The sequence below is a fragment of the Aquarana catesbeiana genome, linkage group LG05 (genome assembly GCF_042186555.1).
Source record: "Aquarana catesbeiana isolate 2022-GZ linkage group LG05, ASM4218655v1, whole genome shotgun sequence".
Lineage (NCBI taxonomy): Eukaryota > Metazoa > Chordata > Amphibia > Anura > Ranidae > Aquarana > Aquarana catesbeiana.
In genome coordinates this window covers 377124833-377269011 of record NC_133328.1, presented here as the reverse complement: position 1 = coordinate 377269011, position 144179 = coordinate 377124833, and the positions used below count along the sequence as shown (strand labels likewise).

At 43.8% G+C, this 144179-nt stretch overlaps 1 protein-coding gene and 1 pseudogene across 1 annotated transcript; both read left to right on the top strand.

The window, feature by feature from the left end:
• The first annotated feature begins 40193 nt into the window (after window positions 1–40193).
• Window positions 40194–48660, top strand: LOC141144898 (mas-related G-protein coupled receptor member D-like). The gene is made up of 2 exons (XM_073630995.1): window positions 40194–40346; window positions 45599–48660. The coding sequence occupies exon 2, from the start codon at window positions 45660–45662 to the stop codon at window positions 46629–46631; it is 972 nt and encodes a 323-aa protein (XP_073487096.1). The 5' UTR covers window positions 40194–40346; window positions 45599–45659; the 3' UTR covers window positions 46632–48660.
• A 9361-nt stretch (window positions 48661–58021) lies between these two features.
• Window positions 58022–106379, top strand: LOC141146023 (proto-oncogene Mas-like; annotated as a pseudogene).
• The last annotated feature ends 37800 nt before the right edge of the window (window positions 106380–144179 follow it).

Genomic DNA, 144179 nt, shown 5'->3' with positions numbered 1-144179 from the left:
TAAAACAGGTACATGTTGTACCTACATCCCAGATAACACTGGCCCAAACGGTAAGGTGACTTTGGCCATCAGGAAACTTGAGGATTTGTCCGAGGAACTAAGAAAGAATTCAGGGCTCACCGACCCTTGGGATCAATATTTCACCTGGATTAGGGGAGGGTGGCAGGGATTACTAACACAGACAGGGATAACCATCCTGATAATTTTGGTGACCTTGGCTGCTATGGTTTGCTGTATTCTCCCCTGTCTTAAAAAGTGTGTAGGGAAAGTCCTCCTACATTTATGGAAATACCAGATGAAAATGATGAAATGCACTCCGTTACAGTCACCTCCCCTCGAGAAGCAACGCCATAAGGTTACAGGGACAGACAGCACCTGATTGCCCCTCCCAGCTGTATCGAGTAGGGTAATGAGTTAGTCATTGCTTTCCTCTATATACAGTTGAAAAGAGTTGCAGGGGAACGGGCCAGGGGTTGGATTTTAAGTGTAAGGGACAGATTTTAAATAGACATTTTCAAGGGGGAACTGTAATAGATGTGAATAAGGTGTTACTAGGTAAAAATATTAAAATGGCTATTTCAAATGTAATATTGCATCAGAAGCTTGAAATGTTAAAATCCTTAACTTTAAGACTTTTCAGAAAACAGCAGATATCTGCTAGTTCCTTATTTTCAGTCTGAAGCCAAACCGCAAAGGTTTATAAACAGGCTGCCTTTCCAAGAAGTTGCACCAACAGCAGACATGACGTCAACATCCAATGCTTGAAGGGGAAACTACCAAGATAATTTAATAAAAGTTATGATTTAATGCTGAAATCAGTACTAAAACTGCTGACACTGTTAGAATCTTATGTATTGTCATAACAACATGTTTTGCATATACTGTATTCTTTGTCTAACAGAAAGTGTATAAAACTAACTAGAAAAGCGGAAATAAACTCAGAAGTTTTTCATTCTGAACTAAGTGTCAGAGCATGATTACTTCATGGCATGCATGTTTTTTAATTTGATAAAGGGGTAGATATAATAATATCAGATTTTGTTCTGAATCCAAAACACAGGTGTGCCACAATCACTCAGCAGCCCCTACAGGGGTACCGCTACACTGGAGTGAACCAACTCTGCTAGATCAGTTTCGCTTAGGACTTTCTGAAACCCTTAAGGATGAGTTGGCCAGAGTCTCCTTGTGTATACAGATTGATCGCAGATTACGGGAGAGAAGACAAGAAAGGTGCAATACTTACAATATTCCTCAGAGGCGCAATTTCTTCTGTGCCCCTTGCAATTCTGACATATCCTCCAAAGCTCCCACAGAGGAACCAATGCAGATTGGACTAGCCCGAGGACCTCTCTCTGATATAGAGAAATCTTGTCGTAGATCTAAAAGGACTATGTTTATATTGTGGAAATCCAGGACATCAAGTGAAGGAATGTAAGGCTAACCCAAGTTCTAGGGGAGGTAAGCAATCTAATATATCCTTCACCTCACAACAATTGCTACATACAATGTCCTCTCTTCGGATCATCTCTCTCTTTACAGTGGAATAAAAAGCCTTTGAATCTTAATGCAATGATCAATTCCGGAGCTAGTGGCTGCTTTATGCACACTACATTAGCTAAAGCTTTGTCAGTACCTACTACCAATAAAGAAGCACCTACACAAATACAGCTAATAGATGGAACTTCTTTAAAATCTGGTTTTATTACCACAGAAACCATTCCTCTAGAAATGACCGTGGGATCATGCCATAGAGAGACACTCTTAACCTTGTCTGTTCTCCCATTTTTCCGCTGGTATTAGGAATAAATTGGTTACGGAGGCACAACCTTACAGTAGACTAGCAAACTGGTGTATTAAAGTTTTCTTCTACGCACTGTCTATCTAGTTGTCTAATGCCTTAAGCTGTGAATCTGACCTTGGAACCTACTACTAATGACATAAAGGAGAGAAATTGGGACTTTTAAAGCGTACACATATACAAATTTAGAAAAATAGAAAATATTTATTGAATTAAAAATACATATGTGAAAGGGGTATAAAACCACAGTACACCATTAACAAATATCAAAAGAAGTAAGTTGTCTCCCTACATGTTTCGCTGTTCACGGCTTCTTCAGGAGAATCTGTTACTAAATAATAAACTCTGTGAGTATAGACTGATCACTATAATAAAGAAATATATAAATCAAAAAAACACAATTTGGAAAAAGGAACATACAAAAACAAAACAGCAAACAACAATCCATAGAGATTGTTAGTATCATAGACTGATAAACAATGAACAATAAGCATGTTCTAACCATGGCACCAACCTTCAAAATTTCAAAAATACAGTCATTAATAGTTGAGGAAGGGCAAGCAGGGCCATTTGGGAGAATCATAGAGAAGGGTAATAGACTGGGAAGAACAGAAAGTCCATCTGAATTGAAGGTAAAAATGCAAACAACAGGAGTATAAATTAATATTTGAACATTTGGACAAAAAAAAAAGGGAGAAGGTTGCAAAAGCCTACTCCCTAATAATAGCCTACCTAAATGAATTTTTGAGCCAGTCAAGATCTTTATAGTAACAGCAGGTTATATTTGCTCCATTGCAAGCAAGGGAAAAAAAATAGACTTTTTGAATCAAAAAGATTCTCAAAGTATTCCAAAATTCCCTTAAAAAGAAATACAGAAACAAACTTGCAATAAAAAGTATTTTTTTGAATGAAGACTAAGGTAACAAAGTCCAAATTAATCTTTACTTGGTAATTTCTGAAGCCCTAGGCAGCATGCCTCCTTCCATGGACCAAACCTAACAGTAACTGAGGATTACTTCCTTATATACCCCCCTCCAGACCATTTTGGCGCCAAAAATTGGTGCCAAAAAATAGTCTGAGGACACATAATTAGCTGGATTGGACCAGAGACCAGACGCACAGGAAATTACACTTGCATCAACTCCGGCGCGCAGGAAATGACATCATGGCAGCCAAAGGAGCAAAAGAGGAAGTGGAGGATCGCATAGAGTAATCCCTCAACTTCCTCTACAGCAGGATGGAAAAACCTATGGCAGCCAAAAGAGCAAAAGAGGAAGTGGAGAATCGCATAGAGTAATCCCTCAACTTCCTCTACAGCAAAATTGAAAAACTTATGGTAGCTGGGAGGGGGAAAAAAATCAAATAATGCGAAGATGGAACAGCAAAAGGGCTAATCAGCCCAACCAGTTGGAAAGAATATAAATAATATAAAAAAAACAGGGTCCCAGGAGGAAACCAGCTGAGGTGGCGTTCACCCTAAGATAAACGCCTTGGGTGTCCATATGATGCATCTAGCCCACAGCCAAAAACCTCCAACATCAAAAACCAAAATAAATATCTATCCACGAAAAGTGGAATAAAGATTCACAGGAAAGAGAAAATCTTTTTTCTTTTCTCTTTCCCTTCTCTTCTTTTCCTTTAATTTTATAATCTCAATTAATAATAATAAGGTTCCGTGAAACATCAGACATACACAATGTTCAGAGCAGAATCAGTCTGTACCAAATACATAGTAAATACAACTCAATTTAATGATAAAAAATCTACAAACGGGGGGCGTGGCCTGGACATGGCTGACTGAGGACACGTTTTACTGGAGCTCCTGGCCTCATCCCGGCTAGCCGAGCCAATTCTGATCCCACTCCACCCCACCAGGCATGGCATGTACCCCAAGAGGAGGAGGACCAAGGGGAAAACTAATGCGCCAAGGATCAGTAGCAATGGAGGCAACATAGAGCAGTTCCTCACACAGCCCTAGCCTGCATCCCCCGCTGCCAAGATGGTGGAGCCGCGTGTAGTGGCGGAATCATCCCAGGGAGTAAACGACCGGCCGGCGTCCCCCGCAGCATCGATGGAGTCAGACTCCTTCTCAGACACTCCAACGGCTCTGCAGTCGGGAACGCAGACAGCGCTACTCGGGCTACGAGACACAGACGGGGAGGCAGAGCTGTGGGCACTTCTAAAAGCCCTCCCAACTAAAAAAGGACATCGAATCCCTCATAACACGGATTGAGACACAGCACCGGAAGGAGATACAGGAGGTAAGAGGGGAACTGCAAACACTATCTAGTAGGCTGTCAGCAGGGGAGACCTCAGTAGCAGACCTAGAGCACAGAGTTGCAGATTTGGAACACTTACAAGAGGCCCATATAGATGCAGCAACCATGCTCCAGCTACACATGGAAGAAATGGAGGACAGGAGTAGGCGGAACAACCTACGCCTAAGGGACCTTCCTGAGGTGACAGGCTCTGAGGACCTCACTGCTACAGCGGCGGACATCTTCCATAAACTCCCGGGTGATACACTCCTCCAAGGACTAGAATTTGACCGCATTCATAGAGCATTAGGCCCCCGTTCAGCAGACCCCAACAGACCAAGGGACGTTATCTGCCACCTGCATCATTACTCCCATATAGAAAGCATATTCTGCAGGGCATGGGAGGCTAGGGAGATAGACTTTGATGGTGCACGGATTAAAATTTTACCAGATGTTTCCCGGGCTACGCTGCAAAGAAGGGCTATGCTCCGCACGGTCCTAAATCTGGCCTGCCAACATGCAGCTACTTATCGCTGGGGGTACCCATTGTCAGTCTGCTTTAAGAAAGACCAACACACCTTTACCCTCCGCTCCCCAAGGGACTTACTGGCCCTCTTTGATTTCCTGTGGGCGTCACCTATTAGGGTCCAGAACTTGCTCCTCTTCATCCCACAACAGGGCGGCCACTCGGGACCAGGAACCTCGTGGAGCAACACCCAATCCAGACCATGGAGACAGCGCCGAAGATTCAGGGCACTCACACCAGATGGCACACGTGAGTCCTAAAGAGAAACTTTCTTATCCAGAGGTAACTACAAAACTTTTACTCCTTAAATGACATCTATTCCAGAACAATTTCTCCCTACCACTTAGCAGCCTCCAGGATTTTTCCCGAGGACATTTGTAGCAGAGAACCTGATGGGACGGGTTTCGTCCCGCTGTTTCTGCTCCCCCCATGCCCTGTGACATCCCTGCCACATGTGAACTTCAAAAAGTGATCCCTCAGATGCTGGCTGGGACGCTATAGATGGACACTATACAATGATGGCCGAGAACAAAGTTATTGCCTTTACCTCCTAAAGGACTGTTGCATGAGGATATCCTCTCCGTCTCTTACACAGACTACAACGGAAGGACGGGTCATCGAGAACCACACACATGAAGGTTAGGTTTGTGGAGAGGCCCCAGTGGTACAACTGTATCTATGAAGGACATGGGATCCATAGAAGTGAGAGAGACCTATGTCTCTGACCGGTGTGGCTCGGGCGGCCTTGGGTGGTGTGGGGGTGGGGACGGGGGACCCGACTCCCTGTATATTAAGGGGGGAGCGGGTTTCTTGTTCCTAAGTTCCTTTGCCTAAGTTTGAAAAAGTGTTGCTATGTTTTGCCTTTTATTGAATGTAATCCAATACCTCTAAACCTAAGCCTTGTTGAAGTGATAAATGAATGTTGGTACAGGTTTTCCAGACTTCCTGTCAGTTATGACCTACATAGGAAGCTTAATGGGATCAACTGACAGATTTGATATGTTGGAAATGGTTTACGTGTCTATTGTTCCTGTATCCTCCGGCCGACGGGGTGCTCGGGCACTCTTTTCTGGACGTACCAGACACGGAGGGTCGGGCCCCTGTAGGCCGGGGGAACAAAGGTGCAGCCACAAAATGACCTTGGTTTCATGTCTCCCCCCCTCTTTGAAAGTTTGGAAGAGGGGGTTGGAGTGGACCTGACCTGGGGTTGGTGGTATAGAGGGTGGAGCCCCATTATTGGGGGGAATACCACAGCCCTGAAACTGCAGATTGTAAGGCTGGGCTGGACGGGACGGGGTGGGAGCACCTCCTTGCGGCTTAGACCAGTCACTCCCCCAAATAGGCCGACACAACCTTAGTCCAGGAACGGACGAGTTGTGCACATGCCAGTGTGATACTTGCTAATATTAGTGGTATTATTGTCCCCCTATCCCCCCACAGTTCTTATTTCCCTTACTTTTAATCTGTTTGGCTTTTCAGTTATTGTTAAACACCTTTTTACGGTGATATAGCGGCACCCACACAAAAGACACACCAATAGAGACGGGGCTGAGGGCCCTTACTAAGTGGACGCCTCATTATATTTTCCCACCTGTACCCTCTCCCATCCCCCCCACCGGTCCTTTCCTATTAATTCCCCCCCCCTTTGTATTCGGCGATAGCCCTGGTTGATGATGGACAGCCTAAAGGTATATTCCATCAATGCAAAAGGCCTAAATATACTAGAGAAACGACGCATGCTCATGAATGATTTAAGATGGGCAAAGGTAGACGTGGCCTTCATTCAAGAAACTCATTTTAAGGAAGACAAACTCCCGATCCTCAAAAATACATTTTTCCCTTTAACATACCAATCTACCAACAAAACTAAATCCAGAAGAGTTTCCATCTTGTTGTCCAGGGGAATACCTTGGACCTTACAAACTCCATGCTAGACAAGGAGGGGCGCTTTGCATTTATCAAGGGTCTTATAGGTGACGTACAATTGACATTAGCGACTATTAGGGATGAGCTTCGAGTTTGAGTCGAACTCATGTTCGACTCGAACATCGGCTGTTCGCCAGTTCTCCGAACAGCGAACAATTTGGGGTGTTCGTGGCAAATTCGAATGCCGTGGAACACCCTTTAAAAATCTATGGGAGAAATCAAAAGTGCTAATTTTAAAGGCTTATATGCAAGTTATTGTCATAAAAAGTGTTTGGGGACCTGGGTCCTGCCCCAGGGGACATGGATCAATGCAAAAAAAAAAGTTTTAAAAAACGGCCATTTTTTCAGGAGCAGTGATTTTAATAATGCTTAAAGTCAAACAATAAAAGTATAATATCCCTTTAAATTTCGTAGCTGGGGGGTGTCTATAGTATGCCTGTAAAGGGGTGCATGTTTCCCATGTTTAGAACAGTCTGACAGCAAAATGACATTTCAAAGGAAAAAAGTCATTTAAAACTACTCGCAGCTATTGCATTGCCGGTCCGACAATACACATAAAAGTTCATTGATAAAAACGGCATGGGAATTCCCCACAGGGGAACCCCGAACCAAAATTTTTAAAAAAATTACGTGGGAGTCCCCCTAAATTCCATACCAGGCCCTTCAGGTCTGGTATGGATATTAAGGGGAACCCGGCCAAAATTAAAAGAAAAAAATTACGTGGGGGTCCCCCTAAATTCCATACCAGACCCTTCAGGTCTGGTATGGATTTTAAGGGGAACCCCGTGCCAAAATGAAAAAAAAAAATGGCGTGGGGTCCCCTTATCCGAGCATGCAACCTGGCAGGCTGCAGGAAAAGAGGGTGGGACGAGAGAGCTCCCCCCTCCTGAACCGTTCCAGACCACATGCCCTCAACATTGGGATGGTGCTTTGGGGTAGCCCCCCAAAACACCTTGTCCCCGTGTTGATGAGAACAAGGGCCTCATCCCCATAATCCTGGCCGGTGGTTGTGGGGGTCTGCGGGCGGGGGGGTTATCGGAATCTGGAAGCCCCCTTTAACAAGGGAACCCCCAGATCCCGCCCTACCATTTCACTAAAAAACTGTCAAAAATGTTAAAAATGACAAGAGACAGTTTTTGACAATTCCTTTATTTAAATGCTTCTTCTTTCTTCTATCTTCCTTCATCTTCTTCTGGCTCTTCTGGTTCTTCCTCCGGTGTTCTCGTTCAGCATCTCCTCCGCAGCATCTTCTATCTTCTTCTCCTCGGGCCGCTCCGCACCATGGAATGGGGGGAGGCTCCCGCTCTTCTCCTCATCTTCTTCTCTTCTTCATCTTCTTCTTTTCTTCATCTTCTTCTCTTCTTCATTTTCTTCCCCGGGCCGCTCCGCATCCATGCTGGCATGGAGGGAGGCTCCCGCTGTGTGACGCATCTCCTCTTCTAACGGTTCTTAAATAACGGGGGGTGGGGCCACCCGGTGACCCCGCCCCCTCTGAGGCACGGGACATGGCGGGACTTCCCTGTGGCATTCCCCGTGACGTCACAGGGAAGTCCCGTCAAGTCACCGTGCTTCAGAGGGGGACGGGGTCATCGGGTGGCCCCGCCCCCATTATTTAAGAACCGTCAGAAGAGGAGACGCGTCACACAGCGGGAGCCTCCCTCCATGCCAGCATGGGTGCGGAGCGGCCAGGAGAAGAAGAAGAGAAGAAGATGAAGAGAAGAGCGGGAGCCTCCCCCCATGCCATGGGTGCGGAGCGGCCCGAGGAGAAGAAGATAGAAGATGCTGCGGAGGAGATGCTGAACGAGAACACCGGAGGAAGAACCAGAAGAGCCAGAAGAAGATGAAGGAAGATAGAAGAAAGAAGAAGCATTTAAATAAAGGAATTGTCAAAAACTCTCTTGTCATTTTTAACATTTTTGACAGTTTTTTAGTGAAATGGTAGGGGTACAAGTACCCCCTTACCATTTCACACGGGGGGGGGACCGGGATCTGGGGGTCCCCTTGTTAAAGGGCGCTTCCAGATTCCAATAAACCCCCCGCCCGCAGACCCCCACAACCACCGGCCAGGGTTGTGGGGATGAGGCCCTTGTCCTCATCAACATGGGGACAAGGTGTTTTGGGGGGCTACTCCAAAGCACCCTCCCAATGTTGAGGGCATGTGGCCTGGTACGGTTCAGGAGGGGGGGGCGCTCTCTCATCCCCCCCTTTTCCTGCGGCCTGCCAGGTTGCATGCTTGGATAAGGGGACCCCACGCCATTTTTTTTTTCATTTTGGCACGGGGTTCCCCTTAAAATCCATACCAGACCTGAAGGGCCTGGTATGGAATTTAGGAGGACCCCCACGTCATTTTTTTATTTTATTTTGGCCGGGGTTCCCCTTAATATTCATACCAGACCTGAAGGGCCTGGTATGGAATTTAGGGGGACCCCCACGTCATTTTTTTTTTTTTAATTTTGGTTCGGGGTTCCCCTGTGGGGAATTCCCATGCCGTTTTTATCAATGAACTTTTATGTGTATTGTCGGACCGGCAATGCAATAGCCGCGAGTAGTTTTAAATTACTTTTTTTTATTTGAAATGTCATTTTGCTGTCAGACTGTTCTAAACACGGGAAACATGCGCCCCTTTACAGGCATACTATAAACACCCCCCCAGGTATGAAATTTAAAGGGATATTACACTTTTATTGTTTGATTTTAAGCATTATTAAAATCACTGCTCCTGAAAAAACGGCCGTTTTTAAAACTTTTTTTTGCATTGATCCATGTCCCCTGGGGCAGGACCCAGGTCCCCAAACACTTTTTATGACAATAACTTGCATATAAGCCTTTAAAATTAGCACTTTTGATTATTCATGTTCGTGTTATTCTTTGTTTGTTTGCTTTTTGTTTGTTTGCTGTTTGTTTGCTGTTTGTTTGCTGGGTTGCATTTTTGGGGCTTTTCCTTTTAGTTTTTAATTTGCCTTTTGCTGTCACTTTTTAAATAGCTTTTTTTTTTTTTTTCTCTGGTTCCATCAGTCTATCAATTAAGGGGGGTGGTTAATTGCTTACAGGTGCTATTTAACTGGTTGTAGGACTCAGTCTGAGCGTGCTCAGTCTGAGGCTGTGGAACTTGGTGTAAGTGGAGCTGGTATAAGTGGGAGTTAAAAAGAAGAGTTTAAAACAGGAGGTTATAACAGGGGTCATAGTACCTGTGTAGTGTGAGTATCTGAGTGTTGTCTGAGTAGTGTGTGTGGATCGTTAGTACTTGTGTATTGTGTACTGTATACTTGTGTATTGCGAGTGCACGTAGGTCTGTGAGTACCTGTGTATTGTCTTGTTGTGTACCTGTGTATTGTCTTGAGTATTAGTGCCAGGAAGTTAGCTGTTAGGTAATTTGGACAGGGTAAAATCCCCAAATCCTCACTAAATTTAATAGGTACGATGCCCGGCGGGTGTGGAGAGGCGACTCTTTGTACATCTTGCCGCATGTATGCGTTCCTTGATCATCCGATCGAGGGCGAATACTGCTGTGCAAAATGTAAGCACATTGTTTCCCTGGAAGCCCAGGTTCTGAATCTGGGGAAGCAACTGTCAGCACTGAGAAGTCCCTCCATACTAAAGGTGAGCCAGGAACGTACACGACAGGTGCCGGCAGGGGCCAGCACAGAGGCGGGTGGAGACAAAGAGGTGCAGGCACTAGCAAAGAGTAGATGGGTGACAGTCAGGAGGGGTAGAGGGGGAAGTGCCAGAGAGGCCGATCCAGGACTGGAGCATCCCAATAAGTACGCTCCATTGAGTGACATTGGTGAAACCAGTCAGGGACCAGCACTGCTGGAGATGAGGGACTCTCCTAGCTGCCAGGGGAAGAACTCCTCCAGTGAGAGTGGGGGGGGGCAGCAAAGGGAAAGGAAAGACAGATTCTGGTGGTAGGGGACTCAATTCTTAGAAGGACAGAGAGGGCAATCTGTAACCAAGACCTGAAGCGCCGAACAGTATGTTGTCTACCGGGCGCTCGGGTTCGGCACATCACGGATCTTGTGGACAGATTACTGGGAGGGGCTGGGGAAGACCCGGCTGTCATGGTGCACGTTGGCACCAATGACAAAGTCAGAGGCAGATGGAGTGTCCTAAAGAACGATTTTAGGGACTTAGGTGCTAAATTGAGGAAAGGACGTCCAAGGTAGTGTTCTCAGGAATACTACCGGTACATCGAGCCACACCAGAAAGGCAGAGGGAGATTAGGGAAGTAAACAAGTGGCTGAAGAGCTGGTGTAGTAAGGAGGGGTTTGGGTTCCTGGAGGACTGGGCCGACTTCTCAGTCGGTAACCGGTACTATAGAAGGGACAGACTGCACCTAAATGAGGAGGGTGCAGATCTGCTGGGAATGAAGATGGCCAAAAAGTTAGAGGGGTTTTTAAACTAGGCGATGGGGGGGGGGTCCAGAGACAGTGATAGCCAGCGCGGAAGATATTCCAGAGGGTAGTATTAGGGGCATTAGTGGTAGGTTAACCAAAGCATAAAAAACACAAGGTAAGTATAGTAGCAAGTCCTAGTTGCAATCTTGAAACACCCAATATGAGGACAATATGCGACCGGTCTAAACTATGTGGCATGTTCACCAATGCCAGGAGCATGGCGGACAAGATGGGTGAACTAGAGATACTGTTGTACAAGGAGGATTTGGATTTTGTGGGAATTTCAGAGACTTGAATCAACAGCTCTCATGATTGGCTGGCAAACATTCAAGGGTATACCCTATACCGCAAGGATAGAGAGGGTAAAAAAGGGGGAGGGGTATGCCTATATATCAAGAATAATGTACAAGTGAATGTGAGAGATGACATCACTGAGGGAGCTAGGGAGGAGGTGGAATCCTTATGGGTAGAGCTCCAAAGGGATGAAGCTAAGGGGAAAATAATACTGGGAGTATGCTATAGGCCCCCTTAACCTGAGGGAGGAAGTGGAGACGGATCTCCTATCACAAATTGGATTAGTAGCAAGGATGGGAAGTGTTATCATAATGGGGGATTTTAATTATCCAGACATAGACTGGGCGGAGGGAACATTCATTTAAGTCTCGCCAGTTCCTTAATGTCTTGCAGGACAATTTTATGGGTCAGATGGTAGACGCACCAACTATAAATAAAACATTACTGGATCTACTGATTACCAACAATACAGACCTGATCACAGATGTGGAAATACGGGGCAATTTAGGTAACAGCGATCACAGGTCAATTAGTTTCAGTATAAATCACAAAAATAGGAAACATAAGGGAACACAAAGACACTGAATTTCAAAAGAGCCAACTTCCCTAAACTACAAACCTTGCTAAAAGGCATAAATTGGGATAAAATATTAGAAACAAAGATGATACGGAGGAGAGATGGGTTTGCTTTAAGAGCATATTAAATAAGGGCATTAGCCAATGTATCCCATTGGGTAATAAATTTAAAAGAGCGAACAAAAATCCTGGATGGCTTAACTCCAATGTAAAAATGCATATAAAAGCAAAGGAGAAGGCCTTCAAAAAATACATGGTTGAGGGATCATCCTCAGCATTCAGACTTTATAAAGAATGCAATAAGAAATGTAAGGGTGCAATTAGGACGACTAAGATAGAACATGAAAGACACATAGCAGAGGAGAGCAAAAAAAATCCCAAGAAGTTCTTTAAGTATGTAAACAGTAAAAAAGGGGAGGACAGACCATATTGGCCCCATAAAGAATGAGGAAGGACATCTGGTTACAAAGGATGGGGAGATGGCAAAGGTATTGAATTTATTCTTCTCCTCAGTCTTCACGAGTGAATCGGGGGGCTTCAGTAACCAAAACTGCAGTGTTTATCCTCATGACACAACACAGGAAGCACCTACATGGTTAACAGAGGACGGAATTAAAATTAGACTTGAGAAACTTAACATTAATAAATCACCGGGACCAAATGGCTTGCATCCGAGGGTACTTAGGGAACTCAGTCAGGAGATTGCCAGACCGCTGTTCCTAATTTTTACAGACAGTCTATTGACTGGAATGGTACCAGCTGATTGGAGAAAAGCCAATGTAGCACCAATATTTAAAAAGGGCCCAAAAAACATCCCTGGGAATTACAGACCAATTAGCCTAACATCAATAGTATATAAACTCTTGGAGGGGATGATAAGGGACTATATACAAGATTTTAGTAATAAAAATGATATCATTAGCAGTAATCAGCATGGATTCATGAAGAATCGTTCTTGCCAACTGACATGGACATTCACTGTACTGTTCATTTAAGCACAAGAGAATCCATTTTGTTCTCACTGTTGAAATGTGTTCTGTAACCTTCACCTAACACACAGACACTTCTCCTACTAAACGCTCTCTACTCCCCCCTCCCTTTTCAAGGTTTTACTTTTGCAATTGTTCTATTCGCTAGTTTTTAATAATATATTTCTATTTGTTAGCTTTTAATAACATATTGCTATTTGTTACTTTTTAATAACATCTCACACCACCCCTTTCTTATCTATGTATAAAATAACATGTAATAATAAATTTTTCACTGAACGGACATTTTAAACACAGTGATTGAGTCCTGTGAATCTGTTCCTGCAGCTGCAGTATTAACTTTGTTTTAAAGTCCCAATCAGAAATCAGTCATATCAGTCTTGGCGAGTCATAACAGGAGTTTGGCAGAGTCTCCAGAAGGAACCGCGCTTCGATCGGGATCATCGGGAAACGCAGACCTCAAATGCCGGCTAGGTAAGCTGCCCTTAAGCTTGCTATATTTCTGCCTTTTCCTATGTATCCTATCTGTCGGTTCTCAAGGAAACCAGACCACTCTCGGACCTTTCTGGTTGGGTAACGTGTGTGTGTGAATGTGTTTGTGTCCCCCTTCACGGGTTGGACTGTGTGTGGATAGGGAAAATCCTCTGCAGTTCCCTGCGTTGACTCCTTGTGGGCGACCTGGGTCAGAGGCGCATGGTAGGGTCAGATAAAACTCACAGAGAAGAGAAGAGACGAGGAGGGTCTCTTAATGAGTGTTTTGTCTATTGTCATAAACCCCTTCTATCCACGTAGATAAGTGGAGACTATTCTTGTAAATCTGCAGATTTGCTGTACTATTTGTTTTAGAGGCAAGAGGGTATAGGCACAAGTAGAGAAGAGAGAAGACTGGCCAGTCATTATGGGCATTAAATTAATTAAGGGAATGAAGGGAGAGAGGCCTTCAGAAAATGCCCAGCGCAAGATGAGCGCTAGAGAATATATGAACCGAAGGTACGGTTCTGCCTATACTGAGCCCCTAGATAAATGGGTAGAATGGACAAAGGGAACAGCTAAACCTTTAAAATCTGAAGGGACTTTTGATTTAAAAGTATGGCAAACTTTTCTGCACGATTATGGCCCACTACTGTGCAGTGAAGGAACGTGGAGAATAGCTTGCACATGGGAGACAGAAGCTAAAGTAGCAAATCAAACTGGCTTGACGGAGATATTTAATAAAAGTACTGCCCAAATTTACTACGTTTGGCCAGAAGACTCTGTAGAGGAGGACCCCCCACCTTATGTGGCTGCCAGTTTGGCTTTAAGGGGTCCACGCACAAAAGCAAAAGAATTAGATTACATGGAACACACAAAAGATGAGCTATACAATATAGTAGAGAGCAGAGGTTTAACAGCCCCATATCAACCTACAAAGAGGGATTTGGCTCGTATCCTAGAAACAGATGATTGGCATAAATCAAAAGGCACATATGCAAACCTAGATCTCTCTGAACTTAAGGCTTTGGCCAGAGAAAGAGAGATAGAGTCTGAACTTCCAGAGCAAACCATAATTTCCAAATTGTGGCAGCAAGATGAAGAGAGAAGGAAGGGACATGCCAGCCCTTCTGCCCCTGGCATAGAGAAATCTGTTGCAGTTTATCCTGTCAGAACCCAATTAGTTTTTGAAGGTGATGCTGTTGACAGTAAGTCTCAAATTAAATGGCATGTACCTTTTAGTCCCCAAGATATGAGAGCCATATTAGAAGGATTGGGAGATCCTAGAAAGAATCCAATTGGGTTTGCAAACAAACTTAGTGCTGCACAGGAAGCATATGAGGCTTCTGCTACTGACATTCATCAGCTTCTTATTAAAGCAGTGGGAAGCAACATGTCTGGCTATATACTTAAAGAATGTGGTGTAGACGTCAAAAATCTAGGTAAGATGGTTAGTGGACGGGAGGTTTGTGAGAAATTGAAGGAAAAATTGCCCCAAATATATGGACAAACCAGACATGCTGAATTTATGAATGCTAAGCAAGGGAAAGAGGAAGCAGCAGGGGCTTATTGGAGGCGGTTAAGTGATATGGCTGAGGAAGCAGGCATTAAAATAGAGGAAGAGAAGGCGGGAGAAACTGCAAGTCCATCTACACAACTGGTGAAACAAAGGTTTCTTGATGGTTTAATACCCCAGTTGAAAGAAAAGTTGTTCACAGCAAGGCCTGAGGCAGGCAATATGTCTATTCGAGACGTCCTGCCTATCCTGTTATCCATAGAAAACAGGATTAACCAAAAAGACAGCAAACCCAAGGTTATGTACATGGGGAAGCAGAGAGGAAAAGGAAGAGGAAGAGGCAAAGGCAATTTCAGAAATCATGGCAATCGGGGACCAATTATATGCTACAATTGTGATGGGGAAGGACACATAGCCAAATTCTGCCATCTTCCTGACCGTAGACTAGAAAAGAGCTTAGAGGCCCCTCATGCTGATCCCAGTTCTCTGCCAAAAGCAGTGGATCAGGCATAGGAAAATGGCATGCCAGTATCAATCATGTTAAATAGGGGAGACAATGGTCCCGAGGCCAGAGTAAAAGTATTTTTACAAGAACTCCCCTATCCTGGAGGAGAAACAGAATTAACCTGTTTAATTGATACTGGTGCAAGCCGAAGTGTTTTTAATATAGAGGACTTACCTCCAGGATTATTATCTACAAATGTTATCTCTGGTGTTGGCCTAACCGGGACCTCTACTGATTTGGTTGAGTCCAAGCCACTTAAACTCAGGCTAGGACAGCAAACAGAAATTGTCACTAAAGTGTTAGTTTCAGACACAGTTCCTACCAATCTTTTGGGAGCTGACATTTTGAACCAAATTTTAGCAAACATAGACTACACTCCTACAGGAGTCCAAGTGGTCAGTAGTCTATCAGGAGAAGTTTTAAATTCTGCCTGTGGAGTATTTTTAATCCAAGACTCCACTCTGCCATTTCCACCAGAATTGAAAGTGATTCCCACTGAATTATGGGCCACCAGCAAATATGATGTAGGTCTGCTGGATTGCACCCCAGTCATGATAAAAATTAAACCAGGAGCCCATCTTCCACAGATTAAACAGTACCCACTGAGTATTGCTCAGACTGAGGGGATAAAGGATCAAATCACTCAACTGAAAGCAGCAGGGGTTGTTGTACCAATTAAGTCCCAGGTCAATACACCCCTGTTCCCAATTGCAAAGAAGCCAGACAAGAAGGGTGGGCAGGTGACATATCGCATGGTGCATGATTTGAGAGCCATTAACAATATAATAGAGGCAGATACCCCGATCGTGCCCAACCCCCGCACTTTACTAAGTGGAATACCTGCCTCCAGCACCTGCTTTACAGTGATTGATCTTGCAAATGCTTTCTTTTCGGTGCCCCTGCACCCAGATTGCTGGCACCTTTTTTCATTTACCCATGATGCCCAAAAGTTAGCATGGACAAGATTGCCCCAAGGCTGTGTGAGTAGCCCCTCTGAATATAATACTGCGTTAAAGCAAGTATTGGACCAATGGTCCCCCTCACACCCAAACACAGTTTTGCTTCAGTACATAGACGATTTGCTTATTTGTTCTGATACAAAGGACATTTGTAGCAGAGAAACAGTAAGCCTTCTCCTGTTTCTCTATAACAGTAACAACAAAGTAAGCAAAGATAAGCTACAATACTGCCAAGAGAAAGTGATCTTCCTGGGTCACTGCATTTCACATGGAATCCGTCACCTAACCCCAGATCGAGTTAAAACTCTACAAAACTTTGAAAAGCCAAGAAATGTCCGGCAACTACGTGCTTTCCTGGGGTTAGTGGGATATTGTAGGGACTGGATTCCAAATGCATCAGAACTTATGGCTCCTCTATATGAGGCTACCACTAGAAACCCTTTCAAACTCACATGGGACAATGAATTGCAGATGAAGGAGCTTATTAAAATTTTGTCTGAAGCTCCCGCCATTGGACTTCCTGACTATACTAAGACTTTCTCGTTGTTCTGTCATGAAGTCAATGGATTTGCTGCAGGTGTACTCACCCAGCTACATGGAGACAAACAGAGGCCTGTGATGTATGTATCAGCCTCATTAGACCCTGTCATCAAAGGCTCCCCCAGTTGTATGCGAGCCATAGCAGCCTGCATTTTGCTGCTAGACAAAGTAACGGAGCTTGTACTAGATTCTGCTCTGATTCTGTATGTGCCACATGCAGTACAGGAAATCATGAATCAAGTAAATACTAGACATGTGTCTGCCAGTAGATTTGACAAGTACCAGTCTGCTCTTTTTGCTCCTTCGAATTTAACAATCAAACGATGTGTTACTTTAAATCTGGCTACTCTTCTTCCTATAATTGATGAGGAAGATGCAACAAATAGTACTGATGTAGAACCTGAGAGTTTTTCTCATGATTGTATGGCTCTTATGGAGGTAGAAAGGGCCTCTGTCACACCAGCAAAAGATGAGCCCTTATCAGATTGTGACACACACTTATTCGTAGATGGTTCCAGATTTTACACTGACGATGGTCAGCCACACACAGGGTTTGCTGTAACCACTACAGACACCATTTTACATCAGGAAGCATTGAAACCCCAGATGTCAGCACAGGAAGCGGAGTTGTATGCTGTAGTCAAAGCATGTCATCTCCTAGAGAATCAAAGGGGAAATGTTTACACTGACAGCAGATATGCATTTGGAATAGCCCACGATTTTGGGCCTCCAAAGCCAGATTTCCCTTTCCAAAGAATTCAAATAGACTACATTCAGATGCCCAGAATAGGCACCTATGAGTTTGCTTTAGTGTGTGTTGACATGTTTTCAGGTTGGCCCGAGAGCTGGCCAGTAGCCAAAGCAAATGCAAAAACAACAGCAAAGAAAATTTTGAATGAAATAGTTTGTAGATATGGAGTTCCTGAAACTATTGAGAGTGACAGAGGAACCCATTTTACTGGGGAAGTAATGAAAGAGGTAATGGAAGCACTTCACATACAGCAAGCTTTCCATACACCTTATCATCCACAAAGTAGTGGTAAAGTTGAGAGACTTAATGGAATTTTGAAAAACAGATGTGCAAAAATTAAAGCAGATACAGGAAAAGGATGGGTGGAAGCTTTGCCATTAGCCCTATATTCTGTACGAACTACCCCTAAACAACCACATGGGCTGTCCCCCTATGAGATTTTATTTGGAGGGCCACCCAAAACAGGGCTATATTTTCCCCAACAGTTGCAGGCTTCTCACTCTAATCTGTTAGAATATGTTCAGATTTTGCAAAGAACATTGAATAAAATACATGAAGGTGTTTATAAATCTATCCCCGACCCAGATTCTGTTTCAGGTATTCACAGAATCCAACCAGGTGACTGGGTGGTGGTCAAGCGACACGTCAGAAAACCACTAGAACCAAAATTTGACGGACCACATTTGGTGCTTTTGACAACCGGTTCTGCTGTCAAGTTGGAAGGAAAGCCCACCTGGATTCACGCCAGTCACTGCAAGAAAATCCTGAAGTGATGATATCCTTTGAAAAAAAGATGATAATGTTTCTTTTCTTTTTGTTGTTTGTGAGAACTGAGACATGGAAAAATAACCCTTTCATCCAAATGTTAAAATTGTATGCAACCCATAGCAACGCTAGTAACTGCTGGGTGTGTTCTCATTTGCATCCCCAAACAGGAACAATACCCATGATAGCAATGCCTCTCAATTTCACTGATCTAAACAGGACCAGAATAAATGGCTCATACATAGTCTCCACAGCTAATGAGCACAGATCAGTAACTTTGATGGTTTCGAAACAGATAAACACTCCACAGATTTGTTTAAACATCACATGCCCGTTTAACACTAAATGTAGACGGTTGGGCAATTCAGATTGCAGCGGAGCAAAAATTACAGTTTATGGAGGAAACTATGGTCAATATTATTATATCCCAGATCCAGAACTAAATAGAACCCTTTATAGTACAAATTGCTCACAGTTTCCAATATGTGAAAATATCGGTTTCCTGAGATTCCATGTTATTGCTTCCAGTTTTTTAGGAGCAGGCATACCGTCCATACGTAGAGGGTTATATTATATATGTGGAAATAAAGCTTACGCCTGGCTTCCTACTAATGTTACAGGTACATGTTATATTGGGAAGTTAGTACCTGCTTTGGCTGTTCGCAAAGATACAGTGCGACCAGATCAAAGTCCAGAATACCCTTTAGTGTTCAAAAGAGAGCTGTTCACTGAAGGTGACATGACATGGTCATGGTTCCCTTCCTGGACAGGATGGGGAATTGAAGCAATGAAAAAACTAAATAATTACACTAGAATTGTAGATGAGATTATTAACCTTACTACCACTGATATAGGTTTATTAAATGAAGAAATGGCTCAGCTTAAAAAAGTAGTATTAGAGCACAGATTAACGCTAAATTATCTCACTGCAGCTCAAGGTGGGATGTGTAAGATATTTCACACTGACTGTTGTATATACATTTCTGATAATGAGGACATTATTAAAGGGCATCTTGCTAAGATAAGAGAACTACAGAATAAGGCCAGAGATATTGCTAAAGATGGATGGAACCCCTTTCAGGGTTTAGGAGGTTTTGGTGATTTTTTATATGGCATAGCAACATGGTTACAGAAACTAGGCGCTTACATTGTGATGTTCCTATTTCTCATGTTTGTTATTTACTTCCTCATCAGGCTATGCCTCTGTGTGACTACCCGCTGTACCAACAAATGTACCACCAGCCCTGATGAACCCATTATTGTGAGAAAGCTAGAAGAGAGCTGAACAGGACGCCGTCTCTCTGCGCCAATGTAACAGGAGTTACCAGCAATCGGCTGAACGTAACGCGGAGAAGAATGGTGTCAAATAAACAAAAGGGGGGAAATGACATGGACATTCACTGTACTGTTCATTTAAGCACAAGAGAATCCATTTTGTTCTCACTGTTGAAATGTGTTCTGTAACCTTCACCTAACACACAGACACTTCTCCTACTAAACGCTCTCTACTCCCCCCTCCCTTTTCAAGGTTTTACTTTTGCAATTGTTCTATTCGCTAGTTTTTAATAATATATTTCTATTTGTTAGCTTTTAATAACATATTGCTATTTGTTACTTTTTAATAACATCTCACACCACCCCTTTCTTATCTATGTATAAAATAACATGTAATAATAAATTTTTCACTGAACGGACATTTTAAACACAGTGATTGAGTCCTGTGAATCTGTTCCTGCAGCTGCAGTATTAACTTTGTTTTAAAGTCCCAATCAGAAATCAGTCATATCACCAACCCAATCTATTAACCTTCTATGAGGAGGTAAGTTGCCATCTAGATAAAGGAAGGCCCGTAGACGTGGTGTATCTGGATTTTGCAAAAGCATTTGACACAGTTCCCCATAAACGTTTACTGTACAAAATAAGGTGCGTTGGCATGGACCATAGGGTGAGTACATGGATTGAAAACTGGCTACAAGGGCGTGTTCAGAGGGTGGTGATAAATGGGGAGTACACAGAATGGTCAGGGGTGGGTAGTGGGGTTCCCCAGGGTTCTGTGCTGGGACCAATCCTATTTAATTTGTTCATAAACGATCTGGAGGATGGGATAAACAGTTCAATCTCTGTATTTGCAGACGATACTAAGCTAAGCAGGGCAATAACTTCTCCGCAGGATGTGGAAATCTTGCAAAAAGACCTGAACAAATTAATGGGGTGGGCGACTACATGGCAAATGAGGTTCAATGTAGAAAAATGTAAAATAATGCATTTGGGTGGCAAAAATATGAATGGAATCTATACACTGGGGGGAGAACCTCTGGGGGAATCTAGGATGGAAAAGGACCTGAAGGGTCCTAGTAGATGATAGGCTCAGCAATGGCATGCAATGCCAAGCTGCTGCTAATAAAGCAAACAGAATATTGGCATGCATTAAAAGGGGGATCAACTCCAGAGATAAAACGATAATTCTCCCGCTCTACAAAACTCTGGTCCGGCCACACCTGGAGTATGCTGTCCAGTTCTGGACACCAGTCCTCAGGAGGGATGTACTGGAAATGGAGCGAGTACAAAGAAGGGCAACAAAACTAATAAAGGGTCTGGAGGATCTTAGTTATGAGAAAAGGTTGCGAGCTCTGAACTTATTCTCTCTGGAGAAGAGACGCTTGAGAGGGGATATGATTTCAATTTACAAATACTGTACTGGTGACCCCACAATAGGGATAAAACTTTTTCGCAGAAGAGAGTTTAATAAGACTCGTGGCCACTCATTACAATTAGAAGAAAAGAGGTTTAACCTTAAACTACGTAGAGGGTTCTTTACTGTAAGAGTGGCAAGGATGTGGAATTCCCTTCCACAGGCGGTGGTCTCAGCGGGGAGCATTGATAGCTTCAAGAAACTATTAGATAATCACCTGAATGACCGCAACATACAGGGATATGTAATGAAATACTGACACATAATCACACACATAGGTTGGACTTGATGGACTTGTGTCTTTTTTCAACCTCACCTACTATGTAACTATGTGTCCCATAGACTTTAACGGTGTTCGCATGTTCGATCAAACTTTTTTCCTGTTCGCATGTTCTGGTGCGAACCGAACAGGGGGGTGTTCGGCTCATCCCTAGCGACTATATATGCCCCCAACGAACATCAGGACACTTTTCTAAGATGCGCCCTCTCCAAACTCTCTGCCTTCAGGGAAGGTCTCCTGATACTTGGGGGAGACTTTAACATCTCTCTAATCCCAGCGGTAGACACTTCCTCAGGTACCTCTTTAATCTTGACGAGTTCCCGAAAACGCATTGCCCAAACCTTACATGGGTCCCAGCTGATTGACGTGTGGCGTCTTCAACACTCGGGAGAAAGAGACTACTCCCCCCTCATAAAATCTATACAAGAATAGATTACTTTCTATTCCCTCACAGCCAACTCCATGAGGTGCAGAGTTCCTCTATTGGCCTGCGGACGTGGTCTGATCATGCCCCCATCTTTCTGACATATGCACTATCCAATACCCCCTCACATAAAACGCACATTTGGCAATTAAATGAAAGTCTCCTACAAAGGCCAGAAGTATTGTAAGAAGTTAATAGAGAATTAACCTGTTACTTTCAAACAAATACCACTGTAGACAGTAGCCCAGGAGTAATATGGGAGGCCCATAAAGCGGTAATAAGGGGAATCCTTATAAAGCATGGGGCTCGTATTAAGAGGGAAAGGGAGGGACAATTAGAGCGGCTTCTATCCACATTAAGTACAGTAGAATTACAACATAAACTCTCCGCTAGCCCCCTCCTAGAAGCAGAACTGGCTTCGCTCCGCAATCAAATTAATGACATCCTTGGTTACAGAGCCAAAGCGGCGCTACAAAGATGCCGCCTTACGGCATACGAATCTGGGAACAAATGTGGGAAGGTTTTACCCAGAGCAGTTAGAGGCGTTAAAACACAAACATACATCCCCCACATGAGGACCGCGAATAGATCCAAAGTCAGCCTACCAAACCAAATATCTAAAGTGTTTAGAGATTACTACTAAACCCTGTACAATCTACCGACCCCATCAAGTACTCCTTCAATAATAGAGGACTACATAACCTCCTCTCAAATGTCCACACTGACTTCCAAGGACAAAGCCGACTTAGATACCCCGATAACTTCAGAAGAGCTGGAATTAGCAATCAGCTCAACCAAACTGGGTAAAGCTCCAGGCCCGGACGGGTTCACCCTGCAATATTATAAGACCCTTCTCCCGACTCTTAGCCCCCATCTGGTAACTTTTTATAATGACCTGGGACAGACAGCGACCTTCACCAGAGACATTTTAAAGGCACATGTTACCGTGATACCGAAAGACGGTAAAGACCTGACCTTATGTAGTAACTACAGACCCATCTCCCTTCTAAATATTGACCTTAAGCTGTTCACTAAAATTTTGGCGACCCGACTAGATCGACATATGCAAAACCTAATTCATCTAGATCAAGTGGGATTTATCCCCACAAGGGAAGCCAGGGACAGCACAACGAAAGTACTGAACCTCATTCATATAGCTAATCAGACTCATATACCATCTATTTTTGTCAACACCGACGCTGAAAAGGCGTTTGACCGAGTCCACTGGCCTTACATGTTTGCGGTCCTCAGGCACATCGGGCTAGGGGAAACCATGATTAAATGGATTAACCAAATCTACTCAACTCCTACTGCACAGGTCAAAATGAATGGCATCCTGTCAGACCCCTTTCGGATTAAAAACGGAACCAGGCAGGGCTGCCCACTATCACCCCTCTTATTCGCCCTATCCCTAGCAGCCATTTCTATGCAAGGTCAGACTGAACCTAGGTATTCAAGGCCTGATGGTTGGAGACAATCACTATAAAGTATCAGCTTATGCTGATGATCTACTTTTCTCCCTCACAAATCCATCTATCTCACTCCCGAACCTCCTCCGTGAACTCGACATATATGGAACTATATCTAATTTGAAAATTAATTATACTAAATCAGAGGCGATGGGGGTTGGGATACCACCTACCCTCTTGTCCACTCTCCAATCCAGTTTTTATTTTAACTGGACATCCTCCACCCTCACATACCTAGGTACCTCGGTCCCAGCTGATTTAACTTGCACTTTCGACCTAAACTTCCCTCCCCTGCTGATCAAGACCCAGGCCCTGCTAGACTCGTGGCAAAAAGGAATGCATTCATGGTTTGGCAGATGTAACTTGATTAAAATGTGCATCCTACCCAAATTTCTATATTCGCTACAAACACTCCCAATCTCAATCCCCTCACAGTTCTTTAAAAAAGTACACGTGCAATTTAATACCTTTATTTGAGCAAACAAGAAACCACGCTTACCCCGTACCCTTCTGTCCCTCCCCAAGTTAAATGGGGGATTGGCGGTTCCGGATGTGAGGATATATTATCAGGCTGCCCATTTGGGCAGGATCATTGATTGGTGCCATCACCAGGAATCTAAATTATGGACGCGTTTGGAACAAGCCCAAACACAAATCCCACTAGGAAGTGCGATTTGGTGCTGTGAACACTTGCCACCAAATCTAAAGAAACACCCAACTATAGATACAACAATCCGCGTTGGCTCACAAGCATGTTTTACACACTTGCTCTCCACGACTGAATCACCATTATTTCCCATTATAGGAAACCCTCAATTCCCTCCTGGGATGGAACCCCAAATCAGAGACAGGCTTTACACAGCTAACTGCACAAGAGCACAACATTTTTTGATAAACGGATCTTGGGCCTCGATAGAAACACTTACAGGTGCCACAGGACCATTTAAGCTGCCATTCTGGACCGCTCTCCAATTAAGACATTTCCTCACGTCTATACCTAACCCAAAATGTTTTAATAAGCCATTAACAAGATTTGAGGAACTCTGTGTGACAGAGGACACCCTTCCGAAGGTGCTGTTCCTGATGTATAGCCGCTTGATCTCTCCGGCAGAGGACATGACGTTGAACTTCATCAGTAAGTGGGAAAAAGACCTGGACTGCACTTTTACGTCGGCCCAGGTTCAATGCATAATTATGTTCACATCAAAATCCTCCATCTGTACCAAAGTACAGGAGACAAATTACAAGCTCCTAACAAGGTGGTATCTCACCCCACATGCTTTACATATCCGATACCCAGAGACGTCGGAAATCTGCTGGAGATGTCTGAGACATAGAGGCACGATACTACATGTGTTTTGGTCCTGCCCTAAGCTTACGTTTTTCTGGGCCAAAATTAGAGAAATCATTCAGAAATTTACGGAGTACAATATCCCGGATGATCCGGCCTTCTTATTACATGTCTCTACCATGTCGGCAAAATTATACAAGAAGTCGATTGTGCGTCACCTATTAAATGCTGCTAAAGCATGTATTCCACTTTGCTGGAAAAACCAAACACTGCCAACAGTAGCAAACTGGATTCAGAGGGTAGAAGATATCAGTAGGCTGGAAGACCTGTGCTTTCTGCGAGACACCAACAGGAAAATTATAACAAGACATGGGCAATTTGGAAACAATTCATTCTCTCCCCAGAGGGCATTGCCCTCAGAGCTTCCTAATGGAACAGACACCTTAGTGTATCCAAACCTCGGGGCTGTCTTGAATCAACCAGGGCCCTAGCCTGTCCCACTCTCATAATCTACCCTCTGCTCTCCTCTATTCATTCTAACCCCCCCTTCCCCTGTGTCGCCCCCCCTCTTACTTTCCCTTCCTTTGGTTGTTAATGCAGGCACATAAATAGTACACCAGCTGGAGGATGGAGATGGAAAAAGGAGGAGGAAATAGGTTAACAAAATGTGCAATGTGTAAGTAGAAGAAAGGACCATAGGGCTCTTTACGTTATCCCTTGAACAAATAAATATACATATGTAATGTTTATATCAATGTATACTTCATCATATCATATCAACCTAACAGAGATGCAATATCGGTAATGAAACTGTATGATCACATGTATATATGAAACCTGCTGCTCCTTCTATCCATATAGTTGTTTATTACGGTGATGCTGTGTGCTTGTATTGCATTGTCTTTGCCCACGTTGGGCGTTAATAAAAAACATTTATATTTGAAAAAAAAAAAAAAAAATTTACAAACAATATTTATTAAGGACAGAGAAATATTAATTTCTCAACAAACAATGGCTGAATCCCTACAGAAAAGGCTTAAAGCTCAAAGACTCATACAGGCCTGGATACACCGCAGCAGATAAGTTGTGTATCCATTTTGATTCTCGTTGAAGAAGTATTTTGTCTATATCCCCGCACCTACCGCAATCTGGTATATGTTCTAATGCAAAAAATTGCATCTTTGAGGCATCAAAGGCATGATATAGTCCCATGTGCCTGCTAATTGGAGTTCCCATCTTTTTTTTATTTAGTAACTTAACATGATCTCTTATCCTGTGAAAAAAGGGCCTTTTGGTTTTACCCACATAAAATGCATTACATACATACTTCATGTAGTAAACTACACCAACCGTTTTATAGTCAGCAAAAAAAATGTGTTTATAGACTTGGCCATTAGGAAGAACCACCTCTGCAGTGTTGGTGAGTAGATGGCAGAATTCGCATCTTCCACAGGCATAGGTTCCTTTTCGTTTAGTGTTAGTTCTAGGACAGAGATGGCTGTACTGTTGATCTTTCAGAGATCAAGAATTGCGATAGGTAATTTGAGGATATTCCCCTACATATTTTGACACAATTTCATCCGTAGCAAGTAGATGCCAATATTTCAGAACAATTCCACAAACCTTTTTATGTTCCCCAGCAAATCTGGTAATAAGACGTACATGTTGTCCACTCTTATGCCCCGTACACACGGTCGGATTTTCCGATGGAAAATGTCCGATTGCAGCATGTTGTCGGAAATTCCGATCGTGTGTGGGCTCCATCGGACATTTTCCATCGGATTTTCCGACACACAAAGTTGGACAGCAGGAGATAAAATTTTCCGACAACAAAATTTGATCGCGTCAATTCCGACCGTGTGTGGCCTGTTCCGACGCACAAAGTTCCACGCATGCGCAGAAGAAATTCTGAGACGGGACAGCTCATTCTGGTAAATTTAGCGTTCGCAATGGATATAGCACTTTCGTCACGCTGCAATGTTAAAAATGGTTTAATACAGCGCACTCTCTTCTTCTTTATAATGTGACAAGAATTAAGTAGTTTTGCTGCTCATAGTCACACACACTTCTCACAAAGTTTTATTTCTGTTTTTTTATTGGGATTCCCTGAATATATTGTTATTAGTTGTCACATCTGACAGTTTTAACTTTTTTTTTTTGGATTTTAAGCTTTTTTTTTCTTTAATGTTTGGATTTTTTCAAAGGCTGATCTTTGTTCAATGTTATTTTTATTTTTACTCCAGAATATTTTTGTGTGTGTTTTGTGTGTCAAGTTACCCCAACACCATTGATATCTTTTATTATTTAATCTCAAGGAGATTGTTTGGTGTTGGTGTCCCTTGTTCATTTCACATTGTATATTAGAAATGTACCTGAATCCTCACAAACAAACTGTCCTTTTTGAAGTAAAACACATAGGAGAGTATAATTCAAAACAAAAAATCCTTTATTAAGGGATCAGAACCAAAGAGGAAGGCAACACTGGATCAACAGGAGAAATTAGCGAAGCCTGGGACCCCCACGGCAGACATCAATTCTTCAACATCAAAATTGGTGGCCTGAGGAGTCCATATCTAAGGGAGTGCAGTCTGGTCCAGAATTCGCAGAGATCCGGATAGCAGATGATGACATGTGTGTCCCTAGGCTGTGGTACCACAAGAGGCTGCATTTTTTGACCGACCAGACTGAACCCAGGACAATCACTGTCTGGTCTTCCTTCCACGCTTCCTTCCGGGCTGTGGCTGTGCAGTTGGAGATGTGGCAGGAGGAGGAGTAAGACCTGGAGGAGGAGGAGGACTGGGAGGACCTGGAGGAGGACTGGGGGGACCTGGAGGAGAGGGAGGAGGAGGAGGAGGACCTGCAGGAGGAGGAGGAGGACCATCGCAAAGGTGTGTCTGAGCTGTCATTTGGCCCCTCATACCTTTGTTAAGAGCCTCCAATATGAGCGCCTCACACATGACTTGTTGGCCCTCCTCCATCCTCTGCATTTTATAGGCAATGGTGGCAGCAATGTCCTCCTCCATGGTGTGTGGTGCTCCCAGGACCTCTGTAGCCCTCCAAAAGAGTCCTCCGGGTAGCCTCCTCTAGGGCACTCCTCCTACTGCCACTTTCTCTTTTCAGGGGGGGTGGAGGGACCTGCAGATCAGCCAGCCGGCTCGGCCCGGCCACCTCCTGGCTAAGACTTCCCTGTATATGAAAAACGGACATGGTTTTAGTTGTTGCTTCATCAATCCCAATCATAAATTAGTACTCCCAACTAACATCTAGTTAACATCATTGATTGGACAACCTGAAATATTTAGAGGAATGCTATACTTGGCTCAATCTGGGCTCCTCCACATGTGGCCTGGAAGGCCCAGGTTGGGCGTCAGAAGCCTCAGCCGGGGGGGAAGGAAGCGTGGAAGGAAGACTGGAGAGGGATGACCTGGGTTCAGTCTGGCCTGCCAGAAAATGTAGCCTGTCGTAGTACAACATCCTGGGGACATAGATGTCATCTGCTGCTCCGGATCTCTGTGAATCTAGGACTTTCTTGCGCTCCCTTAGATATGTGCTCCTCAGGCAACCAATTAATATCTTTAAATAGGTGATGTCTGCCATGGGCATCACCTGCTTCACAATTTCACACAATTGCACCAGTGCTGCCTTCCTCTTTGTTTGGTTCTTGAAATGGGGGTGTTTAATCTCCCACAGACAGGGCAGCTCCCTTAGCATCTCTACATATACTGACATGAAGTCATTATCTTTGAGTAGCATATCTATGTTCACTGCAAGACACAACACAAGACAAAGCCTAATGTCAGACAAAACTCTCCTAATCTTGTTACAATATAGGCCTCAATCTAGAAGCAGTATAGGCACAAGTTTGTCTCTTACCTTCGTTCTTACGATCGGCGCGTCCAATGCTCCTTCCTCCGCTCACAGATCGTACGCAATACGCACGCGTGTTACGCTTTATACACACTGCGCATGCGTGTAACTCCGCCCGCCCCTGACATTCTTTCTATTCTATTCCCCGCCCCTTTTCGTTCGGCGCAGTGGGGAAAAAGCACATGGCGGAGTCACAGCAGGTGCGTGCTAATTGCAGGAACGAGGAGGAGGAAAGCCCGGATCCGGACACGTCCCGATCCAGAAGGAGACGTTTTAAGGCCACAAATATGTCCTTTGGGGAGATGTTGGAGATGGTCGACATCATGAGGAAGTCCGACTATGACGGGAAGTATGGGCCTTACCCCAACCCCAATATACGAAAGGCCAAGATCATGGCGAAAGTGGTCAGGAGTCTTCTGAGGAATTTCGGGGTCCGAAGATCAAAAGATCAGCTCCGGAAGCGGTGGTCGGACCTGAAATTGAGAGAGCCAGAGCAGTACCGAAAGATCCGGAGAGTGCTGCAAAAAAGTAAGTAGTTGTGCTGTGTTCCTATTCTTTCTGTCTTTATTCCGTTCGTTCTGCTCCATGTGCTTTTATTAATTGTAACGTTTAAAAGGGCAACTTTAATGTTCATGGGCCCATTATTCGTTCGTATCAAACATTTTTCTTTCGGCCTCTAAAACACCATTGTTTAGGCCATATGCATTTTCCCACATTTTTTTGGGGGCCTACTTGGATGCCAAATATTTGTTTGTGTAGATGGGTTTGTTACTAGAATGAAATGCAAACTAGATTGTGTGTAAGGAGAGGACACTGAGCAGCTGTTTTCACATCTGGACACTGGAGCACTAGTGTGGGACCCCAGAACACCATTTTTATTAGGGGGGCCACACAGGTACTCCAGTGTATACTATAGGGGGGTCTCAATCTGTGAAGTTTCTACAAAACAGGTAAAGTATTGCAGCTTGACAAAGGGCAATAAAAAAAATACATCTTGGAACTCGGCTAAAATAGACAATTGTACCCCACTTCCAAGCAATGTTTCCTATTTCTAGTTCTGCCATCAAATATCTGTGTGCTAAGTATACCATTTTTGTTTTACATAGGGGAGAAAAGACTCGGAGGACACCCCTCATCTGAGAAGACCAGAGACCCCCCACCTATGGAAGAAGGTGAAATACCCCCAAACGAAGAAGAGCAGGAGAAAGAAGAAGATGTGGTGGAGATTGGCACCACAACAGGTGAGTGTCTGCGACCACAGACTCAGGTAAGAGATGGATGCTGGCAGATTTTTGATACCTGTTTTTGTTTTCTTTATCTCTTTTTAGGTGATCGTGATGTGAGGGATCCAGAACGTTTTACATCAGAAAGTGCCCAGATCCTGATCGGGGAGATCATGGGGTGTAATCTCGAATTGCACAACATACAGCAAAAAATCAATGATGTTATTAAAAAAAATAATAACATCATTGATGTTTTGGGGCGAATTTAAAACCCCACAAAATACATTTTTGGGATTGTGGTCCAATCTTTTAAATCTTTTTTCAATGTTTTGAAAAGCCAAATTTGGAGGATGCACACAGTGTGCCAACATGTGCTATCTGCCATCACGGGAGATCAATGGACGCGTTTTGGGGGTGCATCCCTTTCCTCAATTATAAAGTAGCGTTGAGGAAGGGCTTGCTCCCCCAAAACACGTCCCTTGATCCCCCCTGATGGCAGATAGCACATGTTGACATTCGTAAATTTGTGTGCATCTTCCAAAGTTGGCTTTTCCAGGGGTGATTTCCCCCCATCTGAACGCTATATCAAACACAGTTCCTAAATACTGATGTCTGATATAGCCTTCAGGTTTTACCTAATGTGAACTTTGTAAGTTCAAGTTTTTTGGCTTTCTTGTTGGTTTTACACAGGCCTGTTTTATCTGAAATGGACATTTCGATTTTTGATAATGCTACTGCAAAAATTGTTATACAACAAACATGTTGGTTTGTTTTAAAAACCTTTGATAAATGCACATGTGATTGTGCAGGTATAAAAAAGTAGCTTACTCAAGAATGTGTGGATTATTGTCTCAACACTACAACACTTTTGGGGTGATGTAATTGCTGTTTTATGCAAAAATGGGGGTTATTTCCTAAGGGCAAATCCTCTTTGCACTACAAGTGCAGTTTCAGTGCAGTTGCAAGTGCACTTGTAGTGAAATGTGTTTTTGCATTTAGGAAATAACAGCCAACGGTGCTTTTATAAGGTTACACAATCACGCCATTTTCTGCACTCAAAACATTTCTGTCAGGGTCAGCTAAAACAAACACAAGCAGTAAATGTCCACAAAGAATTTATTTATTTTTTTTTTTATTATAAAAAGGCTTCACATATTGTCTGGCATATTGATAGCCCCCCTACCCGCAAAGAACTCCAGGTAGCGTAACCGGACATCACGGGCACTCAGGGAGGGCAAGCCAGGACGGCCACTTTCAAGCACCGTCAGTGTGGTTTGATGTAGGATTCCGGCCTCAGGCCCAACTGAGCCAGCATAGTTGGTCGAATGTTTCCTTAAAAAGTTATGGAGAACACAGCACGCCAGTATAATATGGTTCCGTTTATACTCCGCCATATGGATGGGTGTCAGAAATAGTCGGAACCGGCTGGCCAGGATTCCAAATGTGTTCTCCACCACTCTTCGGGCTCTGGCCAGCCGGTAATTAAAAACCCTCTGTTCCGGGGTGAGGGTCCTCATTGGGAATGACCGCATCAGGTGGTCCCCCAGCGCAAACGCTTCATCAGCAATGAACACGAATGGGAGTCCTTCCACAATGTCCTCTGGAGCTGGCAAGTCCAAGCTGCCATTCTGGAGACGCCTGTAGAACTCCGTCTGGGCGATGACTCCACCATCGGACATCCGGCCATTCTTCCCCACGTCCACATAGAAGAAGTCGTAATTAGCCGACACCACCGCCAACATCACTATACTATTAAACCCCTTGTAATTATAATAGTACGACCCCGAGTTGGGTGGTAGGACGATGTGGACGTGTTTCCCATCAATTGCCCCTCCGCAGTTAGGAAAGTCCCACCGCTGGGCAAAGTGGGAGGCCACAGTCTGCCATTCCTGTGGTGTGGAAGGAAACTGTTGAGGAAAAAACAATAAACATTACTATTTTTACTCTGAAACATGGCAAGCAGATTATACACAAACATTATGGGGCAACCTCCAGATAGCATTTATTAAGGGGAATTTAACAACGCCAAAGTATAAGGTACACCTATCATATTCCCCCTCCCCCCCTCATGGGCCATTTGTAACATTATATGGGGGGTGAGGAAATCTTGGACAGGTAACCCTCTCCACTTCATTGAGAGATGACTGCCTAAATACAGGGTATTACTTGGAACAGCCCCTCCTTAGTTACACTATTGGCAGCCCACTGGACAGGTGAGAAGTGTCATAATACAAAGATATAAATACACACTGTACACATTTGAGGACATTTGGACATTCTGCTATTACCTAGAAAGATAATAATAGGATACAAAAACTTTAAACAGTACCATTTGAAAGTATACAGGCAGACCCTTGCACTACATGCTTTGGGGAATTCATCCATAAATCTGACCAGTAAAGAGGTGGGTATAGTGTGTATGGGTTTGGCAAAGTCAGCAGATAGATGATTGAGGATAGATAGAGAATTGGGATCAGCTGACTTAGCAGTTGGGGGGAGGGAGGGTTACTAAAAATTATTTGGGGACACCACAAAAAAAAGCCTCTGGCACTCTGCCTGAATTTAAATAAAAAATAACATTTCCAAACATTTTAGGGGGTGTTTGGGGTAAAGCACTACTATGGAGCTGATAAAATACATTGTTAAGTGACTACATGAGGTGAATATAGGCCAGGAGACACCATGCTGGGGAGGTTAGTGAAGGGCAAATATGTATGAAGGACCTAAAATAATAATTACATAAAAATCCAGCATGCATGAGGACAAAGGAGACATTCACAGCATATTCCAATCATGGTAATTAGGGAATGAAGAAAGAAATACAATATATTAACAAACATTCAATACAATAAAATGTGATATAAAAGGAAAAAAATGGTACCTTCATATACTGCTTCTGTAGGACCTGGATGATGGCAGAACAGGTCTCTGGGATAATGATCCCCAGAGCCTGGGGGGAGATGCCTGTCGAGAACTTCAAGTCCTGCAGGCTTCTCCCTGTGGCCAAATACCGCAAGGTAGCGACCAACCTCTGCTCCGGAGTGATGGCTTGCCTCATGCAGGTATCCTGCCTGCTAATATAGGGGGTCAGCGAAGCCAACAAATGGTGAAATACGGGGTCCGTCATCCTGAGAAAGTTCCTGAAATCATCAGGATTATTCTCACGGATCTCACGGAGCAAAGGTATATGAGAGAACTGGTCACGCTGTAGCAACCAATTCTTGGTCCATGAACTCCTCCCCACCCTGTTCATGGCCTGGACTTGTGTCAAGGTCAGGACCCCAACACCAAGCCCCCACACAGCACGAACTCTACGAGGAGTACGCATACGAAACATGGCTAGAAAACGGTCGGCTGCTCAGAACGAAGTAACAGAACGCACTGAAGAACAGCAAGGCCTGTGAAGAGCGACCTGAAAAACAGTAACGAACGAACAAGAATACAATGACTACCTAAAGTCACGCGGAACTTGCTTGCCCAAACTGAAGAGCAGATACAAACCCACAAGCAAAAACTGAACGGCAGAAAACGATCTGAAAGCCACGAGTCTGAAAAAGCGCGAATCATCTCTCACCAAACTTTTACTAACACGAGATTAGCAAAAGGAGCCCAAAGGGTGCCGCGCTTGGTTCTAAACCGGCTTTTTCTAGTCTCGTCGTACGTGGTGTACGTGACCGCGTGGTTGGCGATCGGAAATTCCGACAACTTTGTGCGACCGTGTGTAGACAAAACAAGTTTGAGGCAACATCCGTCGGAAAAAATCCTAGGATTTTTTGTCGGAATGTCCGAACAAAGTCCGACCGTGTGTACGCCCTATTAGAGATTTTTTTAGAGTGGATTAGGCTTTTTCGATCCTTCAGTTTATGTTTCAATGATTTTTATTAAAAGTTTTTCATAGAGCAAGTAACAAAGATCTCGACATTTTATTGAGCATTGCGTAGTAGTCATTATACTTCATATATACAAAATGCACAAGGATACCACCTCTTGTGTTCTCAAGTATAGTTATCATATTCTGCAGTAAACTGTACTTTATATTTCCTTAACATTTATGATGCATGGAACATATTCTACTGTGATTTTTTTCCACCGTACCCATCATATCATAGCCTATGACTATGAGCAAGCTCTATATCATGGAGTACAGCCCACCTACTGGGAAACACCAGCTCCCCTTCCTACTATTGGGGGAGTCTGGCTTCCAGATTTCAGGGAGACCCCCTCCAGACCTTGTTAGATCCGTGTTTTGCCGAGAGGAAAGAGGGAATAGATCATAGAAGAAAGGAAAAAGGGGGAGGGATCAGAGTTAGTGGGGATTGAGTTGGAACGAAGGGGTTAGGAAGGGGAGGGCGGGTGGCTCCACGCTCCAGATGACATTCAACAAGGGTCTTGGTTTGTGATTGTCCTGGGATCATTTGTCAAGTAACCAATTCATGGATCCCATACTTTATTAAACAATTTAATTTTGTCTTGCACCATTGCTGTTAGTCTTTCATTTAACATAAGCCATGACATCTTGTGTTTACGTTGGTCAAATGGCAGGGCTACGGACCTCCAGTTTCGTGCTATCGTAATTTTAGCTGATATGATAATGAATGTGAGAAGCCTTCTTTGGTGTTTTGAGGCTTCAGCTACTCTGCCACCCAGGAGTGCATGCTTCGCGGACTTCGCCAGGTTAATCTGAGTAAGGGTATATATATAGTTGTAGATCCTGATCCAAAATCTCCTGACCTTGGGTCATGTCCACCATATATGATATAACTCAAAATTATGGTACAGCGTCCTGTGAGCCACCACTAGATACCCAACAATAAGGGTCACCAAAACCAATGCTTTTATATTAACTTAACTGCTAGTGTTACACATGCCTCATAAATCATGCAAAAGATCAAAATAAACTATATAAATACGCTGTGCCATCAAAGAAACATATAGCATAAAGTGCTAAAATGTGCAATTCATGCAATATTGCTATTAAAGTGATAATGTGCAAATACGTGAACAACTCAGTGACAACAATAATATATATAAGAGAATATGATCAATGTCCTTTGAAAAAATGGCAAAAATGTTTTTTATATATATATATATATATATATATATATATATATATATATATATATATATATATATATACACGAGATGAAGAATATATATACCAGTGAAATATATTAAAAATTTAAATATAAAGTGCTGCAGTGCAATATTCAAAATAGTCCATAAGTGCTTCAAAAATCCATACGATTCAGTGAAATTCCAGAGGTAAGGTGCTGTATCCACACATAGGTGCTCCCCCCTAGGTGATAGCTGCTCACCTTAGGGTGTGTGACCTTGCTGCTAGGTCAAAGCACGCTTTTTGAACCACTAAAGGGTTCAGTAGTGCATCCGGGATCCTGGGTTGATCTTATGTCACTGTACATCAAAGGATAGCCACTTTTCTGCTGAAGGGCCTCAGTCTTTGGGAGTACCAAGAGGGCCATGAATTGATTTTGATTTTGGGGGGACCCCTACGTCATTTTTTTTAAAATTTAGCACAGGGTTCCCCTTAATTGCCATATCAGACCCGAAGGGCCTGGTATGGATTTTGGAGGGACCCCCACACAATTTTTTTTTTAAATTTTGGTTCTGGGTTCCCCTTAATAGTTATACCAGACCCAAAGGGCCTGGTGTTGGACTGGGGGGGGATCCCATGCTCTTTTTTTCAATGAGTTTTATGTATATTGCCGAGACATGAAAATTCATTACAGCCGCAATCAGTTTTACATGACAATTTTTCCTTTAGAAAAGTCATTTTGCTGTGGTACTGTTCTAAACATGGGAAAATCGCGCCACTTTATAGGTATACTATAGACACCCCCCAGGCACAATATTTAAAGGAATATTTCATTTTTATTGTTTCACTTTAAGCATTATTAAAATCACTGCTCCCGAAAAAACGCCTGTTTTTAAAAAATTTTTTTTGCATTGATACATGTCCCCTGGGGCAGGACCCGGGTCCCCAAACACTTTTTATGACAATAACTTCCATATAAGCCTTTAAAATTAGCAATTTTGATTATTCATGTTCGTGTCCCATAGACTTTAATGGTGTTCGTGTGTTCTGCTGAATTTTTTTCTGGTGCGAACCGAACATACGGGGGTGTTCGGCTCATCCCTACTGCAGACTCCCATCAGCAGGGGGAGTGGGAGTGCCAGCAGCACCCAATGGACTGTGAAGCTGGCCACTGTGGATGTAGGAAATTGACTTAGTCATTCTTTTGGGTGCTAAGTTGTTGTAATATCCTTATTCACAAACAAACGCATGAATCACTTAAGTTGGTGTTCTTTCATTCTCTGAGGAAAAGGGCTTGACCCCCCAAAACACGCCAGCCATTCCTGGATGCTATGAGATCTTTCCATGCCATCAGTTGAGTATGGTGGATTTTGAGGCAGTCTTATCGTTTTATCAAGACTAACTTGTGCATTACATGCATTTGTGAGTATTCACTTGTCATTTATCTTTCTAATAAAATTGAGTTATAATAATGCACTAGGTCAGTGAGCCCTCTCTATTGTTGTTTTCTAATTTGCCTAAGGATACCCACAGACCTGAGAGGGCAGCAAGACAATTGTGTGCTAAACCTACTGGATTAGCCAAGAGGAGATTCCTTTTAATTTATAAACACCACAACTGACTGCAGAAGGTTGCGTTTTTAACACACACAGTTTTTGACAAGTCCTTAAATAAAAAATAAAAGAATTGTCAATCACGTCAATCATCTAGCAATGTGGATCCATGGCAATCACACTGTCTGGCACCTGTCAATCTGTCAAAAGAAAAAAAAATGGCACCAGCCAACATGATATTACTCTGATGACTGCTCACTCACATCGGACTGCTTTGGTCAGATGACAGCTCAAATAAATAAAGGTTTGGGATCACTTGGGTGACATCATTGATCATATTTGGATGTGACCATAGTTTGTCAATGATAACCCTGGTTGCTAGAGGCCAGATTCTGACAGCTGCAAACACCAAAGTGTTTGGCAATCCTCCCTGTACTGTGCCATCCTGATATAGCCTTCTTATGCTCTGTACAAACGGTTGGACATTGATCGGACATTCCGACAACAAAATCCATGGATTTTTTCTGATGGATGTTGGCTCAAACTTGTCTTGCATACACATGGTCACACAAAGTTGTCGGAAAAGCCGATCGTTCGGAACGCGGTGACGTAAAACACATACGTCGGGACTATAAACGGGGCAGTAGCCAATAGCTTTCGTCTCTTAAAGCGGGGGTCCACCTATCTATCGTTTTTTTTTTTTTTGAGTTCATTCACAAACTTTTCTTCTCAGCATTACATACTCACATATTGTGTGTAATATGTCCGCCTGTGTCAGATTTCATCGGAAAGAATAACTTATATTATTCACTGCAGGCGGTTTCCATCTTCATTGTGGGCATTTGAAGCCCACAAGCATTTATTTCCTGGATGTGGTGAATGCTGTGCTCCCAGCATTCACCGCTCGTTCCCGCACATGCTCAGTGGCATCCTGGGAAGCCAGAGACTAGCTCCCAGGAGTCTGGGAGAGGCTAGAAACACGCCTACTCCCACGGAAGGAGAACCAGGAAGTGCAAAGAAGAATAGAAAAATAAAAGGTAATTACGGCGATTTAAATTTTCTTAAACGGCATGTCAGTATCTAGGCAAGGAAGAGAATACATACAGATATTGTTCAAAATTTGGGTGGAACTCCGCTTTAATTTATTCTGAGCATGCGTGGCACTTTGTGCGTTGGATTTGTGTACACACGATCAGAATTTCCGACAACGGATTTTATTGTCGGAAAATTTTATAGCAAGCTCTCAAACTTTGTGTGTCGGAAATTCCGATGGAAAAATGTGTGGAGCCCACACATGGTCGGAATTTCCGACAACAAGGTCCTATCACACATTTTCTGGCGGAAAATCTGACCGTGTGTACAGGGCATTAGTGTTTACCCCAAGCCTTACCCGAGCACAGGGTACTATGTAAGAATAGTAGTGCTTGAGATTAACTTTCTACATGGAATTTGCAGCCAAAGTAACCTTTTTGATTAGTCATGTTTGGGGTTAAAATCGAAAGTGTTGAGCTGTAAAGGTTTTTTAATAGGTAACTGTTTTACAATTTCTCCATTACATATGATTTTAAGGCTAGATACATTTGGTATTTATTACACTCAGCAGTCCCATCTTCAATAAACTTTTTGTGTGTTTACATTCACAAAAAGTTTTTGTGTATTTTTTTACTGAAAATATAGATTTCATAAACATTTGCACAACTATTATGTGCCCTATAAATCAGGTCTACTGTATTTTTATTATATAGGTCCTCTGCTTTTGGAAAATATAATGTGTGTGGGGTCTTTGATATACAGTATATCACAAAAGAGCATACACCCCCTCACATTTTTGTAAATACAGTGGAACCTTGGTTAACAAATAACACGGTTAATGAGCGTTTTGAAAGACGAGCAATTTTTTAAAAAAAATTCTGACTTGGTTTGCGAGAATTCAAGCTAATGGGGTGTGCAGTACCACATTTGGCCAGAGGTGCGGGGGTGCCAGTGACACTCAGAAAGGTTCGGAGCCGTTCGGAAATGCTTGGAATCACTCGGAAATATTCGGAAACACTTGGAAATACTCCATTCCCGAGTGTTTCCGAGCCTTTCCGAGGCTTTCCGAGTTCAGCAGAGCTGTCCCCGAGTATTTACGAGGCTCTCCGGCACCCCCCTACCTCTGACCACATGTGGTATTGCATGCAATAGAAGTCAAACAAATTATCTTTGTTTCAATTGGCTTCTATGGGGAAACTCGCTTTGATATGCGAGTGCTTTGGATTACAAGCATTCTCCTGGAACCGATTATGCTCATAATCCAAGGTTCCACTGTATTTTATTAAATCTTTTCATGTGACATCACTGAAGAAATGGCACTTTGCTACAATGTAAAGTAGTGAGTGTACAGCTTGTATAACAGTGTAAATTTGCTGCCCCTCAAAATAACTCAACACACAGCCATTAATGTCTAAATCACTGGCAACAAAAGTGAGTACACCCCTAAGTGAAAATGTCTAAATTGGGCCCAAAGTGTCAATATTTTGTGTGGCCACCATTATTTTCCAGCACTGCCTTAACCCTCTTGGGTATGGAGTTCACCAGAGCTTCACAGGTTGCCAATGCAATCCTCTTCCACTCCTCCATGACGACATTGCGGAGCTGGTGGATGTTAGAGAGCTTGTGCTCCTCCACTTTCCATTTGAGGATGCCCCACAGATGCTCAATAGGGTTTAGGTCTGGAGACATGCTTGGCCAGTTCATCACCTTTACCCTCAGCTACTTTAGCAAGACGGTGGTCGTCTTGGAGGTGTGTTTGGGGTCGTAATCATTTTGGAATACTGCCCTGTGGCCCAGCCTCCGAACGGAGGGGATCATGCTCTGCTTCAGTGTGTCACAGTACATGTTGGCATTCATGGTTCCCTCAATGAACTGTAGCTCCCCAGTTCCGGCAGCACTTATGCAGCCCCAGACAATGACACTCCCACCAACATGCTTGACTGTAGGCAAGACACACTTGTCTTTGTACTCCTCACCTGATTGCCACAACACACGCTTGACACCATCTGAAAAATATAAGTTTATTTCGGTCTCATCAGACCACAGGGCATGGTTTCAGTTATCCATGTCCTTAGTCTGCTTGTCTTCAGCAAAATGTTTGTGGGATTTCTTGTGCATCATCTTTAGAAGAGGCTTCCTTCTGGGACGACAGCCATGCAGACCAATTTGATGCAGTGTGGCGTATGGTCTGAGCACTGACAGGCTGACTTCCCCACTCCTTCAACCTCTGCAGCAATGCTGGCAGCACTCATACTTCTATTTCCCAAAGACAACCTCTGGATATGATGCTGAGCACGTGCACTCAACTTTTTTGGTTGACCTTGGCGAGGCCTGTTCTGAGTGGAACCTGTCCTGTTAAACCGCTGTATGGTCTTGGCCACCATGCTGCAACTTAGTTTCAGGGTCTTGGCAATCTTCTTATAGCCTAGGCCAACTTTATGTAGACCAGCAATTCTTTTTTTCAGATCCTCAGAGAGTTCTTTGCCATGTTATACTTCCAGTGACCAGTATGAGAGAGTGAGAGCGATAACACCAAATTTAACAACTGCTCCCCATTCACACCTGAGACCTTGTAACACTAATGAGTCACTTGACAGCGGCGAGATAAAATGGCTAAATTTTCACTTAGGGGTGTACTCACTTTTGTTGCCAGCAGTTTAGACATTAATGGCTGTGTGTTGAGTTATTTTGAGGGGACAGCACTGTTATACAAGCTGTACACTCACTACTGTACATTGTAGCAAAGTGTCATTTCTTCAGTGTTGTCACATGAAAAGACATAATAAAATATTTACAAAAATGGGAGGAGTGTACTCACTTTTGTGAGATACTGTAAATTTAAAACCATATGTGCATTTTCCTAGGTGTATGCAGAACAAAAAACTGGTTCGGTAGGGTACATAACACTGGTATGTAAATCTTATTACTTCCTTGTATTTCCCAACAATTACAGCCTAAGGTGTTAGAGAAGCTGACGTACCTCAATTTCCAAATTTGGTGCCTAATTATGACAGATGTAGCTCCACCTCTGTGCTTTTTATGACTCCATCTCTCAGACACAGCTGCCTATTTAAGTCATTTATCTCATATCAATGCATCTATTACAACAGCAGTTTATGGCTGAGTGTCCTGGAATGGTGTAACTATATTCAATATTTGTAGTTACCTGGAAACATAAAAACAACATATTACAGGTGAGATCTACTATTTTAGGCTTGTATCATTTATAAATGTTTTTTTTTTTTAAATCGCTGTTAGCTTACATTTCTGAACTAAATAATTGCTAATCAGAACTGTATAAGATGTACAGAATATGAACTTTGCAGACCTATATTAATGTGGGACATTTCTAAAGATGGAGACTATTTGTGAGTTTTTTAAGGCTTTTATTGGCTAAGATTGGCAACTTTAGAAAATAGATGCATTTTGTCTGTTTTGTATTAATGGTAGTGATTAAGACCCCAGTGCTGGATTTAAAAAAATCAGTTATGCAGAAGATATACAGAAGCTGCAGTAACACATTATAACATTTACAGTAAACCTGCCAATAATATAACTCCACTTTTGCTGAAAAAAACGTCCCCTGGTTACATACATACATTTAAAGGATTTTAGCAAACTTCTTTACAATTTTGTACATATTGTTTGTTTTAGAAATCACATATAACTTTAAGGCCCCTTTCAGACAGAGCGAAATCAGTCAAGTGGATCCACCTGCTCAGTGGGGGATCTCTCCGCAAATCCCGCTAAGCAGGCGGATGACAGGTCCGTGTCCGCTCCGCTATGCAGAGCAGACACAGACAAAGCCCGCTGTTTTCTATGGGGCAGTCAGAAGGAAACAGATTCAAAACCATATGTGATGAAAGCTTGTTTTTAGCAGACTGGATCGGACACAGGCGGGTGTCAGCAGACACATGTCCGCTGACATATGCCGCTCCATAGAGAACAATGGGTGGTCTGATCGGGTCTGCCTGAAAAACAGACATGCGTACCCGATCAGTCCGCTAGTGGGAAAGGGGCCTTACTTAGTTCTTACTTGGAGAGTGCTGAATCTGGAGCAGCTGTGCATGGTATCAGCTTCTAACTTCAGCTTGTTCAATTAAGCTTTGACAAAAAAACAGGAAGCTGATTGATTTTTATGCACAGCTGCACCAGTTTTTGCACTCTCCAGTTTTAGTAAATCAATCCCCGTGGGAGCATCAGTAAGCGACTCACACAAGCAGTACATGGCACTTTGAGTGCTGGTTCACACCTAAGCCAATTCTATGCGGATCAAATGCAATCCGAAAAGCATAGATTCATATGTCATCTAAAAAAGCATTATTTCCAATGAAGGTCATTCACTTCCATGCGGTGCGATTTTGATCCGGTAAAAAAAAGGTTCCTGTGCAAGTTTAGTAAGGTGCTGTGTAAATTCAATCTCCAGCTATGCCCAGTCCCCTTAGAAATCACATTCAATTCAAACCTATCACAAAAGAAATTGCACTGTGAAAACGCATCAGATTCGCACCGCATTAGTGTGAACCAGCACTTAAAGTTTTTGTAAAGTCAGAAGGTGTTTTATCTTAATGCATTCTATGCATTAAGATAAAAAGCCTTCTGTGTGCAGCAGCCCCCCTTAGCCCCCCCCAGAACTTACCTGAGCCCCATCTCTATCCAGCGATGTCCACGAGTGAATTGGCCCTCCTGATTGGCTGGGATACAGCAGTGGCGCCATTTACTTCCACTGCTGTCAATCAAACTCAGTTAACCAATCAGAAGAGAGATTGTGGGGCCTAACAGTAGCTCTGTGTCTGAATGGATAGACGGAGCTTGCAGGTCCCCTCATAGCAAGCTGCTTGCTGTGGGGGCACACAACAGGAGGGAGGGGCCAGGATCTCCAGCCAGGGACCCGAGAAGAGGCGGATTTGGGCTACTCTGTGCAAAAACCCTGTACAAAGCAGGTAAGTATAACATGTTTGTTATTTTTATTTTTTATTTTTATTCTTTTTATTGAAATGTTCAACATAGTATAAGCATAGTAATAACACAAGAAAGAAAAAAAAAGAAAAAACACAAAACATAAATGAGTCATACATCAGCACAAGTAGGTAGCATGGTCCAATAGATAATGAGGATCTATGTCAGGGTAAGGGCCCACAACAGTTTCACATAAAGAATTTGTATTTTTCCATATCGATACCATATGTACAGTGGGGACAGAAAGTATTCAGACCCCCTTAAATTTTTCACTCTGTGTTATATTGCAGCCATTTGCTAAAATCATTTAAGTTCATTTTTTTCTCTTATTAATGTACACACAGCACCCCATATTGACAGAAAAACACAGAATTGTTGACATTTTTGCAGATTTATTAAAAAAGAAAAACTAAAATATCACATGGTCCTAAGTATTCAGACCCTTTGCTCAGTATTTAGTAGAAGCACCCTTTTGATCTAATACAGCCATGAGTCTTTTTGGGAAAGATGCAACAAGTTTTTCACACCTGAATTTGGGGATCCTCTGCCATTCCTCCTTGCAGATCCTCTCCAGTTCTGTCAGGTTGGATGGTAAACATTGGTGGACAGCCATTTTTAGGTCTCTCCAGAGAAGCTCAATTGGGTTTAAGTCAGGGCTCTGGCTGGGCCATTCAAGAACAGTCACGGAGTTGTTGTGAAGCCACTCCTTCGTTATTTTAGCTGTATGCTTAAAGCGGGATTCTGGCCGGGAAAAAAAAAATAAAGTCATCAGCTACAAACACTGTAGCTGTTGACTTTAAATAAGTAGACTTACCTGTCCTGGGTGCCCGCGATGTCGGCCGCCCGAGGCCGACCTGTCCCTTGGCTCTCTGGTCCTGGCACTGCCATCCTAAGTAAGGGAAACAGGCAGTGGAGCCTTGCGGCTTTACTGCCAGTTTCCTACTGCGCACGCGCGAGCGGTGCTCTGTGAATGGCCCCGTGGTTTTCTGGGAACACACACAGTTCCCAGAAGGCAAAGGGGCCACTCACCGAGGAACAGGACACGCCGCGGAATAGGAAGAGGCAGGTTAGGAAGACTGCCTAGCAACAAGGGTTCAGGTAAGTTTAAACATTTTTTTTCAATTTTTTTTTTTTAATTTCTTTAGGATTTTTGGTGCAATTTTTTTCTTCAGGGTGGCCCTCCACTTTAAGGTCATTGTCTTGTTGGAAGGTAAACCTTCGGACCAGTCTGAGGTCCTGAGCACTCTGGATAAGGTTTTCGTCCAGGATATCCCTGTACTTGGCCGCATTCATCTTTCCCTCAATTGCAACCAGTCGTCCTGTCCCTGCTGCTGAAAAACACCCCCACAGCATGATGTTGCCACCACCATGCTTCACTTTTGGGACTGTATTGGACAGGTGATGAGCAGTGCCTGGTTTTCTCCACATATACTGCTTAGAATTAAGGCCAAAAAGTTCTATCTTGGTCTCATCAGACCAGAGAATCTTATTTCTCACCATCTTGGTGTCCTTCAGGTGTTTTTTAGCAAACTCCATGCGGCTTTCATGTGTCTTGCAATAAGGAGAGGCTTCCGTCGGGCCACTCTGCCATAAAGCCTGACTGGTGGAGGGCTGCAGTGATGGTTGACTTTCTACAACTTTCTCCCATCTCCCGACTGCATCTCTGGAGCTCAACCACAGTGATATTTGGATTCTTCTTTACCTCTCTCACCAAGGCTCTTCTCCCCGATAGCTCAGTTTGGCCGGACGGCCAGCTCTAGGAAGTGTTCTGGTCATCCCAAACGTCTTCCATTTAAGGATTATGGAGGCCACTGTGCTCTTAGGAACCTTAAGTGCAGCATAATTTTTTTGTAACCTTGGCCAGATCTGTGCCTTGCCACAATTCTGTCTATGAGCTCTTCAGGCAGTTCCTTTGACCTCATGATTCTCATTTGCTCTGACATGCATTGTGAGCTGTAAGGTCTTATATAGACAGGTGTGTGGCTTTCCTATTTAAGTCCAATCAGTATAATCAAACACAGCTGGACTCAAATGAAGGTGTCTCAAGGATAATCAGAAGAAATGGACAGCACCTGAGTTAAATATATGAGTGTCACAGCAAACGGTCTGAATACTAAGGACCATGTGATATTTCAGTTTTTCTTTTTTAATAAATCTGCAAAAATGTCAACAATTCTGTGTTTTTCTGTCAATATGGGGTGCTGTGTGTACATTAATGAGGAAAAAAAAATGAACTTAAATGATTTTAGCAAATGGTTGCAATATAAAAAAGAGTGAAAAATTTAAGGGGATCTGAATACTTTCCGTCCACACTGTAATTGACTACGGTATCCAGATATATAATCAACCCTTCACAGGTGAAACTCACAATTTATATTAACTGATACCGAACCCCATCATAACATAAAGCGCTACATGCAGTAATGTTTGCTATTTTAATAGAAAAAAAAACAAGACTTTAAATTAAATTAAATTAAAGACTTTATTAAATGAAAGTGTTAGTTTACTTTAAAAAAAAAAAACTCTATGCAGTCACTACACAAGATAGCATCAACCTAAGCTAATCATATTTAAAAATTCTCTTCATACAAACATTCTTTGTCCATTCAATTACTTCACCAATGTCATTTGAAAGTAATTCAAGATTCTGTTTGCTTTTAACATTTGATTTTGGAAAAAATTGACTTTTCCAAATGAAAACCACATACACTGCTAAAAATTTGTTTGTTCGAGAAAAAAATTAAATCCGTCTCCTTTTAATTTTTTCATCACTGAAAACGGATATCAATTTGACCCACCTAATGATCAGAAAATTAAACAAACGTTCTAAAGACAAAAATGTTCAAACTAAATTCTGCTACTGTATGGCCAGCTTAACCCTTTATTGCTGTATACCAACAGTGTACACAACATCCCTATACAAATAAGACATGTTTGATTTTTTTGCCAATTTTAGAAAACCAAAGTTGGTTGCAGACTGAAATAGAAGAGTGTTTTTTCAACACTAAATTATAAAGATAGCAAATATACAGTATATGCTACATCATTTTTTTTAACAAACGTGGCTTTACCACTCATATTTTAGTTTTGGGTAGATGCCCTCTGATTGACTCACCTCTAGCTTTCTGATAGAGCAGGATTTCTATATCCACATTCACATCTGCCTCCGGGTCATGAGCTGGGTCTGTAGACATTAAAAGACAATCTCATGGTTGTCTCATGACTTTTATGCTGCTGCATTATTTGGTAGGATATGAATTTCTAAATTAAATAGAAAATGAAAATCACTATCTTTGTAGTATTTTTCTATACGATTCCAACTAATTTACCATACCATCTATCTATCTATCTATCTATCTATCTATCTATCTATCTATCTATCTATCTATCTATCTATCTATCTATCTATCTATCTATCTATCTATCTATCCTCAGGTCCTGACTTCTGATTTACTAATAATCATTTGTGGTAATGTATTTAACACAGATGGAAAAAGAAGATACGTTTTAATAAGACAGTTGGAATTTATACCAATACTAAAGAAAACATGAATGTAACCAGCATGAATGACACCCTGGATGAACCCTCTAGCAGCTATTCAGAATATTCGTACATACATTTCACCATAGTGGCTGTTGTAGCACTATGTCTTTGTATCGTTGGCCTGGTTGGAAATGTTATTGTGTTTTGGTACCTGTGCTTCAAGATCCAGAGAAACAAATACACAGTTTATATTATGAATCTGTCTGTGGCTGATGCCCTGTTTATTATATTTACTACCTTGCTTTTGATGATCCAGATAAATACAATCATTGGTACAGATCCTGAATTTATAGGGAAAGAGAGTTTATATTTATTCATAGAAATATTTTATGATACTATGCAGTATTCTGGAATGTATATCCTTACAGCTGTCAGCATGGAACGATGTAGCTCTGTTCTATTCCCCTTTTGGTACCGAAGCCATCGCCCTAGGAACTTATCCACTATTATGTGCACTGCTCTTTGGATTCTTGGCTCTTTGGAAAGTCTCCTTATGAACCTTGTGTGCACAGCAGATGCTTTCTTGGAAAAAAACTCACAATGTTCAGCAGTTCAAATAATAGTTTTTATTTTAGCCATTGGCATCTGCCTACCAATTATGGTCATTTCCAGCTTCACCTTGCTCATCAAAGTAAGGAGGTCATTAAAGCAGCGATACACACCTAAACTGTACATCATCATCCTTATTGCAGTTCTTGTATTCATCCTATCAGTTCTTCCGTTTAATTTTTTTTCGTTTTTAATATACTTCAAATTAATATCAACAGATTTGGAAACTGTTAGTTTTCACTATGTAACAATTTTTTGCACAGTGCTTAACTGCACCATCAATCCCTACATTTACTTTATTGTTGGAAGAAAATGGAAACAAAAGACCCCTCACTCGATCCAGGAAGCCCTCCAAAGGGCCTTTAGGGACGAAGATGATGAGAATGATGACTCGAACAGCAACAAAACAATTAACACATTAAGCTAAACTAACTTTATAGTTGCTTTCTAGATTTTCTTTTTTTTTATAATGTCTTTATTTTTCTTTTATAACAGAAGAAAAATGAACAATCTTTCTGTATATAACATTTCTATACATACAGCCAGACAAAAAAAATAAAAATAAGAATATAGTAATAACTTGTTCCATTCCATTCCATCTACTCCTGTATGTTTCTAATATACTATCTAGAAAAGATAGATACACAAATAAACCCATATAAACATAAAGGAGCCAAAAAAGAAGCGTAGAAGACAGAGAAATAAAAGAAGTAAACTTCCTCTTCTAATTCCATTACTCTGTGCTGCGTCAGGAGGGAGGTGCTTCCCCCCTACCCCACTGGAGCACTCCAACTACCTCTCGATATTCCAACTGCCATTTCTATTTATAGTCCATTTACCCCCTCCCTTCCTTTTCCTTCTAGATTTTCTTTCAAGAGCAAAGCACACCAACAATTATCTACTTTAGCCGCTTCAGCCCCAGAAGAATTTACCCCCTTCCTGACCAGAGCACTTTTTGCAATTCGGCACTGCGTCACTTTAACTGACAATTGCACGGTCGTGCGACGTGGCTCCCAAACAAAATTGACGTCCTTTTTTTCCCACAAATAGAGCTTTCTTTTGGTGGTATTTGATCACCTCTGCGGTTTTAATTTTTTGCACTATAAACAGTGAAGGGGTTAACCACTAGGGGGCGGGGAGGGGTTAAGTCAGTACTAGGGAGTGATTTCTAACTGTAGGGGGGATGGTCTAGCTGTGGCACATCACTGATCTCTGCTCCCGATGACAGGGAGCAGAGATCAGTGAGCCTGTCACTTCATCCTCTCCGTGAGACGATCGCGGGTATCCCTGCGGCGATAGAGTCCGCGTGACCTGACTCACGGAGCTCCCGGCCAGCGCGCACGCAATGGCATGGCGGGGAATTCAAATGGGACTTACGGGTACGCCCATTTGCCCAGCCGTGCCATTCTGCGTGCGCCGGTCGGGAAGTGGTTAACAAGGAGATATGATTCACTCAGGAATTTCAGAATATGAATCTTTAAGTAGCATCTTACTTTATCAAGTGTAAGTCAAACTTCTTCTGTGAAGGGCAAAGACTGGAAATGCTAATGATATTGATTTTCATTTAATATACCTCCAACTGGCTGGCCTTCTTAAAGCGAACCTGTTTAGCTGGAGAAAGTGCTGCTTAAAGTGGTTGTAAACATTTTTTTAAACATGTTATACATGTAAACATGTTATACTTACCTGCTCTGTGCAATGGTTTTGCACAGAGCAGCCCTGATCCCCCTCTTCTGGGGTCCCCCGAGAGTGCTTCTGGCTCCTCTCCCCCACCAAGTGCCCTCGTGGCAAGCTGCATGCTATTAGGGCACTCATACTTGCTCGCTCCCGAGCCCACTTGGTATGTCCATAAGACACACAGAGTGCAGCTGGGCCCCATCACCTGCTCTCTCCCCACTGGCTGTGATTGACAGCAGTGGGGGCCAGTGAGGAGGGAGAGGCCGAGAGAGCCTGTGCCCTTGTGCACAGTACTGGATCAAGATAGGGCTTAGGTAAGTACATGTGGGGGAGCTACATACTGAAGGTTTTTTCCCTTAATCCATTAAGGTAAAAAGCCTGAAGGTTTTAGAACCACTTTAAACCAAGCTCATTTACGTTACCTAAACCTGTCCTTAATTTGCACATTGCTGCTATAAATATATAAGGTTGTTTAAGAGGTGCTTTAAATGTACTTTCATACCTAATTTAATGTATACATGGCTAACAGGTTTCATCACATGCCTTCTTATCCTTTTTTAAAATAAAGCAGTTGTGCAGTTTTGGATTGGAAACCTTTAATGAAGATGAGATCTGGGTATCTGCTGACTTTGTGATATGTGTATTCTCCAATATATTGGCTCATGTTCTATATAATCTGTGATAAGTAAAGCAACATCTGAAGTGTAATTGTGCATAAATATTTGCAGCTCACATTTAGTTCAAATGTAATTTTTTTTAATAAAACTGATTATAACTTATGTTATCTCTGGTGTTGTTCTTCCTAGGACCCATTCACACCAAACGTTATTTGTGTTGATGCATGTGTGTTGGTACAACACAGTGCCATTCATTGTAAATGGCACCCCAACACACTTGAGCTGTAATGCCCCACAGTGTAGCACAACACATGAAGTTCTTCTTATGCCCCGTACACACGGTCGGATTTTCCGACGGAAAATATGTGATAGAACCTTGTTGTCGGAAATTCCGACCGTGTGTAGGCTCCATCACACATTTTCCATCGAATTTTCCGACACACAAAGTTTGAGAGCAGGCTATAAAATTTTCCGACAACAAAATCCGTTGTCGGAAATTCCGATCGTGTGTACACAAATCCGACGGACAAAGTGCCACGCATGCTCAGAATAAATAAAGAGATGAAAGCTATTGGCCACTGCCCCGTTTATAGTCCTGACGTACGTGTTTTACGTCACCGCGTTTAGAACGATCGGATTTTCCGACAACTTTGTATGACCGTGTGTATGCAAGACAATTTTGAGCCAACAGCCGTCGGAAAAAATCCATGGATTTTGTTGTCGGAATGTCCGAACAAAGTCCGACCGTGTGTACGGGGCATAAGAGGTACTTTAAAAATCTGTCACTATGTCTGCAATAGCTCCTTTAAAGAATTACTGCCAGTTTGCAGATTATCAAACTAGCAGCAATTAAGACCAACTCTATTGTGTACAGAGGTTAGGCCAGTACTCTGAGTAGGGGCAGGCTCCCTGGTTTCTATGAAGCCAGCGTCCAGCAGGCGTTATAGCATCTAATGCTTCATCCCTGGCCCCATGCCAAATAAAATACATATCAAACACAAAATGGTAATTCAGCACTCCTTGTTTATGCCAGTCTGTTCTATATTTGTGATAACATGATGTTGTTGCACTCTCTGTGCTAAGTGTGGCTTCGCCCCACTCAGCCTCACTCTCTCCCCACACAGGGCTGTGACTACAAAGTAGGAGTGAGGTTCCAACTACTGCACAGCATCAAAAGTTTTAGCAGCGATTTACCGTCGTTTTAGTGATGCTTTTCGGTCGCTAGCAGGGAGCTTATAACCCCTGCTAGTAGCCAAATAAAGGGTTAAAAGCGCCCGTGTTGTGGCGCTGCTGAATTGCTTTGCAGGGCAGGGTGTTTTTGGCAGTGGTGTATACACTGCTCCCAAACCACAGATGCAGCTTGCAGGACTTTTCAGAACGTGCCGCAAGCGCACCGCCCCAGTGTGAAAGCACTTGGGCTTTCTTACTGGGGTGGCGTAAGAGGCGTTTTTCAGGCATTTTACAGGCGCTATTTTTAGCACCTGAAAAATGCATTCAGTGTGAAAGGGGTCTAAGTCTGAGTGGGGAGAAGACACACAGACCACAGGAAGTACTGCAGCATTGTGGCGGTATAGATACAGACAGAACTGTCATGGGATATGAGTGCTAAATTATCACTTTGCATTTGATATTTATTTTGTTTGGATCCCCCCCCCCCCCCTTTACTTACTTTCAGTAGTAAGCCAGGGAATCTCCTGCCTGGCAGCTGAATGGACCAGGAATGAGTCATTGGTTGTTATGATTTACTGTCTAGGCAGCCAATGCTGCTGTACGATGGGGTTGGGAAATGGGCTGAGCCTGCACTGAGGATGGAGTGTCCATTATACCACCCTCCACCATGCCTCCATGCAACAAATTCCAGGTTGCTGATCTCCCCTAGTCTGTAAGAACCTGGAAGTGATGAGGATTTCATTACTTCCAGAACTGAGGTGTCACTTTCCCCCCGACCACTGTAGAACAGTATGGAACCACTTGAACAGGCAGCAAAAGAGGCAAGACATGTTTAAAGTGATTGTAAAAGCAGAAGGTTTTTTATCTTAATGCATATCTGTCTTGAGATAGGAATCAGAATGGACAGTATATAAGCAGCTTAGTAAATTCGCAACTTAAGAGTGAATAGGCCATAAACATTGATACATAAGGCAGGACTTGCCCTGCAGCAAACATTAGAAATTTGGCAGATGGCAAAACATTGTGTGGCACATTTACAGTGCTGGAGCACTGAAATAGGGCAGAAACGTTTTTTTTTGGGGGGGGGGGCTAGATGGCAATTAAACAGTTTTCATCTGTAGCATCAGCAGCGGGGCTTTTGTAGTCATTGGTAATCCAAAACTGGATGTATAGCCTGATCATTCTGAGATAGAAGAAATAGATGTGCTCTGCCTTTGGATGACGCTTGGCCCAACTATCGCTTTGTACTGCAGAACCTTCTTTCACCCTACTACCTTCACATGTAGGTCCTCTGCCTTTCACTTTAGGCCTGCCTGACATATTTAATAAAAGGGATTGACTAAATTTAATGTCAGCTATGGCAATAGTTGGAATAAATATGTGGTGATTTGGTGCACACTCCTTTACCGAACAAGTGTGTGGTAGCGTGCTGTAATCAAAGGGCAGCTTTGACTATGTCAGCAGCAAGTGTATCCTGAAATATAAAAAGAAAGGCCCTGGCAAAATAAGATAGTAGCTAAACAGGTGCAAATACAGTTGTTGCTGACACATACACAAAAAAATAGTCCTATAAAAGACCCCTAGGTGTCTTAACTGTAAAGATGGGGGAGGGGCAATTCAAGAATATGTAACCCTCCACACTGCAGTCCACAGTAATTTAGGGCAATATAGCACAGTAAAGCAATGTCTAGCAAGTAAATCACCCTACACCAATGTAGCATTGCCCCTGAGGTAGCTGCTGGTTAATTGGCTCCTTCTGCTTCCAGAGGTAATCACAGACAGCACCTGAACTCACAAACCTACCTAGGCTTTACAATGCTTTTTTTGGGTTATGATGCCCTGAAAAGGTTTAGAATAGGCAGACAGTATACACTACAATAGGTTTACAATTTTGTTAAAAACAGAAATGTGATGGACACAGCTTACAGAATCAACTGTACTGTAAATAAGCCCAACTGTTAAGAGAGGTTGGACTGCTGAGGGGCTTAACTAATATGAAGAAGGGAGAAGGAAGGAGCAAATACATTTTGTGCCACCCATCTATGGGAGCGTGGCAGATAATTAGAATATATATATATATATATATATATATATATATATATATATATATATATATATATATATATATATATATATAGTCAGTTAGGACAGTTGAATAAGAGGGTCACATGTTATTGAGGGTACAAGCAAGCCCATATATAAGGCAATTCAGCTGTGCAATTACCAGTCTGCAGCGGATCAACAAGAAGAAGACACATTGGCATACCTGCTAAGATGGAATCATTACTGTGTCAGATCATGGAGAGAGCCAGCGCCCCTGATGAGGACGAATGGATGAAGCGCTGTCTTTCCTTGAATACCGCGGAACATCCAGCATCTCCTCCGGCTCAACAAATTGTCCCTCCGGTTCCGTTTTTTACACCAGTCTCCGTTCATCATACGACATCATACGGATGCTTCGGGTTCTATAGGTTATGGTGCAGATTGGCAAGGACAAGGTCTGCTGGCAGATGGCCTGTTTCTTGGAATACTGAGGGCTTTTACGAGTAATATTGCTCTTTTAGAAATTTTCCCAGGTTGTTATTTCATTGGAGCTTTGGGGTCCTTATTTTTAGAATCAAATAATTATGTTGCATTCTGACAAAAAAGCTGTAGTATATGCCATCAACTGCTTGTCCTCTAAATCTTTACCTGTTTTGGCTGTTCTTAGGCATTTAGTTTTTAAATGTTTGGATATAATTTATGGATTAGAGCTAAATATGTGCCCCGGAGTTGATATTATTGCTGACTCTCTGTCCCAATTGCAGTTGGACCATTTTCAGGAACTGGTTCTGGGAGCAGACAAATTAGGTCTTCAGTGCCTGCAACATCTTTGGGATTTAGTTTAACATATGTTGGTTTAGCTATTAATAACTTGTTAGCACCGTCCACATGGGCAGACTACAATGCTGCGTGGAGAACTTGGTGTACTTTTCTGGACTCTCAAAGTCAGAATTCTTCTTCTTTTTCTCAGCATTTAGTATTGTCTTTCTTAAAATTTGTAATGTTATCTCAGTATTCTTATTCTCATATTTTGAAACAATTAGCCAGGGTTTAGTTTTTCTTAACATTAATTGGTTTACCAACATGTATGAGCTCTTTCTATGTTAAACAAGCCCTGAAAGGTTATCATAAGTCTAGATTTAAGCCTGATTCTTGTGTGCCAATTTCGGTTGATCTATTGGAAAAGATTTGTTCTTCTACATTAATTGTTTGCTTTTCTAGATTTGAAGCATTATTGTTTAATCTTGCTTTTAATGATGCTGAGGAGTAGGGACAAGCAAGGACAGTGATGAACAGGGGGATGATGAGGAATTGTCAGAATCGGGGCCTTATGCAATCGCCCGGTCCTGGTTGGTAAAATACTCAGAAGCTGATAGGAATTGTTATCTACCAGCAGATGACAAATAGGGGAAGCCACAACTTGCTGCCAAATGTGACACCCTGTTTAAAACCCCAAATGAATCACAGAAAAACTCTTCATGTGAAGCACTGAAAGAAAAGGAAAAAGATAGCGCAGCAAGCCAGGGGAAGGGAATGCTGGAATGGCAATTAGAACTCCTCTTTGTTTTTTAGTGAAACACGATTTGTAGATGAGTGGATATGCTTTGCTGGCAGAAAGGGGTGGAGTTTTGGTCAAAATGTGTCTCTTGCACGCATAGTATGTCTGTTGTGCTCTAGCGCTGCTTTCCACAAGGAGGCTCTCTTGGCAGGGTGGTTTAAACCCTTGGCATTGATGGATAAAACATTGATAGCCATTATATCAAGGTGGATGTCGGTGGTGCAGTGTTAGAAGAAGAAAAAGATAAGGCTAACTCATTTTTGACGGATGGACGATATTTACACGGATGGTTGCGGATGCTGGGTTCCACAGGGCAGTCTGTTGTTCTCTGTCAGTTAGGAAAGAGTGATTTCTATTTGTTGCAGTGTCTATATTGGAGAGGATTGAAGAAAAGAGGGTTATAGTAAATCAGAGATTTTACCACTATACATCAGGGCAGGTCCTGACCGTATCGTGGATGTTGAACGATTCTTGTGGATGGTAGATTATTAGGTACTGTGCTACACTGTTGTGTAAAGGATTAAAGAACGATATACCGGAAACAGTTAACTGTAACTTAATGGTTAGTATACCAACGTGTTATACTAACCAAACTCAAGGGGGAAAGTTCAAAATAGGTGTTACTCAGCTTGACCTATGACCGGGTATGTAACACGCTAGGCTAGTTGCTGCCAGCGGGATATTCATTTACCTCTGGAGATGCGGAGGTCTTTGTGTTGGAAGCCTGTTTTTTGAGGATTAACATTGTGCTGCATCATGGCGTTTGGTAATTCATGGATTATAACCCAGGACTGCAGTAAAAGGAGACCATCGTCGATGTTAGTAACTGTGTGGGACGCCCCATTTTTGGTGACAATCACTGTGGCAGGATGATGCCACTTATATGGGGTGATTGTTTAGGGCTTTGGTGAGTGTTTTCATCTGGCGTCTCAAGTTGAGAGTGTATTGGGAGAGATCAGCGTATAGGTGAATCCCAGAGTACGGAGCCGGGAGATCAGGGGTTGACCTCGCTTTCGCTAGGAGTTTCTCTTTAGTGGGGAAAAAGTGGATTTTCATTAGGACATCTCTTGGAATAGATGCTTCTAGGTGTTTAGGTTTTGGTATGCGATGGATGCGATCGATACTTCTTTCAATCGGGGATATGTCTGGTAGTAGCTGAGCTATCATATCTCCCGCATATTTTTGCAGGTCAGTTGGGGCTACTGACTCGGGGACCCCCCCACAGTTTAACATTGTTTCTTCTCGAGCGGTCCACGATTTTCGCTTTAATCCAGTCAGTGTCGTCAGATTGCTCTTTGTATGCATCTATTAGGTAGTTTACAGTTGTGGTACAGGCGTTCATTTTGTGCTCAATGTGCTGTACCCTCTCTCCCAGTCCCTGCATGTCAGATGAGAATTTGCCAATCATGGTGGAGATATTTAGCATTAGAGATGATTGTAGGGAAAGGAGCATGTCCTTCATTGTGTCCAGGACCGGTTGGCCAGATGTGGGGTAGTTAGCGATTAAGGAAGGTTCGTTTAGGGCCTACCTGCTCCGGGGAAGAAGCAGAGCATGCAGCGCCTGAGGCCTGCGCCGCGGGATCCATTCTCATCCGCGCCTTAGTTGGGCTGTTCGGCTCCGAGGAGGGAGGATGTGGGCTCCGGGCTAGTGGGAGAACGTTTTCATCCGCCCATGATCCAGGATTGTCATCCAGGAGATCTGTATAAGAAGATGAGGCCTGTGTGCTGTCCCCCCGGCGCCATCTTGCCAAGTCTCTGCGGCCGTCGCTGGCATCGTGAAGAAGTTGGTAAGCTTCTTAGGGTATATGTCTTCCTTACGTTTGCGGGACTGCATGGAGTGGGCTCTGGTGATGCTGCGGAGCTGTCAGATGGCTCTTAGTGTGGGTCCTGCCGCTGGTTTAGTCGCTTATCCCCAGTGCTTGGTCAGAGTTGTTAGCTTAAGCGGCCATTTCGATCGCAAGCAAGCCATGCCCCCACGAGATGGGGACTGAAATCCCGAGTACAATTAATATTCCACGGGCCCTGTATGTTGACTCCAGCAATCAAGGAGATATACTCACTAAGCAATTGGCACAGTTGATTAAAACAGTCTATCCTCCCAAGTCTTGGACCAAGGTGTCAGGAGTGATCTAAGGTCCAAAGGAAGATTGTATGACATACTACAATTACTTTAAACAAGCCGTGGAATCAGCTGGTGGGGACATTACTAACAGTGCCCTATCACCCGTATTGATACACAGCTTCATTACCGGGTTGAGAGGAAACATCAGAGAAAAATTGATGACTGCAAATCCAGACTGGAGAGATAAGCCCCTCTCCTCTTTGTTGTCACTTGCAACTGCTATTGAAAGGAATATAGCAGATTGGGGGTCACAGAAACCTCAAAGGATCTGCAATGTCACTGATCAGTTGAACAGTGCAGATCTCGGCCTAAAACCGAGAGGGAAACCGGTTTGCTTCAACTGCAACAGACCCAGACAATTCAAGAGTAAGTGTAGAGCTCCAAGACAAAGAAAGAGACCTCAAGTGATCGGGAGAGCTCCCGGTGTTACATGTAATCTCGAAAAATAAGCGAGGTAGCGCTTATGTACAAATGCAATTAAATAATCAGACCCTAAATCTATTGGTAGACACCGGGCAGCTCACACCATTTTAAAATCCAGTGAGGTGAATCTTCCCATTCAAAATACTGTTAGAGGAGTTGGGCTAGGGGGTATATCATATCCCCTATTGGAAACCACTCCCACAAAATAGGACCCTTTCAAACTGAAGCCTCCCTGCTCTTGAGCAATTCAGTTCCTTGCAATTTGCTGTGAAAAGATTTGCTCTCCCAAATGAGAGCACACATACAATTTACTGAGGATGGAGTGGAAGTAAACATCCCTTCTGATCCTGCCCAACATCAAATGGTAGAAACCTGGGATAGCATCACTGCCTGGAACTGTACGCAAGTTTTGCAAAGAGCTTGCCCAGTGATTTATTTAAAAGCCCCAATCCAGATGTTTGGGCTAAAGAGGGGAACACAGGACTTATGATCCGCTGCCCCCCTGTTAGGATCAAACTAAAACCAGATGCTATCATTCCTAGATTACCTCAGTATCCATTGAAATTGGCTCAATTGGAGGGAATTAGAGACCAAATCAAACACCTCCTGAAAGAGGGTATATTGGTGAAAGTGAGTTTACCAGCTAATACCCCATTTTACTATGTGAAAAAAACAGGCCAAAACGTTTACCTGATGGTACAAGACCTGAGGGCAATTTACAAAATTATCCAAGAGGATGCTCCAGTGGTACCAAACCCTCACACTAACATCATCCCTTCTAATCAATATTTCACAGTTATAGATTTGAAGGATGCCTTTTTCAGTGCTGCTCCACCCTGACTGTCAATACCTATTTGCCTTCAGTTTTTAATGGCAACAGTATACCTGGAGTAGATTGCCCATGGGTATGGTATCTAGCCCAAATGAGTACACCAAAGCAATGAAAGAATGCCTGGACAGGTGCCATTGCCTGGAGGGTATCACTCTCCTTCAGTATGTGGATGACTTGCTGATTGGAGGAGACATGAGAGAGGCATGTAGAGATGCCACTATCTCCTTGTTGAATCACCTTGGAGAGGAGGGATGCAGAGTATCCCCACAAAGTTACAATACAACATGGACCAAATTGTGTTTTTGGGTCATTGCATCTCCCAAGGGGAAAAACACTTGACACAAGACCGAAAGAAAGCTATTCTGAATAGCAAAATGCCACAAAATGCAAAGGGTTGGTTGGATATTGCCGACAATGGATACCAGAAATGTCCAATGGTTGTAAGCCACTCTATTAATCGCTTAACATACAGGTGAAACTGGAACTCAGTGAAGGGCAAATGCATGCTATTCAGACCTTGAAAGCTGCAATCAGTGAAGCCCCTGTTTTGGGTCTGTCAGAATATACCAAGGGATTCCGGCTTTACTATCATGAGTCCAGAGGCCACGCTGCTAGAGTCCTGATACAGGACTATTACAGTTGTCAGATTGACACAGTTGTCAATGCAATGGCACCCTGCCTGAGGGCAGTAGCAGCAGCTGCTGAGATGCTGGCCAAGACTGCAGACATTGTGCTTGGGAACCCGGTGGAAGTTTATGTACCCCATAAGGTTCACGTGGTCATGCAGAACCTTACCACAAAGCACATTTCGTCAGCGACATTGACCAGATATGAAATAGCACTTTTAACACCCACAAATATTACCCTCAAAAGGTGTGCAAAATTAAATCCAGCTACATTGCTACCAGAGACATTGCAAGATGAAATAGTAAGCCATGACTGCTATGCAGAAATGGAGGATCATTATCTGGAATCACAGAGAGTAAGAGACACCCCCATCCACAATGCTGACCTCACTGTTTTTGTAAATGGATCCCACTTCAATACTGAAGAAGGGCACCCTGTTACTGGGTATTCAGTAGTCACCAAGGATGAAATCCTTTTCCAAGGAAAACTACCTGGGCATCATTCCGCTCAGGTGGCAAAGCTTATGGTTCTCATGCAAGCTTGCATAGTAGGGAATGAAAAAAAAGTTCAATGTCTACACAGACTCAAGATATGCTTTTTGGCATGTGTCACGATTTTGGCCATCTATGGAAACTGAGAGGCTTCCTGACCACCTGTGGAAAACAGGTGAGCTCATTAAGAAAGTTCTTGAGGCACTTTGGTTTCCAGAGGAATTAGCAGTCTTAAATGTGCAGCACACACCAAAGGCATGGATGAGGTTTCACTTGGGAATGCTAACGCAGATACTGCTGCAAAGGCAGCTGCTGTAACTGGTACTGAGTCTGTGGAAATTTTCATGGCTACACCTTCCTCCGACAGTCCTGATCAGGTAGATTTGACTGTTTTGGAAAATTGCAAGTGCAAACCGACGAAAAGACAAAACAGAAGTGGTGAGACCAGGGCAGTTAAGAAACTGATGGACTTTGGGCCCATGAGGATGGAAGGAACTGTGCGCCTCTAGTACTGTATCCATATTTGGCTTAGGCATCGCACGGCCCCTCTCATCTGTCCAAAGGAGCAATGGCTTCCACAATCACATTTCACTGGGTGGCCCCCAGATTCACCACTGTTGCGGAGAGGTTCTGTCAAGGGTGCGAAATACATAATACATATTCTGTCAAGGGTGTCAGAATACATAATCCTAGGAGGCTTGTCAAAACCCCAACTAAGTACTTGCCCAAAGCACAGTATCCCTTCCAGAGACTGCAGATTGATTACATTCAATTGCCAAAATGCCAACAATTCCAATATGTCCTAGTATGTGTAGACATGTTTTCAAGATGGGTAGAGGCCTAGCCTGTAGCCAATGCTACTGCGTCAGTTACTGCAAAGAAACTATTGCAGGAAATTGTGTGCAGGTACGGCCTAATGGAGACCGTAGAATCTGATCAAGGGAGCCTTTTCACAGGCCAAGTGATGGCTGAAGTTATGGGAGGACTCCAAATTAAACAAAAGGTCCATACTCCCTATCACCCTCAGGCATCAGGAAAAGTTGAAAGGCATAATGGGATGATTAAGAATAGATCCCAAAATTTGTAAAAATACGCGCCTTACTTGAGTGAAAGCTCTCCCTGTGGTGTTAAAATCCATGTGACATACTCCTAGAGGTCTGGAAAAACTACCTCCATTCAAGATATTGTTTGGGAGACCCCCAATGACAGGATTGTTTTTCCCACAAGAGGTGACATTAATGCATTGTTCATTAAAGATGTATGTGCAGGAATTACACAAGCAGCTAACTAAGTTGCATGCCCAAATGTTCTCTTCTATTCCAGACCCAAATTCTGACAGTAAATCTCACTCCCTACAGCCTGGAGATTGGGTGGTGATCAAGAAATTTCAACGAAGAGCACTGGAGCCCAGTTTGAGGGTCCCTACCAGGTATTGCTGACCACCCCACCTCAGTGAAGATAGAGGTAAAAATCTCTTGGATGCATGCTTCTCATTGCAAACAAGTTCAGAAGGATGTTTAGGGAGCCTGGTGGAATGGGCCTGTCCCCTCTGGTTATAGGTTTATTCAGCTGGTATGTTCTTGTTTCTGCTCAAGAAAAACCAGCTCCTAGGAAGCAAATCCAATTCTACCATGGGACAGAGCCTGTACCCTGGACTCCACTGGAGGAGTATAGTAAATGGGTAATAAAACCTGAGGGGTGAAGTCACACACAGATCCATAAGGCAGAGTGCAAACAAGGACAAGTACTCCCCAGATACCCAATGTATTTTCATGGGTATATACTAATTCATGCCATAGCAGGGATGGGGTTTGATGGGTCCATCGTAGAACATACCACCGGCCTCAATCCACACCCTTACAGATTTCATACAGCCTATGGGGAGATTGATGCAGGATACCTACTAGATAGGCTTTGCAGTCTTACATACTGGAAGACCAGACCTGATGAGCGGAAACGAATACAGGGGGTGGTGAAAGATAGCCCTGATACCATACTGTGAAGGGGATTGGGACCCCAAGGATATGGAATGTCTAATCCCAGGAATTTTTCCTGAGAGTTCAAATGGCAGTTAATCTACCAAGAGAATGTTTGCAGATCTTGATACCGAGACCTATGAAATGTCCATAACAAACTTGACCAAGGGGTCAGATTTATGGAGGATAAAATGCAAAAATAGCAAATTATATCCAGTAGATCCCACAGGGGAGAACTATGAATGGTGTTATATTGTTTACATCATTTTCAATCAGGGGGAAGAGAAAGAACATAAGAGGTACTATTATGATTTCCCAGAACTTGTTTAAGGGTCACTAGCGGGCAAGTGTTTCCATCCCGCTGAGGGAACCCTTGAGATTCTGATCCCACCTATGATAGGAAGACACATCCACTAAACTACCTGTCGAAGAAAAAGACTGTATTGCAGTTGAATTGTAGTAACACCCATCAGGCCATGTGGTATGAACAAGCAAATGTGACTCTCTATGCCAAATATACAAACACTGTAATCTTAAAAATTAGAACCGATGCTAAAAACAAACAGTATGAGGTCCTGGATTTACAACCAAGACTGTCCATGCATACCTTTGTGTTGCAAGTAATGAGGGAGACTTGTGTCCCTCAAAGAGAAGGTCACTATTTTATTGACACTGCTTATTGGCCCCCAAATCAATCCTTGGCTTTCAACAGTCCAAACCCATTGAAGTGGGATGTCTTATGCAATGGTGTGGATCTGCCTAGCGTAAATGAGTGGATGAATGGAAGGCCAATGAGTGAAGAAATGAGAGGAGTGCATATGACTGTAGACTGGCAGGATCCCCAAGGATATGATCTGGATTTAGACTTACATCTAGATGGCCCATTTGTGTAGCCATTCTGCAGCGCATTTGACAAAGGCTGTTGGACCTTTATGCAAATGACAAAGTTTAAGAGTGATGACATGTTCCCTCAAATATGTACCCCAGTTATTGATCCTAAGCATTGGTATCCCTGGGAAGGGCGAGGAAAGATCTGTGTGACAGTCGTACGGGTACCCAATGAGTTGGATGTTCTCGTGCCGGCAAAAATCAGTTCAGACTCCTGTAAGGCTCCTATAGTGAAGGCAGCAGATCTAGTCATCCCTTTACTCTCCTCCCACTGGACAGTACTAACAGAAACGCAATGTATGTTATATACATGGAGGATAACCTTATCTGATTTCCGGGTTGGTAAATGGGATTAACAGTGTGCAACCTTCATAAGGAATCAGGTATACATGATGGAGTGGCTGCAATCCGGATACTTAGAATATTCCCACATTAGAGCAAAGAGAGGCCTCATAGAGACTGCCTTAGAAGCAGGGGGTGTTGCCCTGGGTAGCCTAGACACAATGGATTTAGAGGTACTCAGAAACAAGTTAGGAGGGTTGGCACCACATGTTGGGGAAGGGGTTAAGGTGCAGCTAGATATGAATCATATCCTCGAAAATCTACAACATGCTCATATCGATGCTACTGCCTTGCTATCTGAGGTAATGAAACAAAAATTCACAGGATTGATAGCGGGATTATCCAAGATACAGAAAGACATCCAACTTTCTTTATCTTGCACCCAGGTACAATCAGAACTGTCCCAGGACCTCAGAGTAATGATTGCTTCTTTTTCAGCAGTACAATTTGCCCTAAATTTTAGAAAACAAGCAGGTAGGTTAGTAACCAAGTTTGCTATGAGTCTTATGGATTGGTGGATGACTCAATTCCATGGCTGTCAAAACCTGACTTGCACGGTCTCATCCCTGATTCTGGTTGCAGGGACTGAACATCATGCTTATACCACAGTCAGTATGGCTACTATCCTATTGGGCTCTACCGCGTTACACCCCCGAGTCCATCATGATCTTATGGTTTATGAGCCCAGACAACCTCAAATGATTGATACTGATGGGTGCTGGAGAAAGGAAGGGGTTGTGTTATGCCAAGGGAAACAGGACAGGATTATGAGACAGCAATGCTGGCACAAGGAAGGGTCATGTCTCATGGATGCCGAGGAATTGTCCCAACCTTATTTAAAATACTTGGGGCAAGGGTATTGGTGCAGGTATTAAATGTCTAGTGATGCCCTTTATTCTGCATATGGGTTGAACTGTACCCAGCGTGCAACACCACCTCAAGGAGTCTACTGTACATCTTCCCCCGTCCTTGGAATAGATATAGCAGGGACACAAGGACGGACCCCTATTACCCCAGAGAAAATGCTTGATATAAAACCCAACACCCCCATACACCTATAGAAACTTCCTCTGGGATTTGGGGCTGAGTTAAAAAGCTTGGCTATTAGATTTCGGGCAACAGGATGAAATTTTAAATGTGTTAAGAGATTCTGATAAACAAGCCACTATACAACTCACTCATGATTAAAATAGATTGATCCAAGTATCCCATGCTTTAGACGCAGAAGCTAAGATTTCCTGGTGGGAAAGTTTATTTGGGTACAGTCCTAATGCTACAGCTTTCCTAAACATTTTACTCCACTCTGTTATTGTCCTAATCTGTTTAGCCCTATTGCTTTTCCTGATGCAAGAAATAATGTGCATTACTATCAGGAGAATGAACGCCAAAGCTATGAGAATGTGTACCTCAACGAGGTATCTCCTCTCGAGGAACAGAAAGGCCACTAACTCAGAAACAAATCTCTGAAGAAGCCTGATCCAATCCAGACCAGTACACAGAGTTTGCGCATTTAAGAGAGGCCCCTAGAACTATATTTTTCTTGTTTTTTTTGTTGTATTAGGAATAAGCCTCTTCAATTCGTAATAATAAAGTGCAGTCAGGTTTACCTAAATTCTAAAACTTTTAATCGTTTTTTTTTAATAATGCTTAAAGTGAAATAATAAAAGTGAAATATTCCTTTAAATTTCGTACCTGGGGGTGTCTATAGTATGCCTGTAAAGTGGCGCATGTTTCCCATGTTTAGAACAGTCCGAGAGCAAAATGACATTTCTAAAGGAAAAAAAGTAATTTAAAAGTACTCGCGGCTATAGTGAATTGTCGGTCCCGGCAATACACATAAAAGTCATTGAAAAAAAATGGCATGGGATTCCCCCACAGTCCATTACCAGGCCCTTTGGGTCTGGTATGAATATTAAGGGGAACCCCGAACCAAAATTAAAAAAAAAATTGCGTGGGGATCCCCCCAAATTCCATATCAGGCCCTTCAGGTCTGGTATGGATATTAAGGGGAACCCCGCACCAAAAATAAAAAAAAAGCGTGGGGGTCCCCCTCAAAATCCATACCACACCCTTTAGGTCTGGTATGGATTTTAAGGGGAACCCCACACCAAAATTAAAAAAAATGGCATGCGGGTCCCCCCAAAAATCCATACCAGACCCTTATCCAAGCACGCAACCTGGCAGGCCACAGAAAAAGAGGGGGGTGAGAGAGCGGCCCCCCTCCTGAACCATACCAGGCCACATGCCCTCAACATGGGGAGGGTGCTTTGGGGTAGCCCCCCAAATCACCGTGTCCCCATGTTGATGAGGACAAGGGCCTCATCCCCACAACCCTTGCCCAGTGGTTGTGGGGGTCTGCGGGTGGGGGGCTTATCGGAATCCGGAAGCCCCCTTTAACTAGGGGACCCCCAGATCCAGGCCTCCCCCCCGTGTGAAATGGTAATGGGGTACAAATGTAAACCTACCATTTCACAAAAAAAGTCTGAAAATGGTAAAAATTACATGGCACAGCTTGGGACAAGTCATTTATTAAAAAATAAAAAAATAAAAATGTCCCACAAAGTCGTTTTCTTCTTCTTCTTCTCTTGCTCTGCCGACGGACCGAAAAAGAAAAAAAAATGCGACCGACCCGCCTTCATGGGAGGCACCTGCCGTATGACGCGTCTTCGCTTTGACAGTTCTTTTATAACTGAGGGCAGGCTAAAGTTATAAATTTATCTTGGTCTGATGAGACCAAGATGAACTTATTTAGTTTAGATGGTGTCAAGTGTGTGTGGCGGCAACCAGGTGAGGAGTACAAAGACAAGTGTGTCTTGCCTACAGTCATGCATGGTGGTGGGAGTGTCATCCTCTGGGGCTGCATGAGTGCTGCTGGCACTGGGGAGCTGCAGTTCATTGAGGGAACCATGAATGCCAACATGTACTGTGACATACTAAAGCTGAGCATGAACCCCTCGCTTCAGAGACAGGGCCGCAGGGCAGTATTCCAACATAACGACCCCAAACACACCTCAAGGATGACCACTGCCTTGCCAAAGAAGCTGAGGCTAAAGGTGATGGCCTGGCTAAGCATGTCTCCAGACCTAAACCCTATTGAGCATCTGTGGGCATCCTCAAACAGAAGGCGCACAAGCACAAGGTCTCTAACATCCACCGGTTCCGTGATGTCATCATGGAGGTGTGGAAGAGGACTCCAGTGGCAACCTGTGAAGTTCTGGTGAACTCCATGCCCAAGAGGGTTAAGGCAGTGCTGGAAAATAATGGTGGCCACACAAAATATTCACTTTCATTTCATTCCATTTTCACTTAGGGGTGTACTCACTTTTGTTGCCAGCAGTTTAGACATTAATGGCTGTGTGTTGAATTATTTTGAGGGACAGCAAATTTACACTGTTATACAAGCTGTACACTCACTACTTTACATTGTTGCAAAGTGTAATTTCTTCAGTGTTACATGAAAATATATAATAAAATATTTACAAAAATGTGAGTTGTGTACTCACTTTTGTGAGATACTGTATATTTATGTATATGTTTTTACAGGAGGATGATGTACATAATATATTTTGTGATATCATGATGAGATATGGGCCCAGCTTACAAGACTTCCTTTTTCCTGTTTCTTAAAAGCTGTTTGATGTCTTCAATAGGCAGGTGATAACTAAGTTACCCTTTTGTTTGTAGAGAGCCATATCAGTATTTGGGGATTATTTATGAAAGGCAAATCCACTTTGCATTAAAAGTGCAAACTACAAGTGCAAAGTGCACTTGAAATTGCACTGAAAGACTAAATCTGAGGGGTAGATCTGAAATGAGGGGAAGCTCTGCTGATTTTATTATCCAATCATGTGCAAGCTAAAATGCGGTTTTTAAATTTTCCTTGCATGTCCCCCTCGGATCTACAGCGACTGCACTTCCAAGTGCACTTTCAGGCAATTTCAAGTGCAATTTCAAGTGCACTTTGCACTTGTAGTTTGCACTTGCAGTGCAAAGTGGATTTGCCCTTAGTAAATAACCCCCTTTGTGTCACCACCTGGTCAGGGGTCCTTGACATGCTAATGTCGGAACTGGTTATGCTAGGATCAAAGAGGGTTGCTTACCTAACAACCATAAACATATGGTAGACAGAGGGGCACCGGAAGTTCTGATTCTTGAGCATGGTAGTCAAAGAGGCTTCAGGTGCAGCCAATCAGAATTTGATGCAACTCTGAACCAATGAAAGTATTCCATTTGTTTGATTGGTGGAGAAGGAATATAAAAATAGGTGGGGAGCTCTAGGAAGCTCTTTTGAGCTCAGACCATCGGGAAGTCAGGATGTCTGTGTAACGTATCCGTATTATCTTATTTCTCTTTTCTTTTCTCTAACGTTTTCTGTCCTAGGATTTCCCTAAATACATTGATAGCATTTGTATGTACATTGTAACTGTCACGGAACGCCCCACACTCCGCTTGAGTGCTTCCGTCATATACCGCTTCCTAAGTTCTGGAACACGAGTCCAATGGATCTGGCTATAGGAACCCCAAGAACTAGACAACACCAGTCTTGGAGTACATCAGAACTACCTTTATTTTGAGATCTCACAGACCTTTATACAGCAGGGATGACTCAAAGCTAACCTAATTAACATGACCTAATTTACTACAAAATGTACCCAGACCAGATGACAGTCTTGTGGGCACCGAGCTTCACACATTAATACAATTAACAATACAAACAACAATCTCCCCCCTCCTCAGCCTAGACCATTCGTCTATTAGCCAGTGTTGGTGGCTAATGTGATCAGCTCTCTCAATTAACATAACCACATGTTGATAACACCAGCATCTCCTCACAGGATGTGTCCCAGCAGAATGAATCAGTCTTATCAGCAGGGGGCTGCTGGAGGAATCCCCCCTCCCTCTTCAGGGACACAAATATACAGTAAGGAGTCCCCATACAATATATACATGACTGAGTCCGATTAATACAGTTCAGACTGGATTTCTCATTCACCTCAAATGCTAGGGCCCATAATCGGTGGGCAACAGGCTTGCACACAGTCCTCTCCAACAGCCTCCGCTCTGGCCATGTCCGTGACATTTCTCCCCTTTCGGCAGGAGACTAACACAGGAGGAGACCCCAGACGGGTTGACTCCGAAGTTAGTCCACAGCTCCAGTCCTCTACTGCCTGTACCCACACAGTACCCCAAACAAATCATCCCAAACAGTGCATTACTCACCCAGCCATCCTCTGCCTCTCTCAGAGAACATATCTGCCGCTGGGGAGAGGCCCGGACTGGCCCTTCTCCCTGGAATCCTTTCTGCCGCTGGAGAGAAGACAGGGGGACTGGGCTCACTCCATCCTGCTGTTGGGGATCTGGGCCGACTGCCCAGCATCCCTGGGGTATACAGGTGGGGACTGAAGCCCCATCAACCGACACCAGATCAAGCTGCAGTTGTGAGGTGATGATTGCATTCTCTCCTTGGATCCTGATCTGCAGCTCGCGATAGACTGCCACCTCCTCACCTTGGGCCTCCACAATTGCTGCAGGTGTGGGGCAGAGGTCTTGGACCCTCTGTCCGGTTGCCAGCACTTCTGCTGGGGGTTTGCCAGGTGGTTCCTCCTCTACAGAAACGTCTATTAAATCCCCAGTCTCTGGAATTGGTAAAAGTGTGGGACAGAGGTCTTGGACCCTCTGTTCAGTTACCAGATCTTCAGCTGGAGAAGTTTGTTTTAACTCCATAGATGCTGCTGGCAGAAAATCACATGTCCCTGTCAGTGTTGTGGGAGAAAGGCTGACTACCTCTTCTCTCAGGAAGGCTGAAGCCACTGTTGGTGCTGGGCAGAACACAGTGAACTTTGGCCCTGATAGCAGCTCTTCTGCTGGAGGCTCATCAGGTTGTTCTTCCTCAGCAGAAAAGTCTATTAAATCCTCTACCTCTATAACTGGTGTCTGTGGATAGAGGTTCACCATCTCCTGTCCGTGGAACTCAGAAGATGCCATCAGTGCTGAGCAGAGCGCAATGAAGTTTGGCCCTAATCCCAACTCTTCTGCTGGGGGCTCACCCGATGGTTCTTCCTCAGCAGAAAAGTCTATCAAATCCCCTGTCTCTGCAACTGGTGTCTGGGGATGGAGGTTCACCATCTCCTGTCCATGGAACCCAGAAGATGTTATCAGTGCTGGGCAGAGGTTAGCAGAGCTCTGCCCTGTTGTCAGCACTTCAGTTTTGGGGATGGCAATCTCCAGATTTTCCACTGCAGATTCTCTGGCATGCTGCTGGACAGGCACATTCCTCCATCCAAGATCATCCCATGCAGAAACAGGATCATCAAGGTCAGTCAGCACTTGCTGCATCCGCCATAAGACCTCCGCCTCCATAGCTGTGGGGGCAGGTTGGCAAAGCACACTATCGCTCTGCCACATTGCCGACTCTTCAGCCAGGATTTCAGGGTTGTCAGCTGGTATTTCCTGATAGTCCCAGGCAAAGGGAGCCCAGCCCTGGCACTGAGCAATGTCTAGCAGCCGTCTGTAGGCGATCTCTAGCTCCCATTCCTGAACGGCCAGAAACTCCAAATCTTCCTGTGCCCAGTGCACTTCCGAAATGTTCAGTAGCCCTTCTCTGAAATCCATGATTTCGTCCACCCGCCGCTCCAAATCACTCCCAAAGTTAGAGTCCCCTGTCAGCTTCACAAACAACAGTCCCAAGCCGCCGTAGCTTAAGCCTTCCGTTGGGCTGTCATCCGCTATCCAGGGACATGCTTGGGATACATGCCACCGGAGGGCTCTGTAGCTCTCATCCAGCTTTATCTCTGCCCAGACCAGCCTGCTTAATTCAGCTGTCTGCTTCTTGTGTGGTTTTTCTCCCAAAAACCGCACCCGCAGTCCGTACTGCGACCAGTACCTTTCCTCGATGGAGGGGAGAACTTTTCCCTGGTGTCGCTGCTCCCGGGCTAGCGCTTCCTTCCAGAGTTTGCAGCGAATAGAATCACACCATCCCAGCAGGACCTGCTCCGATACTGGTCCTCTGTGCTGTATCTGCATCTCTCGCAACCTCCTTCTGAATTCCTCATCCATGGCGGCTGGTATCTGTACCTCTCCTCTTCTGCTATCTGGACCTTGGATCCAGATGGAAGTTTGGATGTCCCAGACTTCAGGAAGCTTTCCCGCTGCTTGCCACCAATGTCACGGAACGCCCCACACTCCGCTTGAGTGCTTCCGTCATATACCGCTTCCTAAGTTCTGGAACACGAGTCCAATGGATCTGGCTATAGGAACCCCAAGAACTAGACAACACCAGTCTTGGAGTACATCAGAACTACCTTTATTTTGAGATCTCACAGACCTTTATACAGCAGGGATGACTCAAAGCTAACCTAATTAACATGACCTAATTTACTACAAAATGTACCCAGACCAGATGACAGTCTTGTGGGCACCGAGCTTCACACATTAATACAATTAACAATACAAACAACAATCTCCCCCCTCCTCAGCCTAGACCATTCGTCTATTAGCCAGTGTTGGTGGCTAATGTGATCAGCTCTCTCAATTAACATAACCACATGTTGATAACACCAGCATCTCCTCACAGGATGTGTCCCAGCAGAATGAATCAGTCTTATCAGCAGGGGGCTGCTGGAGGAATCCCCCCTCCCTCTTCAGGGACACAAATATACAGTAAGGAGTCCCCATACAATATATACATGACTGAGTCCGATTAATACAGTTCAGACTGGATTTCTCATTCACCTCAAATGCTAGGGCCCATAATCGGTGGGCAACAGGCTTGCACACAGTCCTCTCCAACAGCCTCCGCTCTGGCCATGTCCGTGACAGTAACCATATATCCTTTTTGCATTAATTATCTTTGTAAACTGGCAACACTGTATTTGTAACATCACTACATTATATTTGATAATATCTGATTATTCTAACGTTTCTTTTGACGTGGAGATTCCACTAAACGTTAGGCGTAATCCATGTCTCCTGCGCTAATAAGCGCCCTTTCAGCCTCTTGGTATAATGCATTCTAGTACGACCCTGTTTCCCATATTTCCCCAAGTAAACAGACATAGTCCACCATTCTTACATCCTTAGCTCTGCAGCTCGACCAACTGACCTGATCCTGGGAGCAATCTTTATTCATATAACAATAGAGTTGGGTGGCTTCACAAATCAGCCAAATAAGAACAGGCAAGCACAACAACCATTGAACAATGACTAGGGGAGTGTTATGGGCGTGTCGGGACAGTGTGTATGATTTCCCACCCCCTGTCTCTGTAAGCCATTGGTGTAAATCCTTATTCTGCATTGTTCAGAGAACAATGCATACCCGGGATTATACTACCATTCCTGTGGATGGGAAATTATCTGCAGGGGCACGCCACGGACCCCCAAATGTGTTGATCAGGCACACAGGGGTGACACGAGCGTACATCCATTCATAACCGATAATGTCTTTGCAGAGTGAACACATCCCCCTCAGACGATCGTCTCGCATCGCACAGGGGCCCTTCGCTGGCGGACATATCCCCACTCTGCAAACACTTCTCTGCATCCTCAAGAAGCTTTTCACTACCAGACGGATCTCAACCAGCATCAGTCTGCCCCAGTCCACTCTTTAGAGCGGGCTGCGGGAAAACAAACACTAGGAGACACTATGACAATACATATTAAATACATCTTCATAAAATTTCCACAACGATTTTCTGTATAAATAAATTTGATTGTTATTCTTTTTGCACAGTTATCATTTGTTTTCAATTCCATTCGTCATAGCTGCAACCGCATTGTTTGATTATATAGACAAAAGGTTTTAATCACTTATGTTATGTATCATTAATCATTTAAGTGAGGTACAAACATTGCCAACACACCCCTTACTCTGATACCCCTAACTAAAGTCTAGTAGAACCTTCAGAAGTCACCTAGTTAGTAAATAGTGTGCACCTGTGTGTAATATAATCTCAGTATAAATACAGCTGTTGTGTGAAGCCCTCAGAACCTTAGTGAACATACAGCATCATGAAGGCCAAGGCACCCACCAGACAGGTATAAAGTCGTGCAGAAGTTTAATGCAGGGTTAGGTTATGAAAACATATTCAAAGCTTTGAACATTTCACGGAGCACTGTTCAATTCATCATCGGAAAATTAAAAGAGTATGGCATAACTGCAAACCTACAAAGACATGGCCGTCCACCTAAACTTAATGGCCGGGCAAGGAGAGCATGGAAAGCCAGCAAGAGGCGCATGGTGACTTTGGAGGAGCTGCAGAGATCCACAGCTCAAGTGGGAGAATCTGTCCACAGGACAACTATTAGTCGTGTACTCCACAAATCTGGCATTTATGGAAGAGTGGCAAGAAGAAAGCCTAACTAAAGCTCTGTGATAAGCCCAAAATATGTAGGAATGGCCGATGATCCATACGTTACACTGGACACCTGCAATTCAAATAGACATATTAGGTCAGACATATAACTGATAGCAATTAGAACTCCATCTACCTATACTTTTAATCACAGTTTCAGACAAACCCGTTTTAGCTGCAGTAGTAGCAGCGCCTATTCTAAAAGAGTGTGAAGAAATAGACAAGTGTCCCAAACCCAAATGTAACAAACATTTTTCCAGGATAGAACAAAACTGATAACGTGTGAGTGGTAAACCTGCACGATGTATCAAGACATAACCTGTAAAAGAAGAATGGACATGTAAAAATTGCCTAAGTAGGTAGAAAGGACAAATAGGAGAAGAAGAGTATTGTCTCAAAGTAACCCAAATGCCCTGACCTAATTGATCCGTCTTGCTGCAACGAATATAGATTTGAACAAAATCATCATGCATTAAGAAATACTTAATTAAAATTCCAGATTTATCAACCCTATTACAAGGCAACAATTCGGAAACACGAAAAGCTTAAGAAAAACACAAACAAAAAGCAAGATTAAACAATAATGCTTCAAATCTAGAAAAGCAAACAATTAATGTAGAAGAACAAATCTTCTCCAATAGATCAACCGAAATTGGCACACAAGAATCAGGCTTAAATCTAGACTTATGATAACCTTTCAGGGCTTGTTTAACAGAGAAAGAGCTCATACATGTTGGTAAACCAATTAATGTTAAGAAAAACTAAACCCTGGCTAATTGTTTCAAAATATGAGAATAAGAATACTGAGATAATATTAAAAATTTTAAGAAAGACAATACTAAATGCTGAGAAAAAGAAGAAGAATTCTGACTATGAGAGTCCAGAAAAGTACACCAAGTTCTCCACGCAGCACTGTAGTCTGCCCATGTGGACGGAGCTAACAAGTTATTAATAGCTAAACCAACATACGTTAAACTAAATCCCAAAGATGTTGCAGGCACTGAAGACCTAATTTGTCTGCTCCCGGAACCAGTTCCTGAAAATGGTCCAACTGCAATTGGGACAGAGAGTCAGCAATAATATTATCAACTCCGGGGCACATATTTAGCTCTAATCCATAAATTTAATTCCAAACATTTGAAAACTAAATGCCTAAGAACAGCCAAAACAGGTAAAGATTTAGAGGACAAGCAGTTGATGGCATATACTACAGCTTTTTTGTCATAATGCAACATAATTATTTGATTCTAAAAATAAGGACCCCAAAGCTCCAATGAAATAACAACCTGGGAAAATTTCTAAAAGAGCAATATTACTCGTAAAAGCCCTCAGTATTCCAAGAAACAGGCCATCTGCCAGCAGACCTTGTCCTTGCCAATATGCACTATAACCTATAGAACCCGAAGCATCCGTAAATAAATTAAGTTCTTCGCTAGTACAGAAAGGAGCTTGCTAGAAAGAACATCCGTTGTAAGAAGACAAAAACTTTTTCCAAACTAATAAATCGTCTCTTAAAACTGCAATTGTCAACCCAAACCCCTGCTACACCTGGATTTACAGAAGATGACAAAGTAAAATTATTTCCAAGCTTATCGATTAATAATTGCAAAGAGCGAGCCAAGTCACCAATAAAGTTTTGTAACTCAACAATTACCGCAGGATCTAACTGAGGATCTTGCGTCACAGAAGACGCTGAAGCGTCAACATTTACTTGACTCAGCACAGGCTCAACTGGATCAGAAGGAGGCAAGCTAGCTTGATTAATGTTATGCACTTTATCACTGAAAGCAAGTGAGTCTAGTAATGCAGCAGCACTATGCGAAGCAATGGAAACAATTGACACGGTTTTAAATGCAGGAGTATTTCCCTGTTGTGTATTTCTGGAAACACGGCTATTTTTAGATGTAGCCATAAATTGTTTTCCAGCAATCTGATGAGGAGGAGATGGGGATTTGATCCGAGGAAACTTCTGAATCCTACCTCTGGAGAATACAGATGTTTTTTCTGGTAAAGAACCTTGCTGAGAAGTTTGTCCAGGCTGGCGTACACCGAGCAATGAACTAGTCATAGCAAAGTTAGTATTGGGTATGGGGAGAAGACCGAAGATGACCTGGAAGAGGAAGGCAGAGAATTAATGTCACAAAGGGGAGGACGAGGGTGGAAGAAGATGTCGTATGATGAACGGAGACTGGTGTAAAAAACGGAACCGGAGGGACAATTTGCTGAGCCGGAGGAGGAGATGCTGGATGTTCCGCGGTATTCAAGGAAAGACAGCGCTTCATCCATTCGTCCTCATCAGGGGCGCTGGCTCTCTCCATGATCTGACACAGTAATGATTCCATCTTAGCAGGTATGCCAATGTGTCTTCTTCTTGTTGATCCGCTGCAGACTGGTAATTGCACAGCTGAATTGCCTTATATATGGGCTTGCTTGTACCCTCAATAACATGTGACCCTCTTGTTCAACTGTCCTAACTGACTATATATAGCTTGGACCCAGAAGGTCATTAGAGACACGGTCTCCTTCCAGCTACAGAAATCTTCCTTGGACCCAGAAGGTCGCTTCATAATCCTGGTATGTACCATCAACAATGTTCAATACACATTGGTATCTATATATGCTAGAAAACAACGGCAACTGTCCTTCCTAAAAAAGACCCTTAAAGCGATAAGGGAATTACAAGGTCATCTACTAATCTGTGGGGACTTTAACTTAGTTCCAGACAATGAGATGGACACATCCACAGGGCCAAAGAGATTCCCATCACCATTGAACTCGTTCTTAACGTCCAACAACCTGTATGATGCCTGGAGGTGTGGTCACGCGGCTGAAAGATTACACATACCTTTCCCCGCGGCACAACACGTATACACGCATTGACCTCTTTGTATCAGACAAATGGTTATTGCAAAATATTTAAGAATCTAAAATCCACACCATCACCTGGTCAGACCACGCGCCTATAAGCATTAAAATTACAAATAATTCCACCAATCCTAATTCGTTCATATGGAGAGTAAACAACTCTCTACTACAACATCCATCCAATGTCTCCCAATTATCCCAGAAACTCAAGGAATTTTTCCTTACTAATACTGGCTCAGTGGCTGACCCAGCGGTCCTGTGGAATGCTCACAAATCCTTCATGAGAGGATTCTTTATTCAGCTTGGATTTAAAATGAAAAAGAGGAGGATGCAGAGGTTGGAAGAATTAACAGCACAAATAGCCACAATAGATGACCTAAATAAAAAAAAAACATTACCTACACTGCAATCCCAAATTTTCAAATTGCGGCACGAACTCCGATCCCTATTGCTTGAGAGATATTAATTAAATCTTAGAAAACTGAAAGCTACATCCTATGTCACAAGCAATAAAGCGGGGAAAGCTATGGCCCGACGCATCAAAGGGCAAAGACTAAAGACGAGAATAGCACATCTGGTCCATCCTGTTACACAGGATAAAATCATCAACCCTCAGGTGATAGCGGACACATTCAGCTCCTACTACGGAGACCTGTACAACTTAAATACTGATACTGACACTCACCAACCCACCCAGAACGAGATTCAATCCTTCCTAGATCGTGTCAAGCTACCCTCTTTATCGCCTGACCAACTATCGTACCTATTTATTTATTTATTTCAGGTACTTATATAGCGCTGTCAATTTACGCAGCGCTTTACATATACATTGTACATTCACATCAGTCCCTACCCTCAAGGAGCTTACAATCTAAGGTCCCTAACTCACATTCATACATACTAGGGACAATTTAGACAGGTTCCAATTAACCTACCAGCATGTCTTTGGATTGTGGGAGGAAACCGGAGTACCCGGAGGAAACCCACGCAGGCACAGGGAGAACATGCAAACTCCAGGCAGGTAGCGTCGTGGTTGGGATTCGAACCAGCGACCCTTCTTACTGCTAGGCGAGAGTGCTACCCACTAGACCACTGTGCCGCCCCAACCTAAATAATCCCTTCACAGAGCAAGAAATTAGATTAGCCATTACAAATCTTCCTAACTCCAAATCTCCTGGACCGGACGGCTACACTGGGGAATACTATAAAGTATTCGAAAGTACACTGACCCCTCATCTGTGCACACTATTCAACCAAGCTGCATCCTCCTTATCGTTTCCTACTGAAATGTTATCGGCACTAGTGATCACCCTACCTCAGCCTGGGAAAGAGCCTACCAGTCCCCAAAATTTTCACCCTATATCCCTATTGAATCTCGACCTCAAACTATACGCTAAAATAATAGCAAACAGGCTTGTAAACATTCTTCCTTCACTGATCCATATGGACCAAACGGGATTCACTAAAGGTCGGCAAACTTCGAACGCAACTAGAAGATTAATTAACATTATTCACCACTCCAGCTCGACAGGAACGCCTTCTCTGCTTCTATCCTTGGATGCAGAGAAGGCGTTCGACAGAGTTAACTGGCAATATCTATCTGAGACTCTCCTAAAATTCGGTTTCAAAGGACATATCCTCCCCCAATCCCACAACAATTTGGGGTTCTATTGAATCCACGTACAACATATTTGGCCCGACAAAACTCTGGCTATTCGCAGCACAAATGGGAGCTAAAATCCCGTCTTATCTACCTCCAACCATGATAATTACAATTAAAATGTGGTTATACCTGATGTCTAACCACCCCGCACAAGCACCACTAACTTCTTTAGAAATCCCCTTGCAAACCTTACATTTCCTCATTCACCAAATATCTCTTACTTCCTGGATGAATAAAGGTATAAAATGCCTTCACAACTTATACTCCAATGGTTCTTTTAAGACTGCCATCCAGAAGGAATTCCTCATCCCTTCCACTGACTTCTTCAAATATGTACAAATCAAACACTGTTTACCTAAACTACCAAATCCTCCTGAATACATACACGCGTCAGCATGGTCATTCTTATCAGCACCCACCCCAATACAAAAAGGAATCACACTTTTTTACAATATATTCCAACAAAAACAAACAAACATTCGACAAAACACCCTCACACACCCAATGGGAAATTGAGCTACAACAATCTTTTACAACTCAACAATGGCACCAGGCTTGTAGGGTGACACAAAAGGCCACACAATGTTCAACTTTATGGGAACTAACTGTTAAAATATCCCTTTGATGGTACTTCACCCCAGCAATTATATCTAGATTCAATCCCCAACTCTCAGATTGTTGCTGGAGACTTTGTCGTGAACGTGGGGGACCTCCTGCATATTCTGTGGGGCTGCCCCAAGCTGCTCCACTACTGGAGCAATGTATTTCAGGTTATCTCTGAAATGTCTCAATTACAAATCCTACCAACTCCTGCTTTAGCAATACTATCTCTAGGCATAGAGCAACTTCCCTATACTCTGCAACACTCTACCATTCAAGTACTTCTATCTGCGAGATTATTACTCACTAGAAACTGGAAAAACACTGCTCCTCCAACAATAACAGATGTAATAGATTTAACTCATTTACATTCCACGTATGAGCGGATGGTAACATCATCCTCTGGACGACTTAACATATTCCACAACAAATGGTGGCCATGGCTCTCCTGGTACATGTACACTGAGTAAGTACAACCATCTCAATTGAACGATGAGATGACCTCGCTTCTCCTCAGACACAGCTAGCTCCCATGGGGGTGTCTGTGAGGAGTGGGGTCAGAACTACCACCAAGGACTAACACCGCCTTATGCCATGAAGACAGATGGTTACGGCATCGGAAAACAAAAATTAAATAACAGAACCAGAAAATAAGCGATATAAAACCCAGCAATGTTTGAAATTTTTCAATTTATGTTTTATAGATGAGTTACGCCCCGTACACACGGTCGGATTTTGCGATGGAAAATGTCCGATCGGAGCGTGTTGTCGGAAATTCCGACCGTGTGTGGGCTCCATTGGACATTTTCCATTGGATTTTCCGACACACAAAGTTGGAGAGCAGGAGATAAAATTTTCCGACAACAAAATCCGTTGTCGGAAATTCCGATCGTGTGTACACAAATCCGATGGACAAAGTGCCACGCATGCTCAGAATAAATAAAGAGATGAAAGCTATTGGCCACTGCCCCGTTTATAGTCCCGACGTATGTGTTTTACGTCACCGCGTTCAGAACGATCGGATTTTCCGACAACTTTGTGTGACCGTGTGTATGCAAGACAAGTTTGAGCCAACATCCGTTGGAAAAAATTCATGGATTTTGTTGTCGGAATGTCCGAACAAAATCCGACCGTGTGTACGCCCTATTACTGTGTACACCTTACTCCACTGTACAACTACTTTCTACTCTTCAATTACTGATTTCTAAGTAATAATTAATATGTATACGTACTATATTGTTCATACTGTACCGTACTAAAACCAATAAAAATATATTGAAATAAAAAAAAGCCATCTTGACAAACCCTTTTCATTATTTGAAGCATATCACCCCAGTTTGCAGTGTGATTTGCCTGGATGTCCAGCAGTTCTTTGGCAAATTTAATGGAATCTGTCCTTGGATGGGGGATAACACTCAGAAATCCTTTCATCTCAGAGGAAGTCCACGGCAAGTGATGTGTCATCTTTCCAGTGGTTCTCCCACTGTTATCATAAACTACCTGTTCTCTTACAGCATAGACAGATATGTCATCTGAAAAAGATATCAGCTGTTGATTGGTCTTTTGGGATTCTGTCACAGGATCCAAATAAGACTGGGGAAGATTTTTGCTGCCAGGTTGGGGCATTTTATCCAACTGCAAAGTGCCCTGAAGGGTACACAGGTGTGCCCACATTGGGTGATATCTTTTCCCCATTAGAGTGACACCAAACAGGTCCTTGCTGTGGGGTGCTAGTTACTTTGGGGTGTAAAGGTACATAGGCAGTGTACGCTATAGCAGAACTGTCAGTATTGCTTACAGCAGCAGAATTGCTTGCTAACTGCCGTCTAGGGGAGAATGCTGGCTAGCAGCCAGTAAATGGAGGATTACTATATTCGGGAGGTTCTTCCGCCAGAGGGGAAGAAAGTATCCCTTCTGATGGTATATGGTCTCTGATACTGGGGAGACATTTCTCCCTTGATTCCAGCATTCCCTTCCCCTGGCTTTTCCTTTTGTTTCAATGCTTCACAGGAAGAGTTTTTCTGTGATTCGTTTGGGGTTTTAAACAGGGTGTCAAATTTGGCAGCAAGTTGTGGCTTCCCCTATTTGTCATCTGCTGGTAGATAACAATTCCTATCAGCTTCTGAGTATTTTACCAACCAGGACCGGGCGATTGCATAAGGCCCCGATCCTGACAATTCCTCATCGTCCCCCTGCTCATCACTGTCCTTGCTTGTCCCTACTCCTCAGCATCGTTTGGTGTGTTTTCTCCTTAACTCCCATCGTAAAAATATTCACATCATCGGTTCTATTCATGGATTCTACCATCCATGCACTCCAAGCATCTCTTTCATCTGTTCATATCATCTTCCTGTGGTGACTATACCGCAGGGCTTCCCAAGCTTTTGGCTTAAAAGTACCTCTTTTAGAATACTTTTTCCCATTCCAGCGATCCCAATCTTGAATATATTTCACAACCCAAGGCCCATATTTATCTATCACCTCTTCCTTCGGGGTCAAGTGGTAGGGCTCCCCACGGTTAGATGCCCTCTTTGAAGCAATTTTATTACCCATCCATTATGAATACTGGACCCTGAAGTGATTCCCCAACCTTTTATATGTTGCTTTTTTTCTAGAGGTAGCTACTCTCTGGCCAATTATTGGGTTGACAGGTGCCACCCCTGTCATGATTGCTGCTTTTCTTTTCACTACATGTCAGAACAATATTTTAACTTTTCCCCTGTCCTGACTATAGTCCTTCAAAAAAATTAGCCTGGGGATTTCCCAAACTCAATAATAGTTCAATCCCCCTGTGGACTTTTCCGAAGTATTCTAAAAGAAATGCTTAACGAAGGGCTATTACTTCTGTTATCTCAAGAATGATTAGCACAAACTTGGATAATCAGAACCCTATTAGTGCTTCTAGTACAAAAGGCAGTCAACTGAAGCACAGCTAATTGCAATATGATTTGTAGAAGTTACAATATAGCCAGAGTTTACAGGTCTAATTACAAAGCTTACAATCTCCAGTTAGTAGTTTACACAGAAAGATAGATTCATACACATCAAGACCATTCAGTGTGACCTAGGCCCACAGCAGGGCCATAGATATTTTTTTTCCTGGGGGGTTCAGGTCTTTCAAAATTAAAGGCATCATTTACACTTTTATGCTGGGGGGGTATGGTAAAAACATGTGACAGCAGAGTGGGGCCATGAGGCTTTGCAATGCAGCGCAGCAAAAATGATCCCCATTCTACTGAATAGAATGCAATGCATGCAGTTGTGGTGCAGTAGTGTACTCATTAGTACAGCGAGCTCCTCCTAAGCTCCCTAGCTTTTTTTTTGTTCAGCCCGCTGGGTTGAACTAAAAAACAACTTATCGTGTGACCCAGGCTTTAGATATCATTCATATGTTCTAAATGGCCATTGAATGGCAAATATACCATGAATACCTACAGCCAGGATCCCAGATGTTCCAATTTTTGTCACCTGCTCAGCCTGTTCACCTGAGTGATGGGCTGAAAAGAGCCACTGCTGTTAACATGTATCTGTACATCCAACCCCTCCCAGAGAATCCTGGCAAAATGTCCAGACAGTGTCCCTACTGTTTAGCCTCGGCATCAGCACAGTAGAAGCAATCAGAGTTTTGGAGTGCAGCAGCCAGCCCCACTTCTATTGTGGCCTATCTCCTCAGTTTAATAAGGGGTCCCCCTGAAAAGCATGAATATACTGCGAGGTCTCAGATACCGGCAATTGACAGTGCACAGTTGAAGGGACTCCTAAACTACTCCTTGAGGTATCATATGACACAGCCAAAGGGAGACTGGGGATGCAGAAGTTTTCCTTCTGTGCCATGCTGAATCTGAGGTCTGGTAAATGGGCAGGCATCAGTTTTCTGTTTTGGGAAGGAGGAGGTGAGAATTCCAGCCTGGGGGAGTTTCTTTTGGTGGGGGGTTAAGGTAGGGGGGTAGGTTTGCTTTTGGAGAAGGGGGGACTTTCCTGTAGTGAAGTTTACAAGGGGTGTTTAATGGCAGGGATTTGCTTCTGGGAGGGAGTTTGATTGAATGAAGGGAGATTTTCTTCATAATTAGGAATCTTTGCTGGGGGAGAGGGTGTTGACTGAGGGAGATATTTTTGCTTTTAGGGGGTCGGTTTAGAGACAGGGGGTTTAATTTTTGGGGGGATATTTGAGGGAGGGAGATATTTTACAGTGGGAATCTTTGCTTGGGGAGGGAGGGTTCTTAGGAGGGAGAGGGTTTTTTTTTTCCTTGAAAAGAGATTTTTTTTTTTTAATTATACTTACCTAGGTGGATGGAGCATCGGTCCAATGTTTCATCTGTCCCCAGCTGCTTCTAAGACCAACAAAGACCACTGATCACTCAGTTTTCAGCCTTCAGTGAGCAAAGAGTGGTGACTGTCAGTCCCTGGCTTTGCCCCCCTCCCCCAAGCTCACTGGAATGACAGGCTGTGGAGGGGTCAGGAGCGGCTGGATCAGGGTCTCTGCAGCTCACTGAAAGGCTGAGTGAGCTACTGGTCCAGGCATCTGGTGAATCCTGACTTTAAAGTTAGGATGTCAGCTGACAGCGGGCTATAGCTGGCTGTTGGCCAAAAATAGGTCACAAAAGTACAGAACCAACTGCACTCCTCCCCAGGAGAAGTACAACCAAGCGGTAGTCCGTCCCTTCAGAGCGCATGCACAAGTGACATCACCGGCTGCTTTCCATGTGAATATCTCCTAAACACCCCAATCCTGCACCCAGGATCAGATGTTCTAATATCTGGTCAGCCTGTACACCTGAGTGATGGGCTGAAAAGAGCCAAGGCTGTCTGCTGCTGTAAACATGTATCCACTAGGGATGAACTTCGAGTTCGAGTCGAACTCATGTTTGACTCGAACATCGGCTGTTCACAAGTTTGCCGAACAGCGAACAATTTGGGGTGTTCGCGGCAAATTCAAATGCCGCAGAACACCGTTTAAAAGTCTATGGGAGAAATCAAAAGTGCTAATTTTAAAGGCTTATATTCATGGTATTGTCATAAAAAGTGTTTGGGGACCTGGGTCCTGCCCCAGGGGACATGGATCAATGCAAAAAAAGTTTTAAAAACGGACGTTTTTTTGGGGGCAGTGATTTTAATAATGCTTAAAGTGAAACAATAAAAGTGTAATATCCCTTTAAATTTCGTACCTGGGGGTGTCTATAGTATGCCTGTAAAGAGGCACATGTTTCCCGTGTTTAGAACAGTCTGACAGCAAAATGACATTTCAAAGGAAAAAAAGTCATTTAAACTACTCGCGGCTATTAATGAATTGCCGGTCCGACAATACACATAAAAGTTCATTGATAAAAACGGCATGGGAATTCCCCACAGGGGAAGCCGAACCAAAAAAAAAAAAAAAAAATGACTTGGGGGATCCCCCTAAATTCCATACCAGGCCCTTCAGGCCTGGTATGGATATTAAGGGGAGCCCCGGCCAAAATTAAAAAAAAAAAAAAAATGGCATGGGGTCCCCCTCAAAATCCATACCAGACCCTTATCCGAGCACGCAACCTGGCAGGCCGCAGGAAAAGAGGGGGGATGAGAGAGTGCCCCCCCTCCTGAACCGTACCAGGCCACATGCCCTCAACATTGGGAGGGTGCTTTGGGGTAGCCCCCCAAAACACCTTGTCCCCATGTTGATGAGGACAAGGGCCTCATCCCTACAACCCTGGCCGGTGGTTGTGGGGGTCTGCGGGCGGAATCATGAAGCCCTCCTTTAACAAGGGGACCCCCAGATCCCGGCCCTCCCCCCTGTGTGAAGTGGTAAGGGGGTACCATTTCACAAAAAAAAGTGTCAAAAATGTTAAAAATGACAAGAGACAGTTTTTGACAATTCCTTTATTTAAATGTTTTTTCTTTCTTCTATCTTCCTTTGGTTTCTTCCTCCATCTTCTTCTTCTGGTTCTTCCTCCGGTGTTCTCGTCCGGCATCTTCCTCCGCGGCGTCTTCTTCCCTTCTTCTCCGGGCCGCTCCGCATCCCTGATGGCATGGAGGGAGGCTCCCGCTGTGTGATGCTTCTCCTCTTCTGACGGTTCTTAAATAATGGGGGCCGGGCCACCCGGTGATCCCACCCCCTCTGACGCACGGGGACTTGACGGGACTTCCCTGTGGCATTACCCGTCCCGCCCCCCTGTTTATTTAAGAACCGTCAGAAAAGGAGAAGCGTCACACAGCGGGAGCCTCCCTCCATGTCATCATGGATGCGCAGCGGCCCGAAAAGAAGATGAAGACAAGAAGATGAAGAGAAGAAGAAGAGAAGAAAATGAAGAGAAGAAGATGAAGAAGAGAGAAGCGTCACACAGCGGGATCCTCCCTCCATGCCATCATGGATGCGGAGCTGCCCGAGGAGAAGAAGGGAAGAAGACGCCGATGCTGCGGAGGAAGATGCCGGACGAGAACACCGGAGGAAGAACCAGAAGAAGAAGAAGAAGATGGAGGAAGAAACCGGAGGAAGATAGGAGATAGGAGATAGAAGAAAGAAGAAGCATTTAAATAAAGGAATTGTCAAAAACCTGTCTCTTGTCATTTTTAACATTTTTGACAGTTTTTTAGTGAAATGGTAGGGGTACGTTTGTACCCCCTTACCATTTCACACAGGAGGAGGGCTGGGATCTGGGGGTCAGGGGCCAGGGTTGTGGGGATGAGGCCCTTGTCCTCATCAACATGGTGACAAGGTGTTTTGGGGGGCTACCCCAAAGCACCCTCCAAATGTTGAGGGCATGTGGCCTGGTACGGTTCAGGAGGGGGGGGCGCTCTCTCTCGTCCCCCCCTCTTTTCCTGCAGCCTGCCAGGTTGCATGCTTGGATAAGGGTCTGGTGTGGATTTTTAGGGGGACCCCACGCCATTTTTTTTTAAATTTTGGTGTGGGGTTCCCCTTAAATTCCATACCAGACCTGAAGGGTCTGGTATAGATTTTGAGGGGGACCCCATGCCATTTTTTTTCTTTAATTTTGGCCGGGGTTTCCCTTAATATCCATACCAGAACTGAAGGGCCTGGTATGGAATTTAGGGGGACCCCCCACGTCTTTTTTTTTTTTTTAATTTTGGTTCGGGGTTCCCCTGTGGGGAATTCCCATGCCGTTTTTATCACTGAACTTTTATGTGTATTGTCGGCCTGACAATTCATTAATAGCCGCGAGTAGTTTTAAATGACTTTTTTTCCTTTGAAATGTCATTTTGCTGTCAGACTGTTCTAAACACAGGAAACATGTGCCCCTTTACAGGCATACTATAGACACAGGTACGAAATTTAAAGGGATATTACACTTTTATTGTTTCACTTTAAGCATTATTAAAATCACTGCTCCCGAAAAAACGGCCGTTCTTAAAACTTTTTTTGCATTGATCCTTGTCCCCTGGGGCAGGACCCAGGTCCCCAAACACTTTATGACAATAACTTGCATATAAGCCTTTAAAATTAGCACTTTTGATTATTCATGTTTGTGTCCCATAGACTTTAATGGTGTTCGCGTGTTCGACTGAATTTTTTGCCTGTTCGCAAGTTCTGGTGCGAACCGAACAGGGGGGTGTTCAGCTCATCCCTAGTATCCACATGTATCTGCACATCCAGTGGTTACCTGCAGGTAGGGATACATTTTTTCCCTTGGATAAAATCTCTCTGCATCCAGGGTCAGAAATTTTTCCCTAACAGCAGGTAAACCACTTTGACCCATGGTTTGTTAGTGTGTCGCTCAGGCTCAATCGATGTGAGGAGTAATGTTGATGATACCGAATGTGCTGCAGTAGTGCCAGCAAGGGATGGAGCTCATCCCAGCTCCTGTAGTCACTGAAGGGAAGAGAGAAAAAAATCCCTGGTGCCGCACATCCACGGAGTCCCATGGTCATGTAGTAGTGATGGGAGAGACCTCAGCCAGGGTTTCCGCCAGGCCACACCCTAATGTGTTTTGCCTTGTCCCCCAGGGCTTAAACAGATACATGTTAACAGCAGTGGCTCTTTTCAGCCCATCACTCAGGTGAACAGGCTGAGCAGCTGACAAAAGTTGGAACATCTGGAATCCTGGCTGTAGGTATTCATGGTATATTTGCCATTCCATGGCCATTTAGAACATATGAATGAGATCTAAAACCTTGTTCACAAGGTAAGTTTTTTTTAGTTCAACCCAGCGAGCTGAACGAAGAAAAAAAACTAGGGAGCTTAGGAGGAGCTCGCTGTATTAATGAGTACACTACCGCACCACAACTGCGTGCATTGCGTTCTATTCAGTAGAATGGGGATAATTTTTGCTGCGCTGCATTGCAAAGCCTTATGGCCCCACTCTGCTGTCACATGTTTGTACCGTACCTCCCCCAACATAAAAGTGTAAATGATGCCTTTAAGTTTGAAAGACCTGAATCCCCCCCAAGAAAAGAATAATCTATGGCCCTGTATTTGAATGACAATGGATTACATTTAAAATTTATGGACCATATGGACCCTAAGTCAGTTTCCTTTTTGGATGTCACCGTGGTGGGTGAGGGTGGCAGGGTAACCTTTAAGCTCAACAGGAAACCATCTGCCGGCAATGCTGAGAGCAGATTCCGGGCATCCTCTTCACACAATATCCCTGTTGAACAGAATGAATAATTATAGATATTGATTTCTTATCAACAATTATATATTTTTTATACAAGGAATTCTTCCATACACGTTTCCATGTATTGTGTTTATGCAACTTTTCATATAATAATTTTTTCATAATTTTTCACATTGTGTCATTGGTTTTATAAGATGTTATTTCTATTGGTTCTGTAGATTGTGAGACACAGTGGGTTACCGATAATTGTCGGCGGCTGTGTCTTGTTGTTCCTCACAAGGTTTTTACAATTAATAGATTATCAAGTACATCAAGTACATCTGTGAATGTATTTATATATTTATATATATATATATATATATATATATATATATATATATATATATATATATATATATATATAAATAATGGTGCGCTTATTCAGCAAGAGTAATCAGTGATTTAACCACCAGTTACCAACCGGCCCATAGCCAAATGACGGCTGCAGGGCGGTTGGATAACTCTGGGAGGGCGTACTATGACGTCCTCCCGGAATCTTGCTCTTTAGCGCCCCCCGAGGCACGCACCTGAGACCATCCGTGACCGCCGGGTCCAGATCGTGGCTGTTTACCATGTGATCGATCGGTACAGTGTGAGAGGAGAGGGGGAGGGATCGGATGGCAGCAGCGCTGTGGGCTGGATGTGTAGTGTCCACAGTGCTGCTCTGTGACAAATACAGTCACATCCATGGATCCATCCATCCATGCTCAGCAATGCCCCGCCATACTCTGCAATGCCCCGCCATACCCTGCAATGCCCCACCATACCCTGCAATGCCCCCCCATACCCTGCAATGCCCCGCCATACCCAGCCATACCCAGCCATGCCCAGCCATGCTCAGCCATGCTCAGCCTCTGTATGTGGCCAGGCTGTGGAAGTCTCACATATGTGGCATCGCTGTACTCAGGAGGAGTAGGAGAATCTATTTCGGGGTGTCATTTTTGGTACATGCTATGTGTTAGAAATATTGTATAAATGGACAGCTTTGTGTTAAAAAAAAATGTGTTGTAACCACTTCCCGCCCGCCCGCCGTCATACAACGTCCTTGACTTTGTGCGGGGATATCTGAATAATGCCTAAAACAGCTACAGGCATCATTCAGATATCAGCTTTTTCAGCCGGCGATTGCCTACACCATATGAATGATCATAGCAGCTGTTCCACTGCTTGATCGTTCTTACAGGAGGCGAGAGGGGATGCCCCCCCCTCCCGCCACCCTCAGGTGCTTCTACTGACTCACCGCTACGATCGAAGCCAGGATCGTTTTTTTTTTTTATTTCAGGCTTCCCAGCCTAGAGGTGAGACGTGGGGTCTTATTGACCCCATATCTCACTGTAAAGAGGAACTGTCATGCCATAATCCTATTACAAGGGATGTTTACATTCCTTGTAATAGGAATAAAAGTGATCAAAAAATGTATTTTTTGGAAAAAAGCATCAAACTAAAATAAAGTAAAACGAACAATAAAAAAAAAAAAAAGAAAAATTTTCTCCCATGTCCCCGTGTGCTCGCATGCAGAAGCAAACGCATACGCAAGTCCCGCCCACATATGAAAATGGTGTTTAAACCACACATGTGAGATATCACTGCGATCGGTAGAGTGAGAGCAATAATTTTGGCCCTAGACCTTCTCTGTAACTCAAAACATGTAACCAGTAAAAAATGTTAAAGCGTCGCCTATGGGGATTTTTAAGTAGCGAAGTTTGGCGCCATTCCATGAGCGTGTGCAATTTTGAAGGGTGTACCTACATGTTAGGTATCTATTTACTCAGCATAACTTCATCTTTCACATTATGCAAAAACATTGGGTTAACTTTACTATTTTGTTTTTTTTTTTTATAGCACAAAACTGTTTTTTTTCCAAAAAAAAACACGTTAGAAAAATTGCTGTGCAAATACCGTGCGAGATAAAAAGTTGCAACGACCGCCATTGTATTCTGTAGTGTCTTTGCTAAAAAAACATATATAATGTTTTGGGGTTCTATGTAATTTTCTAGCAAATAAATGATGATTTTTACATGTAGGAGAGAAATGTCAGAATTGGCCTGGGTGCTTGTTGTGTAAAAGTCTCACACATGTGGTATCGCCATACTCGGGAGTAATAGCAGAATGTGTTTTGGGATGTAATTTGTGGTATACATATGCTGTGTGTGAGAAATAACCTGCTATTATGACAATTTTGTGAAAAAAAAAAAAATCTTGATTTTGCAAAGAATTGTGGGAAAAAATGACAACTTCAAAAAACTCATCATGCATCTTTCTAAATACCTTGGAATGTCTTCTTTCCAAAAAGGGGTCATTTAGGGGGTATTTATACTTTTCTGGCATGTTAGGGTCTCAAGAAATTAGATAGTACTTCAGGTGTGATCAATTTTCAGATATTGGCACCATAGCTTTTGGACTCTATAACTTTCACAAAGACCAAATAATATACACCGATTTGGGTTATTTTTACCAAAGATATGTAGCGGTATAAATTTTGGCCAAAATATATGAAGAAAAATTACTAATTTGCAAAATTTTATAACAGAAACTAAGAAAATACATTTTTTTACAGAATTTTCGGGCTTTTTTCTTTTATAGCGCAAAAAATAAAGAACCCAGCGGTGATTAAATACCACCAAAAGAAAGCTCTATTTGTGTGAAAAAAGGACAAAAATTTCTTATAGGTACAGTGTTGCATGACTGAGTAATTGTCATTCAAAATGTGAGCGCACTGAAAGCTGAAAATTGGTCTGGTTATTAAGGGGGTTTAAGTGCCCAGTGGTCAAGTGGTTAAATACCACCAAAAGAAAGCTCTATTTTTGTGAAAAAAAATATAAAAATGTCATTTGGGTACAGTACTGCATGACCGCGCAATTGTCATTCAAAGTGTGACAGCGCTGAAAGATGAAAATTGGTCTGGGCAGGATTGGGGGTAAAAGTGCCCTTTATTGAAGCAGTTAAATATACCATTTCTATAAGTAAAAAAAAAATACCCGTTGATCCTGCCACAAATCCTGTAAGCACATGACTTCTGTGTTCTTTGCCTCTGCTGTGCTCAATTAGCATTGTTCCAAACACTCTCTGTGAACTACAAACCACCTCCCCCATGTGTTATAGAGGAGAGGGGGAGGTGTAATGCATCCTTGTCTTGGGTTGAGAAAACTATTCCACTATAGGTGGAAAACGGATAGGAAGTGTTTTACTGGCAGGATCACCAGGTGAAAATAAAGACAAAAAAGCTAAAAAAGTGTTACGCTGCAAGGACTAAACTATGACATTATCAGTAGCTACCTGTGCACTGGGAGCAAACAAACTGAACTTCAATGTACTACAGAATCCCATCAGCAGGGGGAGTGGGAGTGCCAGCAGCACCCAATGGACTGTGAAGCTGGCCACAGTGGATGTCACTAAGTCATTGCAATATCCTTATTCACAAACAAATGCATGAATCACTTAAGTTGGTGTTCTGTCATTCTCTGAGGAAAAGGACTTAACCCCCTAAACGCGCCAGCCATTCCTGGATGCTATGAGGTCTTCCCATGCCATCAGTTGAGTATGGTGGATTTGGAGGCGTTCTTATAATTTTATCTGGACTACATTGTGCATGACATGCATTTGTATTCACTTGTCATTTATCTTTCTAATAAGATTGAGTTATGGTAATGCACTAGGTCAGTGTGCCCTCTCTATTGTTGTTTTTTAGTTTGCTTAAGGATACCCACAGTCCTGAGACGGCAGCAAGACAACTGTGTGCTAAACCTACTGGATTAGCCAAGAGGAGAGTCCTTTTAATTTATAAGCACCACAACTGAGTGCATGATGTTACATTTTTAAAAACACACAAATTTTGACAAATCCTTTTTAAAAATAAAAAAACCAAATTTTCAATCACGTTGATCATCCAGCAATGTAGATCCAGGGCAATCACGCTGTCTGGCACCTGTCAACCTGTCAGAAGAAAAAAAGTGCCACCAGCCAACATGACAGTGTTGCCAACCATCAGTATTTTTACTGGCAGCCATTAAAAAACAGGCAATTTTCTCCTGCCAGTAAATGCCAGTAAAAAGAAAAGGTAAAAAGTAAAAAATATGGCTGTGACGCTCGGCCCAGAGCCAGACAAGACCATACGAGTGCCTGCTACAGTGTGTTCAGGCGGCTCTGGTGGAGGTGGTGCCTGAGCATGTCCTGTTATGTCATGGTGCAAGGGAGACAAGCAGAGCAGCTAGAGCCTTGTGTGTGGGTCTGTGAGATGGGAGCAAGTCAGGCCGGGAGTGGGACCATCAGTGCTGTTTGGACTTAAGGGACCACCTGGCTTGGAGAGAGAATGTCACTGTGACTCGTGTCGTGTCAGTAATCTGTACTGCTGCACACTGCTGTCAGTATCACTGTGAGAGTCAGTTTCATGTGTGTGCCGCCCATTCTAATTTCTTGCCCTCCTGAGTCCTGTCCCTGAGCTACTTACTTACTATATCGAAAATAAAATAAGAAATATGTTTTTTACCTTATTATCTACCTTAAATCACATTGCTAATTACATATTATACTTGTTTGTAGCTTAAATAGTAAAATTTGTACTTTAAACTGAGATTTTTTAACTTTTGTGCCAGTAAATTTTGGGTGTTGTGTCAGTAAATTTCAGTCTGTTAGGTTGGCAACAACATGATCTTACACTGATGACTGCTCACTCATATCAGACTGCTTTGGCCAGATGACAGCTTAAATAAATAAAGGTTTGGGGTCACTTGGGTGACATCATTGATCGTATTTGGATGTGATCATATTTTGTCAATGATAACCCTGGTTGCCAGAGGCCAGATTCTGACAGCTGCAAACACCAAAGTGTTTGGCAATACCTCCTGTACTGTGCCATCCTGACATAGCCTTCTTAGTGTTTACCCCAAGCCATACTATGTAAGAATAGTAGTACTTAAGATTAACTTTCTAAATGGAGTTTGCAGCCAAAGTAACCTTTGGGGTATACACTGAGTCATGTTTGGGGTTAAAATCTAGTGATGAGCTGTAAAGGTTTTTTAATAGGTAACTTATTTACAGTTTCGGATATCACTTTTTTACAATTTCTCCATTGCATATGACTTTTGGTATTTATTACACTCAGCAGTCCCACCTTCAATAAACTTTTTGTGTTTTCAGTACATGCACAAAAAGTTTTTGTGTATTTTTTTTACTGAAAATATAGATTTCATAAACATTTGCTACTATTATGTGCCCTATAAAATCAGGTCTACCATAATGTTATTGTAAAGGTCCTCTGCTTTTAGAAAATATAATGGGGGTCATTTACTAAGATGCGCTGGATAGATCCTTAATTCAGTGTGTGAACCGGCGCACACACAGGAGTACCTACACGCAAGAATGTTTCCAGCGCGATGGGATCGCGTTGGTTCTCAGCGAGGTACATCTCACGCTCGCTGCAATAGGAAAAACACATTTTCCTATTAAAGCAGCACGAGAAAAACCGGCATGGGTTCCCCCTCCGGGTGCATGCCAGGCTCTTTGGTCTGGTATGGATTCTAAGGGAAACCCCCTACGCCGAAAAAACGGCATTGGGGGTCCCCCAAAAATCCATACCAGACCCTTATCCGAGCATGCAGCCCTGGAAGAAGATAGCGGGGGAGTCCGGCAGAAGATACCAGAGAAGAACCAGACAACGGCAGAAGATCTGGAAAGCAGCAGAAGGCCGGGGCCCCGCTAGCAAAAGAGCTGGAAAAAGATAGCTGTGGAGGCTAGCAGAAGATACCGGAGAACCGGACAGCGGCAGAAGACCGCGCCCCCGCTAGCAAAAGAGCTGGAAGAAGATAGCGAGGGAGGCCGGCAATAGATACCGGACACCAGGAGAAGAGGCCGGACAGTACAGAGAAGAACCGGACACCGGGAGAAGATGCGGAGAGCGTGGAAGAAGAACCCCGAAGTTGGAAGAAGACCCCCAGAGCTGCCTAATAAATTACTTTAAAAACCTGTGTAGTGTGATTTTTTCTTGACACTTTTCTTCCTCGGGTGAATGGGTAGGGGTACCATGTACCCCATACTCATTCACGTAGGGTGGGGGGCTGGGATCTGGGGGCTCCCTTATTAAAGGGGGCTCACTAATTCTGATAAGCCCCCGCCCGCAGACCCCGACAACCAATGGCCAGAGTTGTCGGGAAGAGGCCCTTGTCCTCATCAACATGGGGACAAGGTGCTTTGGGGTGGGGGGGCCCGCAGCGCGCCCACCTTCCCCAAAGTACCCATCCCCCATGTTGAGGGCATGCGGCCTGGTACGGTTCAGGAGGGGGGGCGCTCACTCGTCCCCACCCCCTTTCCTGACCGGCCGTGCTGCATGTTCAGATAAGGGTCTGGTATAGATTTTGGGGGGATCCCCACGCTGAAGGGCCTGGCATGCTCTTGGAGGGGAACCCATGCCGGTTTTTTATTTAAAATTTGCGTGGCGTTCTCCCTCAAGATTCATATCACAGTGCCTGGTATTGGTGGGGATCCAAGTCAGATCCCCGTGCTTGTCGCTCATTGGGAAAGGAAAAAACATTTTTTCCTTTCCCGATGAGCGAGCCAGCTCGGCACTGCTATCTGCAGCTGACACAGTGCAGTGCGATTACCTGCGGTTATGTGTGGATAGGCGCTCCTGGACGCAGTCAATTCTATTTTTTCTATCCGCACCAAACCGCATGTAATCAAAACGCAGTGTGTGAATGGGGCCATAGGAAAGCATTGTGTGCGTTTAGCCTCGGTAGAAAACGCAGCTAAAAGCACAATTCTATCCATCCGTGTGAAAGGATAAGGCCCCTTTCACACAGGCGTGTTTTTCAGCGGCATTATTCGGCTGCTAGTGGGGCGGTTTTAACCCCCCTGCTAGCGGCCGAAAAGGGGTTAAATACACCCGCAAAACGCTGCTGGAGCGGCAGTTTGCCGGCAGTATCACAGCGCTGGCCCATTGACTTCAATGGGGAGGACCGGTGAATTCACCGCTCCAAAGAAGCTGCTGGCAGGACTTTTTGTGACGCCCTGCCAGCGCACCGCTCCAGTGTAAAAGCCCAAACTGGAGTGAATGGAGCCACTTCTTTAGGGCATTTTTCAGATGCTATTTTTAGCGATGTAGCGCCTAAAAACACCCCAGTGTGAAAGGGGCCTAAAAAAAATGCCTGCTAGCAGCACCTTTTGAAATCAATGGGACAGCGCGGCTATACCGCCGGCAAAACGCCGCTGCGGTGGTGTTTTGCGGGCGGATTTATATAAACCCCTTTTCGGCCGCCAGCGGGGGTTAAAACCGCTAGTGGCCGAATACCGCCAGTAAAGCTTTACCCCTTCTCTTCTCTATTCTGCTACTGACCACCTATATGACATAATCTCTCCCCTGTCCTGTCCTGACCTGGCCACCTCTGTCTACAACAGTTCACTCTCATCATCACTAGATGCACTTGCTCCTCTAACCACACGCAGAATCAGGCCCCGACCGTTACAACCCTGGCAAACTGACAACACTAGAAATCTCAAGAGACATTGCCGTGCTCTTGAACGACTGTGGCGTAAGACCAAATGCCTGCAAGACTTCACCCTATATAAATCATGCCTCCATGCTGCCAAACAAGCCTACTTTGTCTCTCTTATTAATACCTTGTCATCCAGTCCCCGTCGGCTCTTCTCAACCTTTAACTCTCTGCTTCGTACACCACCCCCTCTACCCACTAATTCACTCACTGCCCAAGAGATTGTCAATCACTTCAAAGACAAGATCGATGCAATTCGTGAGGACATCTCCACTGTGCGTATGTCTTCCCCACCCAACATACCTTGCCTAGCAGCACATTCAACACTCTCCTCTTTTGAATTGGCTACTATGGAAGAGGTTACAAAAATTTTCTCGGATGCCCACCTAACCAATTGCCCCTTGGATCCTGTTCCCTCACAACTACTACGGTCACCCTCTTCTTCTATCCTATGCTCCCTCACTAAAACTCACTAATGATTTACTAACTGCTAAAACCAACAGCCAGTACTCCATACTCCTACTACTTGACCTCTCTGCAGCCTTTGATACTGTTGACCACCCGCTCCTTCTCAATAAACTACATTCCCTTGGCCTCCGAGATTCTGCTCTATCCTGGTTCTCTGCCTATTTATCACAGCGCTCCTTCAGTGTCACCTACAACTCTGTCTCCTCCTCTCCATTGCCCCTTTCTGTGGGGGTCCCCCAAGGCTCGGTTCTTGGACCCCTTCTCTTCTCTATCTACACCTCCTCCCTTGGTCACTTAATAACTGCCCACGGCTTCTAATACCACTTATACGCTGATGACACCCTAATCTATCTGTCTACTCCTCACCTCACTCCTTCAGTCTCCTCTCGCATTACTAACTTACTAACTGACATATCAGCATGGATGTCGCACCACTTCCTTAAACTAAATCTCTCTAAAACTGAGCTATTATTATTCCCCCCCGCCCGTGCCCCCCTCCATGACTTTTCCTTTAAAATCAACAATGCAACCATCAGTCCCTCCCCTCACGCCAGGGTACTAGGTGTAATCCTAGACTCTGACTTGTCATTTCAGCCTCAAATCCAATTGTTGTCAAAAGTTTGTAGAATTCACCTCCGTAACATCTCTAAAATTCGCCCCTTTTTAACAAATGAAACCACCAAGCTCCTCATTCACTCCCTTGTTATCTCTCGCCTTGACTATTGCAACTCCCTTCTCATTGGCTTACCTCTCCATAGGCTATCCCCTCTTCAGTCTATCATAAATGCTGCTGCCAGACTTATCCACCTTACCAACCGCTCAGTGTCTGCCAACCTTCTACTCCAATCCCTACACTGGCTCCCAATCACCCAGCGAACTAAATTAAAAATTCTAACCACAACATACAAAGCCATTCACAACTCTGCCCCGAGTTACATCACTAATCTTGTCTCCAAATATCACCCAAATCGACCTCTCCGCTCTTCTCAAGACCTCCTGCTTTCTAGCTCTCTCATTTCCTCCTCCCATGCTCGTCTCCAGGATTTCTCCAGAGCCACTCCCATCCTCTGGAACTCGCTACCTCCATCTATCTGGCTATCCCCTACTCTTGCTACCTTCAGGCGATCCCTGAAAACTCATCTCTTCAGGAAAGCCTATCACGTCTACAACTAATCTCCTACCACTTCCACCAGCTCATTCCCCACAGTTACAACCTTTTGTACCACCTGCCCCACCCTATTAGATTGTAAGCTCTTCTGAGCAGGGCCCTCTTAATCCTCTTGTATTTTATTGTATTATAGCTGTATTGTCTCCCTTTTATATTGTAAAGCGCTGTGTAAACTGTATATATAAATCCTGAATAATAATAATATAAATAATAATAATAATAATAATAATAAAGCGGCGCTAAAAATAGTGCAGTTTTACCGCTGCTGCCCACACCGCCAAACAGGAAGTGAGAGTAAAACCCTAACAAAATTTTTCCTTGGGGACACACAGGTCAATCTAACTAGTGTCCCCATTATGCAAATTGCACTCTAGCAATTACAGATGGGACAAAACACCCCCCAGTCCAGGGGGGCAACTAAAGAGCCTAACGTGCAAAAGTTATACAACAAATACCATTGCCGTCTAAGGGAACTGACTTGGTAATTTTACTAGTCCCCACTTGGCTGGCTTATCTTCTAGCTATTGGTTCTAAAATGGGTATGGGGGCCCAGGTCCCACCCTATGGGACATATATCAATGTCACCAATTGGACAACCCCAAAAACAAAACAAGGAGAAATGTCTTTAAATATGGCAAATTGCTTAAGGGCCAGTTCACACCATGCAGTCCAGTGCATATTTTATGCATCAAAAATGTATGGAAAGTCAGACATATGGTTTTCAATGGCATAGTTCACACCAGTGCTTGCAGTTCCAGAAAAAAAAAGTAGAACATGCTGCATTTTTTATGCATTGGACTGTACTGGAAAGCTGTAAAACGCATAAAAAATGCACCGGAATGCACCAAAAACGCACTGCAACACACTTGTCCTTATTTAGGGTTAAGAAAAAAGAGGGGGGAAAAAAAGCACTGGACTGTATCAAAAATGCACTGGAACGCATCAAAAACGCTCATGCAGAAAAGCACCTGGAACGCATTCGGACTGCTTTTCTATGGTGGGAACTGGCCCTAAGGGCCCTCAGGGCCAGTTCCCACCATAGAAATGCAGTTCGGATGCGATCCAGGTGCTTTTCTGCATGCACGTATTTGATGCGTTCCAGTGCGTTTTTGATGCAGTCCAGTGCTTTCCCCGTCCCCTCTTTTTTCTTAACCTTAAATAAGGACATGTGTGTTGCAGTGCATTTTTGATGCCTTTTACAGTGTTCCAGTACAGTCCAGTGCGCATCCATGGGAGTCTCCTGCTGTGTGACGCTTCTCTTCTTCTGACACTTCTTATATAATGAAGGGCGGGGACACCAGCTAACCCCTCCCCCTCTGAAGTGTCAGAAGAAGAGAAGCGTCACATAGCGGGAGCCTCCCATGGATGCGGAGCGGCCCAAGAATGAAGCGGGGAAGAAGACGCCGGACGAGAACACCGGAGCAAGAAGCAGAGGATTGGAGCAAGAAGCAGAGGAAGAAGGTGAAGGAAGAAACCGAAGGATGAAGGAAGGAAGGAGGAAGAAGACCTGAAGAAGATGGAAAGAAGAAGACTTTAAATAAAGGAATTGTCAAAAACGGTCTCTTGTCATTTTTAACATTTTTGACACTTTTTTTGTGAAATGGTAGGGGTACTTTTGTACCCCATTACCATTTCACACAGGGGGGGCCAGGATCTGGGAGTCCCCTTGTTAAAGCCACCGGGCAAGGGTTGTGGGGATGAGGCCCTTGTCCCCATCAACATGGGGACAAGGTGCTTTTGGGGGGACCCCAAAGCACCCTCCCAATGTTGAGGGCATGTGGCCTGGTATGGTTCAGGGGGGGGGGCGCTCGCTCTCTCGCCCCCCCTCTTTTCCTGCGGCCTGCCAGGTTGCGTGCTCAGATAAGGGTCTGGTATTGATTTTCAGGGGGACCCCCACGCCATTTTTGTTTTGTTTTTTTGGCGTGAGGTTCCTCTTAATATCCATACCAGACCTGAAGGGCCTGGTATGGAATTTCGGGGGGAACCCCACGCATTTTTTTTCTTAATTTTGTTTTTTTTCTTAATGTTGTTTTTATCAATGAACTTTTATGTGTATTGCCGGACCGACATTTCATTATAGCCGCGAAGTGAACCAGCGTTAAAAAAAAAAAAAATGTTTAGAGGTGTGCCCGTTCAACCTATGCAAATGCATTTATGTTGCTTGAAATTTACTAAGATTTTGCCGGCGCAGTGAACCAAAGCATTTGAACAAGCGCAAATGCCGTTTGCGCATGTGCGATGCATAAATTGACCTCCTGCAGTTCCAAATGTACTTGCTGCCGCAGCAGGCTTGTTCGGATAAAATTACTTTCTCATTCTATTTTGGGCATATTTGTTACTTGGGCAGTTATTACTATACTTCCTCACATCACCCACATCACCCCTATAATATTGGCACTTCCAGCTTGTTTAAATTTTAAGTTAAAGATGCCGGTAAATTCCATGACTATAGTGGCGTACTGATCACCTCTTCCCGTGCGCCGTGAAGAGAATAGTAAATGGGGAATTGCGCTGTGTTACCGGCGCAAATGTTTTGTAAATACGAAAAAGTCCTTTGCGCATCGGCGTGCGCCGCAACTCATGGCGCAAATATTTCGTAAATCAGCCCCTGTATGTTTTTTTATTGTACTATATACCATTGTACCTCTTCAATGTGTTTTTTGATGCTATGTTTTGTGTCTTTTGGCTCATTAAATAAAAGATTTATAAAAAAAAACATCTTTGCCATTCTAAAGCTCCCCTCCAACCACTTTGCATATTATTTTATATATACTGTGATTCTGTACTTGCCAAATATGCTGCAGAAATCTCCCTCCACTGAGTCTGGCTGCAATCAATTTAACTGTGGGCAGCTGAAGCTGCTGCCTGTTCACTTCCTGGATTTACACAGACACACAGAGGCACACCTCCAGCTCTGCAGCTCTCATTGGCCCACTTAGACTCACCCCCCTCCCTTCCTGGCAAACTCTCACGAGAGTTAGGGTGAGAGCTGTGCATGATGTCATATGTCTAGACTTTTTTCCAGACAAGAAACAGGAAGTGGGCGGTAAAAGGTATTTACTGGCAGAAAAAAAATGCTTTACTATCCTAAGTTAAAACAACAAGGGCAGAGGATTTAATAGATGGAATAGGTGTTCTGTCATTCTTTGAGGAAAAGGGCTTGACCCTCAAAACGCACCGGCCGTTCCTGGATGCTATGAGGTCTTCCCATGCCATCAGTTGAGTATGGTGGATTTTGAGGTGGTCTTATCGCTTTATCTATACTAGCTTGTGCATGACATGCGTTTGTGAGTATTCACTTGTCATTTATCTTTCCTGAGAGGGCAGTAAGACAATTATGTGCTGAACCTACTGGATTAGCCAAGAGGAGAGTCCTTTAATTTCTAAACACCACAACTGAGTGCAGGAGGCTACATATTTAACACACACAGTTTTTGACAAGCCCTTAAATAAAAAAATTAAAAAATTGTCAATCACGTCAATCATCCAGCAATGTAGATCCAGAGCAATCATGCTGTCTGACGCCTGTCAACAGAAAAAATAATGCCACTAGCCAACATGATCTTACCCTGATGACTGCTCACTCATATCGGACTGCTTTGGCCAGATGACAGCTTAAATAAAAAAAGGTTTGGGGTCACCTGGGTGACATCATTGATTATATTTGGATATGACCATGTTTGGTCAATGGTAATCCTGGTTGCCAGAGGCCAGAATCTGACAGCTGCAAACACCAAAGTATTTGGCAATTCTCCCTGTACTGTACCATCCTGATATAGCCCTCATATGCCCAGTACATACGATAGGATTTTCCGATGGAAAATGTTCCATAGGAGCTTGTTTCGACTGTGTGTAGGCTCCATCAGACATTTTCCATCAGAATTTCTGTCACACAAAATTTGAGAGCTGGTTCTCAAATTTTTCGACAACAGAATCCGTTGTCATAAATTCTGATCATGTGTACACAATTCCGACGCACAAAGTTCCACGCATGCTCGGAATCAAGCAGAAGAGCTGCACTGGCTATTGAACTTCATTTTTCTCAGCTCGTTGTATGCGTTGTACGTCACCGTGTTCTTGACGTTCGGAATTTCCGACAAGATTTGTGTAACCGTGTGTATGCAATACAAGTTTGAGCCAACATCCGTTGGAAAAAACTATGGATTTTGTTGTCGGAAAATCCTATTGTGTGTACAGGACATTAGTGTTTACCCCAAGTCTTACCCAAGCACAGGGTGCTATGTAAGAATAGTAGTGCTTCAGATTAACTTTTACAGCCAAATTAACCTTTGGGGTATACGCTGAGTCATGTTTGGTGTGAAATCTAAAGTGATGAGCTGTAAAGGTTTTTTAATAGGTAACTTATTTACAATTTCGGATATCACTTTTTACAATTTCCCCATTGCATATGATTTTGAGGCTAGATGCATTTGGTATTTATTACACTCAGCAGTCCCATCTTCAATAAACATTTTGTGTTTACATGCACAAAAAGCTTTTGTGTATTTTTTTACTGAAAATATAGATTTCATAAACATTTGCACAACTATTATGTGCCCTATAAAATCAGGTCTACCATAATGTTATTGTATAGGTCCTCTGCTTTTAGAAAATATAATGTGTGTGGTGTCTGATATAAATCCAAAACCTTGTGTGCATATTCCTAGGTGTATGCAGAACAAAAAGCTGGTCTGGTAGCGTACATATCACTGGTATGTAAATCTTATTACTTCCTTGTATTTCCTAATAATTACAGGCTAAGGTGCTATAGAGAAACTGACATACCTCAATTTCAAAATTTGGTGCTTAACTATGACCAGCTGTAACTCCACCTCAGTGCTTTTTATGACTCCATCCCTTATACCCTGTACACACGATAGGATTTTCCGATGGAAAATGTGTGATAGGACCTTGTTGTTGGAAATTCCGACCGTGTGTAGGCTCCATCACACATTTTCCATAGGTATTTCCGACACACAAAGTTTGAGTGCTTGCTATAAAATTTTCCGACAACAAAATCCGTTGTTGGAAATTCCGATCGTGTGTACACAAATCCGACGGACAAAGTGCCACGCATGCTCAGAATAAATTAAGAGATGAAAGCTATTGGCTACTGCCCCGTTTATAGCCCCGACGTACATGTTTTACGTCACCACGTTCAGGACGATCGGATTTTCTGACAACTTTGTGTGACTGTGTGTATGCAAGACAAGTTTGAGCCAACATCCGTCGGAAAAAATCCATGGATTTTGTTGTCGGAATGTCCGACCGTGTGTACAGGGCATTAAACACAGCTGCCTATGTAAGTCATTTATCTCATATCAATGCATCTATTACAAAGACAGCAGTTTATGGCTGAGTGTCCTGGAATGGTGTAACTATATTCAGTATTTGTAGTTACCTGGAAACATAAAAACAACATATTACAGGTGAGATCTACTATTTTAGGCTTATATCATTTATAAATGTTTTTTTTTTTTCTAAATCACTGTTAGCTTACATTTCTGAGCTAAATAATTGCTAATCAGAACTGTATAAGATGTACAGAATATGAACTTTGCAGACCTATATTAACGTGGGACATTTCTAAAGAAATAGACTATTTGTACGTTTTTTTAAGGCTTTTATGGGATAAGAATGGTAACTTTAGAAAATAGATACATTTTGTCTGTTTTGTAATTATGGTAGTGATTAAGACCCCAGTGCTGGTTTTAAAAAATTCAGTTATGCAGAAGATATACAGAAGCTGCAGTAACACATTATAACATTTACAGTAAACCTGCCAATAGTACAACTCCACTTTTGCTGAAAAAAACATCCCCTGGTTACATACATACATTTAAAGGATTTTAGCAAACTTCTTTACAATTATGTACAAATTGTTGTTTGTATTGGAAATCACATATAACTTTAAGGCCCCTTTCAGACGGAGTGAAATCTGTCAAGTGGATCCACCTGCTTAGTGGGGGATCTCTCCGCAAATCCCCGCTGAGCAGGCAGATGACAGGTCCGTGTCCACTCCGCTATGCAGAGCAGACACAGACAAAGCCCGCTGTTGTCTCTGGGGCGGTCAGATGCAAACAGACTGCCTGTCTGTTTCCATCTGACTGAAATCAAATCCCTGGAAGGATGGCGAACGTATCTCCATCCGTCTGTTTTTAGCAGACCGGATCGGACACAGGCGGGTGTCAGCAGACACATGTCCGCTGACATCTGCTGCTCCATAGAGAACAATAGGTGGTCTAATCGGGTCTGCCTGAAAAACAGACATGCATACCCGATCAGTCCACTGGTGTGAAAGGGGCCTTACTCAGTTGTTACTTTCCACAACCACTTGCATGATCAGTACCCATGTTATAAAACCTTGGGGTTGATTTACTAAAACTGGAGAGTGCAGAATCTGGAGCATGGTATCAGCTTCTCACTTCAGCTTGTTCAATTAAGCTTTGACAAAAAAACTGGAAGCTGATTTATTTTTATGCACAGCTGCACCAGATTTTGCACTCTCCAGTTTTAGGAAATCAATCCCACTGGGAGCATCAGTAAGCGACTCACATGAGCAGTACATGCTGGTTCACACTTCTGCAAATTCGGCGGGGGGGGGGGGGGGGGGTGTGTCCTAAATCCCTTGGCCTGCTGGGAAAACCTATATATTTGGGTGGAGTCAGGTGATCGGGGTTCTGAGCCACCTGGACGGCTGTCTGGGTGGACGTGTGTTGTATTGACCGGGCTGCTAGGCTAGAGTTTTGGCCTATCCTGGGCACATCTGGCTGCTAGGTTGTCTGAGGGCCTATCCAGAAGCAAGAGAGCAGCACAGGGTTGGGATTGCGGCTTGCAGTCCAGCCAGAAGTGACGGTTCTGCCGGCCGGGGAAATTGTCGTGGTCAGAGGTAGAGGGGAAGGTACCATCCACCTTATTACCAGGGACCACAGTGAGTAGCTGAAGCAAGTACCGGAGCAGTATTCTTACCAACCAGGGACGGTGAAGAATTTGGAAACCTCAGTGGGTATCAAGCCAGGGACCCAGACAGTGGAGGTGATGCTTGCAGAGCAGCCTTGTGTGTCAAGCCAGGGACCGAGCAGGCCAGTGGGATGAAGCTTGAGAAGCATCTTGAGCACCAAGCTAGGGACCCAGCAGAGAGGCGGGGGTGACATTGAGGAAGATACTACCGTGAAGATTGGAGGAGGTCAATGGATTCAGTGGCAGTGAATCATCTAGTCTAGTGAGAGACTGGGAGCTCAGTGGGCTGAAGAACTACAAGAAGTGATTGTAGTGGAAGCAAAGGAACTGTTACACTTTGTGTTAGTAACTCTTAAAGACTGTTGCAATAGGAGACAATTCCTATACATGCAGATGTGGTGTCTTGCTGGATGCTTTTCCCTACATGGCTGTCCTCCTGTTGAAGTCTCAGAGTCTGCCAATTAATCTTGCAACTACCTAAGGGTGTCCTGGCCCTAATGCATCCAAGAAGTGTCTGGCGCTCAATCAATCTACCTTGCATTACACCTACTATGCCATGCAACCCACCATATAGGATGTCGGCTATCTCTGGCCCTGGAGGTTCTCATTAGACCAAAGGAGGCCTGGGACCTTGCTACAATTGTTTCTCCTGCAGATAAGTTGGCACTGGAGATTTTTTAAAAGTTTTAGGCTGGGTTCACACTAGTGCAAATTGGATGCAGTTTTCTCCACATCCAATTCGCACATATCTGTGCAGCGTCTCCGGTGCGATTTGGACAGGAGTCCTGTGCGTCTTTTGGTCTGTTTCAGGCCCAAATTCAGCCAAAAATTTAGGCTGAAATCGTACCTGAAACAGTGAATGGAGGGGCCCCGGACTCCTGCTGTGAGCCGATGCGTGCTCATATGTGAATCCAGCCTTATGCTATTCAGTTTCTATATTCTTCCGGATTCTGCCTGTACACAGGGCTGGATTTTACCCTAGGCTACATAGGCTGTGGCCTAAAACATCACAGCCACTAGGGGCAGTGTTTTTGTGATCAAGCTGCATTGCAACCTTCTCGGCAGTATCATTTGGGCACCACCATTGATACTAGCCCATGCACTCAGGTACAGAGGCTCTGTCCTTCCCGTGTCAGCTCCCCACTTTAAATTTTAACCAATGCTTGCCCCACCACTACACCCTTTGTTACAGTGTGAGAGATTGCCAGTAGACTTTATTATGTCTTGCCTCAGACTGAGTTCAGGCAAGATCTGAAAGAGTAGAAAAACTGGAAGTTAATAGTTTGAGACTTTTAGGCCTCATGCACACTGGACGTTAAAATAACGTTATAAAAATGCCAGTAGCTTTGCAGTGAGTTTTTCAACTTTCTTTCAACTTTTTGCAGCTTTTTTCACTATTATCGCAATAGCGTTTATTAGCTTTTCCGCGTTAGCTATTTTAGCGGGGTTTTTTGTTTTTTTTTTTTAAGAAAAAAAAAATGTTTTTTTTTTTTTTTTTCCAATGGATCAAAAACGTTAAAAAACGCTGGTGGGCAATGTTTTTGAGCATCTATCAACATTTATCAGCATTAGAGCATTTTTACAGCTGAAAAAGGTCTCTCAGAACCCACTAGTTTTGGGTTTTTTTTACTGCTCAAAAACACCACTGCCCAAAACTGCTGATAACAGCCTATGTGTGCATGGACACATAGGATAACATGATGGAGAGTTTAATGACTGTAGAAAAAAACGTCTACTGCCAAAAACAGCTGCTGTAAAAACGTCTAAAAACGTCCAGTGTGCATGAGGCCTTAAGATTGGTGGATTAAATTAAAAAGGGGGTGTATTAGTTGAGTTTTAGCTTCTCCTAAGCTCCCTTTACTCAAAACATTTTAGATGGTGTTCAAATGTTTACATTTTAGTTAAGGTAGTAACATACATACTTATCAATTGATTGTGAGCGCCACTATTTGTCTTGTATACACTAATCTGCCCAAATATTTCAAGCGGTAGGCAATTACCACAAAGCAGTCAGTCAGTTCCTTTGAGTTGTACATACCCTGTATTAACTGCACCTCTGGGATGTAAAAAAATGTAGCCTACACATTTATTAACAATATATAAAGAAAAAACACGCAGATATGAGAAAAAATAAACTGAAAATAAAAATAAGTTGCAAGCACAATAGGGGATATCATCTTAGGATTAAAAAAAAACACAAATTCACAGTGTTACGCTAAAAAAATGTATTGGTGGTAGTTTCATACATGTAAGTTTTTGAGCACAATATGGTGAATTTACATAACAATATATATATATAAAATATTTTGGTCAGTCATAAAGAATATATTGGTTAATGTAAATAGAAACAGTAGAAATCCGCTCTTAGGGAAAGTAAAACTGCAGCCCCCCTAATTAAAAACACCACCTTGGTCATAGGAAACAACAAACCCTATTCAGGGGAAAAGGCGCTGTTCAAATAATGAGTATAAATATATATGAATCCAATCCACTATTAACTGACTCAACATGTGAGGTGAAAAAGGTGATGAAGGTGTGTATAAACCCCTACACAAAAAAAAACAAGCAAAAGTAAATAAAATAAATTATATGGTAAAGGTGTGCATATACACACACAAGATCAACTCAAAAAAATAAAAATCGCATATGCTTCAGTGAGCGTCATCAAAAAATATTTAGTGTTAAGTGCATAAAAGTGTAGTAAACATAAACAGTATCTACAATAAAAAAAATGGCAGTGAGTGTTCAACTAATCAAAATAAATAATAAAAACTATGTATACATTACATACAGTTAAAAATGAGTGTTCCGTGCCAAAAAAAATATATATGGACACTATATATATATATATATATATATATATATATATATTTGTGAACTCAAATAAGCAAAAAACAGAGATATGTAAAAAACAGTGCTGGTCTGCACAAAAAATATCAAAGTGACAAGTGCCAGTTAAAGGTATTAAGTCCCAAAAATATGTATAATGAACATATGTGTATATTAATACACTTTTAAGCAGTCTGTGAAAAGTGGTCCATGCAAAGGTAAATGGTGAGAGAATAAATATGTATGGAAAGGTGAATCTTCAGTGTTCCCCACTCTCCTCTGTATCACCCAATTGTGCTTGCACTCACCGGAGCGCCCCAGCCCTACAGGGGTAACAGGCGTAGTGGATGTGTTCCAAAGGTGGTATACTTCTTTTGCGTGGGGTGTCCCCTTGAATCCGTGCAGCTGTATTCCACCTCTCCAGAAGTGGCATTAAGGATCTCCACCGACGGGTGTTCCCATATGTAGGGTAAAAAGGATGAGCCTTATAACGTGAATCCGTGGAACCAAAGTGGTATTTTATTTAAAAAATATATTCTCATATACAATCTAAAAAGGAGCTGCAATGCTCCGTTGCTGTAAACCAAAATGACACTTCCGCGATCGCCGGCGAGGTAAGAGCTTGCGTTCCACAGCCAGGCTAGCATAAACTGGAAGTTCAAACAAGGAAGTGACGTAGTGCGTGCCAAGTAAGTCCCGCCTTATGCGTTTCGTCACACGGACGTCATCTGAGGTGCCGTCGGTGGAGATCCTTAATGCCGCTTCTGGAGAGGTGGAATACAGCTGCATGGATTCGAGGGGACACCCCACACAAGAGAAGTATACCACCTTTGAAACACATCCACTACGCCTGTTACCCCTGAGAGTCCAGGTCTTCGGACTAATTATTATAAGACAGGCAGAAAGGGGAGGTTAATGGCAGGATCAACAGAAATTTTTTGAGAGATAGTGTTAAACATTTTCCTATTCGATGTCAAGGAGTACAAATGGACAGAGAGAGTCCAGATCATAGAATTAATTAGTATGGCATAGGTATATCGCAAAAAATAAAAATAAATAATGAATAAAGGTACTTAAGCAGCTTTCACTTAAATAACATATCAAGTGCCATATATTCTATAATACCAAAAAATCCGATAACACATCCGTGTATAAATATACATATAGTGATCTGTGCTCCTATGTCCACATGCATATCTGAGAGATACATAAATTAAACATAGCATGTCATATTCGTTGTTTATCACGCCGTATACAAGTACAGTAGTAGGATAGTGTAATGCTAGTATGGTGATACACTAGGATGGTAATAATTAGTAGAAAATCATTACTGTCCTATTTGTTCCAATCTCAGAAACTAAGGATGGATAGATATAACTGGACTGCCCGCATCCGAATCCCAGAGTAACAATCAAATCACTATTAAGGCTGCTGACAAAGGTGGGAACATCGTTGTGCTTGATAACATCCAATATGTTGACATGTGCAACAGAATATTAAATAATCTGGAATGGTACCGTCGAATACCAGCAAATATGGTTAAGAAATATAATGATGATTTCTATATGTTAATCGCCTATTCTAATTCCACGATTACTAAACAACTGTGGGAGTTCGTTAGAAATAATTTTCCCCGCACCCCGGTGTTTTACGCACTGCCAAAAATCCACAAAGATACAAAAAACCCACCCGGGAGACCGATTATCTCGGGCATAGGGGCGGTAAGCGAAAATGCTAGTAAACTAGTGGACGAAGTCTTGAAACCGTTTGTTCTAGCTCTACCATCTTTCGATTAACAATGGCTCCCACTACCTGGGGGTAGTGGGAGCCATTGAACGTGAATACGTTATGAGTCAAAATGAATTCCAGTAGTGAAATGATGAATTCCCCATAACTTGGGTCTATATTTTTAGCATTTTGCAAGATGTGTTTAATGGCTGAAAATCACTAACTTTCTACTATTTTTCTATAAGATTCAAACTCATTTACCATAGTGTCTATCTATCTATCTATCTATCTATCTATCTATCTATCTATCTATCTATCTATCTATCTATCTATCTATCTATCTATCTATCTATCTATCTCCACCCCCTACCAGTACTGCTCCTTTTAGAGAATACAGAACCAAGTATCGTTTTGTGGTGCTAAATCATTTATATGGAACATGTTGATAAAAAGAAAAGCAGTAAAATTTAAGTAAAATAGATCCCCTGCAGTCAGCAACAATAGACTCCCCCAGCAACAATGGACTCCACCCCAACAGTAAACTACCCACAACAAAATATCACACCCAGTAACAAAATATCCACCCAAGCAGCAACAACAGATCTTCCAGCAGCCAGCATCAATAGATCCTCCAGCAGCCAGTAAAAATAGATCCCTTCCAGCAACATAAGACCCCACAGCAACAATAGATTCCCCATCAGCAACAATAGACCCTCACACAAAATCAGATCCCCACCAGTGACAATAGACCCTCCAGCACACCCCACGCTATTACATACACTCAGTGCTGGAAGTGCAGGCACTGCGTTCCCCCACGTTCCCGCTGAAAAAAAGCCCTGTCTTTGTATCGTTGGCCTAGTTGGAAATGTTATTGTCTTTTGGTACCTGTGCTTCAAGATCCAGAGAAACAAATACACAGTTTATATTATGAATCTGTCTGTAGCTGATGCTCTGTTTATTATATTTACTACCTTGCTTTTGATGATCCAGCTAAATACAATCATTGGTACAGATTCTGAATTTATAGGGAAGGAGAGTTTATATTTATTCATAGAAATATTTTATAATACTATGCAGTATTCCGGAATGTATATCCTTACAGCTGTCAGCATGGAATGATGTAGCTCTGTTCTGTTCCCCTTTTGGTACCGAAGCCATCGCCCTAGGAACCTGTCACTATTATGTGCACTGCTCTTTGGATACTTGGCTATTTGGAAAGTCTTCTTGAGAACCTTGCATGTACAGAAGATGCTTTCTTGGAACAAACCTCACAATGTTTAGCAGTTCAAATAATAGTTTTTATTTTAGCCATTGGCATCTGCCTACTAATTATGGTCATTTCCAGCTTCACCTTGCTCATCAAAGTAAAGAGGTCATTAAAGCAGCAATACACACCTAAACTGTACATCATCATCCTTATTGCAGTTCTTGTATTCATCCTATCAGTTCTTCCATTTAGTTTTTTGTCGTTTTTATTATACTTCAAATTAACACCAACAGATTTGGCAACTGTTAGTATTTTCTATGTAACAACTTATTGCACAGTGCTTAACTGCACCGTCAATCCCTACATTTACTTTATTGTTGGAAGAAAATGGAAACAAAAGACCCCTCACTCGATCCAGGAAGCCCTTCAAAGAGCCTTTAGGGAGGTAGATGATGAGAATGATGACTCGAACAGCAACAAAACAATTAACAAATAAAGCTAAACTAACCTTACAGTTGCCTTCTAGATTTTCTTTCAAGAGCAAAGCACACCAACAATTATCTAGTTTAACAAGGAGATATGATTCACTTAGGAATTTCAGAATATGAATCTTAAAGTAGCATCTTACTTTATCAAGTGAAAATCAAACTTCTTCCGTGAAGGGCAAAGACTGGAAATGCTAATGATGTTGCTTTTCATTTAATATACCTCCAACTGGCTGGCTTTCTTAAAACGAACCTCTTTAGCTGGAGAAAGTGCTGCCTAAAGTGGTTGTAAACATTAAAAAACAAAAACAAACATGTTATACTTATTTGCCCTGTGCAACGGTTTTGCACAGAGCAGCCCTGTTCCCCCTTTTCTGGGCTCCCCTGACAGTGCTCCTGGCTCCTCTCCCCCACCAAGTGCTCCCATGGCAAGCTGCTTGCTATTAGGGCACTCATACTTGCTCGCTCCCGAGCCCCACTCGGTGTGTCCATAAGACACACAGAGTGCAGGTGGGTCCCATCCCCTGCTCCCTCCTCACTGGCTGTGATTGACAGCAGTGGGGGCCAATAAGAAGGGAGAGACTGAGAGAGCCTGTGCCCTCGTTCACGGTGCTGGATCAAGATAGGGCTAAGGTAAGTATATGTGGGGGAGCTACATACTAAAGGATTTTACCTTAATGCATTAGGGTAAAAATCCTGAAGGCTATATAACAACTTTAAACTAAGCATATTTACATTACTTAAACCTAAACCTAATTTGCATGTTGCATGCTGCTATAAATATATAAGGTTGTTTGAGATGGTTTAAATGTACTTTCATACTTAATTTAGTTTACACATGGCTAACAAGTTTCATCACATGCCTTCTTACCTTTTTTTATTTTAAAATAAAGCAGTTGTGCAGTTTTGGATTGGAAACTTTTAATGAAGTTGAAATCTGGGTATCTGCTGACTTTGTGATATGTGTATTCTCAAATATATTGGCCCATTTTCTCTATGTGTGTCACAAAAGGCACTTATTATTTATAATAAGTTTATTGAATGTTTATTCATTTTGCACTTTTTTGAGTACTATTTTTATATTGTGGTTTATGCATCATTCACTTTATTAATTTTCATTTTATTGAAGCACATTTGCATCAAGTATTATCTTATGCACAATGATCACTTTATAAATTATATATTGTCACATTTTATATGGTTTAACACAGGAAATAGCGCTCCATATATATTAATACATTTGTTTGACTTTATTCCTGGTCTTAAGTAGCAGCTGTTTCATCATTTAGACCAGCGCAGAGATTTCACATTTAAACACTCATGTTGTATATAATCTGTGACAAGTAAAGCAACATCTGAAGTGTAATTATGCATAAATATTTGCAGCTGACATTGGGTTCAAATTTTATTTTTTTGTAATAAAACTGATTATAACTTATGTTATCTCTGGTGTTGTTCTTCCTAGGACCCATTCACACCAAAGTTTATGTGTGTTGGTTCACTGCAGTGCCACTCATTGTAAATGGTACCCCAACACACTTGGAGAGGATGATAAGGGACTATATACAAGATTTTAGTAATGACAATGGTAATATTAGCAGTAATCAGCATGGATTCATAAAGAATCGTTCTTGCCAGGCCTGTCATGGGGGAAATTCCCTGCCTGGCAGCTGAATGGACCAGGAATGAGTCATTGGTTGTTATGACTTACTCTCTAGGCAGCCAATGCTGCTGTACGACGGGGTTAAGGAAATGGGCTGAGCCTGTACGATGGAGTGTCCATTATGCCACCCTCCACCATGCCTCAGTGCAACAAATTCCTGGTTGCTGATCTGCCCTGGTTTGTAAGAACCTGGAAGTGATGAGGATTTCATTACTTCCAGATTTGTGGTGTCCCCCCCCACCACCACTGTACAACAGTATGCAAGCGCTTAAACAGACAGCAAAAGAAGCAAGACAGTTTTAAAGTGATTGTAAAGGCAGAAGTTTTTTATCTTAATGCATTTTTGCATGTTTGATTGAACACAGGGAGCTGTGGCTCGGCTCAGGTGCCCCCATAGCAAGCTGCTTGCTGTGGGGGCATTCAACAGGAGGGAGGGGTCAGGAGAGCTGGGAAGGAACTTGAAAACAGGAGGATCCAGGCTGCTCTGTGCAAATCCACTGCACAGAGCAAGTAAGTATAACAGATGTGCAGCCATTTTTCTTTTCTAAGTATAACATGTTTGTTATTTTTAACAAAAAAACCCTCAGATTTAGTATCACTTTAATCTTGTTGTAAAAGTGTATATTGTTTAAGAGATAAAACATTTTTCCGTAACTGAACAGAATGTAAGCAGCTTGGTTAGGAAGAGTGAGGGATGAAACAGGTTTTATCTTGAGATAGAAATCGGAATGGACAGTAGATAAGCAGCTTGGTAAAGTCGCAACTTAAGAGTGAATAGGCCATAAATATTGAGACACAAGGCAGGAAACGTTAGAAATTACACAGACAGCACCTGAACTCACAAACCTACCTAGGGTTTACAATGCTATTATTGGGTTAAGAAAAGGTTAAGAATAGGCAGACAGTAATACACTGCAATAGGTTTACAGTTTTTTAAAAACAGAAATGTGGGGGGGGGGTCGGAGCTAGCCGCAGAATGGGATGGACGTCTGAGACTGCAGCTCCGATCACACAGAAACCACACAGAACCCATTTTTAGCCACTAATACCCCACAGTTTTTCCACCTAACACCCACAACCATGTCACGGAAGAGAAAGGAGCAGAGAAAGCCTCAAAAGCTGACTGCATTCCATCGGCAGCAGCGTGGAGGTAAGCAAAATGGCTCCAATGGCCCCTCCACCAGGGATAACAGAGCACCACCACAATAATCACATACCTCTCAGCAGAGCTCACAAACTCCAGTCAGCAGATCACACCACAGCCACAACTCAAACTCCTCCACTCCTCTGGCAGCCCAGAAAAGTCCAGATTTAAAATGGACACACAAAATAGACATCATGAAGTGAGCTATAATGCAGAATCTGGAGAGGATACACGAGAATTGCCTGACTCTATTGAGGAGTTTCCAACAGCTAACCAGACAGTCTTAGATACAGTAATGAAAGACATGCTGATTTCACTGAGAAGCTCATTACAGGCTGACATGGTCTGTTGCATGCACAAACTTAACAAGGAACTGGGGGAGGTGGAAGCTAGAGTGGAACAAGTGGAATTTGATCCACCATTAATGATGTGGTGGATGCCTCGGAGGAAAAAGATGAGGAGATGGAGTGGGTCAAAGCCAAATTAGCAGATATTGAGGACAGGTCTAGAAGGAATAACCTGAAAATTGGAGGGGTCTCTGAAATGTCACCGCTATGTTTAAAGCAATACTCCCAGATGCATCTGACTTGGATGTTACAGTGGAGTCCATCGTCTTCTGAAGCCATCCCACCTCCCAGACCAAGTACCTAGAGATGTAATTTTACGTTTGCATTTCTTCCACGTCAAAGAGAAACTTATAGCGGCAATGCGTACAAAAAAATCAGATTCTTTCCCAATACCTGCAGCTACAATTCTACGTAGATCTATCCCAATATACTCTGTCAAAGAGTAGGAACCTCAATACTATCGCAAAAGCATTGAGAAATCACAATATCAATTACAGATGGGGTTACCCCACAAAAATTACGGTCACAAAGGAGGGCTCCACATATGTCATTGAATTGACAAAATTGGAAAGAGGCCCCTCCTTGCTGAAGAATTGGCAAATACTACCAGATTCGCCAGTACCTGCTTCTTCTACAACAGTCAACCACGTCAATCTGGAGTGGAAAACAGTGACAGCTAAAAACTCTAAAAATCACAACTAGCTCTGGTATAGTGTAGAAATTGTCCATTGTAACCCCTGTTTGACAGAGGACGAACATTGGCTCTTTACACCCCCGTTTAACCTGAGCAGTCGATGCTGCATATGGGTTTCAACAACCCCTTTATGTTCTTTGGTTCTTAGGAATACATGACAAACATGTCACCTGCATATTATGACTGTTCTCTTTTCTTTTGTTCTACTGTTTTTAAACACAATCACGCTGCACAACAACTAAACGGTCAGGAGGGCCACCTACCTGATGTGAGACCGAAGTAGTGGGGAGGCCTGCCTTGCACCTCGGGCCCTTGAAGTCTCTGGAGATGGAGACAGAGACTTGGTGGACACCGAGTGGCACGGGTGCCAGGGGTGCGGAGCACTGTGCAAGCTTTAGTCTGAGATCCGAGCCTAGGTCAAGTCCAGTTGAGCAACAAAGTATAAAACGGTTAATCAGAAGAAGAATGGTCTTGATCCAAGCCGGGGTCGGTTCCAATCTGGCAGCTGAGTACAAAAGGGGCAAAGAAGTAGAATGGTTAAGGTACAAATTCAGGGTCAATGGCAAACAGCAATTAAGAGTAGTCAGATAGGTTTCCAGGTCACAACAAGGTCAGACAGATCACACATTAGCACAGGAACAAGGGGGAACTGAAGATAATCCAGCAATTTGGCATTGTCTGGGCTGGGCATATATAGGGAAATTTGAGGTCACTTCCTGTGCACCTCCTGGGCATTTTCCCCCCTTTTTCCATCAGGTTGAGGTCACTTCCTGTGCGCGTCCTGGGCATTTTCCTGCCTTTTTCCATCAAGTCTTCTGCACAGGTGCGGGTTGGCGCATTGAGGTGTCTTTGGCACATGCTCAGTTGGCACGGATTTCCTCTTGCGACAACGCGCCATTGGTGCATGCGTACTAAGCCCTGGACTCTTACATAACCAAATACTTGAGATTTCTCTCACAGCTTTTCACAAACTCGACAATGGAAACCAGGCCTTAGCCGGAATCGACCACTAGAATGCGTACATCTTCCACAGTGAGTAAAAACAATCTACTTCTTCGAACAACATACCTTAATACCCAAATATGGGTTTGACTTTCCTATCTATTAATTCCAGTTGCCTCAACCACCCTGTAAAACACAAGTCCCTATGGCAAGAAGCACTACACTTTAAATGTGACATCCTGTGTACACAGGAGACACACTTCTGCAACAATGCACCTCCTAAATGTTCACACAAGAACTTCCCTCACCGCAAACACGGACTCTAAAAAGAGGGGTGTCATGACAGCCATTAAAGACACAGTGTCCTTCACTCTCCGCAAAGAGGTTAAGGATCCTCTGGGCAGATACTGAATACTGGTTTGTGACATTAATTCCAAGACCCTAACATTGGTGAATGTATATGCTCCCAACGAACATCAAATACGTTTTTTCAATAAACTGATGAAGACTATACACAAGCATCAACCAGGAGGTCTACTCATTTTTGGAGACTTCAATATCTCTCCTAATCCAGCTATGGACTCCTCCTTCTACCAATGTAGATATGTCGCCTCTCTTCAATGCTCCATCCAATCACATGACCTATTTGATGCATGGCGCTGCTTACATGCTAGTGAAAAGGAATTTCACCTTTTTTTTTCAATCCTCACTGCTCCTATAGTCAGATAGACTTGTTCCTGCTGGACAAATGAATGCTAAAAAAAATGACCACCTCTATAAACGCCATTACATGGTCAGACCACGCCTCTATTTTGTAACCAATTAAGGACTCTTTTGCATTTACCTCCACTCCTGTATGGAGGGTTAACTCCTGATTAATGCAACCAAAAGATACCAAATCTAAGCTAGAAGGGCATCTGAATTTATTTTTATGCAAATAATGCTACTTCAGTAAATGATCCCTTTACATTAAGGCGCATATAAAGAGGTTTTTTCATTAAATTGAGGGATAGGGTGAGGAGACAGTGGCAGAAACAAATAAATGACCTTATAAAAAATTAATAGCATAGACACACAAAACAAAAACAAACCTTCTCCTGCACTTTCCCAAGAGTTGTTTAACCTCCCCCAGGATTTATGAGCTTAAGGCCCCTTTCACACTGGGGCAGTTTGCACATGCAAACCGACCTGAAACTGCAGCTTCTGTTTCTCCAGTGTGAAAGCCCGAGGGCTTTCACACTGGAGAGGTGCTCTGGCAGGAGAGAAAAAAAACTCCTGCAAACAGCATCTTTGGAGCGGTGAGAGAGTGGTGTATTCACCGATCCTTCACCGCTCCTGTCCATTGAAATCAATGGGGCAGCGCAGCTATACCTCCGGCATAGCGCCGCTGTAGCGAAAACGACGGTAAAGTGTCACTAAAGATAGCGCCGTTTTACCGCCGACGCCAGCACTGCCTCAGTGTGAAAGGGGCCTCATGCAGCGTACACACAGTCGGACTTTTCGGCGGACCCCGACGGACCAAATCCGGCGGACAATCCGATCATGTGTGGGCTTCACCGGACCTTCAGCGGACTTTTCCAGTCGCAAATCTGACGGACTTTAGATTTGAACATGCTGCAAATCTTTACATCGTAATTCCGCCGGACCCAGAAATCCGCTCGTCTGTATGCTAGTCCGACGACAAAAACCGACGCTAGGGCAGATATTGGCTACTGGCTATCAACTTCCTTATTTTAGTCCGGTGTACATCATCACGTATGAATCCGTTGGACTTTGGTGTGATCATGTGTAGGCAAGTCCGTTCATTAAAAAGTCCGTCGGAAGTCCGTCAAAAGTCCGTCGAAAGTCCGCTGGAAAGTCTGTCACACCACTCCGGTGAAAAAGTCCGCCCGTGTGTACGCGGCCTTACTGTTGGATAGCTTTGAGGATGCGAATAGGAGGTTGAAAATGACTTATTATACCCAAGGTAACAAGGCAGGTAAATTATTAGCATACAAACTGAAAGGCGAGAGACAAAAAAACAAAAATTTATTTTATCCACCACCCTTCCACTAATGCAAAATGATACCACCCTCAAGCAATAGCTAACTCTTTTAGTGATTATTATGGTTCACTTTACAATCTGAACCAAGATCCCGACACTAGCCAACCTAACTCAGAAATAATCACTGAGTTCCTACAGAAAGTAAAACTCCCCCAACTGTCTCAGGGACATCTGGTAGCATTGAATTCCCTGTTCACAACTCTAGAAATCCAAAAGACTATAGATTCATCACCTAATAACAAATCGCCTGGGCCTGATGGCTTCACAGGGGAGTACTATAAAGCATTCAAATTCATTCTAACCCCATATATGACTAACATATATAATGCAGCGGCTGCCTCCTCGCCCTTTCCATCTGAAATGCTCAGAGCCCTGATAATTACAATACCCAAACCAGGGAAGGATCCCGCTACACCCCAAAACTTCAGACCCATTTCCCTTCTCAATAATGACCTAAAAATTTATGCTAAACGAATTGCCCAATGCTTGCTTGACATTTTACCTCTCCTAATCCACCCGGAACAATCGGGTTTCACTAAAGGCCGGCAAACTACAGATGCTACCCGCCGCTTAATTAATATAATACATCTGGCAAGGGAGCAGTGAATGCCTTCTCAGCTCCTAGCATTGGATGCAGAGAAGGCGTTCAATAGAATCCACTGGAGTTACCTAGCCCAGGTATTGACCGCCTTTGGCTTCTCTGGTCCAATATTCACTGCCATTATGGCTTTATACAAAAACCCCTCTGCCCAAGTATACTTCTCAGGAATGTTATCTGCCCCATTCTCTATCTCCAATGGAACTGCCCCCTATCGCCATTAATATTGAATTTATTAATGGAACCATTGGCATCATATATCTGCTCACACCCGTAAATCTCTGGTTTCCAAATTCAAAATACTGAACATGTCATCAGCTTATTTGCAGATGACATAATACTAATTGTTAGGTACCTGGTAGTTGAGCCCGACTGGTAGGAGAAGACCCAACTTACAACGCTGGTTCAGGAGCCACTGGAGTGGGAACAGTGGTCTCGTGAGCACAGTGGGTAGGAGTGCCTGGTGAAGGTGTTGCAGAGGCCGGCACGGAAGCTGAGTAGAGATCCTTAAGTGATGGCTGAGCTGTAGATGCTGGCAGGCAGAATCAGCAGACTGACATGTAGGAGGTACTGAAGCAGCAATACCTGGAGCTGGACGAGAAGGCCGGAATGCAGCAATACAAGGCACAAGCAAAGGCAGAGTCAGACAGTCCGGATTGGCAGGAGATCAGGCAGGTAGTGCAAATGGATAATCACAGAGTAGTCAGGCAAGCAGGGGTTCGGCAACAGGTCACAAGAAGATAGCAGAGTCAGACAGGCCGGGTCGGATTGGAGATAGCAGAAGAGTCAGACGTAGCTGGGTCGATAACAGTAGTAACAATCAGCAGGCAGATACAGGAACACAGGTATGGAGCTGCAGACGAACAGCACCACATGAGTGCAGCTGTCACACTTTTAAAGGCACCTTGGCGCCAAACAGCGCTAACGCGCACGGGCGCGCGCACAGGAGCATGCCGGTGCACACCAGTGGCAGAATTCTGCTGTGTGACTCTGGACAGACCCCGCGTGCGCATGCGCGCACGCATATTCCCTTGAAAGGCACTGGCACATCCCTGACACTAATGCTAACAGATTTGGAAACTTCCATGGCTTCAATACACTCAACCGTATCATTTTTTAACCGTATTTGCTACTACAATGTAAATGAATCTAAATCATTTATCTTAAATTTGGGTATACCTATTAATACTCAACATAAATTACAGCATTTATTCCCATATGTGTGGCAACCAGAAGGTATCAAATATCTGGGTATTCCATTAACCCCTGATGTAAAGTCACTAATAGCAGCTAATTACTCACCTTCGATAGAATCCACTGGAGTTACCTAGCCCAGGTATTGACCGCTTTTGGCTTCTCTGGTCCAATATTCACTGCCATTATGGCTTTATACAAAAACCCTTCTGCCCAAGTATACTTCTCAGGGATGTTGTCTACCCCATTCTCTATCTCCAATAGAACTCGCCAGGGCTGCCCCCTCTTGCCATTATTATTTATTTTTAATGGAACCATTGGCATCATATATCCTCTCACACCCGCAAATCTCTGGTTTCCAAATTCAAAATACCGAACATGTCATCAGCTTATTCATGGATGACATAATACTAATGCTAACAGAATTGGAAACTTCCCTAGCTTCAATACACTCAACTAGGGATGAGCTTAGCGTTCGAATTGAACCCATGTTCGACTCGAACATCGGCTGTTCGATCGTTCGCCGAATTGCAAACGTTATGGGCCGTTCGCGCCAAATTCATGTGGCGCGTCACGGCCCATAATTCACTGTGGCATCACAGTGCATTGCTGGCTGATGATTGGCCAAGCATGCACTATGACCCTCGTGCTTGGCCAATCACAGCGCCGTCGGTAGAGAGAGCTGTAATTGGCCAAAGCCAAGGTGGCTTTGGCCAATTATGGCTCAGGGGGTTTAGAAAACGCCCCAAACTATATAAGGCCACCTGCACGGCGACCCTGTGTAGTGTGTTCCGGCGTGCTGAGAGATAGAGAGAGAGACAGTGTCATTTCATTTGAGTTAGCTAGATTAGGCAGGACAGTCAGTGAGTTAGCTGCACTTACAGTGTATTGTGTATATATATGCATCCCAGGTGTTGCATATATATATATATACACTGTATTCAGTTTAGCTAGAACCATTCCTGCTATCTTCCTACTGACATGTAGGCTTGTCTTGTTACAGTATTTACAGCTACCTGAAGAAAATTGCTGGTGTTCTTTTGATCCTATTAGTACCACAGTCAGGCAGCTAGACTATATACAGTTAGTGTAGTGTGTCCTCCTCACAGTGTTCAGTTAAAGCTACAAGTTAGTTTAGTGTGACCTCTGCACAGTGTTCAGCTAAAACTACAAGTTAGTGTAGTGCACAGTGTTCAGCTAAAGCTACAAGTTAGGGTAGTGCGTCCTCCTCACAGTGTTCAGCTAAAACAACAAGTTAGTATAGTGCGACCTTTGCACAGTGTTCAGCTAAAGCTACAAGTTAGTGTAGTGCGTCCTCCTCACAGTGTTCAGCTAAAACTACAAGTTAGTGTAGTGAGACCTCTGCACAGTGTTCAGCTAAAGCTACAAGTTAGTGTAGTGCGTCCTGCTCACAGTGTTCAGCTAAAACTACAAGTTAGTGTAGTGCGACCTCTGCACAGTGTTCAGCTAAAGCTACAAGTTAGTGTAGTGCGTCCTCTTCACAGTGTTCAGCTAAAGCTACAAGTTAATGTAGTGAGACCTCTGCACAGTGTTCAGCTAAAGCTACAAGTTAGTGTAGTGCGTCCACCTCACAGTGTTCAGCTAAAGCTACAAGTTAGTTTAGTGTGACCTCTGCACAGTGTTCAGCTAAAGCTACAAGTTAGGGTAGTGCGTCCTCCTCACAGTGTTCAGCTAAAGCTACAAGTTGGTGTAGTGTGTCCTTCTCACAGTGTTCAGCAAAAACTACAAGTTAGTGTAGTGCGACCTCTGCACAGTGTTCAGCTAAAGCTACAAGTTAGTGTAGTGCGTCCTCCTCTAAAGCTACAAGTTAGTGTAGTCCGTCCTCCTCACAGTGTTCAGCTAAAGCTACAAGTTAGTGTAGTGTGTCCTCCTCACAGTGTTCAGCGAAAACTACAAGTTAGTGTAGTGTGACCTCTGCACAGTGTTCAGCTAAAGCTACAAGTTAGTGTAGTGCGTCCTGCTCACAGTGTTCAGCTAAAACTACAAGTTAGTGTAGTGTGACCTCTGCACAGTGTTCAGCTAAAGCTACAAGTTAGTGAAGTGCGTCCTCCTCACAGTGTTCAGCTAAAACTACAAGTTAGTGTAGTGAGACCTCTGCACAGTGTTCAGCTAAAGCTACAAGTTAGTGTAGTGCGTCCTCCTCACAGTGTTCAGCTAAAGCTACAAATTAGTTTAGTATGACCTCTGCACAGTGTTCAGCTAAAGCTACAAGTTAGGGTAGTGCGTCCTCCTCACAGTGTTCAGCTAAAGCTACAAGTTAGTGTAGTGTGTCCTTCTCACAGTGTTCAGCAAAAACTACAAGTTAGTGTAGTGTGACCTCTGCACAGTGTTCAGCTAAAGCTACAAGTTAGTGTAGTGCGTCCTCCTCTAAAGCTACAAGTTAGTGTAGTGCATCCTCCTCACAGTGTTCAGCTAAAGCTACAAGTTGGTGTAGTGTGTCCTCCTCACAGTGTTCAGCGAAAACTACAAGTTAGTGTAGTGCGACCTCTGCACAGTGTTCAGCTAAAGCTACAAGTTAGTGTAGTGCGTCCTCCTCACACTGTTCAGCTAAAGCTACAAGTTAGTGTAGTGCGTCCTCCTCACAGTGTTCAGCTAAAGCTACAAGTTAGTTTAGTGTGACCTCTGCACAGTGTTCAGCTAAAGTTACAAGTTAGGGTAGTGCGTCCTCCTCACAGTGTTCAGCTAAAGCTACAAGTTGGTGTAGTGTTTCCTCCTCACAGTGTTCAGCGAAAACTACAAGTCAGTGTAGTGCGACCTCTGCACAGTGTTCAGCTAAAGCTACAAGTTAGTGTAGTGCGTCCTCCTCTAAAGCTACAAGTTAGTGTAGTGCGTCCTCCTCACAGTGTTCAGCTAAAGCTACAAGTTGGTGTAGTGTGTCCTCCTCACAGTGTTCAGCGAAAACTACAAGTTAATGTAGTGCGACCTCTGCACAGTGTTCAGATAAAGCTACAAGTTAGTGTAGTGCGTCCTCCTCACAGTGTTCAGCTAAAACTACAAGTTAGTGTAGTGAGACCTCTACACAGTGTTCAGCTAAAGCTACAAGTTAATGTAGTGCGTCCTCCTCACAGTGTTCAGCTAAAGCTACAAGTTAGGGTAGTGCGTCCTCCTCACAGTGTTAAGCTAAAGCTACATGTTAGGGTAGTGCGTCCTCCTCACAGTGTTCAGCTAAAGCTACAAGTTAGTTTAGTGTGACCTCTGCACAGTGTTCAGCTAAAGCTACAAGTTAGGGTAGTGCATCCTCCTCACAGTGTTCAGCTAAAGCTACAAGTTGGTGTAGTGTGTCCTTCTCACAGTGTTCAGCAAAAACTACAAGTTAGTGTAGTGCGACCTCTGCACAGTGTTCAGCTAAAGCTACAAGTTAGTGTAGTGCGTCCTCCTCTAAAGCTACAAGTTAGTGTAGTGTGTCCTCCTCACAGTGTTCAGCTAAAGCTACAAGTTAGTGTAGTGTGTCCTCCTCACAGTGTTCAGTGAAAACTACAAGTTAGTGTAGTGCGACCTCTGCACAGTGTTCAGCTAAAGCTACAAGTTAGTGTAGTGCGTCCTCCTCACAGTGTTCAGCTAAAACTACAAGTTAGTGTAGTGAGACCTCTGCACAGTGTTCAGCTAAAGCTACAAGTTAGTGTAGTGCATCCTCCTCACAGTGTTCAGCTAAAGCTACAAGTTAGTTTAGTGTGACCTCTGCACAGTGTTCAGCTAAAGCTACAAGTTAGTGTAGTGCGTCCTCCTCACAGTGTTCAGCTAAAGCTACAAGTTAGTGTAGTGTGTCCTTCTCACAGTGTTCAGCAAAAACTACAAGTTAGTGTAGTGCGACCTCTGCACAGTGTTCAGCTAAAGCTACAAGTTAGTGTAGTGCGTTCTCCTCTAAAGCTACAACTTAGTGTAGTGCGTCCTCCTCACAGTGTTCAGCTAAAGCTACAAGTTGGTGTAGTGTGTCCTCCCCACAGTGTTCAGCGAAAACTACAAGTTAGTGTAGTGCGACCTCTGCACAGTGTTCAGCTAAAGCTACAAGTTAGTGTAGTGCGTCCTCCTCACACTGTTCAGCTAAAGCTACAAGTTAGTGTAGTGCGTCCTCCTCACAGTGTTCAGCTAAAGCTACAAGTTAGTTTAGTGTGACCTCTGCACAGTGTTCAGCTAAAGCTACAAGTTAGGGTAGTGCGTCCTCCTCACAGTGTTCAGCTAAAGCTGCAAGTTGGTGTAGTGTGTCCTCCTCACAGTGTTCAGCGAAAACTACAAGTTAGTGTAGTGAGACCTCTGCACAGTGTTCAGCTAAAGCTACATTTAGTGTAGTGCGTCCTCCTCACAGTGTTCAGCTAAAGCTAGAAGTTAGTTTAGTGTGACCTCTGCACAGTGTTCAGCTAAGGCTACAAGTTAGGGTAGTGCGTCCTCCTCACAGTGTTCAGCTAAAGCTAGAAGTTAGTGTAGTGCGACCTCTGCACAGTGTTCAGCTAAAGCTACAAGTTAGTGTAGTGCGTCCTCCTCTAAAGCTACAAGTTAGTGTAGTGCATCCTCCTCACAGTGTTCAGCTAAAGCTACAAGTTGGTGTAGTGTGTCCTCCTCACAGTGTTCAGCGAAAACTACAAGTTAATGTAGTGCGACCTCTGCACAGTGTTCAGCTAAAGCTACAAGTTAGTGTAGTGCGTCCTCCTCACAGTGTTCAGCTAAAACTACAAGTTAGTGTAGTGCGACCTCTGCACAGTGTTCAACTAAAGCTACAAGTTAGTGTAGTGCGTCCTCCTCACAGTGTTCAGCTAAAACTACAAGTTAGTGTAGTGAGACCTCTGCACAGTGTTAAGCTAAAGCTACAAGTTAGTGTAGTGCGTCCTCCTCACAGTGTTCAGCTAAAGCTACAAGTTAGGGTAGTGCGTCCTCCTCACAGTGTTAAGCTAAAGCTACATGTTAGGGTAGTGCGTCCTCCTCACAGTGTTCAGCTAAAGCTACAAGTTGGTGTAGTGTGTCCTCCTCACAGTGTTCAGCGAAAACTACAAGTTAGTGTAGTGTGACCTCTGCACAGTGTTCAGCTAAAGCTACAAGTTAGTGTAGTGCGTCCTCCTCTAAAGCTACAAGTTAGTGTAGTGGGACCTCCTCACAGTATTCAGCTAAAGCTACAAGTTAGTGTAGTGTGTCCTCCTCACAGTGTTCAGCGAAAAACTACAAGTTAGTGTAGTGCGACCTCTGCACAGTGTTCAGCTAAAGCTACAAGTTAGTGTAGTGCGTCCTCCTCACAGTGTTCAGCTAAAACTACAAGTTAGTGTAGTGAGACCTCTGCACAGTGTTCAGCTAAAGCTACAACTTAGGATAGTGCGTCCTCCTCACAGTGTTCAGCTAAAGCTACAAGTTGGTGTAGTGTGTCCTCCTCTAAAGCTACAAGTTAGTGTAGTGCATCCTCCTCACAGTGTTCAGCTAAAGCTACAAGTTGGTGTAGTGTGTCCTCCTCATAGTGTTCAGCGGAAACTACAAGATAGTGTAATGCGACCTCTGCACAGTGTTCAGCTAAAGCTACAAGTTAGTGCAGTGCGTCCTCCTCACAGTGTTCAGCTAAAACTACAAGTTAGTGTAGTGAGACCTCTGCACACTGTTCAGCTAAAGCTACAAGTTAGTGTAGTGCGTCCTCCTCACAGTGTTCAGCTAAAGCTACAAGTTAGTTTAGTGTGACCTCTGCACAGTGTTCAGCTAAAGCTACAAGTTAGGGTAGTGCGTCCTCCTCACAGTGTTCAGCTGAAGCTACTGTCAGGGTGATAACCGTAGGACGGGTAATTCTGCCTGTATTCCTCATGGTGGCGCCCTTCTGCCTATTTAAGCCTGCTGCTGGTGCATGCTGGTTGCTGGATTATCATCAGCTTCCTGTGTTCCTTGTTCCTGTTGTGATATCTGCTTCCTGTTACTACTTGGCTTCCCTGACTGCTCCAGTATTCCGCCTGCATTGACCCCGGCTTGGGCCTGACTATTCTTCGGCTCCGCATCTGTACCTTGATCGTCCTCCTGTGTTTGACCCCCCCGGCTCGGCTACCTTCTCTGTTCCTGATTATCCTGCTGTACCTCACCTTGGACTGATTCCTGTGCTGAATGACCATTGGCCTGGCTCTGACTCCGCTCCTGGTTGCTCCACGGCTCCATACCTGGAATCCCTCCTTGCACGGTTGCCCTTCAACCTTACCAGCGCACCCCAACAGCTCCCTGCTATCTGCTACTCAGCAACAGCGCTCTGGCAACCCGTGCACCTTTGGGCACCGTACTCCCTGTCTCACTCCCAGGGTTACGCTGCACTTAGCCGCAAGGGGCGCCCCCTCTGCAATCCGGCCTCACATCCAGGACTCTGACAGCTACAAGTTGGTGTAGCGTGTCCTCCTCACAGTGTTCAGCGAAAACTACAAGTTAGTGTAGTGAGACCTCTGCACACTGTTCAGCTAAAGCTACAAGTTAGTGTAGTGCATCCTCCTCACAGTGTTCAGCTAAAGCTACAAGTTAGTTTAGTTTGACCTCTGCACAGCGTTCAGCTAAAGCTGCAAGTTAGTGTAGTGGGTCCTGCTCACAGTGTTCAGCTAAAACTACAAGTTAGTGTAGTGCGACCTCTGCACAGTGTTCAGTTAAAGCTACAAGTTAGTGTAGTGCATCCTCCTCACAGTGTTCAGCTAAAACTACAAGTTAGTGTAGTGAGACCTCTGCACAGTGTTCAGCTAAAGCTACAAGTTAGTGTAGTGCATCCTCCTCACAGTGTTCAGCTAAAGCTACAAGTTAATTTAGTGTGACCTCTGCACAGCATTCAGCTAAAGCTAGAAGTTAGTGTAGTGCGTCCTGCTCACAGTGTTCAGCTAAAACTACAAGTTAGTGTAGTGCGACCTCTGCACAGTGTTCAGCTAAAGCTACAAGTTAGTGTAGTGCGTCCTCCTCACAGTGTTCAGCTAAAACTACAAGTTAGTGTAGTGAGACCTCTGCACAGTGTTCAGCTAAAGCTACAACTTAGGATAGTGCGTCCTCCTCACAGTGTTCAGCTAAAGCTACAAGTTGGTGTAGTGTGTCCTCCTCACAGTGTTCAGCGAAAACTACAAGTTAGTGTAGTGCGACCTCTGCACAGTGTTCAGCTAAAGCTACAAGTTAGTGTAGTGCATCCTCCTCACAGTGTTCAGCTAAAGCTACAAGTTAGTTTAGTGTGACCTCTGCACAGTGTCCAGCTAAAGCTACAAGTTAGGGTAGTGCGTCCTCCTCACAGTGTTCAGCTAAAGCTACAAGTTGGTGTAGTGTATCCTCCTCATAGTGTTCAGCGAAAACTACAAGTTAGTGTAGTGCTACCTCTGCACAGTGATCAGCTAAAGCTACAAGTTAGTGTAGTGCGTCCTCCTCTAAAGCTACAAGTTAGTGTAGTGTGTCCTCCTCACAGTGTTCAGCTAAAGCTACAAGTTGGTGTAGTGTGTCCTCCTCACAGTGTTCAGCGGAAACTTCAAGTTAGTGTAGTGCGACCTCTGCACAGTGTTCAGCTAAAGCTACAAGTTAGTGCAGTGCGTCCTCCTCACAGTGTTCAGCTAAAACTACAAGTTAGTTTAGTGAGACCTCTGCACACTGTTCAGCTAAAGCTACAAGTTAGTGTAGTGCGTCCTCCTCACAGTGTTCAGCTAAAGCTACAAGTTAGTTTAGTGTGACCTCTGCACAGTGTTCAGCTAAAGCTACAAGTTAGGGTAGTGCGTCCTCCTCACAGTGTTCAGCTGAAGCTACTGTCAGGGTGATAACCGTAGGACGGGTAATTCTGCCTGTATTCCTCATGGTGGCGCCCTTCTGCCTATTTAAGCCTGCTGCTGGTGCATGCTGGTTGCTGGATTATCATCAGCTTCCTGTGTTCCTTGTTCCTGTTGTGATATCTGCTTCCTGTTACTACTTGGCTTGCCTGACTGCTAAAGTATTCCGCCTGCATTGACCCCGGCTTGGACCTGACTATTCTTCGGCTCCGCATCTATACCTTGATCGTCCTCCTGTGTTTGACCCCCCAGCTTGGCTACCTTCTCTGTTCCTGATTATCCTGCTGTACCTCACCTTGGACTGATTCCTGTGCTGAATGACCATTGGCCTGGCTCTGACTCCGCTCCTGGTTGCTCCACGGCTCCATACCTGGAATCCCTCCTTGCACGGTTGCCCTTCAACCTTACCAGCGCACCCCAGCAGCTCCCTGCTATCTGCTACTCAGCAACAGCGCTCTGGCAACCCGTGCACCTTTGGGCACCGTACTCCCTGTCTTACCCCCAGGGTTACGCTGCACTTAGCCGCAAGGGGCACCCCCTCTGCAATCCGGCCTCACATCCAGGACTCTGACAGCTACAAGTTGGTGTAGCGTGTCCTCCTCACAGTGTTCAGCGAAAACTACAAGTTAGTGTAGTGAGACCTCTGCACACTGTTCAGCTAAAGCTACAAGTTAGTGTAGTGCATCCTCCTCACAGTGTTCAGCTAAAGCTACAAGTTAGTTTAGTTTGACCTCTGCACAGCGTTCAGCTAAATCTACAAGTTAGTGTAGTGCGTCCTCCTCACAGTGTTCACTAAAACTACAAGTTAGTGTAGTGAGACCTCTGCACAGTGTTCAGCTAAAGCTACAAGTTAGTGTAGTGCATCCTCCTCACAGTGTTCAGCTAAAGCTACAAGTTAGTGTAGTGCGACCTCTGCACAGTGTTCAGCTAAATCTACAAGTTAGTGTAGTGCCTCCTCCTCACAGTGTTCAGCTAAAACTACAAGTTAGTGTAGTGAGACCTCTGCACAGTGTTCAGCTAAAGCTACAAGTTAGTGTAGTGCATCCTCCTCACAGTGTTCAGCTAAAGCTACAAGTTAGTTTAGTGTGACCTCTGCACAGCATTCAGCTAAAGCTACAAGTTAGTGTAGTGCGTCCTGCTCACAGTGTTCAGCTAAAACTACAAGTTAGTGTAGTGAGACCTCTGCACAGTGTTCAGCTAAAGCTACAAGTTAGGATAGTGCGTCCTCCTCACAGTGTTCAGCTAAAGCTACAAGTTGGTGTAGTGTGTCCTCCTCACAGTGTTCAGCGAAAACTACAAGTTAGTGTAGTGCGACCTCTGCACAGTGTTCAGCTAAAGCTACAAGTTAGTGTAGTATGTCCTCCTCTAAAGCTACAAGTCAGTGTAGTGCGTCCTCCTCACAGTGTTCAGCTAAAGCTACAAGTTGGTGTAGTGTGTCCTCCTCACAGTGTTCAGCGAAAACTACAAGTTAGTGTAGTGCGACCTCTGCACAGTGTTCACCTAAAGCTACAAGTTAGTGTAGTGCGTCCTCCTCACAGTGTTCAGCTAAAACTACAAGTTAGTGTAGTGAGACCTCTGCACACTGTTCAGCTAAAGCTACAAGTTAGTGTAGTGCGTCCTCCTCACAGTGTTCAGCTAAAGTTACAAGTTAGTTTAGTGTGACCTCTGCACAGTGTTCAGCTAAAGCTACAAGTTAGGGTAGTGCGTCCTCCTCACAGTGTTCAGCTAAAGCTACAAGTTGGTGTAGTGTGTCCTCCTCACAGTGTTCAGCGAAAACTACAAGTTAGTGTAGTGCGACCTCTGCACAGTGTTCAGCTAAAGCTACAAGTTAGTGTAGTGCATCCTCCTCTAAAGCTACAAGTTAGGGTAGTGCGTCCTCCTCACAGTGTTCAGCTAAAGCTACAAGTTGGTGTAGTGTGTCCTCCTCACAGTGTTCAGCGAAAACTACAAGTTAGTGTAGTGCGACCTCTGCACAGTGTTCCGCTAAAGCTACAAGTTAGTGTAGTGCGTCCTCCTCACAGTGTTCAGCTAAAACTACAAGTTAGTGTAGTGAGACCTCTGCACACTGTTCAGCTAAAGCTACAAGTTAGTGTAGTGCGTCCTCCTCACAGTGTTCAGCTAAAGCTACAAGTTAGTGTAGTGCGACCTCTGCACAGTGTTCAGCTAAAGCTACAAGTTAGTGTAGTGCGTCCTCCTCACAGTGTTCAGCTAAAACTACAAGTTAGTGTAGTGAGACCTCTGCACACTGTTCAGCTAAAGCTACAAGTTAGTGTAGTGTGTCCTCCTCACAGTGTTCAGCGAAAACTACAAGTTAGTGTAGTGTGACCTCTGCACAGTGTTCAGCTAAAGCTACAAGTTAGTGTAGTGCGTCCTCCTCTAAAGCTACAAGTTAGTGTAGTGCGACCTCCTCACAGTATTCAGCTAAAGCTACAAGTTAGTGTAGTGTGTCCTCCTCACAGTGTTCAGCGAAAAACTACAAGTTAGTGTAGTGCGACCTCTGCACAGTGTTCAGCTAAAGCTACAAGTTAGTGTAGTGCGTCCTCCTCACAGTGTTCAGCTAAAACTACAAGTTAGTGTAGTGAGACCTCTGCACAGTGTTCAGCTAAAGCTACAACTTAGGATAGTGCGTCCTCCTCACAGTGTTCAGCTAAAGCTACAAGTTGGTGTAGTGTGTCCTCCTCACAGTGTTCAGCGAAAACTACAAGTTAGTGTAGTGCGACCTCTGCACAGTGTTCAGCTAAAGCTACAAGTTAGTGTAGTGCATCCTCCTCACAGTGTTCAGCTAAAGCTACAAGTTAGTTTAGTGTGACCTCTGCACAGTGTCCAGCTAAAGCTACAAGTTAGGGTAGTGCGTCCTCCTCACAGTGTTCAGCTAAAGCTACAAGTTGGTGTAGTGTGTCCTCCTCATAGTGTTCAGCGAAAACTACAAGTTAGTGTAGTGCGACCTCTGCACAGTGATCAGCTAAAGCTACAAGTTAGTGTAGTGCGTCCTCCTCTAAAGCTACAAGTTAGTGTAGTGCATCCTCCTCACAGTGTTCAGCTAAAGCTACAAGTTGGTGTAGTGTGTCCTCCTCATAGTGTTCAGCGGAAACTACAAGATAGTGTAGTGCGACCTCTGCACAGTGTTCAGCTAAAGCTACAAGTTAGTGCAGTGCGTCCTCCTCACAGTGTTCAGCTAAAACTACAAGTTAGTGTAGTGAGACCTCTGCACACTGTTCAGCTAAAGCTACAAGTTAGTGTAGTGCGTCCTCCTCACAGTGTTCAGCTAAAGCTACAAGTTAGTTTAGTGTGACCTCTGCACAGTGTTCAGCTAAAGCTACAAGTTAGGGTAGTGCGTCCTCCTCACAGTGTTCAGCTGAAGCTACTGTCAGGGTGATAACCGTAGGACGGGTAATTCTGCCTGTATTCCTCATGGTGGCGCCCTTCTGCCTATTTAAGCCTGCTGCTGGTGCATGCTGGTTGCTGGATTATCATCAGCTTCCTGTGTTCCTTGTTCCTGTTGTGATATCTGCTTCCTGTTACTACTTGGCTTCCCTGACTGCTCCAGTATTCCGCCTGCATTGACCCCGGCTTGGGCCTGACTATTCTTCGGCTCCGCATCTGTACCTTGATCGTCCTCCTGTGTTTGACCCCCCCGGCTCGGCTACCTTCTCTGTTCCTGATTATCCTGCTGTACCTCACCTTGGACTGATTCCTGTGCTGAATGACCATTGGCCTGGCTCTGACTCCGCTCCTGGTTGCTCCACGGCTCCATACCTGGAATCCCTCCTTGCACGGTTGCCCTTCAACCTTACCAGCGCACCCCAGCAGCTCCCTGCTATCTGCTACTCAGCAACAGCGCTCTGGCAACCCGTGCACCTTTGGGCACCGTACTCCCTGTCTCACTCCCAGGGTTACGCTGCACTTAGCCGCAAGGGGCGCCCCCTCTGCAATCCGGCCTCACATCCAGGACTCTGACAGCTACAAGTTGGTGTAGCGTGTCCTCCTCACAGTGTTCAGCGAAAACTACAAATTAGTGTAGTGAGACCTCTGCACACTGTTCAGCTAAAGCTACAAGTTAGTGTAGTGCATCCTCCTCACAGTGTTCAGCTAAAGCTACAAGTTAGTTTAGTTTGACCTCTGCACAGCGTTCAGCTAAAGCTGCAAGTTAGTGTAGTGGGTCCTGCTCACAGTGTTCAGCTAAAACTACAAGTTAGTGTAGTGCGACCTCTGCACAGTGTTCAGCTAAAGCTACAAGTTAGTGTAGTGCATCCTCCTCACAGTGTTCAGCTAAAACTACAAGTTAGTGTAGTGAGACCTCTGCACAGTGTTCAGCTAAAGCTACAAGTTAGTGTAGTGCATCCTCCTCACAGTGTTCAGCCAAAGCTACAAGTTAATTTAGTGTGACCTCTGCACAGCATTCAGCTAAAGCTAGAAGTTAGTGTAGTGCGTCCTGCTCACAGTGTTCAGCTAAAACTACAAGTTAGTGTAGTGCGACCTCTGCACAGTGTTCAGCTAAAGCTACAAGTTAGTGTAGTGCGTCCTCCTCACAGTGTTCAGCTAAAACTACAAGTTAGTGTAGTGAGACCTCTGCACAGTGTTCAGCTAAAGCTACAACTTAGGATAGTGCGTCCTCCTCACAGTGTTCAGCTAAAGCTACAAGTTGGTGTAGTGTGTCCTCCTCACAGTGTTCAGCGAAAACTACAAGTTAGTGTAGTGCGACCTCTGCACAGTGTTCAGCTAAAGCTACAAGTTAGTGTAGTGCATCCTCCTCACAGTGTTCAGCTAAAGCTACAAGTTAGTTTAGTGTGACCTCTGCACAGTGTCCAGCTAAAGCTACAAGTTAGGGTAGTGCGTCCTCCTCACAGTGTTCAGCTAAAGCTACAAGTTGGTGTAGTGTATCCTCCTCATAGTGTTCAGCGAAAACTACAAGTTAGTGTAGTGCTACCTCTGCACAGTGATCAGCTAAAGCTACAAGTTAGTGTAGTGCGTCCTCCTCTAAAGCTACAAGTTAGTGTAGTGCGTCCTCCTCACAGTGTTCAGCTAAAGCTACAAGTTGGTGTAGTGTGTCCTCCTCACAGTGTTCAGCGGAAACTTCAAGTTAGTGTAGTGCGACCTCTGCACAGTGTTCAGCTAAAGCTACAAGTTAGTGCAGTGCGTCCTCCTCACAGTGTTCAGCTAAAACTACAAGTTAGTTTAGTGAGACCTCTGCACACTGTTCAGCTAAAGCTACAAGTTAGTGTAGTGCGTCCTCCTCACAGTGTTCAGCTAAAGCTACAAGTTAGTTTAGTGTGACCTCTGCACAGTGTTCAGCTAAAGCTACAAGTTAGGGTAGTGCGTCCTCCTCACAGTGTTCAGCTGAAGCTACTGTCAGGGTGATAACCGTAGGACGGGTAATTCTGCCTGTATTCCTCATGGTGGCGCCCTTCTGCCTATTTAAGCCTGCTGCTGGTGCATGCTGGTTGCTGGATTATCATCAGCTTCCTGTGTTCCTTGTTCCTGTTGTGATATCTGCTTCCTGTTACTACTTGGCTTGCCTGACTGCTCCAGTATTCCGCCTACATTGACCCCGGCTTGGACCTGACTATTCTTCGGCTCCGCATCTATACCTTGATCGTCCTCCTGTGTTTGACCCCCCAGCTTGGCTACCTTCTCTGTTCCTGATTATCCTGCTGTACCTCACCTTGGACTGATTCCTGTGCTGAATGACCATTGGCCTGGCTCTGACTCCACTCCTGGTTGCTCCACGGCTCCATACCTGGAATCCCTCCTTGCACGGTTGCCCTTCAACCTTACCAGCGCACCCCAGCAGCTCCCTGCTATCTGCTACTCAGCAACAGCGCTCTGGCAACCCGTGCACCTTTGGGCACCGTACTCCCTGTCTTATCCCCAGGGTTACGCTGCACTTAGCCGCAAGGGGCGCCCCCTCTGCAATCCGGCCTCACATCCAGGACTCTGACAGCTACAAGTTGGTGTAGCGTGTCCTCCTCACAGTGTTCAGCGAAAACTACAAGTTAGTGTAGTGAGACCTCTGCACACTGTTCAGCTAAAGCTACAAGTTAGTGTAGTGCATCCTCCTCACAGTGTTCAGCTAAAGCTACAAGTTAGTTTAGTGTGACCTCTGCACAGTGTTCAGCTAAAGCTACAAGTTAGGGTAGTGCGTCCTCCTCACAGTGTTCAGCTGAAGCTACTGTCAGGGTGATAACCGTAGGACGGGTAATTCTGCCTGTATTCCTCATGGTGGCGCCCTTCTGCCTATTTAAGCCTGCTGCTGGTGCATGCTGGTTGCTGGATTATCATCAGCTTCCTGTGTTCCTTGTTCCTGTTGTGATATCTGCTTCCTGTTACTACTTGGCTTGCCTGACTGCTCCAGTATTCCGCCTGCATTGACCCCGGCTTGGACCTGACTATTCTTCGGCTCCGCATCTATACCTTGATCGTCCTCCTGTGTTTGACCCCCCAGCTTGGCTACCTTCTCTGTTCCTGATTATCCTGCTGTACCTCACCTTGGACTGATTCCTGTGCTGAATGACCATTGGCCTGGCTCTGACTCCGCTCCTGGTTGCTCCACGGCTCCATACCTGGAATCCCTCCTTGCACGGTTGCCCTTCAACCTTACCAGCGCACCCCAGCAGCTCCCTGCTACCTGCTTCTCAGCAACAGCGCTCTGGCAACCCGTGCACCTTTGGGCACCGTACTCCCTGTCTTACCCCCAGGGTTACGCTGCACTTAGCCGCAAGGGGCGCCCCCTCTGCAATTCGGCCTCACATCCAGGACTCTGACAGCTACAAGTTGGTGTAGCGTGTCCTCCTCACAGTGTTCAGCGAAAACTACAAGTTAGTGTAGTGAGACCTCTGCACACTGTTCAGCTAAAGCTACAAGTTAGTGTAGTGCATCCTCCTCACAGTGTTCAGCTAAAGCTACAAGTTAGTTTAGTTTGACCTCTGCACAGCGTTCAGCTAAATCTACAAGTTAGTGTAGTGCGTCCTCCTCACAGTGTTCAGCTAAAACTACAAGTTAGTGTAGTGAGACCTCTGCACAGTGTTCAGCTAAAGCTACAAGTTAGTGTAGTGCATCCTCCTCACAGTGTTCAGCTAAAGCTACAAGTTAGTGTAGTGCGACCTCTGCACAGTGTTCAGCTAAATCTACAAGTTAGTGTAGTGCCTCCTCCTCACAGTGTTCAGCTAAAACTACAAGTTAGTGTAGTGAGACCTCTGCACAGTGTTCAGCTAAAGCTACAAGTTAGGATAGTGCGTCCTCCTCACAGTGTTCAGCTAAAGCTACAAGTTGGTGTAGTGTGTCCTCCTCACAGTGTTCAGCGAAAACTACAAGTTAGTGTAGTGCGACCTCTGCACAGTGTTCAGCTAAAGCTACAAGTTAGTGTAGTATGTCCTCCTCTAAAGCTGCAAGTCAGTGTAGTGCGTCCTCCTCACAGTGTTCAGCTAAAGCTACAAGTTGGTGTAGTGTGTCCTCCTCACAGTGTTCAGCGAAAACTACAAGTTAGTGTAGTGCGACCTCTGCACAGTGTTCACCTAAAGCTACAAGTTAGTGTAGTGCGTCCTCCTCACAGTGTTCAGCTAAAACTACAAGTTAGTGTAGTGAGACCTCTGCACACTGTTCAGCTAAAGCTACAAGTTAGTGTAGTGCGTCCTCCTCACAGTGTTCAGCTAAAGTTACAAGTTAGTTTAGTGTGACCTCTGCACAGTGTTCAGCTAAAGCTACAAGTTAGGGTAGTGCGTCCTCCTCTAAAGCTACAAGTTAGGGTAGTGCGTCCTCCTCACAGTGTTCAGCTAAAGCTACAAGTTGGTGTAGTGTGTCCTCCTCACAGTGTTCAGCGAAAACTACAAGTTAGTGTAGTGCGACCTCTGCACAGTGTTCCGCTAAAGCTACAAGTTAGTGTAGTGCGTCCTCCTCACAGTGTTCAGCTAAAACTACAAGTTAGTGTAGTGAGACCTCTGCACACTGTTCAGCTAAAGCTACAAGTTAGTGTAGTGCGTCCTCCTCACAGTGTTCAGCTAAAGCTACAAGTTAGTGTAGTGCGACCTCTGCACAGTGTTCAGCTAAAGCTACAAGTTAGTGTAGTGCGTCCTCCTCACAGTGTTCAGCTAAACCTACAAGTTATTTTTTTGCGAGCTCTGCACAGTGTTCAGCTAAAGCTACCTGTAGAAGGTTGGTGGTGTTTTCCTGATTCTATTACTACCGCAGGCAGCTAAATAAGCTACAAGTTAGTGTAGTGCGAGCTCTGCACAGTGTTCACCTACAGCTACCTGTAGAAGGTTGGTGGTGTTTTCCTGATCCTATCACTACCGCAGGCAGCTAAATAAGCTACAAGTTATTTTTTGGTGAGCTCTGCACAGTGTTCACCTAAAGCTACCTGTAGAAGGTTGGTGGTGTTTTCCTGATCCTATTACTACCGCAGGCAGCTAAATAAGCTACAAGTTAGTGTAGTGCGAGCTCTGCACAGTGTTCACCTAAAGCTACCTGTAGAAGGTTGGTGGTGTTTTCCTGATATTATCACTACTGCAGGCAGCTAAATAAGCTACAAGTTAGTGTAGTGCGAGCTCTGCACAGTGTTCACCTAAAGCTACAAGTTAGTGTAGTGCGTCCTCCTCACAGTGTTCAGCTAAACCTACAAGTTATTTTTTTGCGAGCTCTGCACAGTGTTCAGCTAAAGCTACCTGTAGAAGGTTGGTGGTGTTTTCCTGATTCTATTACTACCGCAGGCAGCTAAATAAGCTACAAGTTAGTGTAGTGCGAGCTCTGCACAGTGTTCACCTACAGCTACCTGTAGAAGGTTGGTGGTGTTTTCCTGATCCTATCACTACCGCAGGCAGCTAAATAAGCTACAAGTTATTTTTTGGTGAGCTCTGCACAGTGTTCACCTAAAGCTACCTGTAGAAGGTTGGTGGTGTTTTCCTGATCCTATTACTACCGCAGGCAGCTAAATAAGCTACAAGTTAGTGTAGTGCGAGCTCTGCACAGTGTTCACCTAAAGCTACCTGTAGAAGGTTGGTGGTGTTTTCCTGATATTATCACTACTGCAGGCAGCTAAATAAGCTACAAGTTAGTGTAGTGCGAGCTCTGCACAGTGTTCACCTAAAGCTACCTGTAGAAGGTTGATGGTGTTTTCCTGATCCTATCACTACCGCAGGCAGCTAAATAAGCTACAAGTTATTTTTTGGCGAGCTCTGCACAGTGTTCACCTAAAGCTACCTGTAGAAGGTTGGATGTTGTTTTCCTGATCCTATCACTACTGCAGGCAGCTAAATAAGCTACAAGTTAGTGTAGTGCGAGCTCTGCACAGTGTTCATCTAAAGCTACCTGTAGAAGGTTGGTGGTGTTTTCCTGATGCTATCACTACCGCAGGCAGCTAAATAAGCTACAAGTTAGTGTAGTGCGAGCTCTGCACAGTTTTCACCTAAAGCTACCTGTAGAAGGTTGGTGGTGTTTTCCTCATCCTATCACTACCGCAGGCAGCTAAATAAGCTACAAGTTAGTGTAGTGTGAGATCTGCACAGTGATGACCTAAAGCTACCTGTAGAAGGTTGGTGGTGTTTTCCTGATCCTATCACTACCGCAAGCAGCTAAATAAGCTACAAGTTAGTGTAGTGCGAGCTCTGCACAGTGTTCACCTAAAGCTACCTGTAGAAGGTTGGTGGTGTTTTCCTGATCCTATCACTACCGCAGGCAGCTAAATAAGCTACAAGTTAGTGTAGTGCGAGCTCTGCACAGTGTTCACCTAAAGCTACCTGTAGAAGGTTGGTGGTGTTTTCCTGATCCTATCACTACCGTAGGCAGCTAAATAAGCTACAAGTTAGTGTAGTGCGAGCTCTGCACAGTGTTCACCTAAAGCTACCTGTAGAAGGTTGGTGGTGTTTTCCTGATCCTATCACTACCGCAAGCAGCTAAATAAGCTACAAGTTAGTGTAGTGCGAGCTCTGCACAGTGTTCACCTAAAGCTACCTGTAGAAGGTTGGTGGTGTTTTCCTGATCCTATCACTACCGCAGGCAGCTAAATAAGCTACAAGTTAGTGTAGTGCGAGCTCTGCACAGTGTTCACCTAAAGCTACCTGTAGAAGGTTGGTGGTGTTTTCCTGATCCTATCACTACCGCAGGCAGCTAAATAAGCTACAAGTTAGTGTAGTGCGAGCTCTGCACAGTGTTCACCTAAAGCTACCTGTAGAAGGTTGGTGGTGTTTTCCTGATCCTATCACTACCACAGGCAGCTAAATAAGCTACAAGTTAGTGTAGTGCGAGCTCTGCACAGTGTTCACCTAAAGCTCCCTGTAGAAGGTTGGTGGTGTTTTCCTGATTCTATTACTACCGCAGGCAGCTAAATAAGCTACAAGTTAGTGTAGTGCGAGCTCTGCACAGTGTTCACCTACAGCTACCTGTAGAAGGTTGGTGGTGTTTTCCTGATCCTATCACTACCGCAGGCAGCTAAATAAGCTACAAGTTATTTTTTGGTGAGCTCTGCACAGTGTTCACCTAAAGCTACCTGTAGAAGGTTGGTGGTGTTTTCCTGATCCTATTAGTACCGCAGGCAGCTAAATAAGCTACAAGTTAGTGTAGTGCGAGCTCTGCACAGTGTTCACCTAAAGCTACCTGTAGAAGGTTGGTGGTGTTTTCCTGATCCTATCACTACTGCAGGCAGCTAAATAAGCTACAAGTTAGTGTAGTGCGAGCTCTGCACAGTGTTCACCTAAAGCTACCTGTAGAAGGTTGATGGTGTTTTCCTGATCCTATCACTACCACAGGCAGCTAAATAAGCTACAAGTTATTTTTTGGCGAGCTCTGCACAGCATTCACCTAAAGCTACCTGTAGAAGGTTGGTGGTGTTTTCCTGATCCTATCACTACCGCAGGCAGCTAAATAAGCTACAAGTTAGTTTTTTGCGAGCTCTGCACAGTGTTCAGCTAAAGCTACCTGTAGAAGGTTGGTGGTGTTCTCATACTACAGGCAGGCAGTTAATTTTGCTAGCTGCAGTATCAGTACATATATATATATATTTATATATATATATATATATATATATATATATATATATATATATATATATATATATATATATATATATATATCCCAGCTTAGTGCAGCTACAGGCCATTAGTATGTCTGGAAGGCCAACAAGGAGAGGCAGACATGCACAAGCCAATAAAAGAGGGCAAGTAGGCTCTGTGTCAACAGTGCTGGTCGTGGAGACGGTGCATCCTCATCAGGACGTGGCCGTGGGACATGCTTAGCCTTTTTTTCGGCAGCTGGCTGTGTTGAGTGGATGACCAAGCCGTCCTCATCCTCCTCATCCTCTCTCACCCATGTTCAGGGTACTTTGTCTGGTAAAGCAGCGGCCTCTTCCCTCAGCTCAATGTCATCAGTGACTCCTTCCCTAGCCCCACCATGTCCTCCTGAGGAGTCCCTCGAAATGTTTGACCACAGTGTTGGGTACATGCTCCAGGAGGATGCCCAGCATTTGGAAGGCTCTGATGATGATACTGAGCTAGATGAAGGCAGTAATGTGAGCACGGACAGAGGGGGTGCCCAAGAAGGACAGCAATCTGGCAGTCATGCTCCCCCTGCTGCAGCATACTGCCAGGTTTGCTCCAGTGTTGAGGAGGGAGGGGATGATGAGGTCACTGACTCAACGTGGGTGCCTGATAGGAGAGAGGAGGAGGAGGAGGAGGCGGCACATCACCAACGAGGCAGGATGCCTTCCAGGGGCCAGCCTAAGGGTAGCACACTGACTGCACCACACCCCAAAGCTCTGCATGTGCAGAGTTCTTTGGTGTGGGCCTTTTTTGAGATGAGTGCATCAGATCGCACCACTGCTATTTGCAACATATGTCTCAAGCGTATCTCGCGTGGCCAAAACATCTCCCGCTTGGGCACTACATGCTTGACCAGACATATGTTGACCTGCCATGCAGTTCGTTGGCAAGCGTATCTAAAAGACCCACACCAAAGAACAAAGAGGACCTCTCCTTGCTCCTCATCAGCTGAGATCTCCAACCCCACTATACCTTCAGTCCTCTCTGAGACCTGCACTGAGAGGAATGAAGGTGTAGAATTAGGTGTGTCACAGCCAAGTACTTGTGGGCAATCTGCTTTCGGTACACCGACGTCAGATTGTACCAGGCAAATTTCCCTGCCCCAGCTGCTGCACCGCCGAAAGAAGTTCGCTCCCAGCCATCCACATGCCCAGCGGTTGAATGCTAGCTTGGCAAAATTGCTAGCACTTAAACTTCTGCCTTTTCAGTTGGTATTCTCTGCCCCCTTCCTTGAGTTTGTGGAATGTGCGGTTCCTCAGTGGCAGGTACCCAAATGCAACTTTTTCTCACAGAAGGAGATTCTGGCTCTCTACCGGCATGTGGAAGGCAATGTCTTGGCCTCGCTGGACAGGGCGGTCAGCGGTAAGGTGCATATTACCGCTGACTCATGGTCCAGCAGGCATGGACAGGGACGTTACCTAAGTTGCACCGTGCATTGGGTGACTCTGCTGGCAGCTGGAAAGGATGCAGGACAAGGTGCAGTAGTGTTGGAGGTTGTTCCACCACCACGCCTCCAAAATGCCACTACTAATGATTGTGACACACCTCTCTCCTCCACCCCCTCTTCTTCTTCTTCCTCCATGGCCTCTTCCTGTGCTTTGTCCTCGGAACCAGCGGTGCTCCATAGCCGTTCAAGGGGCTACGCAAGTATGCAGGCCAAAAGATGCCATGCGGTGCTTGAGCTGGTGTGCTTGGGGGACAGGAGCCACACTGGGGCAGAGGTTCTGTCAGCTCTGCAGGGGCAGGTTCAGAGGTGGTTGACGCCACGCCAACTTAAAGCAGGAATGGTGGTTTGCGACAATGGCACCAACCTCCTCTCTGCCCTCCGACAGGGACAAATGACCCATGTGCCCTGTTTGGCTCACGTCCTTAACTTGGTGGTGCAGCGGTTCTTGGGCAGGTACCCAAGTTTACAGGATGTCCTCAGGCAGGCCAGGAAAGTCTGTGTGCATTTCCGCCGGTCATATATTGCCAGTGCTAGGCTGGCAGACCTCCAAAAGGAGTTTAACCTGCCCAAGAACCACCTAATCTGTGACATGCCCACCAGGTGGAACTCAACGTTGGCCATGCTGCAGCGGCTGCACACGCAGCAGAGGGCCATCAATGAGTACCTGTGCAACTATGGCACCAGGACAGGGTCAGGGGAGCTTGTTTTTTTTTCCCCACACCAGTGGGCCATGATCAGGGATGCATGCACTGTCCTGTCACCATTTGAGGAGGCCACGAGGATGGTGAGCAATGACAGTGCATGCATCAGTGACACTGTCCCCCTTGTCTACCTGTTGGAGCACACGCTGTGTAGAATAATGGACAGGGCACTTGAGGCAGAACAGAGGCAGGAAGAGGAGGACTTCCTTAGCTCTCAAGGCCCCCTTTATCCAGACAGTGTTCCTGCGTGCCCGCTGATCACACAGGAAGAGGATGAGGAGGAGGAGGAGGATTGTGTCGGTATGGAGGTGGAGCCTGGCACTCAGCATCAGCAGCAGTCTTTAAGGGATCAGTCCCAAGAAACACATGGACTTGTACATGGCTGGAAGGAGGTGGCTGCGGACCATGTCGTCCTTAGTGACCCAGAGGACTCCGGACCGAATGCCTCAGCAAACATACGCTGCATGGCCTCCCTGATCCTGCAAAGCCTGCATAAGGATCCTCGTATTCGTGGTATCAAGGAGAAGGACCAATACTGGCTGGCAACCCTCCTTGATCCACGTTACAAAGGTAAGGTTGCGGACCTTATCTTGCCATCGCAGAGGGAGCAGAGGATGAAACATCTTCGGGAGGCCTTGCAGAAAGGTCTGTGCAACACATTCCCAGAGACTGGGAGGTTACAAACTCCTGTTTCTGGACAATGTGTTGCTGAGGCTTCGGTCAGTCAAAGAAGGAGCGGTGGAGAAGGTGGCCGTCTGACCGATGCGTTCAGACAATTTTTTGGTCTGCAGCCCCAAGGTATGATCGGTTCCAGCAACCATCGCCAGCGTCTGTTTTACATGGTGCAGGAATACCCAGGGGCAAGATCTGACCTTTCCCACCGAAAATCCTCTAGGTTACTGGGTTTTGAGGATGGATCATTGGCCAGAGCTTGCACAGTATGGAATTGAGCTACTGGCCTGTTCTGCATCCAGCGTTCTTTCAGTGATGCTGGAGGCTTTGTAACCGATCACAGGGTACGTCTGTCCACCGACTCGGTCGATCGACTGACCCTCATAAAAATGAATCAGTCTTGGATCACCACCAGCTACCAAGCACCTGATGCTGATGTAACCGAATAATTTTTTTTGAAATCTCAGATCCCTTCAAAGACTGCCTATGCTGATGCTGAGTGACTATCCTGAGTAGTTATCCTCTTCTTCCTCAATGATCACGCTGATAGCTTGTAAGAACATTTTTGGTTCTGGGCGACACCACCAGTGCCTAAGGCCCAATTTTTCAGCCCCTGTTTAACAGGGGCGTATAATTACAATTTTTGATGCAATACTTTGCAGCAGGGCTCGTTTCTGCATTCCAACTAGAGTATCTGTGAGGGGTTGCAGTGTTGTGGCACCAGCACCAGTGCCTAGGGCCCAATTTTTCAGACCCTGTTCAACAGGAGCATGTAATTACAATTCGTGATTTAATATTTCACAGCAGGGCCCGTTTCTGCGCCCACCAAGATCGAGTGAGGACTTACAGTGTTGTGGCACTAGCACCACCACCACCAAAGGCTCAATTTTTCTGCCCCTGTTCAACAGGGGCATGTAATTACAATTCTTGATCTAATATTTCACAGCAGGGCCCTGTGAGGGCTTACAGTGTTGTGGCCACAACAACACCTAAGGCCCAAATTTCTGCTGAGTATATAGGGCAGGCCCCTACTTTCAAACATCCAACTTACAAACAACTCGTACTTGCAAACGGAAGGAGACAACAGGAAGTGAGATGAAATCTACCTCTAGGAAGGGAAATTCTCTCCTATAAGAGTTAATATGGGAAAAACGTTTCTCCTTTCCACTGATGCTTTATCACCAATCTTTGTTTCACAAAAAAACCCAAATTTTCAAAAAACATTTGTCATTGGGACAAAAAATTAGGTGAAATCTTCTGAAGAGGAGGAAAGACAGCAAAACAAATGTCACAGGGGTGATAAATCTTCCCTATGTTTTCCAAAAAGCTTAAAATAGATTTTTGGCTGGAGCTAAACAAGTTAAAAATGTACCAGTTCAAAATTAGAAACATATTCTACTTAACAACAAACCTACAGTCCCTGTCTTGTTTGCACCGCCTGTATACTGCTGTTCAGAGTATATAGGGCCTGGTGGCCCCACGCCTTTCCTTTTTTTTATTTGGGTGCGGGGTTCCCCTTAATATCCATACAAGACCCAAAGGGCCTGGTAATCGACTGGGGGTACCCATGCTGTTTGTCTCACTGATTTTCATCCATATTGCCAGGACCTGACATTACATTAAAGCCGCAAGCAGATTTAAATTACTTTTTTCCTTTAAAAATGACATTTTGTGCAGGGACTGTTCTAAGCACGGGAAACACACGCCACTTTACAGGCATACTATAGACACCCCCAGGTATGATATTTAAAGGAATATTTCACTTTTTTTTTTTAACTTTAAGCATCATTAAAATCACTGCTCCTGAAAAAACGGCCGTTTTTAAAAGTTTTTTTTGTATTGATACATGTCCCCTGGGGCAGGACCCGGGTCCCCAAACCCTTTTTAGGACAATACCATGCAAATTAGTCCCATAGACGTCAATGGGGTTCTAACGTTCGTGCGAATATTCGGTCTGTACGCAAGTTCTGGTGCGAACCGAACCGGGGGGTGTTCGGCTCATCCCTACACTCAACCCTATCATTGTTTAACCATATTTGCTACTACAAAGTAAATGAATCAAAATCATTTATCTTAAGTTTGGGTATACCTATTAACACTGAACATAAATTATAGCTTTTTTTCCCATATGTTTGGCAACCAGAAGGTATCAAATATCTGGGTATTACAGTAACCCCTGATGTAAATTCACTAGTAGCGGCTAATTACTCACCTTTCTTAGACTTTCTCCGCTCAAAACTTCAAAACATAGAAAAATCAGAGCTGTCTTGTACTGGAAGACTGGCAGCCTTCAAAATGGTTTTACTACCACAACTACTCTATTTATGCAGGACTTTACCCATTCCTGTACCGATGTCCTTTTTCAAGACTGCTCAATCAATACTCAATGGGTATTTATGGCAGGGCAAAAAGGCCAAATGTGCATTTAGTAAACTCACAACTAAAAGGAGAGCAGAGGGAATGGGACATGTGGTACTTAGAGACTACTACCTTGCAGCACTTCTCACACAAATAAAAGCTTGGTTCCACCAATCACAACATAACCTATGAGTGCTATTGGAGAGACATCAGGTACAAGGTAACAACTTTTACCACTTTTTAATGGCTAGCCACTTTCTTAAAAGCACCAATATTAAAATGTCCCCCCCAATCAGAGCCACGGTTCAAGCATGCCACGCTTTATTAAACACACCTTTAGACAGCTCAGCAGCAACCACTGTCCAATTCCCTATCATGAGTCTTCCTTGGATTGTTCCTAACATAGCCGTTGTACAATGGGATAAAAGAGGGATCAAATGGCTGGATGATATCCAAATCGGTCCAGTCACCAAAATTTTCAGAGCTCTGCAGATAGAATATGGATTCTCCTCCTGGGATTCCTTCACATACAGTATATGCAAATAGTACACTTCTTACGCTCTAACCCTTCACTTCACATTGTATTACCTTGGTGAATTACACAATTTTTTTACTAAACCCCATTCTAACACCAAAGGTATCTCTCTAATTTACAATATACAATATACAAGGCATTGAACAATAAAGACAAATTTACCAAAACAACCCCCATAAGAGCCTGGGAACATGATCTTGGCACAACATACACACATGAACAATGGAAATCTGCACTCACCTCCACTTATTCTGCCACCAAAAATATAAACATGTGGGAACTGACCCATAAAGTACTACTATGGTGGTATCTTACGCCCCACAGGATCTCAAAATTCTCACCACAAGTGTCACCTTTGTGCTGGGGACAATGTGGGTACACTCTATGGGTACACTCTATCATACACTTTGGACATGCCCAGCTGCATTTTCCATATGGTTGGAGATGTTCCGCCTAATTAACCAAATTTATGGGATCACAATTCCACTGTCCCCGGGAGCAGCTCTATTCTCCTTGGGATTGAACAATGCCCCGCCTTAATAAAGGGGACCGATTATACATATCCTGTTAGCGACCAGTTTACTATTAGTCATATACTGGAAGAATCCCACCACACCATCTATAAAAGAGGTAATCCAATTAACCAATACTAATGCCACCTATGAACTGCTATTTGCCTTGTCTAAAGGCAATTATATGGCTGCTAACTCATTATGGGAGACCTGGTGCAACTGGTAAATCAAAAATCAAACTCATTAATCAACCATATCAAAAATTGAACTAATTAAACAACCATCCCAATGTCCACTTAAGTTTACCACATGAGCAGTGACTGTGTAGCTCTACATGTGTTATTGGTTATAACCTATATTTTGTTTTTGTTTGTATTTTTCTTTCAATTCATTTTTAACATGCAACTTTAATTTAGTATGGAAGAGACTATCAATCTTCATGAAGGTACAATACCTGGAGTTAATTGTATCCTTTTCTATATGTTACAGTTGTTAATTGACGTACTGTCCATTATTTCTGCACATTTTTGTACTTTTGTAATGCAAAAACTCAGAAATTTAAGAAAAATATATTGAAATAAAAAAAAGAGAAATATGATGGACACAGCTTACAGAATCAACTGTGCTGTAAATAAGCCCAACTGTTAAGAGAGGTTGCACTGCTAAGGGGCCTAACTAATATCAAGAAGACCATCTCTAAACCACCGGACAGTGGATTCTAAACACATTTAGCTGGCTTTGGGGCCAGTGGATACTGAACACAGTTAACCGGCTTTGGGACCTGTTTTTTGGTTGGTGCACTCACTCCCAACAGGGAGTATTTTTTAATCACAAAGGTTAACAGCGTGTAGCCCTTTATTAAGGTGGTGGTGGGGGGGGGTAATGAGAAACAGCCCTCCCAAAAACAGGATATTGTGCAAAATCTGTAGGTAAATAAAAACACCATAACCTTTGCTAAGTGGTAGGGTGGGTTTGATAATAATAGAGGAAAAGAATCTGGTGGGCCACACATCCGATTAAATCACCTTTATTTAGACATTGTTCAAAATAGACACACCACAATATACAAATCGAGGGATAAAACATAGCATGCCAGCTAACGCGTTTCACACCAACATCAGCACTTTATCATAGCTGATACTACAGTGTTCACAGAAGTATATATATATGCACAGATATATTTGATAATCTCTTAATTGCAAAAACTTTGCAAGGAACAATGAAACACAGCCGCTGGCAATTATCAGTAACCCACTATCTCACAATCTACAGAACCAATAGAAATAACAAAGCATGAAATAATAATTGTATGGGAAAATTGCATAAACACTATACAAGGAAAAAATGTATGGAAGAATTCCTTGTAAAAAAAAATATATAATTATTTATCAGAAATCATTGTCTATATTTATTCATATACGGTGCCTTGAAAAAGTATTCATGCTCCTTGAAATTTTCCACATTTGGTCATGTAACAACCAAAAACGTAAATGTATTTTATTGGGATTTTTTGTGATAGACCAACACAAAGTGGCACATAACTGTGAAGTGGAAGGAAAATGATACATGGTTTTCAACAAATAAATATCGGAAGGGGGCGTGGCTTAGCCAGCGAGTGAGATGGCAGCACACTAGAGGAGCTCCGTGGATAGACGCAGCCAACAGCACATTACCCTGAGCACCTGGGTCAGGAGATGGGCAGATTGACTCACCAGACCTCTCACCCCAAAACACGCAGCACCCCAGCCTCCTCCACGTCCAGGAGCATATCGGAACTACTGAAGGCTAAACCCGCGGACCGTGGCAGCATGGCGGGACACAAGATGGCGGGCTCACAGCACGAGGAGGACGAGTATAGCGAGGACTCGCAATCCGCCTAACCTACGCTGACATGTCTGGCTTTGCTGCAGACATTAAAGCAACGTTCTCAGCGGCCATCACAGACCTGAAGTCAAATCTGCTGGTGTTATCTGACAAGATGGAAGCAGTGGAAGTGCAGGGAAAGCACAGAGACAGAGCCCTTCTTAGATTAGACAAGATTGCTGACAGACGTTTCTCATTTCATTGAAATGAACTGGCACATAAAAGACCTCGATAACCGAGGAAGAAGGAACAATATAAGGGTGAGAGGGATCCCTGAGTCAGTGGATAGTGACCAAATAATACCTGCCCTGAAACGTGTTTTCAACAGCCTCTTAGACAAGCAGGAGGACTCAGACATAAAATTTGTTAGAGCACACAGAGCGCTCAGAGCTAGAGGCCCAGATACTGCTCCCCCAAGAGACATAATATGCTGCCTGCAGAGTTTTCCCCTCAAGGAAGAAATCATGAGGAAAGCAAGGAGAAACTAACATATAATCTTCAATGGGGCAAACATCATGTTATATCAAGATATCTCACAGATCACTTTGAAAAACCGCAGGGCTCTGCGACTCCTCCTAGATAAATTGAGAGAAAAAGACATACAATACACTTGGCGCTTTCCTTTTGCCCTGGTGACTACAATTGCAGGAAAACAGCTTATCCTGCGCACACCAGACGACCTCTCTGAATTTTGTGCCGCATTGGACTTAGACTTAATTGATCTACCTGAATGGTATCAGGAGTTCTCGTTGCCCCTTCACACCAGAAGCCCGCCCAGCTCCCCTTTATCTACCCCGGAGAAACAACTTTCTAAAAAAATGAAGCACGGAAAGGGAGGGGGATCAACAAGGGGGACTCCCGCCTCGCACTGCACGCCATCTAGATTCCGCAACCTTGACTAGTCCAGTGAACTTTTCCCCGGAACCTCTCTAAGAGTCTATTGCACTAAGGAATGAACAACAAGATTAATTATGGCTACTGTCCACACTCAGGAACTCACAGATAAGAGAGACTAACTAGCTCTACATATATCACTGCAGTTAACGACTAAAGCAGACATAACCAAACAGAGATCTTACTATAAAGTTGACTTTGGTACTTTGCAGTTACGGTCTAGAAGCCGTACACCACCTCATTTATCTTGAGAAGAGATGCTTTGAGACAATAGCTCCAGTCAGATCTACAGTTATACGGGTTGTGTATTGTATTGACTATTCACAGTATTCAGCATACAAATCGCTAGATATGATCTACCACAGGTCGGACATGCAATGTTATTTATCCCATAAAACCCGAAAGGTAGATACTGTCTCTTAAGGGTAAACAGTGACCCAATACAAGAATCATCGACAAGGAACTATCAACAGAAGAGAACCTAAGGGAGGGACTCAGGAGCAGGATGCTTTCTCCGGACCCAAACATAGTTATAGCCTGAAAGAGGCTGCGTCGTTCATTTTTCTCCGTTATACCTGATTCAACAGTTACCTAGTGTACAACAAGTTCTTTTTTTTTTTTCTTTTTTCTTTCCCTTTTGTTTTTTGAACCTTCGCTCGCTGACTTCCCACGTACCCTCAAAAGTGTATCTGAGCTGAGTTTTTTTTTTTACTCCGGTACACTACTTAACTACTTTAGCGTAGTGAGTTAACTAACTAAAGTAAATACAATTACTCTATCTGGAGGTGTGCTCACTCGTTGTTACCTCTTCTTCTACTAACTTCTTTTCCTTCTTTCTTTATCTCTCTACTTACCTCTCCCCCCTATCCCCCCACCAACCAATATTGTATTAAGGTGAAGAATGGTCGTTAACTAGCACATTAGAATCTTTTACAGGTCTCGCGCACCGACTTCAGATATCCAATTAAACCGATGGCCTACTCGACACTGAGGAAATCTCCCAAGGTGATCTCACATAACATACGAGGACTCAATATCCCAGAAAAAAGGACATCGCTCCTACGGGAACTGAAAAAGGGTAAGCCACACTTTGTTTTCCTCCAGGAGACTCATTTTAAAACAGGCCACATACCAAGACTCACCAATACCTATTTTACTGAGGCGTATCATGCAACGAACGATAACGCTAAAACTAAAGGAGTCTCAATCCTGGTGAGCAGAGATGTCCCATTTACCCTCAGAGAGAGCCTACTGGATCCAGAGGGTAGATACATTTTTCTTAAAGGCATATATTATAACAGACCCATCACGCTAGCAAACGTATACTTCCCCAATTCAGGACAAGTTACCTTTTGCCAAAAAATAGTACGAGAACTGTCGGGGTTCACATCAGGACTACTTATAATGGTAGGTGACTTTAATGTGCCTTTA

Coding starts and splice junctions, on each gene's coding strand:
- LOC141144898 (XM_073630995.1), top strand. CDS start 45,660: ATGAATGTAACCAGCATGAATGACACCCTGGATGAACCCTCTAGCAGC.